This window comes from Oryzias latipes, chromosome 4 (assembly GCF_053564925.1).
Source record: "Oryzias latipes strain Hd-rR chromosome 4, Olatipes_Hd-rR_3.1".
In the NCBI taxonomy this organism is placed as follows: Eukaryota; Metazoa; Chordata; class Actinopteri; order Beloniformes; family Adrianichthyidae; genus Oryzias; species Oryzias latipes.
Genome location: NC_136240.1, coordinates 31129816 through 31250127, shown reverse-complemented (window position 1 = coordinate 31250127; position 120312 = coordinate 31129816). Strand labels below are relative to the sequence as shown.

The following is a 120312-nucleotide window of genomic DNA, read 5'->3' as shown; positions in this document are numbered from 1 at the left end:
TTTGTGGAATTAAAGTGAATCAATTCAACTCTAAAAATTTTTTTTTTTTTTTTTGAGCAGGAAAAGAACTGCAGTCTGGTTTTTCATCAATCCTCATCTTACAAATAAAATTGGAGCAAAGCACAACTTTAAATATAAAGAAAGACTGTCTTTAGTGAAAAAAATACAGCAGAAAAACTCAACACAGGGCGGGTTTCTTCTTTAAGCTTTTTAACAGCTGTATTGTATTTCTGCAGTCAGTATCATTCACAGATACAACAATTTAGTTTGTATAGTATGAGCGTCTCACTTCAACTGAAAAACCTGCAAGCATGTCCAACACAATTCATTTTTCCGCCTTTGAAAGTAAAAACAAAAACTTCAGATATTGATTTAACTGTTAATGCCATTTCCATGTGTGGCACGGTGAGATTGATTTGAAGTAACAATAACTGAAATTATCATCGTCCCACCCCCCTCTTGTCACCACCCAAGGCATAAGGTTAAAGAGAAATCCCTTGGCTGTATGCTGCGCTGCAGAGCTAATCCCAGCTTAGACCTCAGTGCTTTATTCAGACAGCTAATGCTCTCCCGCCTAAAGCAGTGCAGCATTTTACCTTTTCTCTTGATATGACTCTAAGATCCCCACAGGAACAAAGCCCTGGATTCTTCTGTATGAGGTTCCATGGACACAAAAACAGATTTTTGGCACAAATGGAACCTCATACTTCTGGGGTTCGTTTCAGTCACTGTGAAAAGGTTGGTTGGGACTGAAGCAAAACCCTTCTACTCCATGCTGGCCATCTTACTGATCATTTCAGGAATCGGTAGTGTAGGACCCAAAATGGCAGGAGACCCGGCAATGTGTCAGAAACCAAAACATTTAAGACACATACTGAAAGATGACAAAAACCATGGAGCAACAGAAAAGGTGACAGAGCAGAGCAGATGACTTGACCAGGAGGAACTGAAAACCAGACACTTTCTGTAAACAGACTGATGGTAATTGACAGAAACGTAAAGAGCTGTAGATGATCAACGTGAGCCAGGAGTGAGACAGAGGCAGTCCTGGCAGTCCTTAACAGAAAATTCAAATTTCTTTCTTTAAATCAAGATGTTTTTCGATGAAATCCAAACATAAATAGGCTATTTGCAGTATGGATTTTCTTTTTACAAGAAAAAGATAGTATCAATTATGGTATGTTGTTTGATTTGGTAAGTTTTTGCTCACAACGATGTTAGTTTAAGGTGCAAAAACTTTGACATGAGTGTTCAGGAAAAAAACAAACATTTACCCACTGTCTCAGATTTAATCCACACATTTTCTTTTGCATTGCCTAGCTAATATAAAGAAATAAATGTCAACAAATTTTGCATTATTTCAACACAGCAAATAGTCATTTTTAAAAAACGAATAACAATAGATGAGTAATTCTTACCATAAAGTTTCTAAACTTACCTAAACTATTCCCACCAAAAGGGATTTTGAGATTTTAAGGAAAGCAGCCATTTTGAAATAAGCAAGAAAAGTCCTTCTACTGCCCCTAGTGGAATGATGATGAACTGCAGGGAGGAAAACATGGACCAAGTTACATACAATAGGTCTTTGGAGAAAGTTTGGGTCATGTTAATGAGATAGGAGTCTCAGTAATGTGTTGATCAAAAATGATATGAAAGGTTTTAGAGGATTAAACTGCTTTGCTTGGCGTCTAGTGCCGACCTCTTGGCCATATAAAACAGCACTTGATCTCAGTGGTTCTTTCATTCAAATCAAGGTTAAATACATAAACAAGTTTAATGATAAATGCTGTGGTAGCATTTAGTTTTTTCGTTTTCGAGAATTTTATTTTGCACATGTGTTCAAAAGTACTTTTCCATTTTGTTAAGAGTTGTGTGATTAATTTGTATTAGGGTATTTAAAAACACATACTGTATGCTGTAACCATAAAATTGAAAATAGTTGGATGAACGTGTTTCTTTGTTACTGGAAACCTCTTGTTTGAGTTAAACCGTGGTAGCTGTGGGAGAACATCATAAATGAAGGGTCAGAAGTATCTCAGATCAGCTTTATAGACCACAGAAGGGGCTTGATGCGCGGAAAAATTAATGGAGCAGAACAAAAGGTGCAGCTGTGTTGTCAAGATGCCACACATGCCTGCAATGTAAATGTAATCATAGGCAGGCCTGAAGTGTCCTCAGCATTGCTGTGCATCCTCTTACGCTGATGAGCCGGACATCAGCTGCTCATCAAAAGCTGCGGATGGAACACTTGTACCTCATTATTGCTCTGTTCCACACAAGATCATTAATCTGATGCCAAGCTCTGAAAGCGTTGCTACGACAAAAAGGCTTAGGGGAAAAAAATTTAAAGTTGAACACAGAAGCATCCATTTATGGAACTTTCAACTGTTTTTTTGTCTTGTTTGGTTCACAATTTTCTGAGATAATTTGCTAGACTTTTATTTACTATTACAAGGATTTCAACACCACCTCACAGCTAGTAGAGCTTCATTTTACTTAATAATGACACAATCATTTCAAGAGTGAAGGACTGGATTTTGTTTGTTCTCCTCTGCAGTACAAAGTTTGCAGAGCTTCATCTGCTTTTGATACTTGATGCTCGAGACTTTACGGGAAACAGCAGCAGAATGGAAATGAGGTAGAAAAAATTGCTCCGTCTTAATTAAGGACACAAAGACATGGAAATATAGCATTTAAACGTACTTTTCACGGTGAGATTGATAAACGGTACCAAAAGACAAATCTTTAACGTTAAGCCAGAAGCAAACGTGTACCGACCACTTTATTAGCTACACCTTGCTATTTGGACCCCCTTTTTCCTTCTGAACTTCTTAATCCTTGGTGGAAAAGATTCAACAAAGTTCTGGAAACATTCCTCAGAGAGTTTGGTCCATTTTGACATGATGACTTCACACAGTTGCTGCAGATTTGTCGCCAGCACATCCATGATGCCAATCTCCCGTTCCACCACATCCCAAAGGTGATCTATTGGGTTGAGATCTGGTGACTGTGGAGACCATTTGAGTCCAGAGAACTCATTGTCATGTTTCAAGAACTCATTGTCATGTTTCAAGAAACCAGTCTGAGATGATTCCAGCTTTATGACACAGCGCCTTATCCTGCTGGAAGTAGCCTTCAGAAGACGGTACACTGTGGTCAGAAAGTGATGGACATTGTCAGTAACAATACTCATGTGTAGGCTGTGGTGTTGGAACCGTGCTCAGTTGATACTATGAGGTTCAAAGTGTGCCAAAAAAATATCTCCCACGCCATTATACCACCACCACCAGCCTGAACCGTTGATACAAGGCAGGATGGATCAATGCTTTCATGTGGAAGTCCCTACCATCTGAAGGCAGCAGCAGAAATAGAAACTCAAGTTTTGGTATGTCTGGATGAATTGTAGCCTCAAATTCCTCTTCTTGTGACAAGAGTGGTGCCCAGGGTGGTATCCTGCTGCTGTAGTCCATCTGCCTCATATGTAGTGCGTTCAGAGATGCTCTTCTGCAGACCTCGGCTGTAGCCAGTGGGCATTTGAGCTCCTGTTGGCTTTCTGTTGCCCACAGAACTGCTGCTCACTGGATATTTTCTTTTTTTCAGACCATTCTCTGTAAATCCTATATGGTTGTGGGTGAAAATCACAGAATAACTGCAGCAGATCATCTTGACCATGTCTACATGCCTAAATGCATTGAGTTGCTGCCATGTGATTGGCTGATTAGAAATTTCCATTAACGAGCAGTGGTTAAGTCTATGAACAGAAAAAAAACATTAATTATTTCTATTAAAGGAAAATTCCATTGACAAAACAAATGATGTGACACTCGGCTGAGGTGAAGCATCTGAACATGGGATCAGATGAGCATGGACCTGCTGCCCTCTGTTGGAAGCTGGTGAGATGACACCCATGAAATTCCGTTGGGCCGTTGGTTTTATTTTTAGCACATGTGGCATGATGACATACTGATGGCTCAGCTTTACAGGTGTGTATGTGTGTGTGAGTAGTTGTGCAAAGCAGTAGTAATAAAAACTGAATTAGCTGTGTGACATGACAGCAGCAAAGCTCTTATAGTTTTTGAATTAATTATGAATCAAGATTTTTCTTTAAGTAATGTACTTCATAAACACCACATGAATGTTTATCCATTCATTGCCAGTAATTCTACAAACGTCTATTATCAGAGTTTCATTTGGGCAGGAAATGCTGTCAGAATTTGTCTGAATCATCACAAACGGCTTAAAGCAGCACAGAATGTTTGTGAGAACAGCATTTCATCTCCTAAGATAACAGAGTGATGAATCAGGCAGGGAAACCTGAAGGTGAGCGTTCCCGTGTTCTGGAAAACGTTTCAAATGGTATTCACATGTACACAATGAGCTGGAAGGGGGAGTCAAAAGAAAACTAACAGAAGCAGGGCTAAAACCGGTACTTTCTAGTTCAGATTGGTGAGAGTCTAATCCACAAAGAGATCAGGTCATCCAAGCACAAAAAGCAGTTTTCAGCTGATGGAAGTTGTGGGGTTGTGCAGCGTGACTTGTGTGCAGTGGCGGCGAGAAGACCAGCATTGGAGTTTGAGGGAGCGTGCTATTTTCCCTACTTAGTGGGGGGATGAGTTAGTGCTTTAACACAACCACAGAGCTGATTACAGCTTCATAATATTGGCTCATAAAGCGTCCCCATCTCCTGCCAGACAGTGGATTCTGAGTTTCTCCAAGTATATCTTGGATTGTGACATAAGCAGACATTCGTTATTCTTCTACTCCAACTCACTAAATTAGTCTTATGTAAGGTTGGATGTCAGACTGGCACATGGGAAACCAGGGTTTGTTTCCTAGTGTGGGTCCTTGGGAAAGACCCTTCCACACTACTGCCTAACTATGTAGCTACAAGGGACCCCAAGTCTGGGTCGCTCTGTGTCGGTCCCCAGCCCAGATAAAATACAGGGTTGTGTCAGGAAGGGCGTCCAACGTAAAAATCTCTGCCAAACTACCTGTGTGAATCCGTGAAAGCTGATTCGCTGTGACGACCTCCTCCCACTAACAACATGACTCATTGGTTGAGTGGTAAATTGATGTGAAGTCCTACACTGCATCCAAGGTGTATTCTGACTTTTCCCTGAAAAAGTTGTGAAGGCTCCTGCACAGAATCAAGCAAGATTTAGAGATGGTTTAATGGATTTACCTCCTTTTTTCATATTATATTTGAGGCAAAATTTGGCATTGAAAAATATGATCAAATGAAAGGGACACAAACTGATAATTGATGGGAGAAACATTTAAAAGCCTTTGGAGATTGCCTTTACAACAACTGTAAAGAGAATATAATAAAATCGAATACTTCATAAGGAAATTGAACAGCTTTGAAGAAACCTCTGTACATGATGAATGTTGACAGACAGCTTTGGCAACTTATCTCTGATTTTAACCTCCAGCCAATTTTTTTTAAAAAGGCAGTTTTTAATGTATTATGGTTCAAGGGAGCTATTTGAGAAACTGTTGAACTGGTTCAGCAACTGCAGCACAATGTGTCCAGATGAAGGAAGTTCTCATTGCAGCTGATGCTGCTTCACCCTTTCTGCACACACACAAAGTATGTATATATATATATACACATATTATTTTTTTACCAGGTAGCTTTCCTTTCCTCGTATGTCAATTAACACCAACATGTCTCTGTGGAATGGTGGATTTTATGAAATTGGAAACTATGAATATCTAGAAGATGTTTTGGCTTTTTTAGAATCCTTATCAGTGGGAGAAAAAGCAAATGAGTCTAAGGAACAGTGAGTTTTAATTGATCTAGTTTGTTTCCAAAGCTGCAAGAACTGTCTGTTCAAGTTCTCTGTGATTGCCAGAACTTTGAATAAATATGGGCCACAGAGATTAATGTCTTCTTCTAAAAATGTGTTGAATTGGTACGAGTGTTAAATATAATACAAAAGAAAAACAAAAAAAACAGTGAAAACAAAACTGAAATAAATAAATTTTTGGTCAAAGTGGAAGTGAAAGTCCAGGAACAAGTATGTCTATCCGTCCTGCTTCAATCTGTTGGTAAAAATGAACTCAACACCCCTCAACTTCATATCTCACTTACTGGAGCTTTTCTATGATGAGTTTGATCTTCCTGCTAGAGGAAAACACCCGTGTTAACCACAACTGACAGCTTGTTTCTTGTCAGCATTCTGGCAGAGAACCTGGACTTGCAGCATTTTTGTCCAAACATAAATCATCATCCAGAAAATATAGCAGATCTGCAACAGTACCAAAACTATCAAACCTCCACAGTAAACATCTTGAAAACAAACAAAAAAAATCTAATTCCAGTGGTCTTCTGGTTAATTTGCCAGTTTTTATTTTAGCTATATGAAAATATTCACATTAATATTAGCTTAATTGTGGGGATGAGTTATACAAATTATGATTGAGTTGAGATACAAAAGGTGAGAGTTTGAATAAATGAATGTGCTTAGTTGTTCTTTTTATATTTTTCTGCCATAAAGTCAGATATTGAACAAGTTTTAGCTGAACTGTGTTACTCTGGTACAAAGTGAAAAAGATTTAAATACGTTTTCATTGAAAACCTTCTTAATAAGGTCAAATTAAAAAAAGAGAAATGTCATGTTTAAATTTGATGGTCAGATTTTCGTCATTTTCCATTATGAATTGAAAACATCTCAATCCTTTTTTTTTACTGTCATATAACCATGTTACCAAGCAATATCTTTTTCATCAGGAATTTAAAAAAGAACTTGCTAATCATTCTAATAAAATGTTTCAGTTTCACAGGCTGGAGTGCTCATTTCCTGATGGTGTGCTGCAAGACACAAGAATGTTTGATGGTTTTTTTAATGCAAAAAAAAAACAACAACAGAACATTTCTTTAAGTGTTGTAGTTTATCTGTTTAGTTAAAATCAACTTAACCCTTGTGCTATCCTATGGGGTCAAGATGACCATTGACGTGTTCTCCCTACTGTGACAAAGGTGGATAAAGGTGGAGAGGATTTCATGTAATCATGGACACCAGTGAAGATCAAAAATCATTGGGAAAAAAAGTTCAGCGCACTGTCTAGTGGGTCTAGATGACCCAACTCCCAATGTTAAAGTGCCTAGGATAGCACAAGGCTTAATGAAAGAACAGTCTTTGTTTTAGTGATCTCCCAATTTAGCTGTGAACTTCCATGTTAACCAGCATCTCAAAGCCTTATTTTATTCTTGAAATGTATTTAATTACATTGATTTTGTATGGAAAAATAATCATTTTATGCCACAAGTTGTTTCTAGGTTTGGTGAATGCAGTTAAAAAGGAATTCAAATTTAAGTTAAAAGTTGCTTAAAGACACATTTATTCCAGTATTCATTTATAAAGACTGATTCTTTAGTGTAAAGTGTTGCACATGAACATTGTCCTAATAAACGAGAGACAGAAAAGTTGCCAGGGGGAAATAACCAACCTTTGTCACCCTTATCAAATATGTTTATTCATGCCATCTCGCTGCTCTTAGCGAATTATCGCTTCACTCTGACTTTTTACTGAAAAGTTATTCTCTGAGCAGGACTGCAACACCAGAAGTGAAACTAACACCTCACATCAGAACAAAACACTTAAATATAGTACTGAGTCATACCAGTAACAGGAAGGATGTTGGTCTCCTACTGTTGAGGCTGCAATATCTTCTCAAATCTTCTTGTTTTTACTGATATTTTCTGGCCTTATCTCTGTAAGTCATTAACTTTCTTTACTCTTTAACCCTTGTGCTATCCTAGGCATTTTAACATAGGGAGTTGGGTCATCTAGACCCACTAGACAGTGCTCTGAACCTTTTTTCTTCAATGATTTGTGATCTTCACTGGTGTCCATGGATTACATGAAATCTTTCCACCTTTATCCACCTTTGTCATGGTAGGGAGAAGCGGTCAATGTAAGGGTGGGGTCATCTAAGATAGCACAAGGGTTAAGAAACCACACCATTATGGAGTAATATAAAAAATTTGAAAGCAAATATTTAATATTTTCATTTGCAACTTAGAAAGTTTTGTGTGCAACATAGTAGCATAAATGTTACCAGCCAGGACCCCCCAAGGGAGACCCGCCCCGCATTCCAGGCAGCCACCCACCCGGCACACGGTTGGTCCAGGAAGGAGCAAGGCAAGGGCCAGCCGCCCCCGCCCAGGAGGAGGGGACCCAGGAGAAGAGGGGGTCCACAAGAAGTGTTGTAAACATAGCCCGACCAGATGATCAAAATGCAATTGGGAAAACTTGTAGCATAGAAGTAAATCTACAATCGGCAGTCCACAAGCCCCCTTCTTCGCTCCATCCTGAAGCATTTGTTTGTAGACGACTAGATCCGCGTATGTCTTTGTTATCCTCATCTGAGCTGGCATAATGTTTGACTGGGGGTGTGGGGGGATGTAGGCTAGTGGGAGAACAGGTAAACAGACAGTTAACCACCAAGACAATGATTTAAGGGTTGGCTTACGCTGTGCCGATAACTAAAAAGGGAATTTTTAATGAGCTCTTTTTTGCTAAAAACAGCATAATCACTGGGGATGTTTTTTGAATAGATCAAAAGCATAGAATGGATAGAATAGATCAGAAGATGAAAAGAGTAGTTCTTTAAGATAGTGTTTCAACATTTTTCCCATTGTCTTGTCATTCGTTTTGAGACGTTCCCCCATCCAGCAAAACCGTCCAACACTATGATTCTTCCACTTATCATGAAGACTTAGTGTTCTGTTATTTATAAGATCTTCCCTTTTTCTCTCTTGCATAACATCTATCACTATGACCAAACACTTCAGCTCTTGCATCAGTCCCTCTGTCCCCACTTTGCTGTCTTTCCGCTCATGTCATACTGAACTGGTTTTGTTAGGGGATAACATTACCCTGACTGGTTTTTTCCATAATTTTACCCTGTCTTTTCTTTGTTATTCTATTGAACAGGTGCAGGTTTCTCATGTTTTTCCCTGATAGAAACCATCTCCCTTCTGAGCAATGTGATGACTTTGTGCACCCATGATGGTCCTTTTTGTTTGATCAGATTAAACTTGAACCTTTTGAAAGGTCTTCTTAAGGTAGGACAGACTAGTCCTCATAATTATTTTTTTATTCTACCATGATGTCATGCAACAAGGCAGTTCTGTTTGAAGGTGTGCCTTTGGATACACCCACAGGTGTGTTCAGTTTACTCAAATAAAATCATTAATCCTGTGAGGTCCAGTCAGAGATTTAAAATGTCATAAAAGTCAGCATGTGTGATATTTCCTGTTTTAAGCCATAATCAGCTGGATGTACTTAAAAACCTGACTTAAAATGATAAAAAGTGTTTTCAAATGATGTCATTGACTATCTTGGGTTGTTTTGATTTTGCAAATGGAATTCAAAGTTTAAGATGTCTCTAAAATATTGACTTTAAGACACTCAGGTATAAAAATGTTCAAGTTTAAAAAGTGAAATCAATTACTAAATAAATAAGACCAATATTTGCCAACTTAGCAAACACATTTTTTCTAATTTATATCACAATTCGGATTTAACACATTTTTCACGTACTTCTTTTAACATCTCACATTTTTTTTCTTATCCAGTCCAGTAAAAAGTAAGTAAGTAAGTAAGTAAGTAATCTTTATTTATATAGCACTTCTCACATAGAGCGACTCACAAAGTGCTTCACAAAAAAAAGATAACAGTTTTCGTGCTGGACAAGCTAGATTGTTAATCCTGCTGTTCGTTTTCCTCAGACTAACAAGGTGTACACACTCAGTGGTCACTTTATTAGGTACACCTGTCCAACTGTTCGTTAATACACATTTCTAATCAGCAACAGCAACTTGATATGGTCAAGACAATATGCTGCAGTTCAAACCAAGCATCAGAATAGGGAAACAGGTTGTTTAAGTGAATTTGATTGTGCCATGGTTGTTAGTGCCAGACAGGCTGGTCTGAGTATGTCAGTAACTGCTGGGATTTTAGCCCACAACCATTTTTAGGGTTTACAGAGGTTACAGAGGTTTGCAGTGAATGGTCCAAAAATATATCCAGTGAGAGGCAGCTCTGTGGGCAGAAAGGCCTTGTATATGCCAGAGGTCAAGGAGAAGGACTCAACTGGTTCCACCGGATGGAAAGGCAACAGTAACAGTAACTACATTATGTCCAACCTTGTGGCAGATGGACTACAGCAGCAGAAGACCACACCGGGCGCCGCTCCTGTCAGCTAAGAACAGGAATCTGAGGCTACAATTCACACAGACTCAACAAAACTGGACAATAGAAGATTGGAAAAACAACTGGTCTGATGAGTCTCCATTTCTGCTGCCACAGTTAGATGGTAGAGTCAGAATTTGGCATCAACAACATGAAAGCATGGATCCATCTTGCCTTGTGTCAACAGTTCAGGCTGGTGGTGGTGGTGTAATGGTGTGAGGGATATTTTCTTGGCACACTTTTGACCCCTTAGTACCAATTGAACATGGTTCCAAAGCTACATCCTACCTGAGTATTGTTGCTGACCATGTCCATTCCTTTATGACCACAGTGTAGTACAGAGGTGGGCACTGAGGGCCGCAGTCCTGCATGTTTTCCAGCATACCCTGCTCTGGCATGTTCTGATTGGCTGGACACACCTGAACCAGGTAATCAGCCATGAGTAGGGCAAGATTATTGGCTGGACACACCTGAACCAGGTAATCAGCCATGAGTAGGGCAAGAGTATCTGGAAATCATGCAGACACACCGGCCCTCGAGGCCTGGAATTGCCCACCCCTGGTGTAGTATCTTCTGATGGCTACTTCCAGCAGGATAAGGTGCCATGTCATAAAGCTGGAATCATCTCAGACTGGTTTGTTGAACATGACAATAAGTTCACTGGACTCAAATGGTAACCACAGTCACCAGATCTCAACCCAGTAGATCATCTTTGGGATGTGGTGGAACGGGAGATTGTCCTCATGGATGTGCAGCCGACAAATCTGCAGCAACTGTGTGATGCTGTCATGTCAATATAGACCAAACTCTCTGAGGAATATTTCCAGTACCTTGTTGAATCTTTTCCACCAAGGATTAAGGCAGTTCTGAAGGTAAAAGGGGGTTCAACTCGGTCCTAGCAAGGCGTCCCTGATAGAGTGGCCAGTATGTGTACATTCACACATCATTTCACACAAACATTTGTGTTGGCTTTAAGGGGAGCGGGCACAATTAAGTATGTTTTTATCACAATCTACAACAATGCAGGCCCCTTTTTCCATATGTAAAATAATGCTTTGTTTACATTTATTCTGATTTTCTTTGCTTTCTAAGAAAATAAGAATCAATTATTGGAAGAAATGAATCACGCAATGTGTTGGTTTGTCGACTCACGATTTTGTATTCTGTGGAGACACAGTCTGGCAAACTGAAGGGTTTTCAAATCATACTATCTGATATCAAAGAGTGGGAGAAAGAACGTGGTCGTCTTATTGAAAATGGAGATTATTATAATCAGCATGATACAAGTTCTATGGACGACAACATTCGTGATCTTCCAATTGGCTCTTTACTGAGACACAGGTGAGACTACAGACAGCTTAACTCAGCAGATAAGAAAAACAGATAAATATATAATTGACAGGCCGTTCTCCCTTTATGATCTCTACTTTTGTTTAAACCCATCCTCTCTCAAATAAAAAAGTGGAAGAACAAATTGTCTGTTCGTGGTTGTGCTAAGAACGTGATAAAAATCCAGATAAGGAGTTTTTGTTGCCACTGCTTCTTAGAACAGTATATAATTATAGGAAGTATACCAGGGACAGGTTGTGTGAATAGATAGTACATAAAATGTACACTTGAAGTATACTGCCTTACTTTCAGTATAGACTAACTTGTAGTGCACTAAAATAGACTACATTTTGCTAAGGGTGTAGTCGACAGAAAGAATGAGTGAAATTTTTTTTTGTCAAAACCAGTTCTTATTCTCATTTGTTAGGACAGAGTTTTCAGTGGTTTAAATGGTTTTGTTTATATCTTTATGAAAGATTATAACGTAGTTTTTATGTTACAATAAAGCTTAGAAAAGTGTGTGTGATCTGCAGTTTTAACTAAGGCACCAGAAAGGTGCCCAGCTTTACATTTGGACTTTGATATAAATACAGTTGGAAAACATCTGAGCTGATTGGGAGGAATTTTCCATCTGTGTGTTGTTGTTTCAACCTGTTTTTAGGTCTGACTAACCTTGATTGTTGGGGAAACTATTTGAAATAAGCAAAGGAAGCAAAAAACAGACCTTCTGATGCCTGGCATATACTCCAATTACATTACTCACAATGTATTAGGGATATTATTAAAACCCCAGTGGATGTCATTTACAGTGTTAGTTTCACTTCACAGATTTTCAAGATAGGGAGGTAATTGTATTGGGGTGATAGGCACACCTCATGTTGTGTTTTCCACATCATGGTCTCACTGTGTACAGGTACATGAAAACACAACGTCGCTTAACAGACGAGCAGCGTCACTTGGACACAGAGCGCCCTCAGGTTGGAAGTAGGCGACATATGTTGCAGGTAAACTTGTCTCAAAGTGTCATCAGCACACTTGCATCAAGACACAGAACTACTAGCAGAGTTTGTGACAGACCCAGCAGTGGAGACATGCCACTGACAGACCACAACCATGACTAGTACCTAAGAACCTCTGCACTCAGACAAATGCCACACATCTGCAGGTCCATTTACCAGATGTGAGGGGTACTAGGGTTTCCAGACAAACCATTCACAACTGCCTCGACTAACTTGAATGTCAGACGACAGGCTAATCCACTGACACCAAGAGACCACTGTGAATGTTTGCAGTGAACACAACACCATGTGACCTGAACAATGCAGGTCTACCGCCCTGTTCACTGATGAGCGGTCTCCCTGCACAGAAATGGTGGTGGTTAGCATTGCTGGAGCAGGCGAGGTGAGGTCAACATGGTTCTCAGGGCTGGCATTGGTGGACGAGGTACAACAGACTGGACTGGCAATTGCTAGTCAGTGCAAAACTGATGTAGTAATTTTAGCTGACCTAGTCACTGCACATTCTTACCTCAGAGACATCACAGAACCATCATCATCCCCCAATTCCACCAGCACACCCCAAACTTTCTGTTCATGGAGGATAATACTCCACTACATGGTGCCAGAATTGTTAGAACTCGACTTAAGGAAGTGGGAGTACCTCATATGGTATGTCCCAGCAATGACCCCTGACCTGAACTGCAAAGAGCTCGTCTGGGACCAGGTGAAGCAGAGACTGGATGATGGCACCCAACCCAAGTGACCTGGCAGAACTGTATGTTCTTGTGGAAGAGTGGAACACCTCAGAACATCATGAGGCTAGTGTGGAGCTTCAGACGTCACTGTCAGGCTGTGATTGAGGCCGATGGTGAAAATATCCGCAAGTGACATGGTCAATTTTTGTTTTTTGAGACCATCTTTATTTTTTTTCTTCATTTTGGGGGGAATAAATATCAAACTAATGAAAATGGTGTTTCTTCTCATTCATTATTAGTAAAGGGAACTTTTACGTATGTCATTACAATTTAGACCAAACAGGAAAACATTTAAATAATGATATGCCTCACTAATTGTGTGGTGTAATTTTGTACAGTTGACGTGCGCGTGACCGCCCGTTCACGAGGAGTGACGCGGCGTCGCGCAGACGAGGAAGAGAAGCCGCAGCAGTTTTTGAAGAAGAAGAAGAGCAGGCTGCGCTCCGTCGGGCGGTGTAGCTGTTCCGCCGCCGAGCAGAGTTGTAGTTTTCTCCTCCCGGCTATGATTGACAGAGCCAGCAGAGGTTTAAACGGGCATGTCCGCGCACTGTTATCGTAAGAGAGAGATCCACGGCATGGCGAACCAAGGAGGAGCCCGGAGCAGCTGCTGCCGCCGCTTCAGGACAAGAACATCGTGTATCGGATTATTAAGATTTTTATTTATTGCTTTTATTAACGCGACGCAAGCCAATCATCAAGGTTTGTAACTTAGCGGCTATGCTAGCCGAAAGCTAACTTCCGCAGGTATTTGAAAGGAGTGGGCTGAGGTTAGCCTCTCTTCCTCTGCGGCTAACTTTATTATCGCAGCTACTCCCAAAGTACGAACCTCAAAAAAGCAGCCGACGAGGGGTTCACTCGAAACTCCAAGAAGTTTGTGTCACGTCTGTTAGCGTAGTTTAGAATGAAAGAGCCGCCATGGAGAGCAGGTATCTGTCTGTCTCTGTCTGTGTGGCCTGAAACGTTAGCTTTGCTTGTTGTCATGTTGTCATCCCTCCTTATATGGTCGGTTGGGCTAACTACAGCAGTGTCAGGCTAAAGATGTTTTTCCTTTTTCTTTTTAACTGCCCAACCTGCAAGCAAATTCGCCTCGGTGCCCAAAATGAAGAAGTGTCATTCAAAGCAGACGGCTTTGCTACATTTTGCGGGCAACCAAACCGACTTCCTCATACTAGCGTATGATGAATACTGACTGAGTGACGGAAAAAATAAGTTGGGGAGTGTAGCTTGTGAATGTGGTGATTCTGACCCTTTTACGGTTTTCAGACCCCCACCCCCCCACCCCACCGACTCTCACGGGGCCAAATGACACCCGGGTGTTATTACCAAGCGGGCAGAAGCTGTCAGATCTGCTGATGATGCGCACAGCTGTCAGCCACCACCAGCATCAGCGGAAAGCCACCTTTAATTTGTTTACAAAGCTCCAACAATTCACTCCAAAGTCTAGGTGTGGGAACTGCACCACCAAGGCAGCACAGAATAAGGAACCTGGCCAGTGGGGTGTGTTTCAAAGCTCTGGGTGTGACGTGTGCCTCCAAACAGGACAATGTTTTCTTGTTTGGCTGAAGAAACTTGCAGTTGATCTGTAGTGACTTCAGACCCACTTTGAAAATGGTGTATTTATGTTCTTGTAGCATTTTTACCATGATGGATGTCTTATATTAAGAAAATCCAGCTTAAAATTGCATTTCTGAGTATTTCCCTATTCAAATTGTTGTGAATCGGGAGCAGATGGAAGAAATGCTGTCAGAAAAAGTTTGTGGCAGTGAGGCAGAACTTACAACAGCAGCCTAATAAGGCGCTCCATTCTGATGCGCACACTTGCAGACAAATAGATCCACGTACGTCTTTGTTTTCCTCATCCGAGCTGGAATCTGGCTCAAAACTGTACGGCTGGATAGCTTCAATATTGCTCGCCACTTTCGTTGCACCGGTAATGTTAAGTTGGGGTTGTGGGTGGCTTTAAGCTAAAGTGTAAACAGATGGGTGATGGAAATTGGTCCCGCCCACAACTCGAATGCGATTTTCCTTATCAACTTCTGCCACTCTGCAGAAACTATGACCTCAAACAAACAAACAAAAAATCTTAGTTTTTTTTTCATTTAGGCTAAAAATGGCATAAGCACAGTTAACAGACCACTGGGAAAATGGAGCAAAATATGATTTGGACCTTAAAGACCAGACTAAAGTTGCCTCCTGGTATTAAGAAATAAACAAAGATCTCAAAGAAATACAACATAGATTTGTCTGGTACAACTTTCAAAGGCTTCCTGTCTCTGAGAGGTCTTGTGCGCCTTCTGTCCACATCCTCTTGTCACTCGGTCATCACTTGTGGCAGTGGCTTTAGAGTTTGACACATGGATATCTGATGAGTGAAGAAACAGCAATTAAAATATGAAAAAGACTGCTCTTATAGGTCTCTTGAAATGCAGGAGTTTTTCCTTATATTCCCTGCAGAAGGCTGTGCAGGGACGCAATGATTAAACTTGATTTCAAATCACAAGATGTGAGAGTTAGCTGGTGTCACATGAAAACTCTGCCTTTTAGTTCAGGGTTTCGTACTTTGGGGTTCCGACTTTTAAAAGGCCCCACTCCCATCATCTTTAGATCTATTGTAAAAGCATTCCCAGTGGTCTTTTAAATAGGATTGTCGTTTGTTTTTTTTTTTAGCCCACATCAAAAACATGTTGTTCTCTTGGACATAGTTCCTGCAAAGTGGAAATTCACCTCCGAGTCGTAGGCGGGATCGGTTTGTGCGCAGCAGCCCGCCCCCCTTCCCCACTCTGTTGCTGAGAGCTCGAAGCAGGGAGCTTGTGGCCCGCCCAGCGTACTTTCTATGTCACAAATAAACTCTGCTCCTGCTTCACAACGTTTTTCAATAAAAAAATACTTGAATTTTTTAAGCTTAATTTTCTTTATATACGTCTTCCATCATCAGAAAAATTACACGTTAAAAACACAATTTTCCTCAGATTGGATCTTTAAGGGGGTCACGTGACAATTAATGATACGTTGTCATATTCGTGTTGATAATAATGTGATAAAGAAGGATTCATCCCCATTTCACCCCCCAGCTCCTTCCGGCACCTTTTTTTTTTGTTTTTTGTTTTTGTTTTGAAGTGTCAGATAAAATGTCCGGTGTGGGAGCAGCCGGTTGTGGTCTCTGCAGATCCTCAGCCTGAACTATCCCTCATCTTGCCCGGCAGCTCTGCAAACACAGATTGAAGTTCAAGGAGGGAGTTATCTTTACAAGGGATGTAGGATGGTATGCTGTGATTACAAACGGATGACTTTTGCAGAAATGTATTTTCTGCACCTTCATATTTTGAAGCAGGAATGATCATTGCTGCTCTTGTGGCTGCCGGTGGATGTTTGAAAGCTGACTGTGACATTTCAAATCCATCTCTGCTTATTCTTGTATTCTGACAGCTGCTTTGCTTTGCAAATCAGTTGCTATATCTCACCTTTGGTTGGCCAATCACTAGCAGGCAAATGTCAGCATGTTAATATGAGTTTTTTTCTGTTTTTTGATTTAATATTTATAAACTTTTAGGTTTTGTAATAAGAAATAAAAATCGTTTAATAGAGACTCATCCCTGTTGTCTTTTCACAGCTTTCATTCAGTCAGACACAATTCTGGAGGTTTTACATTTTGGTGAAGGAAACCTTCTGCAGGTATTTGTCCTTTTCTCTTGTCTGAATTTAAAACAACTGTTTTATTTGAAGAAATTACAGACTGTACCCATTTTAAGAAAACCAGCTTAACAAACTTCTCAACCAACTAATGTAACATTTATCACTGACTTTCCTAATGTTTGTTATTTTTTTGCAGGCAGAGTCTGACATCGATTTTAGTTTATATCATCAACAGAGGTATGGAACGATTCTCAGACTAAAAGATCTGGCTTCAGTTTGACATCTTGAGGTTGAAGTGAAAGCTCTTGGGGATTAGTAAAGTATTCTGGAAATGGAGTGGTGGTGTGTGTTTCAGTGTGCATTGGGTCTTTATCTGCAACGTTCGATGCTGCAATGTCTGTTCCTAGAATGCAAGTAAAACGCAAAAGGAAGGAACAAAGGTGATATTGAAGCTCCTTAGTAGCCTCAGATGTCAGTTTGACAGCATGTGTCCACACTGAGGGGAATCCATAGAGGATTAGGCAACAGCATTTACAATGTAAACAAGCATGGCTGACTGCAAAATACTTTGAGAAAGTTGGATATTTACTTTTAGTATCTTAGCACTGTTTGTACTACCGGGACTTACTGCCTGGGCAGCACACTGATTTTTTTTTTTCTGCGTTTTTCTGTTCAGTTTGGTTAGATGAACTGGTGGACTGAGTGGTCCTGAACGGTGACAGCTCTTTGCCCCTGTCAGGAAGTGGGTACCGTAAAAGTGTGGTGGCTTTTGGGGACCTTTTCTCTGGACGTCACAGCTTCTCTGTTGGCACCTTTCACGTGTGATATGTCAGGGTGCAGCAGGCAGTCGGACTGCCTTGTTTATTCGGCGTGTACAAACTGTTACAAAGGTTATCTTTCGGGGTCGTGGCACGGCCACACCTCTGACAGTTTTTATGTGGGGCTGTTGACCAGGCAGTTGCACATCTCCCCCCAATAAGATTCTCCTTTTTGTGACGGGTCTGTAGTAAAGTTTGCTGTCATCAATTTAAAAACTCGACAAACTGATATGTGGAACAATTCTTTTAGTAGATGATTCCACAGTGACGTTTGGCCATGATGTCCATCTCAGGAGAAAGCTAAAGCCAACGTTTCAGCACAAACACCAAAACACCAAAGTCATTGCTTCTATAAATCCATAAAGAAAAAAACTGTAGATAAATGTCTGCATACGTCCACGATAGAAGGCGAGTTTTTAAGAACAGGATTTAGAACCAAAGGACTTCAAAGTGTCGTCATGCAGGCTATGATAAAGAGGATAATTTTTACTCGGTTTACATAAAACAACTTGTTATAATAAGGTCAGTTTTACAGGATATAGTATGCAAGAAAAAATACAGAATATGCAGGAAGTCATCACTGAAGGCTGTTTGTATAGCTGGAGACCAGCCTTCTTGTTTTCCACTCACTCCCTTTTATTCAAATGAAATATCACTCTTTACATTTCTTTATTTTCACCTAACATTAATGAAAAAAACATTTTTTCAGGCACTAAATGTAAAAGTGGAAGCATATTATGACGGGGGGGGGGGTTGAGGCTCAGACTTCGTGCTACTCCATTTACACGCTGACATTCAATACGTTAGTTCTGAAGTGCAGATTTCACAGCCTAGATCCGTTTGAATCTGACACGAAGTGTGCCGTTAGGTTAGTTAGTTAAGGGGTGAGGGTGGGGTGTGTGTGCGTGGGTGGGTGGGTGTTGGATCACTGTGCATCTCAAGGGATGGACTCCATTCTCCGTCCAGGTAACCTTACCAATGGAGCTTTATGCTGCAGTGAGTGTGTGTTTCTGTATACGGGAGGTCGGTAGTAAATGGGTCAAGTTGGTCTCCTGTGAGTGAACTGTAGAGGGGTGCTGGAGCGACTTCCGTTTGCTCTCAGAGGAAAACGATCTTTAACCTTGTCCAGCAGAGCACGGTACAATGAGGATGTGCGGTTCTCCTGCAGCTAAATGACTCGGAAGACCTCCGAGTGCCACGACTCCATTCCTGCTGAAGTTGTTTTTGCATGAGTTTTACATACACAGGCTCCCATTACACACATATGTTGTACACTAGATCTGTCAAAGAGGAGTTACTTCTGCTTGGGGCTGGCCTTGTCTATTGTTACGGTGCACCTGTTGTTAAACAGGTTTGGTGAGTCACACAATTGGGCAGGTTGCAACTCATGCTCAGAAGTTGATGCCCGCATTAGAGGAAGACGTCAGCCTAAAGAGCTACCGGGGGAAGTTCTGCTCTTATTCCAGTGGCTTGTTGTGGCTCTACATATGGAAAAATTGTTGTCCATGTGGGCGCCGGCCCGTTACTGCCTCAACTTGCTTTTGGGGAGGAAAAAACAGACATTAGCAGGAGTTTAGAGTCAGAGACTTTGCGGATAGTTTATGTGGACTTCAATATGGAAGGCTTGGTTTCCAGGCTGCTTCTGCTGCTCTCACACCTCCCTGTCTTTTCCAGCACGTCCCCCCACCGCGGGAACTGCAGACCTATACGATTTGAACCTCCAATGTTGGATTTTTATGAAAGGTAAGTTCTTTGTTTTGGTTTTTCTTCTCACACGGACCGGTTTTATTTATTTATTTTGGTCATTTGTAGTTTTTTGCTTTCTGTCAGTGTCGAGCTTTGTTATTTGCATTTACTGATGAGAAACGAACTGAAATGTGGGGCTTGGCTGCTTTAATTGCACCACTTATGAATTCCACTGAAAGCTCTTAAAGACCCACTCCGATGAAAATGGTGTTTTTGGTGTTAACATGTTCTTGTAGCTTTTTTTCTGTTGATGGATAAAGAAATAAGCTCCAAATTGCATTGCTGAGTATTGCTTTGTTCAAATCGTTGTGAATCAGGAGTAGACAAAATATACGGTTTGAAAAGGCCTGGAGATGGGACATAAAAGCTATAATCGCCATGAGCATTATTTAAAGACCTCTAGGAATGCTTTTACATGTAATTGAAGCTAAAATAAATTGTCATTAGCTTCTGGCATGCAAGACAAGATTGAAATGGTCGCAGTTTAATCTTTACATAGAAGATTAAGACTGGTTTGCATGAGTTATGCTGCAGGGAGAATCATAAAGGACACCACATTTCACATCTTTATTACCTTGGTGTTTCACACCATAACATTTTCATACCAACCGCATGCTGCTCAGGAGGCAGCAAATCAAAGACTTTATGGAGTGCCTTGAATGCTGGATTTACTAATATGGAGAGGATACGTCCGCTGAGAGACACACCTGCCTCCACAGTCTGTCTCTGTTCTCCTAAAGCCTCAGTGAAGTGACTTTTATGGCTTTTCAACTCTGCTGACCCCATCTTCTGTCTTTTTTGTTAATTTTTACCTGATTCCTTGAATAACTTTTCACGTCATTCGTCTTCCAGCGTTCTTTTGTTTGTCTTCACATTCACCTGGCCTGTTCATGACCTGTACTTGTTGTTGCAAATCTGTCTTTTTTTTTTTTTTTTTCTTCTTCTTCACAGGCCTGTTGGAATGCCAAAAATGGAGAAAGTTTATTTACATAATCCTAGCTCAGAAGAAATTAGTTTGATATCAATATCTGCAACAACAGCACATTTTCATGCTTCTTTTTTCCAGAATAGGGTAAGTCGTGTTCCTTATTTCACGTCTTTAATGAAAACAAAAACAGAAATCATTTGTTTTATATTGATTTTGTATTTTAAATGGTTCACAACAATTAAAAATACAATATTTTTCTTTCTATAAATGAGTAAACTCACGTGCTGCTGCTATCTTTTATGCTGAGCCCGGAATAAATGTGGCTAATTATAGAAATAAAAACGGCTGATAAAAATCCACATTTGTGTAGTTGTGTGAGGGCGATGTGTTGTCCTGAGAAGCTCCTCCACTTCTTGCAAACATTTGACTCAGCAGAAGATGCCGAGCTCTTTGCAGATGTGATGATGTGAGCTCTGTTAGAAGGGCTGCATGGCAGAGATTTCAGTGGTTTTTCTGCTGCAGCTCATTTGATCTCTGTTAGATTGTTCTGATAAATGTGGACTGTTTCACACGTCGTGCACACATATAAACACAGTTGAAGGTTAATCAATAAAACAATATTTACTTGTATACAACAGCTAATTTCAGATTGGGTTTTATCTTGTCTTTTTCATTTGAATGAAGACGTTCAAACGCCTAATTGGTGCTTTTAATTGCATGAATAGTTTCAGCACGTTTGTGTTACGGTGACCTAGAAGTGTAAAGACGGCGAGGTTTTTGACCAGGGCAAAAGGGAAAACGCTGTTGTGTAACGGACGCAGCCAGCAGGCTTGGCAACCAGTTGATACAACTTTTAGAATTGAAGATGAGACGTTTTGATGCAGTGTTTTTGGAGGCGACTGGAGTCCAGATCTGAAGGTTTCAGATATTTGTGTAAAAATGATCGTTGTGCGGTTCTACTTCACATGGATCTGCCGATTTACCCATAAGCCCTTTCCTACATATTCAGAAACATGTTGAGGGTGCAAAAGCTCCCAGGAAATGCACTTACTTTTCATCACAAACATTTAAATAACACATTTTTACATAAACTGTCAAATGCTGCGTGTATGTTTGAAGGGACGTTTGCTGCATTAATGTCACAGATGAATCCTTTTTCTGAATGGTAAAAAAACAAAAACTTCAGATTTTGCTTGTAAATTAATCAAGAGTTGCTCTGTGCACTTTTGATGTTAAAGTTCTTTTAATTTGGAATTTAATGCTACTTTTGTCACTAAAAATAAAAAATAAAACAACATAAAAAATTCAAAGCCTGACATAGATTTTTTAAGTTTTCTTTTGACAGAACATCTTGCGAAAAAGGATGTGTATTTTGTGTTTGTGGGAAGAATCAAATTCGTTGCCTCATTTTTGAAACATTTAGAAGCTTTTGTCCTCTGTGTGTTAATGTGGGGGAAGTGTCCTTCTTCTAAAAGCTGCTTTTGTAACTCGATCGCGTTGCTGCAAATCCACATTTTAAGGAAAAACTGACAAACTACAGTAGCTAGGTAAAAAACAAAAAGTTAACAACATGGAGCTGTCATGTCGTGAAAGCGGCAGAGCTTTAGGGTCAGGTGGAAGAGGAAAGTAAGCGTCATCTTCGGCCCCATTTGTAAATGTCTATTCAACAGAAAAAAGTCAAATCTTCTCTTTTCTTTTCTAGATAATCCCCCCAGGAGGAAACACATCATTTGATGTTGTTTTTCTTGCTCGTGCTGTTGGGAATGTAGAAAACACTTTATTTATTAATACATCAAATCACGGAGTGTTTACATACCAGGTAAAGTATTCAGAGCTGCTTTTGAAAAAGTGCTATTTCGGGTGTCATGCATGTGTGACTTACACTCCTTTTAACGTAAAGGTTTTCGGGGTGGGCGTCCCTAACCCCTACAGACTGCGGCCCTTCATTGGTGCCCGGGTCCCAGTGAACAGCAGTTTTTCACCTCTGATAAACATCCACAACCCGTACAGCGAACCCCTGCAGGTAATTGGGAGTTTATCGATGTGCAAAAATCTGCAACACTTGCTTTTGTTCATGTCGAGGTGTGTGGGGTCTTTCCCTCCAGGTTGTAGAGATGTACTCCAGCGGTGGAGATCTGCACCTGGAGCTTCCCACGGGCCAACAAGGAGGTGCCGGGAAGTTATGGGTAAGTTGCTTCTCGAGGCAGTTTCATCTCAAAAGGGGCGGAGCAACATAGGGAATCTCCTGATCTTCAGGAAATTCCTCCGTTCGAGACAAAGGGAGTCATGAGGGCCAGCTTCTCGTCGAGAGACGTGGACAACCACACAGCTTTCATCAGGATCAAAACCAATGCTCCCAGTGAAGACCAGTTCATTATCCTCCCTGTGGAGGTGGAGGTCACATCAGGTGTGCTTTTTTATTTCTTTCTCTGTCTTACAGACGTATTCAAACAGAAGAAAAGCAGTGCTAATATTTTTAATGCAGAATGTGGGCGATCTGATCACATCTTTCTTTTTTTTTTTTTTTCTTTTTGCAGCCCCGGGCATTTACTCCTCCACAGAGATGCTTGACTTTGGTACCCTTCGATCACAAGGTGTGCACCAATAAAACAGGCGACATTTTTACGCTTTGGTAAAAACGTGTCCTTTAACTGACTTTCTGCTTCTTCTCTACAACCCGGTGGTGCAGATCGCCCAAAACTACTCAACCTTCACCTTTTAAATTCAGGAGCAAAAGACGTTCCAATTACAGTGAGTATCCTGAAGGCGTTGAACCTGTTCACCCTCTTTTTTCTTTTTCTTTTTAACGTGTCAGTTAATTTTCTTTTGTCTGTGCTTCTCAGAGCGTCCGCACGACTCCATCAAATGAAGCGGTCGCTGTAGAATTCAAAGCAGTGACACTCAAAGCAGGAGAGAGTAGATACACCAAAGTTGCAAGTATTAGTTTCGACGGTAAGTGGTGTTGCCTTTGGCTGTTTTCTTTTCCTTAAAAGGTTTTTTGTGAAGCGCTTATGACTAATTTGTGTTTGATTTGTAAGATGGAGAGTTTAAAGTCCCATTCTGATCATTCTGGATCTGTTTTCATTGGATTCCCAGTGGTCTTTTAATTGTGATGATGCTGTTTTTAGTCAAAATAAAAAAATAAAAACTGTCGTTTTCTAAGACATAGTTTCTGCAGAGTGGTGGTAATTGATTAGAAATTCTCCTTTGAGCTGTGGGTGGGACCACTGGCACGGACTAAGCCCGCCCCACTTCCAGTTTTCCCTTTATTTACACGCTCCACTGCTAGCTTAAAGCTCCTAACAACCCCAACCTGCAACAAAAATAGCGAGCAATAGAGGAGCTATCCAGCCGTACAGCAATACATGATAAGATGTCAGCTTGGATGAGGAAAACAAAGACGCACATGGAATTATTTCTCTACAAGTGAATGCATCAGAATGGAGCAGAGCAGGGAGTTTGTGGCAGCTCTTGTAACTTTTCTAAATGCAATTTCAAGCCTAATTTTTTTATCTCCTCCATCATCAGAAAAATGCCACTAGAACATGTTAAAAACACGAAAAACACTTTTTTTTTTTTAATCAAAGAGGGTCTTTTAGGCAAAATGCTGAATAGGGGCCAATATAAAATGTTCTCTAAATGAAAGAGGAGTTGACATTTTCTATGCAAAACAGCTCCGACTTAATACATGATTCAGTGGATCAGGCCTGTAGAGAGACTGCATTAGTGTGTGATGTTTTTATGCATTATGGCATAGACCAGGGGTCGGGAACCTTTTTGGCCAAGAGAGCCATAAATGCCACATATTTTGAAATGTAATTTCGAAAGAGCCATACAATAATGTAGTGTCCCTTCCCCACACTGAGGCACGGAGACTTAACCTCTTTTAAAGTTCTTTATTCCGATTACTGCAGACCGCAACAAACGCCATTCAATTAATTCAGCAACTCCTGAATCTCTCCCGCCGACACGAGAGCGCTTCTCCCAACTTTATATTCCCCTGCTCCCGCTGCAGCCCTCCCATTTCCCTTATTCGGCCCATAGCTGAACCCCATTGGTCCAAACTACCTAACAACAGGCTGAGCGACAGAACTGAGGGCCAATCAGATCTCTGCTTGACGCGTTCAATGAACTCCAGAACTTTTAACGCGGCCCAACAGCCATCCAACTCAGTCCGTGACAATTTGTTTAAAACTAAATATACAAATGAATGTGTGCATTTGATTTAATTTCAACATTTTTAAAGTACAGTGTTTTTAAAGTTTTTAAAGTCTGTGGATTCTTTTTAATAACATTGTTATTCTGTTGCTAATAAATGATGAGTATTTCTAGTGGTAGTTTTGCTGATTGTCTAGTCTGGTTGGTTGATTGATAGGTGGTGAGTTTATGCTTCATGCAGGCGTTGAGACTTAAAACGTGATTGTAGGTCTGAATGTTCTGTAGATGTGACAAAGACTGCTCACATGCAGACGCGGAGCCAAACACACTCACACGCTGCAGTGAGTGACGGGCAGCGGGTTTTACGTTTTTACAATCCCTGCGCGATTCACCTGCTGCCTGTCCCCCCCCCTGCTTTCTTCCTCTAACATCCCGTCCCCGCATCTGCGCGCTCTTTCTCAGAGACGGGAGCGCGTAGTTTTAGGCACGTCAATTCACAAGTTTCCAGCTGGTACAAACTCTGTGAAATAATAGATAATAGTAACTGATAGCGCTGGCGCAGATTTCTCTCTCTAAGCACTGCTACTACTGCGCGCCTCTGGCATCGCATCGCGCCCGAGAAGGACTGGTCTAATGAAAAAAAAAACTATAATTAAAGATTTGTCTGCGAGCCACATGTGACCATCAAAAGAGCCATATATGGCTCGCGAGCCATAGGTTCCCGACCCCTGGCATAGACAGTAGGTGGACCACAGCCTGTGGAATCTGCTGACTTTGCAGATGTAATCCTGAAAGAAGGCCACAGTTGCCCCACTAATTAAAACTATGTCCTCTTGAGAAGCTTTGGTGAAACCTTTTCTTTGAAAAAATCCCTCTTTTTCCCTCTTATCTGCAGCTTCCAAAGCGAGAACAGCCTATCAGTTTTCTGGAAAAATAACCGTTAAAGCAAAAGAGAAGAGCTACCCAAAGCTTGAAATCCCATACCAGGCTGAGGTTTTAGACGGGTGAGTCATTTTATTCATATTCTCAGAGAGAAAGGAAAGGATTTAATGTGTAACCGTGTTCTTTTTTTCTTCAATTTTTGCAGCTACCTGGGCTTTGACCACACAGCTACGCTGTTCCACATCAGGGACAGCCCTGTAGACCCTGTGAGCAGACCTGTCTTCCTCACCAATGCCTTTGGGTTTGCGATCCAGATACACAACGTGTCTCTCTCTGAAGAGGCCAAAACCATGTTCAGCGTAAGTTTTAAGCAGAAGGAGCCCCTGCTGCTTTCCAGCACCAAACCGTTCTCACCGTCTGTCCCGCTGCTGCAGGTGCAGAACTTCAGCACGCCCATCCTCATCCCTGCACACGACTCCCGGAACGTCTTCTCCCTCCTCTTCAGGCCAGTGCGGCCCTCCATCCACATAGACAGCAATATCTTGCTCATCACTAACGCATCCAAGTTTCATCTGCCGGTTCGGGCTTACACCGGCTTCTTGGAGGTAAGTTTGTGTTTGAGTAGCAGCTTTACAATTAGCAACTATTCTTGTTGCTCTTCAGTTCACACACCATTTTTTTAAGACAAGAGCAGATGCATTTCCTTCAGTTGCTTTGCTTCATCGACGTTTGATTCATATTTTAGAGCTTCTGTTGGCAGGAAAGCCGTCACTGATACTGCTTGTTGTACATTTCTTAGCCCCTTTATTGCTTAGATTGGTGTTTGCCCAGTCGTCCACAAACACTCACCCACTCAGTCAAGCTTTTGCTATTTGCTGACTTTTTTTCTCTCATTCCAACTTTGATAAGCAGAGTTCAAACAGAAAACTCAGACAAAACCACATCCAAAGAGAACCTGACCGAGTCTTTGCTCTAAACTTTAAGCAGCACCTCTGCTGATGTCGGAACTTTTCCATTTCTGATCTCCTTCATTGTATTCTGAATTGCTTTGAAAAAAATGTGTAATCAGTTGTAAAAGAAGAGCTTAAAATCAGATTTTTTTTTGAGTCTTAATGGGAGTATGGGGATAAATATGAGCTTCAAGTAGCCTCCTGTGGTTTAAACCCACCTCTGCTCAAAGCATAATGACAGTTCTCTGGCTCCCGTAGGTTTGTAGAGTTGGGTAAATGCAGCATCGTGACATTATTCATCCAAACTCTAGAACTGTGCTGTAGTCTTCCCCTTTTTACCGGAAAAGGGCTCCGGTGCTTCATTGACGGGCTCTGCTCTGCTCTGAGTCATCAGTTTTAGTTGTGCTACATACTGCTGCTAGTTTCACAATTAAAACGTTTGCAAAGAACATCTCGAGGAGGAAGTGTCGGTGTCATTCAGTGTCTTCTCGTTGTGAACAGCCCCTGGTCCTGCCACCCAGCCTGAAGGAGAACTTGCTGGACTTTGGTGTCCGCAGCGCGACAGACACCAGCAGCATCGTTTTTGTGGTGGTCAACAGCAACCCGATAGAGGTAAAGGGTTACACCTGCGACCAGAGTATGTATGTCCAGCAGGCGCTACCCACTGCCCTTGCTGCCCCCTTTTCACTCCCCATCAGTCACTACTTGCCCCCGCCCTCACAGACACCCCCCCTCCCCCTTTGCCACCCCGGTCAGAGCTGAATCTGGGTTGTCGAGACAAATTAATAAAAAAACAAAAAAAAAAAACTTTTTTTTCAAAATGTCAGCTTTTCTATGTGTTCTATCTACATAGCAACCATTTTGTTTTTTTGGTTACCAAAGGGTGACAAACATGTCATTTTTTGAAAGAACGCCAATGGTGTTCAAAACTGTAACTTGTATTTCCAGCATTTTCTTCCCAAGATGCTTCCAATCAACGCTCGGGGAGCTAAGAGGCGATAGATCAAAATCCCTAGGAGTTTAAAGTTGTAGCTGACACTAACGTTTTTTTTTTTAAATCAAAATGGCGGTCTCTTTCCAGGGTCAAATGTCAATGTAACTTCTGTTCTGTGGTTGTAGAATTAACAGGCTGCATGTATATGACATTTTAGTAAAATCGCTTGAACAAAATTTTCTTTTCCCATATTGGGAGAAAATTTGAAAACACAAAATAGCTGCCAAGCCGTTGGTTCTGTGACCATCCCATAATAATTAAAAAAAATTCCTTGGGATATCCACGACGCGTGTTTTGGTTGAGTTGGTGGATTTCAAACGATACATTTTTTTGAGCCCCTTAAGAGATTTTGGCCCCCATTTTTTTTCTATGGTTTCTTCCCCTTTGATGTCATCATTTTTTTTTTTGTTAAAATTTCGCCAAAGGGCACGGTAAGAATCTAATCTCTAATTGAAAAGAACAGCTCAGCCCTATTTTTGCCCGGCATGGTTTTTTCCGTTGTAATAAGGAACTTTTGCAAATTTTCCAGGATGCTTCTTACTTGTGCTTTATTTGTTTAGTCTTTTTTCTTAACTACATATTAGTCTGTTGCAACATGAACCTTTTGGGTAATGTTAGAAGAAAAGGACTTGTGCTAACACTTCAGTAACTTGTGTCTTCCAGCTGGAGATAAAGTCCTGGATGGTTACAGGGGAAAGTCTTTCCATGGAGCTGCTGAAGACCGAGACGGGAAACACGACAGCGGCCCTGAATCAACTTCACGAGCTGCAGAACGCTTCGGGCTCCCATCACAGAGCTGTAAGATTTCCTCACATCACTGCCGTGTTGCTTAACAAGCACACACAGCTTTGTTGACAGAACTAGGAATGAATTTGAGGTGGGGCTTTTCCAGGCGGTGTCACCATGATTAGCCTCATTATCTCAGTCTTAAAGTTGTGGAAAGCTTCTACTCCATTCTGACTACAAACATCCTCCCACCTGACCACGCCCGGATTCTGACAGTCAAAGTGGTGCGTTTGCTGCCGTGGCAGTTCCTGTCTTCAAAAACCCACAGCTAATATACCATAATGCTGTTCCAACTCTGATATGTGGACAATGTTCTGATGAAATATAACTACAGGAATTCCTACAGATGATGTGAGCTGATGTACATTGAAAGAGATCTTCTGGAAGTGAGAAGCTTTGAGGAGGAATTTCTTCACTTAACCTGTCCTGAAGATGTCACCTGGACAGGGCGGGGCCACATTCTGTGCAACTGATTCAAATATGGATAAACCTTTAAGAAAAGAAACTTTATTTCCTTATTTATCTGCAGCAGCATTCTGGTGTTAGTCTTTGCCGCAGGCTGCTTGCCTTTGACGATGCCGTCAGTAAAATAGAAAGTTTTGCTGGTAACTGCTCTTAAAGTTGAATTAACTAATATTTCTAATAGCTTTAATAAGTCATTTTATCTTGTTTTTTTTGTTTCCAAAAAAATATTTCATGTAGAGAAGATTAATCTTTAGAATAAACAAAAGAAGGAACTGAAATTTTTCCTCCCTTTTCAAATTTAATTTCGATGAAAGTTTCCCAAAGAAAAGATGAATCCTTCCTCATTTTTGTAAAAGTCTTAACGGTTTTTCAAAGTAAAAGCAGCAGAAGAGACATTTGAATGTCTGTCTAAAAAAACACTCCAATCAAACATCTCAAAAGTGATGATTGAGGGGAAACGGTTTTCCCTCCTTTCTGAAAGGACAACCTTTGGGTGTTTTCAGGTGATTTTAGCCTCAGGCTACTACGCAGCATTCAGAGTGACGTTGGTGGCAAAGAGGCTGGAGGGCGTGTATGATGGAGCCATACACATCACAACAGATTATGAGGTATGTCAGATGATGTGCAGGTTTTTAAGCCTTGTGCGATCCTAACACTGTTTACTCCCATTGTCCTAAGAGTTGAAAATGACCCACCCTACCAATGCCCTGAAATAAAGCAGCTTAAGTGAATGTATCTATAGTCCATGATGAAACAATCTATCACTTGTGAATTCCATGTCAATCATATTTTAGTTACACCATATAAAAAGACAGTAACTTTTTTTTATCACACAAACCGTCATAAGTTTTCTCTGACACGCTAAAGGTTTATTATGGATAATATATAAAAGTAATTACGTCTGATTTGGTTATATTCAAAGGAGAAATGCAGTCAACAACTGGAATTCTGTTGTCACTATTTTCATTCATCCATTCATTCAATTTTACTAGTATAGCCCAAAATCACAACAACAGTCGTCCCCGACTTTGGGCACTACGCATAAAACATATGGTCATTAAACACTTTAAAAGTTAAACCAGGTCGAACTTCGACCAGTCAGGGACTGGGATTTGTGCCCAGACTGATTTATTTCATACATCGGAATAGAGCTGTGAAAGAAAACTCCTGGAGCAAAATTCACCCGATTTGCCCCGCTTCAACATTTCCCACCGAGCCTCTTCCATCTGTAGACGGGCGCTAGTAAACAGTAGAAAAAGAAAAGAATAAGAAGCCCATCCCTGCTTGACCAGTGTGAACACCATAGGCTTAAGGCGCATACCAGGACTTTCATCAAATGCCCAGTGTGTACATAGCTTAACAGTTTGACATTATTTGTGTATATGACTATAATTGTACTAATGCAAGTGTTTGTGTGACCGTGTTTTATGTTTTTAATTTTGAACGTTTTTCAGGTTTTCAAATACTTTTCTAGTTCACGGGGGAAAATCCGTGTACCCTAGTGGTGTACAGCCTTCATAGAAGTATCACTTTTTCTAATGATGGAGTCCCTTCAGGAAAAGTCGTAACATTTCAAGTTGGAAAAGGAAACGTTAAGGCATTTTATTCTACAGGATGTCTTTTTTGTTGTTAGTTTGGTAGTAGGTCACTTTTTACCCGCAGGACAACACAAGGCCTGAAAGGGAAACTACAGTATTTGTGAAATCACCTTTACACCTGACTGCCTTGCGCCTCCTCAGATATTAACCATCCCAGTGAAAGCCGTCATTGCAGTGGGAACTTTAAACAGCTTTCCCAAACACATCATACTGCCGCCTTCATTTCCAGTGAGTGGCGTCACATTTTACACCCAGACCGCCTGATCTGCCTGGAATCTGAATGCAATTCCTCGTCCCCCTTTTGTTTCCTCCTCCAGGGAAAGATCGTCCATCAGAGCCTCAGCATCCAGAACTCTTTCACTCAGAAGGTGAGGCTGCAGCAGATCCGTTCACTCACTGAGGACCTTCGCTTTTACTACAAACGGCTTCGCAGCAACAAAGATGAGCTGGAGCCCAGACGCAAGTCAAAGGTACAAAACCTGGTTTGGACAAAATCTGCAATTTTTGTCTTGGTAGAGGTAACCCTATTTTCATTTCTCCTTTGTTTTTGTTTTTTTCCATAGGTTGCAAATATTTATTTTGATGCCGGCTTGCAGTGTGGTGATCACTGTTATGTGGGCCTGCCTTTTGTGCTTAAATGTAAGTTTTGGTTATGTTTCTGTGGGTGTGTGTGTGTTCTCTCTGCTGCGCGTCGACACCATTGCAGCTTTGCTGCGCTGATGAATGATTCCAGATCGGGTCGTTTTTCAACCCCATCAATTATATTTCTCTTTTCTTAGAGTGGAGCATAAAGCTGCGTTCACAACGTAACTCGTGCGTCAGGGGCGACCAGTTTCAATGCCAAGTCAATGTACAGACGCGATCAGAGGTCCTGTGTTGCGATTTCAGCATCGGACGCAGAACGTCAGTCTGGCAGCGGTGTGGTTTAGGCGGCGCTAGTTTTCGTCATCGTGGCACTTTGGGTAATCAAAAATCTGAACTTTGGCAAAGAAGACGCTTTGCATCTACCAATTAGTGACTCTGCTTTGGCCTATGATGTGTTGATGACGCGATCAGCGGGTGGAGTCCAAAACCAGCATGGAGGCGAATCTGATCATTCTCCTGAACTTTGTAATATTTCTTTTTCCATCGAGACCAGAACAAAAAGATCATCTAATTTTTCCCTTACCTTTTATTTTTCCCTCCTCGGACGGCAGCAAGTCCTCAAACTAGGTCACAGAGAGACGGAAGTAGCGCTAAAAGCGAAGATGGTGAAGCTCACCGTACTGGGAGAGTCTCTGAATGATGTCATCAACCCAGACATAGAGACATGTTTACCGATGATTTTGTAGAATTCTTCAAAATTGATCTCTCAACGTAGTCTGTGTCTTTCATGTATTGTAGATGAGATATACAGTCAATGCTTCCATGTTGCAAAGAGGCTAATAACTTTAGGCGGTAGCTCCTCCCACACGCGTCTGATCACATTTTTGGGTGTCAAGCAGCAAATTTGAGGCATCCGATGCGATGTTGGTGCACGGATCTGGGGTCTGTGCAGCATAAAGCTCACATGCAGAGAGGATATATGTGAATATTAAAGAGATTTATCTGGATTATTCAACTTAAAAAGCTGGACAATGTCAGAAATTCTGAAAGAAATTCTGAAAGATAAACTTTTTTTTAAAATCTTAAACCCTTTTTAAAAAATTGTTGATTAGGACAACTGTTTTTTTTCAAAGCTTTTATTTTTTTTCATACTTTAAAAGTAGTTCTAACTTTTAAACATTGCCGTGTTTGTATTTATTTCTGGATTTTCTCTTTTATTTAATACAACAGAAATATTTGATTTAAGGGTTAAAGAGGCATTTATTTAGAAGAAGGTTGTGTGACTCAGGTGACTCAGGTGTATCTCCAGGTGAGATCACAGTTTGATTGTTTGATTTCCTCCACCCCCTCAGATATCTGCCTTCACAAACAAAACTGGCAGTTGGTAACCGTATATTTTGGCCATCATGCCTCACCAGCAGCTGCCTCAGACTTTTGTTAAAAACTACTGTATTGACACCTGGAGGGAGTGCATTTTGGCAAAGACGGACCATATGGAGGGGCTGGGATTTGTTAGTGCGCTGTCCTTTTTATTCTTTTCTCCCAAAGCAACAGGGCAGAGTTTGAAAGTGTTGTCATGTCTCAGGAAGGTGATGGGAAGTTACCAGGGCTGCACGTTCGAAGTCAAACGAGAAAAACCTGTTTAAAGGAAGGGGGCTGAAGCGAAACGAGCCACACAGCTGCAGGTCTCTACAGATTAATTAGACCCTTAACTCTGCTCATTCCTATGAGCAAAGAGGAGGTGGGTGCACAAACGAAGAAAGCGCAGTAAACTCGTTGAATTTTACCTTCCTGATTCGTTGCTGCAGCTTTGGTTAAAATAACTGAATGTTGCTCTGCTGTTGTGAAAGAGGCTGGAATTACCTGCTTTACTTCAGTTGGGAGTCAAAATGAGGAAGAAATAGTTTCCATGATGAAAGTTGAGATGATTGTGAAAGAACGTGTGGTTATATAAGATGATACCTGTGCATGGTCTCATTCTCAGTGCTTCAGGTTTTCTTTTTCTGTGTTTGTTCAGGTGATAAAGATCCCACAAAAATGCAGCAAAATGAATCCTTTCTATGCCTTTACAGCCTCTTTGCTAGAGTCAGGTGGAAATCCAGGTTTAAATTGAGAACATGCTGAAGCTAAATGTGACGTGTTAAAGAATGAACCCCCTTTTTGTTCTCTACAGCTGACTTGAAGCCCCACGGGTTGGCACTACAGGAGGATATCTGGGATGCCGATGTAGATCTTCACCAGAAACTCCTGAAGCGCTGGAAGGAGCTCAAAGAGCGCTCTGGACACAAGTGAGCGCATTCCTCTCCGTAACGCCGAGCTGACTTTGGTTGATCCTCTCGGCCGTTTTAACGTTTTGTGTTTGTCACCTAAGGATTGAAGCAGTGTTTGAGGTCAACACAGACCTCCAGAAGAATGTGCAAGCCAGAGTAACGGCCCATTTGATCTGGCCCTCGCTGGTCAACTCCTCACAGCAAATCACCTTCCCCCTAACCAACACAAAAAGCTCCTCCGTGAGTGCGGCCGCCAAGATGTCCTCCTGCATGCACGCATTCATGCAAATGTGCAACTTCAAAGCGTTTCTGTTTCTGCAGGATGAGGAGGTGATTCTGCAGAACCCTGCAGACGTCCCGATCTACGTCCAGGTTCTTCCCTTGGCTCTGCTGCCCAACCCGTCTGTGTTCTCTGGAAAGCTGGCAGACAGGTCAGACATCTGCTAAATCAGGGGCGCTCTTTCATCCATTTTTTCGCTGCTCAAACTTACCTCCTTCATCTTTGTTCTCCAGGTTCCCTTCAGGAAATTTGTCCAACATCAATATTGATGTAGACACCCTGGAGTTCCAGGTTCACAGAAATCAGGTGAGTGCTCTTTTCATTGCTGTTTCAAATCCTACTTTTTATCTGCGTTTGTGAAATCATTTTCCTGTGGTTGTGTGATCTGTTTGCAGACTTCTGTGGTAAAGAGCAGCACGGGGTTTGTGGAAGGTTCCACCAGACCGTTTGTGTACAACCTCCTCCTGCAGCCCGGAGAAGTCAAATCCCTCAGTGTGAGGTTCACTCCTGTCAGGAACCACAGCGTCTCCTCGCTCCTCATAGTCCGGTAACGGCTTCACTTCCAAAGCAAAGGCCCCTCTTTTAGAAAACATCTTCTGAAGCTGTGTGTTTCCTGTTTAGGAACAACCTGACTGTGATCGACACCATAGTGCTTCATGGACGAGGCACAACCGAGAGCCTGAAGGTTGGGGGGAAGCCCCCAGGTCCCGGCAGCTCGCTGAGGTTCAAGATGACTGAAGCGCTGCTGAAAGACTGTGCAGACAGTGAGCTCTTTCTTTTTTTTTTTTTTTTTGCTGCACAGTCAAATAAGTTCAGATGTGTGTCCTGTTCATGACCAGATAAAATCTAGAAACGAATCGACTGGTATCATGTTGTTTACCTGGCCTGCATGCAGACCTTTAATCTGCGTTTCATCTGGCCCAGCTGTCACATGGTCTGTCATTTCTGCTGCTGTGTTGCTCATCAAGGTGAAGAATGTCAGAGTTCAGTGCTGCTTCAGAGGAGTTTTCATCCAACAGGAGTTTGGAGGAGCAGAGGAAAGGCAGGAAAATAACAAAGCAAACTTTCTATCATCAGCTTTCAGGTTCAGGGGTCTTCGTTCTGACTTGACTAAATTCAGGTTTGGTTTGGTTGTACACTAGATTGCCGTCTGATCTGTCCTCACAGAAATTAAACTGGTGATCCATGAGGGTAAATATGGTGTCTATCTACCCTTTGTTGCTAGAACTGGTTCAGCTCTTCATAGGAAGCTTTCATTGGTTCAGAATTGTCTTTGAGAGTGTTTTTCCTCTAGAAGCTCATGTGTTACACACCGACAGGTGGCACCCTGTTACTGTCGTTCACATCCCAAACTGTGTACCTTTGTTTGTCATGGGAGTAAAGTTCTGAAAATAATCTGCTAAATGTCATTTTTATGGTTTACAATAATTATAGATGTTTTAATTGTGTAAAACTACACACTTCATACACTTTTAACTCTTTTTCTCAGACAGACATCCGCATTTTCACCACTTTCTATCTTTTATAAAGAAAAGAAGTTCATTATTGTAAAAAGAAAATAAATACCTGGTTGGTGTCTAATATTCGTATACATTTCGCAACCTCAACAAATTCTGCATAGGAGACACGCCATGGAGATTGATTGACAGTGATATCCGGCCAATCAGGATGCAGAACACAATTGTGAAACTGTGAAATGGCTAAGGACCACTGTGCAACTAATATTACCTAAAAGAAACAGTGGATTGACTTTTTCTTTATCGAAATGATCCATTAACTGTTTGGCACAATGTTAAACATGTCCCTCCTGCAGATTCTGTCTTGCATCCTCCCTCATTTAGAACAATGGCGGGTTTATTTCACTTATTGGTCATATCTCCATGAGGTTCGCTCATCGCTTCTTACTCCATTTATGTAACGACAAACAGCCCATCATCAGTCACAGTTTTCACCATATGAGCAGCATTGCCGTCTTTAGGACAGACTTGTGACGTGTAGGACTGTCAAACAGCAGCTAACTGAGGGAATCATTTGCTCTTTGCAGCCACGTTTGTAGAAAGCAGCAGTTAACTTGAAGGGACCTGAGGTTTTTACTTATTTGCTCTGTTTTAATGGCAAAGTTATTGCATTTCAAAACATTTTCTGTGAAACAATCACGTGAGTCTTGGGGAAAAAATGTGAAATTGTTAAACCTGAATGAAAAGAGTTCTTGTGGTGAACCCAAAATGGCAGGTTTTTTAATGTGTAAAAGTTTAGTTCTTTCTTTCCTAAACCCTTATCTTTTTATTCTGTTCTCTTGTCCAGAGTCAAAAGTCAAAGAGCCAAACTTCACCCTGAAAAGAACCTTCAGAGTGGAAAACACAGGGCTGCTCCCCATCACCATCAGATCAGCAGAAATCAACGGGCAGACTTGTGAGGGATATGGATTCAAAGTTCTCAACTGTCAGGAGTTTGCACTGGAACCAAACTCCTCTAAAGACCTTATTATACTGTAAGTGACCAAATCCACATGAAACGGGCAAACCTCAGATCCTTCATGGTTGGAGACAATATAGAGGTTTTATATTCAGTGATGCTGAAGTCTCAGTTTTCCTCCTGAGTTTGTGCAGAAGTGTATCCATACTCGGTGTTTTGTTTTTAGAAATTTCCCGCCTACAGAACCTTTAGACAAACCAACGGCGTGTCGATAATGTGACTGAAAAGAAGGTCATTGGCTTAAACTGACAGGTACATGTCAGCTAACACAGCACACCTGAAATCTTTGGCTAGTATTTGCTTTAGGACGAGTGAACCTGCAGGAACGCTGTCCTGCTACGGAGACCTTTAAATCAGAAGCATTTCAGTCTGATGACTCAGGTTTTTGTTGTCAACACGAACTGGCTCTGCACAGTTTACATGCACTACTTCAAAGGTTAAAAGCATTTGTGTTGACTCCCACTGCAGGAGCAGGAACGTTCCTGTTCCAGTCCTCTTTGGTGTAGCCAGAATGTTGCAAATCATGAAACTAGTGGTAAAAACATGACTTTTTATTTTTCTTTTCTTTCTTTGAATCCTGACATTTGTAGTCAAGATTAACAAACAAAAATGTGTTTTAGTTTTCTCTGAAAGTGGAGCCATGAGGCTAATTCTATATATCATTTACAGATAACCCTGAAAAGTTGGGATTACAACTCCAACAAAGAAAAATGGAGAAAAAGTTTCCAGAAAACCTAATCAGATGATTGAAACAGTCTGGAAACTCTGCGTTCTTCTGTTTATTACATGTTTTTGTGAATTAGGTGTTTACATGCTGGTGACTGGTAATATTCCACTTGGGATGGCTTAATCAGTTTTGACGAGCTGGCTGAGAATTGGACTGAAAGATTCTCATTCCTCTGTCTGGGCCTGAGCAGCCCAACTTCTGCAAAGAGGGATAAGTCTAGTTCCAGGAAATCTTTGCCGCAATTTTTCTGCAAAGTTCAGGACATGACCACACCTCATTTCACTGTCCATTCATCTCTGCGTGAATTGGAGCGAGACCGTCCTTTTCATTACACCTAGCTGAGTCAACACGAGGAGAGAAGAAGCTAGACGAGTTGGTTTTAAGACTGTTTATACTTTTTAAAAACAGACTTTTTGCTCCAAATTCAAATGTGATTTGTATGCATATATGCAGCAGGAAATGCTGCTTTCTTCAAGTGTTCAACATGTAAACTTTGCAGGAGTGCAAGAAGGATGAAGAAGAAAATATGAAAATAAATTCAAATCCCCAGTAGAAAAAATAAGATGCAATATAGTATTAATAGAAAAGGTCAAATATATGACACATAATAGATCAAATAAGTAAGGGTTAATGATCCACAATGAGCGTCAATTCTGATAATGCACACTTTGAAGGCCATTAACCCGCTCATACCATGGTCAATTACAAAAGAAATAAATATTCAATCAGTTTTTCGTACTTAATATTCTTATTTGTATGGTTTAGATCGCATTTTTTCCACAAAAGCAGATTATTTTTTACGTTAACATGACAACACACCGCTTAGCTGGCACCGATCTCGACTGCAGCAGCAAAGAAAAGCTAAGCTGATGGTCACGATGGGTTGAATAAAGCATCAGCTCAGACAGAAAGTTCTCCTCTTGCCGCTTGTTTCTGTCCAGATGAGGAAGCTAAAGTTTGTTTTAAAGAAGCCAGCGCAGCGATATAGAAAATTTCAGCTGCGTGACCGGAACTTCTTTTTTAGGTGTGCAATATCACTGTGGATTATCACTTTTTGATTCACACCCAGCAGCCAATCAGAATTGAGTATTCACCCGGACCGTGGTATAAAGAGGTGTAAACGGTGGGACAGAAGTGGCAGCTTTACAACTGACAAAACTGAAGTGAAGTTGGATCTTGACAAGTTTCCTTATTGTTTTTGAAGTCTGCAAATGCTTTGTCCCAAATGTTAAGAACAGAAAATGCAGCCAAATAAAAAATCTTCACTTCCTTTGTTGATTGAAGTGTTTTGACTTTCCCTAAGGCCTTTCTTTAGGTTAGATTTGACATTTTATTTTCTTGCGTGGCTTTTTACAAATAGAAATGTAAAGTTTAGTATGACACGAGAGACAGGAAAACATGGTTGCTTATTTATTTTAAAACAGTCCTTTGTCAAAGGCCACACAGTTCTAAATTAACCCCCCCACACAAACATTTGATCATTTCCCTCCATCATGAGGATCACAGAGACTTCCTGTGCTTTCAGGTTTACACCCGACTTCACTTCGTCACGAGTGATCAGGGAGCTAAAGCTGGTGACCGATGGGGGCTCAGAGTTTGTGTTTGTCCTGAACGCCTCGTTGCCCTACCACATGCTGGGTGCATGCGCCGAGACTCTTCCCAGGCCAGACTGGGAGCTGGAGCTGCACATCATCGTGTCCGTCATCATGAGGTGAGAGCGGCGCCACGGCGGCATCGCCACCCTTAAGGTCAGCCTGACCAACGGGCCGTCTCTGTCTCTGCAGCTGCATGTTTCTGCTGGTGATTGCCACGGCCTACCTGGAAGCTCAGAGCATTTGGGAGCCCTTCAAGAGACGCGTGTCTGTGGAGCCCAGCACCTGCTTGGAGACGGGGAAGCCCTTTAACCTCAGGGAGATCGTGCAGATCGACGGTGATTCAAAGTAAGTGCACTGTGGAAAAACACCAAACTGGAGTCTACAAATAAAAGTTTGAATTATGTTTTTTATAATTCTTGAAGCAAAAACCGTTAGAGGAATTCAAAAGTTGCTCAAACATTGGCTTGATGCTGGTCCCAGATCTGGCAACCTGCTTGTTTTCCAGGTGCGTTTAGTCAATCGGGATCTGGAATCACCTGATGGAGTTGGTCAGTAACAGAGAAGGCAGATTGTGTCTCTGCAGGGATCAGATGGAAGAGCGGGACTCCTAACGGATCAAAGCTAAAATGCTTCGACTTGAAGCTTCACTTTAGCATCACTCTTTTTACTCTGTTAACACGGAAAAACAAAAAATGACAGGACGAGGACGAGGGGAAGACTTTCCTTTCAAAATAATGGTTCAGAGTATTTTCTAATAGGAAGGGGGTGATGGAGAAAGTCCTGAGCAGTTTGGTTATTCAAAGATAATCCAGTGTTTGTCGCACTGTAAAAAAAAAAACGGGGTGCATACAGGCTCCATAGACGATCAGTACTCCAGAAGACTCCTTCCAGGAGGAGTTTTTGAGGAGTGTGTGAATGAATGAATGAAGCCTCATTTGTCACGTGCAGAATCCACACAGGTCAACATTGCAATAAAATACTTTTGTAGAACCTGAAAAAGACAAAAAGGGGGAAAAAAACAAAGTTATTTGACTTAAAGGGGTTTGTTTGACTTCCACTGTGAAAGCTTTTAGCGCGTTTAGCTCTGAGCGAAACCACGTGATTAGAGCAGACATAGATACAGAACCTAAACACAGATAAGACGGAGCAGTCTACATCTTAAGTGTGTGCTTCTGTGCACATACAGCCGTCTGTCCGTGCTTTAGTGCTGAGAAAAACTCTGAAAGATTTACTCCAAAAATCAATAACCGTGGATATGAAGCAGCCTGAGAGAGGGAGAGCACCGTCCTGTCCAGTGTCAGCTGCTGATGGATGCCTTCCTGTTTTTACCTTATGTGGCTGTGAAATCGCTCCTTATCAGCCGTCTTCCTCTGCGTTTGCTTTGTTAACCTGAAGGGAGCAGCTACATCTTTATTGGGGCACTTTGAATTTGTTTCGCTTTGCTTTGCAGCTGCTAGTTTTAGCTCCAGTGTTTGCATTCTTTTGACTGCCCTAACTCCTCAACCATTCGCTCAATCATGTAAATCCAGTGGATTCGGTGAAAAGCACTGATATGCAACACTTTAGGGCAGTGAAGTGTTTACGGAGTCAACATAAAACACCGATTCTGTCGAGAATAATGGCGGCTTTGAGCCGCTATGCATAACTTCACGAGAATCTGTTGTGATTACTGCACAAACGGTGAGAGTTGCTGTAGTTCAGTGTTTGTTGTTTCTCAGTCCCCGGTGACATCTGTGGTGTTACCGGGTGTTATTTTGGTGCATTGGGTCTCTAGTTTTGGAGAATGTTCATGCAGGATCTACGCTGCTTTATACACAAGTGCAGGAACCCTGGAGCGTAGCAGGTGGACAGAGGAAGCATTTCAGAGTAGAGACGACTTTCCTGTCATCTTTCAGGTTGAACGACTACAGCGACTCGACTCAGAACAACAGAGGATTATGCCCAGCCAGCAACGGGACAGTGCGGGCTGCAGGCCGGCTGGCAAACGATCGCGTCGTTCCAGAGCCAAACTCGCAAGAAAAAAGGTCCAAGCCCGCGTTTAGCCGCTCATCTGGGACGGCCACGTCCCCACAGATGTCCAAAGGGACTTCTTTGTGCCCAGAAGGCCCTTCACTCGTGTGCCAGCCTATCAACCGGAAGACTCGGACGCACAAACCCTTAGAAACTTCAGCTGCATCATCGGGGCCTCAAGGAGCATTCTGCCCCGACGATGCAGATTACGCCAACCTGATAGGAGCCATGGACAACGACCTGGAGCGCCCAGAGTCGCACAGCGGCGAAGCAGTTCAGGAGCAGAGCTCTCAGGCCGTTCAGCAGAAAGGTACGTCCGCTCGCATCAGATGGCGCGGCGCGGCGCCCTGTTTGCATTCCTCTTAACCATGGTTTTCTTTCTCTTTTCTTTGCCTCAGCACTGGAACCCAAAGGGAAGCATCCAACGAAAACAAAAGGTCCCAGAAAGAAACCACAAAAAGAGAAAAAATTAACGGTAAAGACTCAGGGAGACGGGGGCAAAGATAACCTGGCCGACAATGACGACAGCTCCTCCACCACCACAGAAACCTCCAACCCAGACGTGGAAACCAGCGTCAAAGAGGTGCTCAGAGCAAAAATGCAGAGCCGCAAAACTGCAGATGGTTTCCTGGGGTTCTCCTTTAACATCCATCCCTTCTTACAGGAACCAATAAAGAAGAAGGGCAGGACAGTAAATCCTGGAAAAGTAAAAGAGGAGTATTCTAAACCCAAAACAAAGAAACCAGGAGCCAGAGAAAAGGACAGTCCAGTAGAAAAATCCAGGTATGTTTCCAGAAAAAAACCAAGCACATACTTGCCATTCCATTAGCTTCTGACTCCATTTTGTCAACATCTTGTTTGCACTCAGCTCCCTGGAGCTGCCGTATGTTCCACTGGAGGACAAACTGCGCAAGTTAAACATCCCAAAGACCAGACCCGTGCAGAAACAGAGATGTAAGCTCTCACCTGAACCCTGATCCTGCTGCAGCTCGCCTCTGCCTCTTCACCTGTGTGTGTTTGTGTGTGTTTTTCAGTAGACAGAAAGCAGGAGGAAGGACGCCCCTCCTTTTCACCCAAACTGTCCACCAGTTCCTCTGTGCCTGAGCTCGGCCACAGCAGCAGCTCTGAAGGAGAGAAGGAGTTTTCCTCCCCTGAGTGGGATTTCCCCGTCTCCGTTAACGGTATTCGTGAGTCGAGACCTGAAGCCGTTTCCAGTTTCCAGCCACGCCCCGCTGGCGCTGACTTTCTGCGCTTCCCTTGCAGAAGCAGCCAGCCTCCAGCAGATCTCCCTCCAGACCATAAATGCAGATCCTTTTCTGAAGAGTTCTGCCCCGACTGGGACCTGCTCTCCACCACCTACCTCCCCCAGTCTGCTGCCCCGGTGCACTTACAGCAGCGTGCTCAACAGTAGCAGGTATCCACGTGCTCCTACAGTTCAAAGTCCCACTCTACTCATCTTTTGATTTATTTGCAAAGCGATCCTTTAATTAGGATTCCCCTCGTTTTTAGCCATAATCACGAAACAAAACAGTTTCTGCAGAGCAGCAGAAGTTCACCTCTGAGTTGCAGGGTGGACTACCTCGCCCCCTTTCCCGTCACTCATTTGTCTGCACTCTCTCCCGCTAGCTTACAGCCCCTAAAACCCCCAACCTAACATTAGCGGAGCAACAAAAATGGCGAGCAATATTGGATCCAGATTCCAGCTCAGATGAGGAAAACAAAGACGTTGGTGGATCTGCTAGTCTGCAAGTGGATGCATCAGAATGGAGCGGAGCAGGAAGCTTGTGGCCCACCCAGTGGGCTGTTTTTTTTTTTACCTCTGATCCTGAAATACTCAAATGCAGAACTAATTTTAATTATCTTTACATAAATGTCCTCTATCATTAGAAAAATGGTACAAGAACACAATAACGTTATTTTCATCGACGTGGGTCTTTTAAAGCCTCAAAACCTCATGTTTTATCAAACACAGATTTCTGAGTTGAAAAATGTTTTCATTATAGGAATTTTTTTTTTAGGACCATGAAAGTGATTCAGCATTACCGAACAGAACGGAGGAGTGATGTACAACAGTACAGACTCCCTGAAAAATCCTCCCGTCTCATCAGAATCCAGCATTAAATGTGTTCTGCAGACGGTTGGAAATCCTCTGCGGTTCTCTCACAAACATTGAATTTCCGTCTCTTTGAAACTCCCATCGTTGCTGGTTTTCCACAGCCCAAAGGTTTGACCGGGTTCTCCAGAACCCTCCACGGCCTCCGGGATCCAATCTAGCCACCTCCATAGATGAGCGTAGCATGGTCATTTACCAACACACAAGAGTGTCGAGCTGCGTTCACCCTCTGCAATGCTTGTGAACGTAGCGTCAGAGTTACACTTGATCAATTTTCTTATGATCCGGTTTGTTTGTTTTCCTTATGTTTTACTCATATTTTGTGTTTTGTTGCAGTGAGATGAACCAGAAAAAGGCTCCCGGAAATAAACCGAGTGCGGTCACTCCTCTTCTGGGTAAAAATGGGAACCCGACCTTTGCTGCTGTAGCTGCAGGTTATGACAAAAGCCCAGGTGATTGTGCAACGCTCAGGTGACTGCTGTGGGTCCCATCGCGCCGTGTTCACCGTCCTGCATTATGTTCCCAGGCGGTTCCGGCTCGGCTAAAATGGACCACTCTGGGAAGACTCTGGCTCACATGACCTCCGTGGAGAGCGACAGCTCTGACAGGTGAGAAATGCAAGCAGGTGATTCTCCTCACAGAAGTTCTCCCTTCATCTCCCCGTTTCTCCTCTCAAAGCTCCGGATTGTGGAGTCCAATCGACACAACCAGCAGTCCAACCTACCAGACCACCAACTCTTTCTCCGCCTTCGGCCCCAGCAACCCCTTCAATCTGTCCAGAGGTAACGCCGTCTTCACGTGGCGGAAGAATGTCGAGCGACCGGTTAAACAAAGACTGCATGAGCTGAAGTATGCACACGTGTTGGTTTTTAGTTTTCAGAGGAATGAATATCCAGAAGTCATCTGAACCTCAGCCCACTTGGTCCGAGTTCTCCCCTGTCCCTCCCCCCATCTGGGACATACCAAACAGTGACCCTCTGCACTCCTGGCCCAGCAGCTCCAGCTCCCCCACTGCCACAACCACAGTAAGCTCCACCCCCACATATAGATCTCCTCTCAGATGCTGCTCATGACAGAGTACCTGTGCTTTTTACGTTTTGTTTAGTCACTCCTGGGAAACACCCGTAATCCCTGGTCTGCACCCACGCCCTACAGCAGCTCCATTTGGTCAGCAACCGCAGATTCAGCCTTACACCCGTTCCCGGCTTCAACCAATTCAGCGGTCCTGCCCGATCTGGTCAGCAGCCCCGCCCCGTCATCGCCCGTCTCCACAGAGATGAGCCGCACCTACAATCCCTGGAACATTTGGCGTCCCACCCTGAGCCGCCGAAGCTCCGAGCCCTGGCCCAGCTCCTCCGACGCCGGCAATTAAACATGACATGATGCCCTGGATAAATTATGTTGGTCGGAGATTAAGGTGACGTGGTCGGACCATCCTGTGTTCAGTTCTCTGCAGTTTTTTATTCACAGAGGCAGAATTGTTGAGTTTTACTGGTTTTAACAGGCGCCCCTCTCTTAATGTTTTCAAATTAATGTTATGTTCAGCCAAGAGTCAGTTTGGGCCATGCTAAAAGCTGGTTTAGGATTGCCGCACTCAGATTTCATTTTATTCTTTTTTTTTTTTATTTAAACAAAAAACAAATATCAAAGGCTTCTGTGGGAAAAAATTGGTCCAAGATCTAAGTTTGAGGTTTGAAATGTACACCTCTGTCACCTCTGTTTGTCATCAAATTTAAATAAATGATTTCAGCATCCGGCCCTCTGTTTTCATTTCCCTTCATATGCAGCATTTCAGCAGAGGGAGTCGGACTGTAGACATGAGTTCAACATGGTAGAATCAGATATTTGTTGGCAGTTACGGTTATTAGTTAAAAGCTGTAAAGCATAAAGGAGACGCAGGAAAAAAGGATTTGAATGCTTGACTTTAGCCCATTGTTTTTCTGTTTCTCTTTATTACGTTATCTTCTGCCATTTTTTGCTGCTTAACTCCTACAATGTTTCAGACATTTTAACCATTCAACTATTAAAATGTTCAGCTTTTTCCAGCAATGACTTTTGGTCACAGTCAAACTTTCCAAGATATTCAAGGATTTCCAGGATTTTTGCCTTCATTGAAACACATGGGGAATCCCTGGTGCAGACGCTCGCTGGTTCGAGACCCGGCGCTAACATTTTTCACCAAAATATCCCTTTATTTATGGTCAACTTTGTTTATTTATTTTTTTGCCAATCATTACCCTTTTAAGTTTCATTTTAATTCACCCAAAAAGCATTCAACCCTGAATTTCCTTCTGCAAATGCAGCTTCTTCTAGTTACTTGTGCTTTTAGCGTCTGAAAGAAAGCTTCATTTGAAAGCCGGGCCGACCAACCCTGTTTGAGGTCTGGCACCCTGCCTGAGTTTCTCCCCTCCTCCTTGACTGCTGCTTAGCTGACTCCGGTGCTTTCATGTCCGATGGACTGAACGCACCTGGGGCCTGTTTCAGAAAGGAGGTTCAACCAACTCTGAGGTTGAACTTGAACTCCGAGTTGGTCAATCGGGAGATTAACAACTCTGAGTTTTCTGTTTCAGAGAAGCTGATCAGAGTTAGGTCAATCAACTCTGAGTGGACTTATTCGGAGTTAAGCGTGAGCACCGCGACTATAAGAAGCCATTATCAATGGAGCGCAGATATCACGAGTCACCATGGCAACCGTGAAACAAAAAGATTTTCATATTTTTTACCAGCTGAACTTGACGTGCTGCTGCAGAGTTACAGTGAATATGAGCACATATTCCGGAAGAAAAGCAACACCGCTGCATCTGCAAAACAGAGACACTTAGCGTGGAAAAACATAGCTGCTCAAGTTAATGCCTAAGTTTGCATTTAAATCATTGTTATAAAATATTGACTGTAATAACTTTTTAAATAGCGTAAGGAGTGAAATAAAAAATGGCGATATTTAGGTGTACTTTTGAAGTGTTATTCCTAGTGTAAATGCATGAAATGCTGCATAGTGTTCAGAACCAATCTGGGGGGGGGGAAATGCATTTAACGTTGATAATGTTTAGAGGACTTTTTTGTTAACCTTCCCCTCTTGCAAACGTTGGTCATTTTAATATTAATACATGCAATTGTGTTTTTCAAAGTGAACTTTTGTCTACTGTTGAACCTTTCGCTGCGCGAAGACTTCTCCTTTCTTTTCTCTCGTCTTTCCGACCAACCGTGGTCAGAAGCGCAGGGGAGATTTCCTTCAGGGCCGAAGGGAATTCTCCTTCGGGGTTCACTTCCCGTTGGAAACCCTCAACCTTCAGAGCGGATTAAGAATGACTCCAAAACAGTTATTCTGGGAATGACACCTTCTCTTTATTTAACTAAGTGCTCCGTCCTCCGAACACACAATATATTCCACGCACACACCTCTGCTCCGTGCTCACCCCCCCCCCCCCCCCATCTGCACCTGCACTCGCCCCTCCCCTTGTCTCTCGTGGATTGCACCCCGCTCAGCACACACACACTGCAACACTACCCTTGTATTGATCAAGTGGTATAGGTTTATGTGGGATTAAGAAAGTAAGCAGTGCTAGAAAATTGTGTTTCCTAAAAGTAATTGTTACATTAATCTAATTCAATGTCCCTGATTTCATTTTCATGTAGATGCAATCCTGCAGGAATTAAAAGAACATGGCAGCAGCTAAAAGTGAAAAAAAAAAAAATCGAGTCTTCTCAAAATCCTCGTAAATGTAATTCTCTACGAATTAATGCAGCCTCCTCGTCTATTGGGTCCTCCAAAAAAGAACAAGCCATTCTTGTCACTTAGACCGTCTCTGTGTGACGGACATTTGGGCAATGAAGGTTAAAGCGAAAAATACCGCTTCGTCTTTAAAAAGGGGAGGGGACCGGCAGAAACTTTGAGTTTGGAGAATAAAACCTGCTCCCGACCAGGTTAGGTTCACAGCATAAGTAACCATGGATACTGACTCCGAGTAGAAGTTACCTCTATTTCAGAAATGGGTTTGACTTACTCTGCTTTCTCTGGTTTAACAAACCTCCCATTCTGAAACGGAAAACCCAGGGTTTCCCTGATTTCAGGGTTAATGCACTCAGAGTTTACACTTAACCTCCTTTCTGAAACAGGCCCCTGGACTGATAACTAAAATAAAAATACAAAACAGACATCTTTGTTTGACTTGAGTTTGTAGGAGCTCCAAACAGTGTCTCTGCTCAAAGTAGATATATTGATTATAAAAAACAAAAAGATCTGTCAGCCACTTATAGGTTTTCCCTTATTCTTCTTACCTGCATTACCGTTTTCAACATTTAACTTTACCTCAGTCACATGGTAATGTCAGAAAAAAGAATTAAAACAAGACAAATAGTTAAGGGGTCAGATTTTACCTGCAATGAAATAAACCCATTTATGATTTTTTTTTCTTTCATATTTAAGTCTGGACTTTTGACTTGCTCTTATCTGTAATTTTATGGAAATTAATAAAGTTGTTTATAAAAAAAAATCCCCGGGTGCTCCCTTTAAATATCTTCAGGAGACCCCGCCCCCTGCTCTGTGATTGGTTAGAAAGCCTTAGCATAAACCCGGTTGGGTAAAAATAATTGACAGACCCTTTTTGATAAATGTTTTCCAAAAATTACATTAAGTACTTAAGATATTGCATTAAGTAAATGCATTATCTTTAGGAATACTATTTTTTTATGCAATTTGTTCTCACGAGTGTTTATTTTCTTAACTTTACTTACATTCTACGTTTGTGCTTCTCCCTGTTCACAAACATTTGGTACAGTCTGACGCTCGTGCGCACACAAGAAGAGGACGATGTAACGGTATAAATATATACATTTTTAATTATTTCTATTACTCGAATGACTTTTTCTTCTCTTAGCGGAATCCTCTCGATGTTTTTGGCGGCCGAACAGAGCGCGGCCTCGTAAAGAGTCCTGGAAGGATTATGGGGAGTGGGAGCAGCGGGTCGTGTTGACACTTGCTAGTATTCCCAAAGCAGCGCGGATGTAGCGGCGTTCACGTCAACATCTGCTTCACGGGTGAGGCGGTTCAAGTCCAGGGGACGGTCACAGAAGAACGCAGTTAGCCAAATATGAGACTTTTCATCTACTTCATATCATGAGTAAATGTGCAGTGTAATGTAAGTTTCAATAATAATTCACGGGTTAAATATTTTACAATGAAATTAGTTAATAAATAGCGGTTTAGCCTCCATCTTGGTGCTCGATCCTTCATCCTCCTTAGCGAGGAAATCCGCCCTTCAGTTCAGTCAATCCCCGGAGTTATTAGCCTCGGTTTGCCATCACCGAAGACCCTCCCCGATGCCGAATACATCCGAGGGTCCAGCTCCTCCGAGTCTCTCCGGGCCGCCGGAGTCCCCGGGGCCGCAGAGGCCCACCGACCGAGAGCAGGAGTCCGCCCTCACCCTCATCAGCTCCCTGGCCCGCGACGCCGCCAAGATGAGGCGAGCTTCGAGCGCCGAGCTCCACCTCCAGTGGACCTGCCCGGTCACACACTCCAGGGAGAAGTTCTACACCGTCTGCTCCGACTACGCCCTCCTCAACCAGGCGGCCTCCGTGTACTCCCCTTCCTCCAGAAAAGCAGGGGCGAAGGGGGAGGACGGCGGTCCCCCGCTGGCGAAGCCCACTCCCTGCGCGGACCTGAGCTCCGTGGGGAGCGCGGGAGCCAGAGTGGGCCTGGTCGGGGACTGTGACATGGAGGAGGTGTCCTCTGCAAACACCAAGCCCATCTTTGCCTGGGAGATCGATACCGCAGACTTCAACTCTGCATACACCTGGAAAGTCAGAGCCAGTAAGCCCTCCCCCATGCCCCCCCCCCCCCCCCCCCATGCATGCTCCAAAGACCCCCCCACTGACCTCCACTCTGTTCCAGGCAATGGCAAGAAATGCAGCACCAAGAAGATGAGGTCCTCTGAGAAACCCAGCAGGAACCTTCAAGATGTGCCTCCTCAGGCCTCTCTGGAGGAGATCAAACAGAGGAAGGTGCTGGACCTCAGGAGATGGTAAAATCAGAATTATAGTACCAAAAAAAAAAACCCTCATGAATGATTGTAAACAGATGACAGAAAGGTGGTTGCTTTCTTTTTGTGGGTCAAACTGCTGTAGCTACAGATTTGTTTAAAAAATCCCCCACAGCTTCCTGCAAAAAAAAAAAAAAACCCTCTATAAATGACATGAACAGATTTCAAGCTGTCAAAATCAGCTCTTCCTGGACCAAAATACAGAAGGTTTTCTAGAAAGACCCACTCCAATGAAAATTGTGGTTTTGTTGTTTTGACCATTTTTTATATATCTATATATACAATATTAAGCTTGAAATGTCATCTCTGAGTACCGGTATTTATTTATTCATATCGGGAATCAGGAGCAGACGGAAAAAAAGCAGTTTGAAAAAGCTTGTAGTTGTTGCGTAGAAACCACAATCAGCGAGCCACAAGCTCCCTGCTCTGCTCCATTCTGATGCATCCACTCAATAGATCCACTAACATCCTTGTTTTCTGCGTCTGAGCTGGAATCTATGGCTCTAGATTCCCCATTTTTATTGCACCTGTAATGTTGGCTTGGGGTTGTGAAGGGCTGTGAGCTAGCGGGAGGAGGAGGAGTTAACAGATGAATGATGGGAAGTGTGGGAAGGCTTACTCTGAGCCAACAGTACCATCCACAACGCAGTTGTCTTAAAGAAACTGCCCTAGAAAACAACACAGCTTTTTTGATTTAGGCTACAAATGGCAGAATCGTCATTAAAAGATCAACAACACTTTTACAATAGATTGAAAGATCTAAAGGACTTTGAGCTTTAACATGGAATGGACTTTTTTCCCTCCTTGACTGACATGTATTTGTGGATACTTATTTTGACTTGACCTTTCTAAAATGTAAATGGTTGAACTAGCTTCTTTTTTAGTCCAGAGACAAGCTTTACACTTGTTTTGGTTTCATTTTGCGTGATTGAATTGACTCCTCCTTTCTTGTAGGTACTGCATCAGTCGGCCCCAGTACAAGACGTCCTGTGGGATCTCCTCGCTGGTTTCCTGCTGGAACTTCTTATACAGCACCCTGGGTGCAGGGAGGTGAGGCGCGCTGATCATTCTGTCAACACCTGATGAATCACTGGATTTATCTGACCTCATGAGTGACGAACGTTCAGGGACCCCAATATATGGATATGTACCTTTTATATCAACGGTTTCATAACCCTTATGTAGGCTCAATCTCAAAACAATCTTATGGTAGCTTGAAGTATTTAGCGAATCAAAAAAATCTCTTTTTTGACAAATCAGATGGAGGCCTTTTATGTTAGATGTTCGCCTCCTATGTAGACTAGGGTCATTTGGAGTCTAATTTAAGTTATGTTGAGTCGTCTTTAAATGAAACTGCAGTGAAATGGAAATTATGGTTTTAGTTGTTTGTTCATATTTCGTAAGTTATATCGTCATCGCAATATTGATCACTAATGCCGCACATCACAAGTTTTCCTCATATCGTGCAGCCCTACCCTTATGCTATCTTGTCTTGTAGGGTCCAGATGACCCCACTCCCAACGTTAACGTACCTTGGAGGCACGTTAACATTGGGAGTGGGGTCATTTGGACCCCACTAGACAGTGTGTTGAACACTTTTTTCTTCAATGATTTGTGATCTTCACTGGTGTCCATGGATTACATGAAATCCTCTTCACCTTTATCCACCTGTGTCATGGTAGGGAGAACACGTCAATGTAAGGGTGGGGTCATCTGGACCCCACAAGACAGTATAAGGGATAAAGGAGAGACTTGTGCTGAGAGTGAAAATACACAGAGTTTAACTCCTGGCTGTGTATTATTTATAAAAGCGTGGATTAGCATCTCAGAACGCGACACAATTGGACTCAGTTTTGCGATGTTTTTTTAGATGATAAAAAGAAGAACGAACAAGTGACCCGACATGAGAGTGGAGGGATAAAACCAGGTCTAGAGGGAACGTCCATTCTGTGCATTTCACCATTTTCCTCTGGTCACGCTGTATTCACAAAACTGTCACGTTCACGCGTCGCTATGCACATTTTTTTTGATCGTTTTCTACTTACAAAACCTGCGGCCATTGAATGTGTGTTGAAAGTTAAAACCATTAAATTGGACTTTGACCAATCAGAGACTCAGAATTGGTAGTGACCTATGGATGGCATCCTTTTTAACTCACGAAAGTGCCAACCTTTTCAACGCAGATCACGATGGAGAAATGTTAGTTTGTGCAAACTAGAATTCTATGACCCCAAGTCTGTCATATATTGGAATAGAGCTGTGGAAGAAAAAGCCTTCAGGAATAGAGCTCTGGGTGCTGCTTCCTGTCTGAAGTTCTCGTGTGAAGACGGTCTGTCACTAATCTCTCTCTGTGCGTTTGCTTAGCCTTCCACCCATCTCTCAGGAGGAAGCTCTGCACATTTTGGGGTTTCAACCGCCCTTTGAAGAAATCAAGTTCGGTCCCTTCACTGGAAACGCCACGCTGATGCGGTACGTAAACTCTTCCTGCTGTTCAGATCACCTATACGAAGAGAGATCCTGGAGTCAGTGCAGGTTTTGTCTCGCAGGTGGTTCAGGCAAATCAACGACCACTTCAGGGTGCGAGGATGCTCCTACATTCTGTACAAACCGCACGGAAAACACAAGACGGCAGGAGAGACCGGTACGTTCAGCCAGTCGCATGTCGGTTTAGAAGCAGCCAAAGTGAACAAACGCCTTTCCTGCCTTTCAGCTGAGGGCGCTCTGTTGAAACTGACTCAGGGGCTGAAGGACGAGTCCATGGCCTACATCTACCACTGTCAGAACCACTACTTCTGCCCGGTGGGGTTTGACGCCACGCCGCTCAAAGCAGCCAAGGCCTACAGGTGGGCGGTGGATCTACTGCTGGAGTTTAGCTATTACCTTTGTGACCGTAATGTCCTGGTCATAGATTGATCTGCAGACGGCACATTTCTTTGTCCTGTGTTCAATGAAGGGGCCCCTCACCCACAAATGAAATGGAATACTGGATTTTAATCGGAGAGCCGAGCAGAAAACACCCGGCCATTCACTGTAAAAAGTAGGTCGTCCCTGTCTTTAGGCTCCATCCTGTTTTGGTTGAGCGGCTTCTAACTGGATTTCTTCTATCAGATGGATGGATATAGTGACCGACCTCAACACGCAGAACCCAGAATACCTGGACATTCGGCACACAGAGAGGGGGATCCAGCGGCGCAAAACTAAAAAGGTTCTCGCGCTTGTAATTCGAAACGCCGCCATCCGTGTCTGCAAAGGTGCAGCTTCAGCTAAAGATGTCCCTGTTGGCTGCAGGTGGGCGGTAACCTGCACTGCATCATGGCCTTCCAGAGGGTGAACTGGCAGAAGCTGGGCCCGTGGGCACTGAATCTGGAAAACCTGCGACACGACTTCCAGCAAGGGACAGAGCGGGCGCACAGAGGCGCCTCGGAGGACTCGGACGCCTCCTCCAAGCGGCTGGCCCAGCTGGGCCGCTCCCACAGCATGGGCAGCCAGAGAGACGGCGGCTGGAGGCACCAGTCCCACACCGCAGAGTTCAGGCAGAGGAGCCCGGACAGCGACCTGGAGGAAGACGCCGCAGACTGAAAAGAGGAAGCAACCACACCGCAGGAGCAGGATGGAGCTTCCCGTTCAGACGTGCAGAGAAGAATCCTCCAGCCTCCTCATCCTCACATGTTGCCAGGTTGTGTTCCTCATGTGTGCGAGGAGGAATCTTCTGCTCTGCCAAGATTTACTTTGATATCTACGGATGACTAGGGTTTCAATGATAAGAGAGATATCAGAACTGAAATCAAAAATACTTTATTGATTTTCACATTGGAAAGGAAATGTGTAAAACAAAAAAAGAAAGTTAAATTAGAAAACAAGGCTTTTTAAGAAAATAAAAACTGCTGCAGAACTGGAGTTCTGCTGTGGTTAATAGGACTGAAGCATCACTTTGTCAATGTATACAGAGAAACAAATCTAACAGCATGTTCAAACCATTGACTGTATGTGAGAACTGGACTGAGCAAGTGCACAGTGATTGATCCCAGTTATCATCTCTATGGAGACCACTCGCACCAATCAGGAGTGAGCTTGTGGGAAGGCCACACCCCTTCCCACTGAGAGCGGGCTCGGGAGAATCTGCCAATCAAACATTGAGGTGGGGGCCAGCGGGCACCACATGCTTTCATCGAGGCATCTGATTGGTCAGTTTATAACTTGAATAACTACAAAAAAAAGAGGATTATCAAGAACTTGTTTAAAAAGAAGAATGACTGAGTTATAGCTGTTTAATTTTAAAATACGTGTTTCTTTTTATACACAACAGGACAAGTACACAAAAAAGACAAGACTGTAATAAAACAAATAACAATAAGTTAAAATGACAGATAAACGAGAGGAGAAAAAAGAGAAAAAGCAATAAAATACTACTTAAGGTTATGTATTAAGTCATTTTGGCATCAAAACTGACAGTGATATCTCATAGAAAAACTTCAATAAAGAATAGGGGACACATCAACACTTACATAGTCTGGAAAAGGCATCCATGTGTTTAAAGAGTCATCCGTTGTGGAGGGTAACACACATGTTAGGTGCTCTCAGGGGAAAAGGTCCATTATTATTATGAGCCATCCAGAAGAATTCTTGGAGATTCAGTATTTTCTGGCACAAAGGTTTAGGAGATTGGATAATTTTCTGTAAGTTATATACTTAATTTGTGTCTTAGGAGACCAAGGAGGAATTTAACCGACTCAAGTTTGATCAAAATCCAATACTTTTGTATTTCAGGGCGGGGCATAAAGACGTAGCAGGGACTTAAATTTAGAGACGGTTTGGTGATAAATGTGTCCTGTAAGATCCTAACATGCAGGGGGAGGAGTCACTCAACCCAGTTCTCATTTACAGTCAATGGTTGAAACGCTGGTTTATTATGGGGGACAATAACCGGCAATAAGACACGTATTCATGCAGACAAATTGTTTTGTTTGATTTGATCATGACTCCTGTCTTGAATATGAAATTTGTCCTTTTACCTCAATAACAAAACAAAAACAGCTAAGCTAACTCTGAGCTAAAGTAGGATAACTGGAAGCCGACTGTTGTGGCATTAAAAAATAAAAATACAAACGTCAGTAGTTGCAGAATACCCAAGTTTCTTTCTTTTCTGATTTTTTTCTTCCTTTTTACCTATCGCTACGGTCAGCTGCCAGTGAGCCTACTTTAGCCCAGAGTTAGCTACTATAGATATATATATATATATATATATATATATATATATATATATATATTCTCTTATATCTTTTGATGACGATCGTGGACTTTTTTTTTTTTTTACACCTAATAAGAAGGATGTCTGCTGCTCTTCATTTTTCTGGTGTATTGTTTGTATGATCAGCTGTTGTGGCAAGAAAAAATGCGGCAGGACGTGCTGTTAATAACTTTTTTTTTATTTTTATTTAGCAGAGCTACGATGTCAGGATAATTTTGCTGCTAGGGCTCGTGTGTCAAACTCAAGGCCCGGGGGCCAAATGTGGTCCGCCATGTCACTTTATGCGGCCCGCGAGAGCATACAAGTATTTAATTTCTTTAAATACAATTTTTTTTTAGTTGGTTACATATTATTTATGTGTAGCTGCAGTTTTAATTATTCAATGTTTGCAGGTCTTGCAGACTGTGTGCAGCCATTTTTTAGTAAAATGTTACACGTGTAATACAAGTTATTTCTAACTTAGTTTTATGTTATTTTTCTTTATTCACTTGGACAGTTTGATCCTTTATTAATGGGTTTTAATAAGTGGACAACATTTTAAAGGATTTATGCTGGAGTAACAAGCAAACATATGTTTTCTACGTAACTGTAATTGTCACTTTAAAAAGTTATAATAATTAAGTCATCAAGTTATTTAACATTAAGGAGTAGTTACATTTATTTTTCATTACATTTAGTTACATGTATAAGTTATATCTGGCCCTTTGAGGACAGCCACCATGCTGATGTGGCCCTTGGGGCAAATGACCCCCCTGTGCTAGGGCATCAATAACATTCTAAAGAGTGTCATTCTACGGTAGTTACATACATGAGGCTGAGAGCGCATGCTCACTCAGTTGAATGGATGCTTCGGGACACCATGTATATATGCCTGTGACCCCGTGACGTGTTTCTGACAGTTTAACGGAAAATTTAGCATTCAAGATTAGCAGGAGTCGTATTCAAAACTTTGCAAAGTTGTCCACAAATTATGAATTTGTCCACGTCTTTGTTTTTATGGATACGTTTCTTATTGACAGATTGCTTACCCCATAGGTTATCAGTGACAAATAGAACTAGAATCTCTTCCTTTTTAGGTGTCGGGACAAAACAAAGACCCTCTTCCTGCCAGCTTCTATAAAGTCTATAAATAGAGCCTGAATTTAGCTGTATGGCCGACCCACCTCAGCTTGTGCAGAACTCTACAGGCAGCAGCAGAATAGAGGGATTATTGTTCTGATGTTGTTGTGTCTGTGGTTTTAGTTTGAAATCAGATGAAATCTTTACTGTCACTCACACACGGATCATCATTTTCACTCGTCACCCGAGAATGCAGCAGAGGATTCATGACAAAACATCCTCTGATTCCTTACAGTAAACGGAATTTTAGGACACTACTTCTGATTCGGTTCATTTTAAAGCCATTTTAGTACATTTCTTTTAATATTTCAAATCTCTCTCTGTGTTTGTTTTGTGACATTTTCTCCTCCGTGAATCATCAGCAGCAGTGATGTCTCATCAGCACCGAAACTCTCCCTTCAGTTGACTGGATGGAGCTTATCACAGACAGTTTCTGTGGTCACACCCAAAATGAACGTTGAAATGTGTGAAGCACAAGATCCAAAACTCTTCATAGAATCTGCATCTTCTGAGTTTGACCATTTTCCCCCTAAAATCAGCTGGATTGAAAAAAACAACCCACAGTTGTGTGTGATGCAGGTTTCTTGTCTTCTTTTGCTCATCCTCCGAGGCCGCTCAGCGGTTTCCTTTTGTCTGTCTACTGATAACAAATCTTTGAGCTGCAGTTCCGCCCTTTCGCCTGCAGGGGGAGGCGCAGAGCCTCCTCCGTGCCTTTCAGCTGGAGGGGGTTGTACAGGTCAGTAAGTGGACATGTGCTTCGTGCTGCCGCTCTGTGGAAATGCTGTCCAGTCAAAGTGTTGTGAAAGCAGATGAGTGTAGTTTGTGAAGCCCTCAGTGACTGTTGTGTTGGTGATGCAGCTGTGCAGACGTGTCAGAAAATGTGAAGCAGAGAAATGGATAAGTGTATTTCCTCTTTTTTGGACTTCACTATGGTCCGCACCTCGTTCTGGCTTTGACCAAACACAGCTGTGACGGTGCAGGTCCACTCCAGAGTTTGTTGTATTTGTTTATTTTGCAATAAAACAGGAGTTTTTAAATGACTTGTGAGGTTCAGGTCTGCTTGTTGTCATTCCTCCATAGATCTCGGAGGCTCTAATCTCAGCGTTTTCAACTGTTTGTTTGTTTTCTTTGTGCAGCAAAGATTTATCTGCTCTAAAACAAGCTTTGTGACTCCATGTTGGGCATCCGCCACAGATTTATCTCCTAAACTGTTGTGCTGTGAGGCCTCAGGTCATCCCGGGACTTATGAGAGAGGCCTGTGATTTTCATTATAGGTAGACCTCAACTATGAAAGACAAAATGAGAAAGAAAATCACAATGGCTGATTTTTAAAGAATTAGTTTAAAAAATTATGCTGGAAAATAATTACTTCGCCTCCTACGAACAAACAGGATTTCAGTCTCTCGCAGACCTGTAACCTCTTCTGTATTAAGATCCTCTGTCCCCCACTGGTTACCTGTATTAATGGCACCTGTTTGAAGTGGTGATCTATAGAAAAGACACCATCTTCAGACAGTCACACTCCAAACTCCACTATGGCCAAGACCAAAGAGCTGTCTTAAGACACCAGAAACCAAATTGTTGACTTGCACCAAACTGGGAGACTGGATCTGCAACAGGTAAGCAGCTTTGTGTGAAGAAATCAACTGTGGGAGTAATTATTAGGAAATGGAAGACAGAGAAGACCACTGAGAATATCCCTCCATTTGGGGCTCCCTGCAAGATCTCACCCTGTGGAGTCAAAATGATCACAACAACGGTGAGCAAAGACCTAAAGAACGATCTGCAGAGAGCTGGGACCAAAATAAACAAAAGCTACCATCAGTAACACACTAAGACACCAGGGACTCAAACCCTGCAGTGCCAGACGTGTCTTCCTGCTACAGCCAGAACATGTTCAGGCCCGTCTAAAGTTTGCTGGAGAGCATTTGGATGATTCAGAAGAGGATTGGGAGAATGTCCTGTGGTCAGATGAAAGCAAAACTCAACTTTTTGGTAGGAAATCTACTCGTCGGGTTTTGTGGAGAAAGAATACTTAAAGCATGGGGGTGGAACCATCATGCTTCGGGGCTGTTTTTCAGCAAAGGGACCAGAACAACTGATCTGTATAAAAGAAAGAATGAATGGGGCCATGTATCGTCAGATTTTGAGTAAAACCTCCTTCCATCAGCAAGGACATTGAAGATGAAACATGGCTGGGTCTTTCAGCACAACAGCAATCCCAAACACACTGACCAGGTAACAAAGGAGTGTCTTCTTGAGAAGCATTTCAAGGTCCTGGAGAGGTCTGGCCAGTCTCCAGATCTCAACCCCATAGAACATTTTTGGAGGGAGTTGAAAGTCTGTGTTGCCCAGCGACAGCCCCAAAACATCACTGCTCTAGAGGAGATCTGCATGGAGGAATGGGCCAAAATACCAGCAGCAGTTTGTGAAAACCTTGTAAAGACTTACAGAAAACATTTGACTGCTTTGATTGCCAACAAAGGGTATTTAACAAAGTATTGAGTTGAACTTTTGATATTGACCAAATACCTTTACTTCTTTTCCACCATAATTTACAAATAAATTCTTTTTTAAAAAATCAGACAATGGGATTTTCTGGATTTTTTTTTCTCATTTTGTCTCTCATAGTTGAGGTTTACCTATAATAAAAATTACAGGCCTCTGTCATCTTTTTAAGTGGGAGAAGTTGTACAATTGGTGGCTAAATAAATACTTTTTTGCCCCATTGTAAAGAATTTTGGCTTTATTTACATTTAATTTAGCTTCAGGCATACAAACCCCTGAAAAGAATTTCTGAGTTGGCTTTGTGATTTGACCTTTTCCTATTTTTCCCACTGGACTCTATTGTTAATAAATTTGTTGTCATTGTCCTTCCTGAAACCTCCTCCTCCTCACTTTTCTGCATGTTTACATCCATCCTGATGCCGTCACTTCAGCTGGCTCCCAGGCCCAGGGAGGGGCTGTAAAGTTCTGCTTTCAAGGCTGTCCGTCGCAACTTCCTTTTAAGACTTTTCTCAACTCTGCGATCTCAGCAGGACTGATGCAGCAGCAGCCACCTGGCAGACAGAACACGGCTCAGAGAAAACACAGCAAAAGAGGCGATGGCTGACGGGAAGGGAGAGCAGCTCATCGTACCTATCAGAGCAGCACCCTGCTTCACCCATCTGCGGCTCAACTCAGGGATCCATATCGACGATTCCCCTCGAGCTTGCCACCTTTAAACAAAAACAAAAAAAATAGCATTTATTAAAACTTTGACGGAGATGCAAATAATAATGCCAGGATGCCTGCAAATGATGCTACATGTGGGTGTTTGGTCACTGATACAGCCGACTGTTTTAGTTTTTAAAGATTTAAAGACCTGTTTAGTGCAAATTTTTTGTTTGAATTGAAGGATGCAAACATTCATTCATCTGTTAAACCTGCTTAGAGGTTGCTGGAGCCTATCCGGCTACTGTTGGGCAAAGGCAGGGTTACAGCCTGTACAGTTCTTCAATTCACAGCCTGTTTTTGGGCTGTGGAGGTAACGGGCTGCCCGTCAACAAACGCATGCTGGAGGGGGACATGCAGCCTCCACACAGGAAGGTCCCAGCTGGGATTTAACCCACAGCCTTCTCGCTAACCACAACCCCCACCGGGCAGCTGGACCAGCGGGTAAAAACAGACGTGTTTCTTTGAAACGGCTCAACAAAATGAAACCCAGTAAATTAACTCTCAATTTACAGAAATTATTCACAATCTGAAATGGTAAAAAAAAAATCTGTTTAGACAACATTACGCCTTGTTTGTAGTCCACAGTAGATAAATGTCTCCCTGTCTGCTCTCCCTCGCCGCAGAACAGAACCAGCGTGGTAGAAACCCTGCTCACAGACTCACCCCTGCTGGGAGTCGTACTCCCAGCCACTGTTGGGGTACACCACCCAGCTCATGTCTGGGCTCAGCTGAGAGCTGGCAGAGTCCAGGAGGGGCTCCACCACCGTTGGGGAGCAGCAGTTGACTCCTACGGCGAGCAGCTGGGCGGACCTGCTGGCGACCCGCACAGCCTCTGCGAAAGGGCTGCCATCGGAAATTCGTGTCTCGTCCTAAAGGTGGTTTCGGACCACAACAGAAGCCAAGCTGTGACCAGAGTCTCTAAAAACTGGTGCTACACTAGACAGAAGCTTTTCCTCTCCGGCGGTCTACCTTAACGGAGAAGGACAGCCAGGCGCTGGAGTCGGGGAACTCTCTGAGCAGCTCCACCACAGCGTCGGCCTCTTTGATACTTGGGATTGTCTCAAAGGCGAGGAGGTCAGCTCCGGCTGCCAATAAGCCCTCAACCTGCGGCCGATGCCAGTCTTTCAGCTCCTGCACTCCATAAAAAAATGAACCAGGGGACAGCAGCAGTCACCCACCACATAGTTCTCTGTCCACCAACAGTGCAGCCCAAAGGAGGTGTAAAACCCTCACATCAACAGTCATCTTCTCTGCAAAAGTCCCCGTGTACTCCGAGGTATCATGTAAATAGGCTCCATATGATCCAATTGAGCCCGCCACCAAAGGGCCCGTATTCCCTTAAAGAAGAATAAATAAGACAAAGATGAGGATCAAAATCCACAGGGACGAATACATCGATCAAAAAGTGTTTTGTTTCTTACCAGAGCCAAAATTTTTCACCACTTCTCTGGCAAGATGGACTCCAGACATCAGCAGCTCCTTGGCCCGTTCAGCGCTCATGCCCAGGTGGGTTACAAAACCCTGGACGCTCGCCTGGTACGTGGCCGTGGTGATGACATCAGCCCCACTCAGGAGGAACCTGTTGCCAAAGAGAAACTCTCGTTTTAGTCATCAGCACCAGTACATAGAGAAAAATGACACAAAATTTGACTAAACTGACGTGACTATTGAAAACCTGCGCATCAACTGACCTGTGATGAGCATCTTTTATGGCCTTGGGATTCGTGTGCAAAAGTCTGGCACTCCACAGAGGATCTCCCTTTGTACACACACACACATAAATAACATAAAATTACCTTTAAATCTGCACGTAAGGAACTAACAGGTAAATACTGGTATTGACTACCATATTTGTCATGGTTAGAAAATCCCTTTCACTGTGAAACCGTTTTTTTTCCCCTCCATTCACACCATCTTCCAGTTCATCTTTCCGGGCGTTACTTAAGTACTACTTGAGTAGTAACGCATAACAAATGATGCTCCTGAGTGAAGCAGAAACCAACTTCACAGGACACAATGGCTCTATCTAGTGGTTTACTGAGTTTGTTACAAGTTGTATGCGCACGAGACCGGACCACAGTCTTTATGTGCGCTTTAATGCATTTATTGCCCAAAAACGTTCAAAGCAACCATTGGATAATATCATAACATATTTACTTTACCTGTAGTTGTGCCCCGTGTGCTTCCAGTTCAGTTGCTAAACCTCCATCCAGGATCAAAGGCCTGTTTCGGTTAATGAAGAGTCTCAACCGAGCAGATGAACCCATGGAGCAACTCTGGATTTGCGATTAATTGCAACTTAATCCAAAAGTGGGACCCTAATCTAACGACGTTGGACTAATTTGGCTAACATGTACCACATCCGTCAATGTTGTTGTTCCGGGTGCAAAAGTCAACAGTTGCGTTTAAAGACATCCGTACATTTGACCTTCTAAGGTTGTCAAAACACAAGTCAATGTTGTCAAACTGATACTTCTTTTTTCAATAAAAAATGTGTGAACAATAAAAGGTCTTCAAAAAAATATATTAAAACTACTTAACAATATTTCTTTTGAGATGTGAGCGCGCAACAGTGTTTTTTGTTTTGTTTTTTTGTTCAGAATTGTCAGAGGTGCTCAACGACGGTTTTTCATGAACGCACCTTGGCTGGTTGCTATAGATACGAATCGGAGCCCGGGATAACTGCCGTCCATTAAACAGAGCTACGACATTTAGCTTTTGTTTACTTGTTAAAATGGTAAGCGTTTATCGCCCCTCTTTATTTAAAAACGTTCCAAAACGCTTTAATGATATAAAACGTATAATTAATTTTGAACAAATTGAAGATGTTGTTGTTTGCTAAACTCCGCTTAGCAACTTTTAGCAGATCTAGGAAAGCAAGGTGCTAACTCTTCTGTGGAACTAAGTGTGTCTTGTAATTATTTCTCCTGAAATATAAATAAGTTTAATAGCACGGAACATGTTTTAATTGAATATAGATTTTAGCAAAGCGTGTCAGGTCAATCCAGGGTTTAGCAGTCGACGAATAAACACTAGTATGTGCTTTTGATTTCAAATTAAAAAGCTGTTTTTATGGAAATGTTTTCTGATTGGTCAGTTTGCATCGACATATGTTGGCTGATACAAATAATAGTAGAAATACCCCCCCTTTTTATGGTCACTTTCTGTCTTGGTGATGCTAATAATGCAGAATCCCACCAATACTGGTATGTTTAACATTCAAATCTGGCACTGGGGTCCCTGCTGTGCAATGCTAAAGGCTTAATTGTATCTCACATGGTTGAACATACATCAGAAGTTTAGTCAAACGTTTTACTGGATTCACGCCACTGCATTTTATTTCTTGCTGTTTAGAATTTGACTGACTTCTTGTCTCTTCAGGAGGATCGCTATGCTTTTCTAGCTGAATGGTTTGACCCCATCGCAGCTCTGATGAGACGCTTCCAGCTGTTCTATTACCCCAACGATGGCTCCATGGAAATGGTAAAAAAAACAATAATTATTATAATTCCACTTATTTCTGATTACTGATTTCTTTTCTGTAGCTTTTGAACACATTGAATAGTTTAAAGGTTGTGATTGCAGTCTTTGCCTCCTTCTCAAATGTATAAATCATTGAACAATCTACAAGTCTGAGTGTGTGTGTGTGTTTTTTTTTATCACTCTACAGTTCGATGTGAAAAACCAGCGGGTATTTTTAAAAAGGATCAAGTATGATGACATCCATCCACGGGATTTGTTTGTTGGGAACCGAGTGAATGTTTTCTCCCGGCAGCTAAATCTGATAGATTATGGAGATCAGTACACAAGAAACAAGCTGGGCAGCAAAAAAGAAAGGTACGATTGGTTAAGCTGCACGTAAGTCTCTTTTATCCCCTCTAGTTACTGCACATACCATTCAGATTTATGTGCAAGCTCTTGAAAAGAATGACTGGAAGAGAAGCTTTTTTCCAGACGCCTCAAAAATGTAAAGCGGTCAGTGGAAATCAGAAAACATTACTGTTTACGTAAATAGTTTTACAAACTTCATGTTTTAATAAAACACATCAAAGTTGAAGGCACCATAAAGCATCATAAATGAAAAAAAAGATAAAGATTGATTAATGTACTTTGAGTTTTTTTTTTTTTAACAAAAAATAAAATAGTGACATAAACATGATAAACAGAAAGTAATAAAGTGCTTGAAAAACGAGTTGGTAGAAGTAAAATCTTTTGAATTCCCACCCCCAATCTTACTTTATTTTATGCAGACATTTTTGCTGATAAAAGATGTAATCATTATTCACATAAGATTTTAAAAAAAATAGAAAAAGTGACCAAAATTGACTGCATCATATCAAGTCATTAGGTTTTTAAGATTTCATGCGGCTCACCCTCTTTTATGTGGAAGGTGTGTTCGAGTCACGTTCAATGAAAATTGTGTTTTTGGTGTTTGCAACTTTTTCTTTTGATATTTTTCTGATCATGGAGTCCATATAGAAAGAAAATTAGGCTGAAAATTGCTCTTCTGAGTATTTCTTTAATCAAATCGTTGTGAATCAGGAACAGAAGAAAAAATGCGGCTGGAAAAAGATCAGATTTGTGGCGTAGAAAATACTCCGGGCGGCCTTTGTGAATAGGATTGTTAAGAAAAAAGTTATATTAATATGAATGAAAATTTATTAAAATATTATTTTCATTAAAAGGCCTATATCATGCAAAATCAACTTTTTAGAGCTTTTACGTGTATTATAATGTGAATTCCTCACAAAAACAAACCCAAAGTGGTATTCTGATTAATTCACGGTTCTCTGGGTATTCCTCTAAAAACCTGCACTATGAGCACCAGCCCCTCCCAATCCACTTTGTGACGTCACAAAGTGAGGAAGAGTCTGCGCTGCCAGCACTGACCCCAGGCAAACACACACTCGCTTTCTCCGTGGAGCTAGCGGTGATCGGCTTAACGCTTTCCTTTTAATTTGCCCAAAATGCACATCCATCTTTGCAAAAGTTCGGATGTCGTTTTTTTCTTTGTGTGCGTGAAACACAGACACGCCGCCGAGGCCGACTCTAGAATGACATCATGAAATGGACGGCACCTTCAAGGAGGGAAAGGCGGAGCCTCAGAGATCAAGTCGTCTTACTTCCGGGCAGAAAAAAATTGCTGTGATAATAACAAATATTTCCTAAAAAGGATTCAAGGATTCAAGAAGTTTTTATTGCCATATTCTGTGTAGCTACACAGAGTAGGAATTTGTTTCGGTGCAAATGTGCAACATAAAACAGAAGAACAGTAAGCAACAACATTTTTACAAATGGACAGAACAAAAATATAAATAGAGTCAGTAGTGCAAGGGGTGTCAAAACAGTGCAAACTGAGAATGTTCAAGGTGCAGGTAGTGGGCTGGTGACTGATTGGACATTGAAGTGAAATTTAGGGGGGGGGGGGGGGGGGTTACAGGGCGTTTAAGAGTCTGACTGCAGAGGGAAAGAAACTGTTCTTGTGTCTGGAGGTTCTGGTCCTGATGGACCTTAGCCTCCTGCCTGAAGGGAGTAGTTTCAGTAGGGAATGTCCAGGGTGGGAAGGGTCGGCAGCTATCCGGCCTGCACGTCCCCGGGTTCTGGAGACATATAGTTCCTGGACAGATGGGAGGCTGCAGCCGATCACCTTCTCTGCTGAGCGCACAATACGCTGTAGCCTGTTAATGTCCCTGGTTGTGGCACTAGTGTACCACACGGTGATGGAGGAGGTGAGGATGGACTCAATGATGGCCGTGTAGAACTGCACCATCATCTGGGCCGGCAGCCGGGCTTTCTTCAACTGCCGCAGGAAGTACATCCTCTGCTGGGCCTTTTTGAGGAGAGAGCAGATGGATGGCTCCCACTTGAGGTCCTGCGTGATGGTGGTGCAGAGGAAACGCACAGAGTCCACTAGGTTGATAGGAGAGTCTGACAGGGTGAGAGGGGGTGAGGGGGGTGTGACTCTCCTGAAGTCCACGATCATCTCCACTGTCTTCTGGGTGTTCAGCTCCAGGTTGTTGATGCTGCACCACGACCCCAGCCAGTCCACCTCCCTCCTATAGGCAGACTCATCATCATTAGAGATGAGTCCGATGAGGGTGGTGTCATCTGCAAACTTGATCAGTTTGACAGAGTCATGGCTGGAGGTGCAGCAGTTAGTGTACAGGGAGAAGAGCAGAGGGGAAAGTACACAGCCCTGTGGAGTTCCTGTGCTGATGCATTGGGTGGTGGAGACATTCTTCCCCAGCCGCACACACTGCCTCCGGTCCATTAGGAAGTCAGTGATCCACCTGCAGGTGGAGTCAGGCACGTTGAGCTGGAGGAGCTTTTCCTGGAGCAGAGAGGGGAGGATGGTATTGAACGCAGAGCTGAAGTCCACGAACAGAATCCTAGCATAGGTTCCCGGGGAGTCCAGGTGCTGCAGGATGAAGTGTAGGGCCTGGTTGATGGCATCGTCTACAGACCTATTGGCTCTGTAGGCGAACTGCAGAGGGTCCAGGAGGGGGGAGGTGAAGGATTTGAGGTGGGGGAGGACCAGACGCTCGAATGACTTCATGACTACAGACGTGAGTGCCACAGGCCTGTAGTCATTGAGGCCAGTTATGCGGGGGTTCTTGGGGACAGGGGGACAAAAAATGTGTTTAGCGGACCAAAGGTATTGTCATACGCATGGATATAGTTTACTGTAAAAGGCTTAAGCATAGCGAGATGTCGGCCCTTTAAAAGCTGCACATACCAGTGTTGTGGTGGCAGCATTATGGCGAGGGTTCAAAGCTAATGGAAGGATTAAAACACGCAAATCAGAAAGGTGAACATCATCTCCACAGGACGCTGAAGTAAAGTTATGTCAAAGGTTTCTTTCATCTTTCCCCTCATTTTGTGAGTTCTTGAAGAAGACTATGTGACGGTGCTGTGATGTTTTCTCTGAAGCTGTTTTCTGTCTCCGTCTGTGCAGAACTCTCGCTCTGATAAAGCCAGATGTTGTGACTAAGATCGGGGATGTGATGGAATTGGTTTACTCCTCCAACCTGATCGTGACCAAAGCTAAGATGACCAGACTTTCATGGTGAGATCACGATGACCCTCCAGATGTGCTGGAGCAACCTGTCAGACATTTACTGACATGATTCTTTGGATGTAGAAAAACAACAGTGGACTGAACTTTAGGAAACTAAAATGTGAATGGATTTGACATTCATTCTGTTTACTTGTTTGTTTGTACACATATTTCATTTACACTTGATTATCTTGCAAGAAATACAAGGAATCTGGAAAACGTCACCTGAACTTTTCAGTACCAGGTATTTATCTATGAGTCACACTGGTTGAATATGTTCTGGATCCGTTTTGGGTCAGTGAATCGGTTCCAATCGGATTCTTTCAAAATGAACCTGTCATGATTTGATTTTGTTGTCTTGTTTTTGGTCCTTGTTCTGTCTTGTTTCTGTTTCCTGTTTTATTTTGAAAGTCTCCTGTCTTGTCTGGTTTCTTGAGTTTTACTTCCTTTGGTTCCCATTCAGCCCTGATCGTGTCCACCTGTGTCTTGTCTGCCCTGTCTGTATATAAGTCTTGTCCCTGCCTTCCTCCTGTGTTGGTCCAGTACCCCTGTTATGGTGTTCATGCCTTGTTCCTTGTCCCTCGCCATGCCACAGTAAGTTTTAGTTTTGTTTTGTCATCCTGCTCTGCAGCGCTTTTTGTTACTATTAAACCCCTTGCCCTTGAACCACGTGCCCCTGCCTCTGCATTCTGGGTCCTACCGGCTCTCGAGCCCCCCTGCACCTTGACAGAATGGACCAACCAAATTTTCTGGACCCAGCAGAGCAGGACTAAACTGGGAGCCGTCTCGCCATGAGGGGGGGTCGACGTCGCCGTCGTCCCCGCCGTCCCCCACAGTCACGTTCAGTGGTGGTCCGGGATGCACCACAGCCACGTTCAGTGGTGGTCCCGGATGCACCACAACCTCCCCCAGTGGTGGTCCCGGACGCACCACAGCCATGTCCAGTGGTGGTCCCGGACGCACCCCAACCCGTCCCGGCTCCCAGGGGGGTGCCGCCTGCACCCCGACCCATCCCAGCTCCCAGGGGGGTGCCGCCTGCGCCCCGACCCGTCCCGGCTCCCAGGGGGGTGCCGCCTGCGCCCCGATGGGTCCCCGGTTCCACTGCCACGCCTGACCCGCCTGAGCTCGGCTCCACGCCTGACCCGCCTGAGCTCGGCTCCACGCCTGACCCGCCTGAGCTCGGCTCCACGCCTGACCCGCCAGAGCTTGACTGCTGGCCCGACCCACCGGAGCCTGACTGCTGGCCCGACCCGCCGGAGCCTGACTGCTGGCCCGACCCGCCGGAGCCTGACTGCTGGCCCGACCCGCCGGAGCCTGACTGCTGGCCCGACCCGCCGGAGCCTGACTGCTGGCCCGACCCGCCGGAGCCTGACTGCTGGCCCGACCCGCCGGAGCCTGACTGCTGGCCCGACCCGCCGGAGCCTGACTGCTGGCCCGACCCGCCGGAGCCTGACTGCTGGCCCGACCCGCCGGAGCCTGACTCCATGCCTGACTCCATGCCTGACTCCATGCCTGACTCCACGCCTGACTCCACGCCTGACTCCACGCCTGACTCCACGCCTGACTCCACGCCTGACTCCACGCCTGACTCCACGCCTGACTCCACGCCTGACTCCACGCCTGACTCCACGCCTGACTCCACGCCTGACTCCACGCCTGACTCCACCACGCCTGACGACTCCACCACGCCTGACGACTCCACCACGCCTGACGACTCCACCACGCCTGACGACTCCACCACGTCTGACGACTCCACCACGCCTGACGACTCCACCACGCCTGACCTGCCTCGCCGGACCGCACGGCCCCCCGGCCGTCCTCCGGACCTGCCTCGCCGGACCGCTCGGCCCCCGGCCGTCCTCCGGACCTGCCTCGCCGGACGGCGCGGACCCCCGGCCGTTCTCCGGACTCTTGTGCCCGTCGAGGTTTATCCTCCGGGGCCCCCCCCTCATGTGACTTTTGGAACCTCGGAGCGGTTCCTTGAGGGGGGGGTACTGTCATGATTTGATTTTGTTGTCTTGTTTTTGGTCCTTGTTCTGTCTTGTTTCTGTTTCCTGTTTTATTTTGAAAGTCTCCTGTCTTGTCTGGTTTCTTGAGTTTTACTTCCTTTGGTTCCCATTCAGCCCTGATCGTGTCCACCTGTGTCTTGTCTGCCCTGTCTGTATATAAGTCTTGTCTCTGCCTTCCTCCTGTGTTGGTCCAGTACCCCTGTTATGGTGTTCATGCCTTGTTCCTTGTCCCTCGCCATGCCACAGTAAGTTTTAGTTTTGTTTTGTCATCCTGCTCTGCAGCGCTTTTTGTTACTATTAAACCCCTTGCCCTTGAACCACGTGCCCCTGCCTCTGCATTCTGGGTCCTACCGGCTCTCGAGCCCCCCTGCACCTTGACAGAACCAACATCCAATATGAACCGTATCGTCAGCCACAAATTCCGACATGAATCGATCCGTTGTAGAAATGAATCGTTTCCCCCCTAAGATCTATTAACAATAATAAACAAAAATGTGCTTTATTGAGATAAATACAGCGACTGCTGAATGTTTTTGAAATGACTAAAGTCTCAAGTGGTGTCATTATTTTATTTTAAATAGAAAACGAACAACTTTATAGGATATTTGTAATCTTTTGGTCTCCTATTAACTTTGCTTCCTGCTTTTGCTGGACTGCAGGAGCCAGGCTGCAGACTTCTACATGGAGCATCAGTCCAAGTCTTTCTTTAAGTGAGTTCTCTCCGTATTAGACTTCTCTGTTTTTTTACCGTGTTTCCATTCAAATCATTACTTCGCTTCCTATTGCTCCATTTTGCAGTAACCTGGTACAGTTTATGTCCTCGGGCCCTGTGGTTGCTATGGAGATAATGGGTGACGAGGCCACGTCTGTCTGGAGGAAGCTCCTGGGACCCGCGGATTCTGCAGCAGCACGGAGGGAGGCCCCACAGAGCATCCGCGCTCACTTTGGGACAGACGGCCTTCAAAATGTCGGGCACGGCTCCGAGTCGCTCGATGCAGCAGCAAGAGTAAGGGCTTTCTGTGAAAAACCTTGCAGTGTATCCACATGTGCTCCGTTTCCAGTCTTCTTCTTTGTTTTTCTTAGGAGCTAGAATTCTTTTTCCCTTCTGCAATTGGCCACGGACCCTCCAACACAGCCACCTTTACAGACTGCACGTGCTGCATAATCAAACCTCATGCTGTGTCCGACGGTAAGGAGCAGAGCTTTGAGGACTGGATTCTTTCTGGAGGATTCATAGATCCCTGAATCCCCTTAATTTCTCTTTCCATATTACATTTCCAGCTGAATGACACGTTTGACTTCTGTGTAGAAACACAGCAAAGCAAATGAAGAAACAAGTAAAATAGCTCAAAATAAATCAAAGAATGAACACTTTTCATAACACCGGGCTTAACCAGTCCCCTCTGAATAGTTCTGGCTGGTATTTCTAAAGGGCCAACAGGTGAAGACACAAAGGAATTCCTGAACCGATCCAGTTCACCCAGCTGAACTCTGATGGGACAGGTCAGATTCTCGAGTGTAGAGTATGGGATGGATCAGAGGATTCTTCTCTGCATGTGTGTCTTTGTGCTCAAACGGATAATCAAGACAGACGAGACCGGTCTGCTCAATGGATCTTACTCATATGGAATTTGGCCTTGGGTTTTTCCAAATCCCTGCCTTGATCCCGGCTCTTGGAGCATGCCGCCAGAGCTGTGACCTGTGAAATGTGAAATCCTCGGGGCAGAGCTGGAGTCAGCACACAGTTAGGTCCTGTCTGAGGGGAAACCTGGTTATTGATCCACCTTGGAGCAAACAGCAGCTCACATTCACATAGATATACTTGATAGGATCCTTAAGCAAAATGAGTTTCTGAGTGTTTGCTGTAGTTGTCTTATCACCACTTTCCTTCCAATTACAAGAACATGTCCTGCCTTCCAGCGGTAGTTTCACTTTCTCTGGATTAAATTTTCACAAGTGTTTCACAACTTCATATTGTGAATGAATGCACCTTTTTTATTATTATTGGTGAAAACATTTGAGCACAGTGCTGCCTGAGAGCATCAGTCTGCACAGCTTCAAACCCCCTGCATGGGGCTGGGTGCTATGAGCCCAACATTTAGTTATTATTATTGATGAAATCTCAACTAAAAGTCACCATGAAAGACGAAATATCAAGTAAAGTGGAGTCAGATATTCTTTAATGAATAATAACAGATGCCATTGTAGAAGTCTGTAGGAGTCATCCTGCTTTTATTCAGCAGAAAAGAGAATCTCTAAGCGCAGAGATTCCACTAACCCATCCTTCTTTAGGTTAAAAATGACATGTCTGACTTTATTACAACAGATGTTTGAGGAAAAAAGTAAAAGGAACCGAATTAAAGAACAAAATTTAAATGTAAACAGTCAGAAACTGTATAATAGATCAGTCAAAAAAAAACTGATTACACCAAAGATTTAAGCTCAAATAAAACATCCTGAAAATAAACATATATTACGTTAGTGTTTTGTTGAAAAAGTACAAACATTTTTCATTTGTTACAGAACTGTGATTGTTCTGTAACAAATGCAAAAAATATTTTTTGTGCTCCTTTTAATTCATGCATTCATGTCTGTTTTATTTTATTTTATAAGTATAAATGAAGTTAAAAGAGAAATTATGATTTAAAAAAATTCACCTGCAAGAAGTGACTTAATTATTTTGCCTTTTTTGACAGAAATACAGCAGATTTCCTCATATATAAATGAGGATGCATTTTTGCAGAATTCTGGCATCAACATAATCAGCATCTTCCGAAAGTTCTTTTCTTTGTTGGCTCATCTTTATTTATTAGTTTTTAAAAAAATATTGTGCTGTTATACCTGGTATGAAAGACAAAGCTTAAACTTCTTCTAAAAAGTATCGCTTTAAGCTAGAAATTTCCGTTAAACTTGAACGTTTCTGCCGTCATTCAGTTGTTTTTTGTCTTGAGAGCTTCTTGTAGCGCTGCTTCATTTGTCAAATGGTTCAGAATCCAGTTTTTCATTTCAAGTATTCTTCCTTTTTTCGGACATTGACATGATTTTTCTTGTCACTGTTTTTCAAATGTTGCTATCTTTGGCCTTTTTAGTCCTCAATATTTACATTTTTGAAGTACCGTAATAATAAAATGTTCTCTCTCAGATTAGCTATGGCTGCAGCCTTTGGAGTTCATATCAGCCATTAGCATTTATTAGCTTCCTTATCTAATTTCATCCAGCACTTGCTTGAACGTTCAATCATTGATTACTGTTTTGAATTTTCTTTTTCTGCTTATAGTTAAACCTGTTGTTTTTTGCAGGAAATGCACCTTTTTCTGGGGAACAGCAACCTTTGTAAATGTGGTCCGATTGTTTGGAGCATTCCGGTGTGTATTAATGCCATGTCAGCGTGCAGACGCATCCGCCATGATCCACTCAAACATTTACAGCCCATTTTGTGGCTTTTTTCCCCCTCATGTTGCTGTTGTGTAATAAGCACAACCATGGTTTGTTGAATGGAAACCACTATGGAGCAGCTGTAACGGTTATAAAACCTTATCTGGATCGAAAGGCCCCCCCGTGTATATCTGCAGTGATTGTTGGTGGCTGCTGTCATTTCTTCCTCTCTGTACATCAGGACGGCAGTGTGACTCAGACATGCAGCTCTAATACAATAATGTCTGTTCTTTTTATAGAATCAAGAGCCCTATTTTGTATTCAGGAGATGGTGGTGATCTCACTTCTGGAGTCAATTTCCAGCGGAAAAGTTGATGTGATTTTAAAGCTGGATAAAGAGTTAAAAGGCTAAATGGCTGCTAAATAAGTATTTCTTCATTACTGAGTCATTTACTCATTTTCTGGTCTGATGTTGCGTTCAGGCACCGCCAGATCTAAAGGAAGCAGCTATTTTTCTCAAAGAGAAAAATCTTGTGCTAAAGTTGTTTATTTTTTACTATTAAATGATTATACATTTATCTTTATAGTGGTACATAATTAAAACATGCTGGTTAAAAGCAGTACTAGTTCAATTCTTTTTGAAATAAAAGAGGACGACAGCTTTACGGTCTCTGCAGAAAGGACCCGCCGTAGCGAATGCTGTATTTGGAGGTAGCCAAATACAGCATTCCCACTGTAAAGCATGGTGGTGGTGTAGTGATGGTCTGAACCACCAAAAAGCCCAGTTTTACATCAAAAATAAACACACCTATGTCTAGTTCCAAGGTTTTCTTGCTGGAGGGTTCTGTGGAAGCTCCCACTGTGCAGCGATCGACAGAGAAATGCCGTCACAAGCAGAGAAGTCTGTTTTATCATCCGGACCCTGGAAAGAGCACTGGAAGGGTTGAAACTGGAGCATAACAGCCTTAGCATGTAATTAATGCCAATCAGGGCGCCAGGCAATCCTCCATCTGGTGTTGTCGTGACAACAGCTGGATGGTGGTTCCAGCACAAGGAAAGCTTTGCTGCAGGAATTAATGCTTGACAAACAAGATTCTCTTCAAATGTCTCCAGCAGCAATCCTATGTATGCTGTTGGCTCTGAAGGACAAATGGCCAACATCCTATAGTTGATCTTTTCTTTTTTCAAATTGATGGATTTGATTTATTTCAAGACATTTCAGCATTAAAAATGAAGGAAAAAGACAATCGACATAAAAAATACATACATTAAAATCTGTTTTAGATGTTAATACATAAACTGCTTAGAAAATAAAGAAAATGGTGCTTTCCTGTTGACATCATGATTTTTCCTAATCATAAATAGAGGTATTTGCACATACACATCCAACACACACAGATGGAACAATGTTTCACTTAGATTTAATGATCATCAGATCAGATCTGTGAAAATGCTTGAAGAGCAGTGAGAGAAAGAATTTTTTCTAATCTTACCGTGTTTTTCTTAACTTTTTTTAAAAAATATACCATAATCTGGTTCCTAATATGTATTTAAAGTTATTAATACTTTTCTTAGTCCAGTGAAGGGACTGTGCAGACTTCTACCTGTTTACCAGCTGTCCTCACTTCCTGCTAGAGGGAGTCTTCCATCAGTCTTCCTTGATTCTGACCCCAAACACCGGTCCCTAAAGACTGTTTTGTTACAAACTTTGGCCTCAGCTAAGGTTGCTCATGATATTTATGATCTCTCAGTACAGTTCAGAGACATTTCACATCTGGAGGTCTCACATTTTTTTGCCCAACTTGGCCTTTGTGGCTTTTCTCACCCATTGTTCTGACAGCATTCACTTCACCTGAGGATCAGAGGTTGCTGTGGCCTCAAATCAACAGGACAGATATATATATATATTTTTTGTGTTTGTGTGTAAAAGGTCACACTTTTGTGTCAGAGAAGGCTTTTTGTAGATCAACCACAGAACAGTGGAGTGTGGAGGCAATTGCTTTGTTTTTCACGGCATTTGTGAGCCCACTAAATCCTAGCTAACTGTCGGCCTCCACACAAAGGAGTTTCCATTCGGGACAGGAAGTTGGTCCTTATCTCTCTCCTTTGTTGGGTTTGGAGGGATTATTCTGCTTTTGACGTGAGCCAGGCTGTGTTTGCTCCTGGGATGTCACATGAGCGGAGGAAGCATTTCCAACTGATTATTGTTTGAGATGAACTGGTCTGCAAATACACTAGTTTCACAAACGTATTGAAGTACATCGCACTGCTTGCTTCTCACCAAGTTCCCATCCATATTACAATGTGTTCTGTCAAACATTCTGTAACTCAGCTTCAGTCAGTTGAGCCCACGGCCTCCAGAGCTCCATAAAAGTGGCAGGAAGTGGGAATCCCATTAATCCGTTTAGAGTGAACGGACAAGGCCTCATGGGAATGCAGCTTTTGTTTCTGAGTGGAGTGGAGAATGTCCAGTCTTTGTCGTCCAAATGTACTCTCAGTGAATACAGTAACCAGGTTTCCCCAATGCCTCACACTGTTATAAAAAAATAAAATAAAAAATGGCTGTGAGGAAAGGAATCAGCATGTTGCAGTGACACACCAAAAGATCCACTTTGATGAAATTCTTTGGGGATTTTCATGTGTTCCCATAGCACTTTTCTCATGGTAGAGGACATATACTAGGGACATGCAGATTGAAAACACGTTTCTGAGTATTTATTTAATGATTCAAACAGTTGTGAATCAGCTTGTAGTGACATGGGAGCCACAAGCTCCCTGCTCCGCTCCATTCAGATGGATCCACTGATGGACAAATAGATCCACGTTCAAATTTGTTTTCCTCGCCTGATCTGACATCTGGCTCAAAACTGGAAAGCTCCAGTATCGCTCGCCAATTTTGTTGCACCGTTAATGTTATGTTGGGGTTGTGAGAGGCTGTAAGATAGGAGGGCGTGGAGATGGATGATGGGAAATGGGGGGAGGGCTTACTCCATGCCAACAGCCCACCACTCAGAGGTGGGCGTGGGATGAACTACTGCTGCTCTGCTGAAACTATGTCCTGAAAAAAACGTCTGATCAAAGTGGGACTCAGAAACTCAGATCTGAGCCTGACTAAAATGACTTTTTGGAGGACTGGATGTTAAGTCGTAACCACTGACCCCAGTGAAGGAAGCTAACTGTTTTATCTAAAAGTTGTATCATGAGGTACACTTACTTTTCAGTCTCTGTTTCTACAGTTCACCTTACTCCTGGTCAGATAAATGGTGACAGAGTGGTTTGAGTAATTCTTCATCCATGGGTGTATTTGTTTCATTTGGGGAGCTGTAAGAATCCACTGATCTTTTTTTGGCATCTTTGTTTACCAAACTCTGAATGGGATTAAAGTGAAGTATGCATAGTCTTCCGTGTTAAATGTTCCATTTTTCTGATATTTATTCTTAGGAGCGGAGCATTTGCAGATAGCGTAGCCTCAGTGTTCGAAACAGTTTGACTATTTTAAAGTCAGCTTGCAGTGTTTACCTTCAGTCCCCTGGGAATATATTTGGTCTGAGCCGAGAATAGAAACTCGGCCTGAACAGGTCGTCCAGCTGAGGACAAAGTGTGCCGAAGCGCTCGCTCCCATTCCCCTCAAGAATCCCTCAAGTAACTCATTTACGGGACAGCTATGACTAGACGCAGCCTATCATGGCCATGATAAAGGAAGTTGTGACTGAAATTACACCCAGACATGACTGGAACAGAGAAGTTTCTGTTGCCAGGCACCCAGAATAGGATCACCTAGCAACAGCAGCAGCTGCTGTGGGAGCTGAGTTATGCGTATCTAAAGCAGACTGCTGTCTGCCGCTGTCTGGGGAGTGCACAGGGGGCTCAGGGGGGGGTTTATTACCTGTTGCATTTAGCCAGACTGTGACAGAACCAGAAGAAAATCTGACAGGGCTGACCGAGCCTCTCAATGTGAAAGCTGTGGTTGTTCACTGCAGCAGGAGGAATTGATGGAAAATGTCTGCGTGAGGCGGACACAAGCTGCTTTTGCCATTGGCTGACGGAGATCCTGAGGCTGGCGCCCTCTTTCACATGTGTTGCTGCAGCCGCCTGACCTTCACTGTAACTTATGCAGATCTGTTCCATCATTTCTACTAAAACGCATGGACACAGTGACATGCACGTAAAAGGATCACCTTCAGTTTCCACAGAAACTGAGACTGAGTTACAGCATTTAAGTAACAATACTGTTGGTTTTGCTTCATTTAATGTAAGCCAAAAGTCTGATTTATTGGATAAAACTCACAAAAGCTGGAGGACATGAAGCCCTTTGATGTGTTCACAGGTCTCACAGGGAAGATCCTCAACTCCATATCTGCAGCTGGATTTGAAATCTCTGCACTTCAGATGGTAAAACTTGAACATTTCTGCTGTCTTTTGGGCTCTAAACTGGGTTTGAATGTGAATCATTTACGTGTTCGGGTAAGAAAGCTTCACGTGCGCACGTTCCTGAGTTTGTGTTTCTGTTTTTGACAGTTCAACATGGAGCGGGTGAACGCAGAGGAGTTCTATGAGGTTTACAAAGGGGTTGTTTTAGAGTATCCTGTGAGTACCAACCATCTCATCGTGGGCTTTTTCCCCCGCAAAAAGCAAACGACAAGAGATGTTTGCTTTGATTTTTGCACAAAAAGAAAACACCCGCCTGCTTGCTTGCATGTGCTGTCAGGGTATGGTGACGGAGCTGTGCTCTGGACCCTGCATGGCTCTGGAGATCCGAGGCACAGACACACCCAAGACCTTCAGGGAATTCTGCGGCCCGGCTGATCCAGTGAGTATTTTCCCCAGTTGGATCCTCCTCACACGGTTATGTTTGCTCTTTCCGAGTAAAGCCAACTTCATGCCAATCCTTTTCCCTTTCTGCCTCAGAGATTTTTCAGAGTATTTTAGTTGTTTTATGAAGTCCGGGACTGATGTGTTGAAAAAAACTTGAGTCCAGTAGAAAAACAATCTTTTGTTTGTGAACGCTTGAGTGTATAGTTGGCACAATGTACATTTAGGACAAACAAGCATATCAGAAAACGAACACTTGAGAGGAACCGTTGTGTGTTTGGTGCTGCTGCAGCTGCAGGGCTGTTCTAGAACATGATGTGAAATCTAATGATAAGACACGCTGCTGGGTTGCTATGACACCGTACCTGCACGCTTCTTCCCACGCGCGGTGGCTGCCCATGACTCAGCTGTGAAGGCTGTTCAAGAGTCTCAAAGATTTTTGTGCTGAAATTTCCCTTTTCTGTGCCATTGCGTTCTGTGTTTAGCAACACATCATTTCCCTTTCAGAGAAGGAAAAGCCTCTTTTAGGAGCACAAACGTAACATTTAATATAGACACAAACTGCCCTGCATGCCTGCATTAGCTGAGTTCTTTAGAGAAAACTGCCACAGACAGCCTTTTATAAGCCGCTGTAGATGTAAAAGTAGATTCTTGCTGTGTCTTTCTGTTTTTCATCCTTCCAGGTAAACACTAGTCTTTCATCTGTTGACTCCACTCGGAGTTCTGTAACTTGTCTGATTGCCTCCGATGTGTGGGCCCTGCGGTTTCATCAGCGCGTGACCCCGGGCTCACCCCGGTGCCGTCTGACACATCAGCACTCCCGGCTCACGGTGGAACTGGGTTGTTGGAATTGCCGCGCGAGCAGAAAGTCGCCGATGCACAGAGGCCATCAGGCGGCTGCTTGGCAGCCAGCAGATGTCTGCGGAGCTTTCCCACAGACCGCGTTCGTCTTTTGAGATTATTGTTGGAGAGCCAAATGCACAAACGGCACGGCTCTGGACTGTGTGAAAATGTCTATGAGGTTCAGCTGTTTGTGGGAGGAATTGATTATTCATTCATTCCAGCTGACTAATCCATAACCAGCTCATGTCAAATAGGAAAAAAAAACAATGGGAGGCATTGACCTTAAACTTATTTCATCGTGAAGGTGAATCACCTTTTTGGGTGGTGGGACTCGGACACCTCCACCCTCCGCTGAGTCAGTCCCTCAGTCATGAGGCTGCGCTCCATCTCGTGACATGTCCTCCTAACAGAGTGGACAGACACAGCCCTCCTCTGTTAGACGAGCCGGACCCCGCCAGACCAAACGCCCCCCCACATTTAAATACATCTGTCCCCGTCTACACAACACCACAGTGATCCCAGATGTGGAGTCTAAAAATAGCTCTGAAACGTGGAGTTTCCTGTTACAGCAGAGAAATACATTGATGAAAATATTGATTTTTCTTTTTTCTGCTCTTAATGGGTTTGTGAAAATGGATATGGTCTGTCTCTGTGGAGCAAAGATACCGCTCTGTAGTAAACATGAAAGGCTATCACCTGCTTCAGCACCATCTATTGACTTTCTTCTGTAATCCTTGGAGAAAGACTTCTAATTTAGCAGTTTAGCTTGTTTGGTTTTTTTGGCAGCTAGCTTTTCAGGATGACCTCTAACGTTCTCTGCAGTGAAGATAATACATGAAACATTATCCATCCTCCTCTTTTGTTTTTCATTTAAGGAGTTAAGACTGTTTTAGAGAAAATATTTCCTGAAGAGCTGCTAACTTTAGTGTTTGTGATCGAATTTGAACTCTTTTACTCTCATGTTTTGTTGCACTACAACCATAAACATAATACAGTAGTTAGGTGTCACTGCCAAACTACAGAGTCCCTGTGATTTAGGCCTGCACAATATACCGCAAATTTATCGTTATCGCGACATTAAGCTGTGCAATATGCATACCGAAAAAGACGGCGAAAATCGCAATAAATGGTTACCTTAAATTTGCTAAAACAATCTCATGGCAGCTTGAAATATTGAACAAATGAAATAAATCCCTTTATGCATTTAACCAATCGGAAGGACCCGTTTACGTTGTTGATCAATCAGATGAGCCCTTTTATGTTTGATGTTTGCCTCCTACGTCGACGAGGGTCATTTGGAGTCTAATTTTTAAACTGTTGCAGTGAACACGGAAATTATGTTTTTGGTTGTTTTGCTAATTGTTTATACACCGCGAATTATATCGTTATCGCAATATTAATCACCAATATCGCATATCGCGAGTTTTCCTCATATCGTGCAGCCCTACTGTGATTTAGATTTATAAGTTCACGATTCAGCATTTCATTTTAAAGATAGATAGATAGATAGATAGATAGACTTTAATAATCCAGAAGGAAATTTTAAGTGGCTAGACTTAGATTTAGATTTTTCTAAATCCTTTTCTAAAACCCTCTTTGTTTGTTAAGGAACAGAATTTTTACATAATCGGGGATTTTAATCGCACAAAGGTAGAACCTTTATTAAGAAAATCATGGTTTAGTACAGAAAAGAAAAAGTAAAAATGCAGTTTTTATGCTTTAAAAAGTATTTGTTTGAAAAGGAAACATGGATATTATTATTAATGTCTAGTTAATAAAGATGGATTTAGATCAAAATAAACTGTAAAAATAGGATGTAAAAGTAAAAATTAAAAGACTAAATCCACTGTAAACCCATGTGACTTTAAATGTCAGTGTTCTGCAAAGGCCTCGGAGGTTCATCAGTGAACAGTGATGACTTAGGGGCAGCAGGAGGCGGGACCGCTCAGACATCTGAGGAAAAACTGTTTGGCTCAAAGGCACATCCACCAAGACACAGACGTCTACCTAAACTGTCGGGCCAATACTCACAGAGCCAAGAACATCAACAAGAAGAGCTGGAGAGATCCATAAGAAGAAGTCCTGATTAGTGTTGTAAGGAGAAGGCTGGATGGATCCAAAACAGCAGACAACAGGCTGGTGGATGACAGTTTATTGAGAGCAGAGTAGATTTCACTTTGGTTTTGGAAAGATGGACTGAAAGGCTGGGAGGCAGGCAGGCGGACTCGAACCGAGCTTTTTGAGCTAAACTATCCAGAGGAACTGGGCTTCATACTGTCGTCTTGATGAGAGAAGTGGCTCCAACTGAGAAGGGGATGGAGCAAGAGACACACTCAGGAACACCTTCAATGAAATGAAACTATCTTTTTCACCTTTTTAAAAAAAAAATGCAGATCACATTTAGTATGTTAGAAGATTCCATTTCAACATTTCGTTCCAAACTGCAGTCTTCCTGTGGACACAGAAAGAAGAAACCCTCATCATTCTGCTGGGACCAGTGTTAAAGTTTCACCCAGCATTCTTTGCTTTTACCTGAAAGTACACGTCTGTACTGTCTCGTGGCTCTTTTTCCACAGATGGGTGTGGCAGGCAGCAGTGCGTTAAGGATCAAACATTTCTGGACAATCATGTGACCACAAGGTCGCTGTGCTCCGGCCGTTCCTATCCACGCAATCCAGCAGTCGGTGCAGGAGCCCTGTACACTGTTACAGTCATTAAAAACGCAGAACGCCAAGCCTCTTATAGGCAGATAATGCGATTACAGAGAACAGAGCTTTTTCTTGGAATATTGTTTTAACTTAGGACATTTGTGCCTAATTTCTCCTCCTCAGAGACTCATTAGGAAGCAGCAGCAGCATGGACAGGTCAACTAGGAGCATATCTTCTCTGGATAAACGGCACACAGAGGACTAACATTGATTCTCCTTGTTGAGGTCCCTTTAAATATCAGAAAGATTGGTTTGAGTTTTTATCACAATCTTCAGCTGATGACTCTTCTTGGGCACATCCAAAAAGCTCATTTATGGATGTTTATTTTCCTCAGGTGGTCACCTAACTTTATTCATCCCTACTAAGTCCCATATCATAACACTTCCCCCACAGACAGTACTGCAAATACAACTGCCACCGCGTGATGAAGATGCATTGGCAGAATCTTCAAGATTTTTTGGGCGTGGTCATAAGTGTAGACTGCGGCCATCAGGCGGGGATGATGCTAGTACGAAATTGGGCGACCACAGGGCGGTGGCAGACGGATCGCAGAGCTCTGATTAAACGATGTGTAAATGTCTCCGGATGGCGGATGTCCATATCAAGGGCCACCGGGGGGGGCAGGCCATTCTGGACTACTGGTCATTTGCAACTCGGATTTCGAGCACACATTATGTAATCTTGTCAATTTATAAATCTACAACAACATGCCTCCCAAGAAACCCAAACAAAAGGTCCAAGCAGTCCGACAACAGGAGTCTTCATCAGATGAAGAGCATCAATGCAGCTTCAATGGCGTCTCCCCATTTATATGCAGGGCCCACGGTGACAGGGAATCGCCAGATTGGTCATCGCCGGGCCCCTGACCCAGGTCAGCAGCCCATTTCAGGTGCCCGCGCTGGTACTGCACAATGTCTAACAATGGGATGGTGGCTGGAGGGCGACGATCTGAAATCGGCTGATCATCTTGAAGACCCTTCAATTATCTAATTATCGTACGGCTGCCTTCCTGCTGTTAATCAAATGTTCCCGGGCAGCCACTGACTGATGTCAAAAAAATTTTGTACTTTTCTTAAAACCTCTGCAGCGTGTAAAAATGCGACTGCCGGGTCCTGCTTACAAATGTCGCCGTGCGGCCACCTGACCGATTTCCTAAAAAAACGCACATTTGGGTCGCCGTGCGGTGGCGTTTAGAGATATGTGACTCAGTGGACCGAGTGTGACGTCACCCATAGAAAATGGCGTTCTCTCAGCTCCAACCAAATGAGGTCAATTCAGTCGCCACTTTATGACGAAATGGACGTCGCCATGTTGGACCCATCAGTGCTGTCTGTTGGGCAAACATTTTGAACGTTTAGGGTGGGGGGCATCCGGCACCACATACTGCGGCATCTGATTGGTTCGTTTCTGGGGTTTAACTGACTTAAATATGAAGAACAAACGTCACACACCTAGGTGCGTGAAAGCTAATGGAAAAGACTTTCCTCAGTAACATTCAAAAATAATGTAGCTAAAAATCCACCTTTTGAACTTCCCTGAAACGTTTAAAATATCTTCGATGTTCTAAATTCAGTGAATTTTAGTTAACTTGCAGGTTAAGCTCTTAGTGATTGATTGTCTTGGTGGGTTAACTGAAGCCAAAGCAGAGCTCAGTTGGTCCACACTTCCTGTTCTTTCAGACGGAGTCTCTTGAGCTTCACTTCCACAATCTTTTGAACGTGTTTGTTTTGAAGGAGCATTTTTGTTTGGGAAGACAATGGATGCCTTTAAAGACAAGGCCGGTGCTGGGCTGCCCTTGAATCTTTTTCCTGCATCCTGTGCACTCTGGTGTACGTCAGCGCAGTAACCGTTTCTCTGCCACCAGACTCAGCCTGCAGTAACCGAACATCTACGACAGCTTCATCTGCACGACTCGTGCGTTACCACACTCTTTGACCAACGGTCTTCTTGCTGAATTGAATTCTCTCCAGCTGATGAAGAACCCTGTGGGAGGGTTACATTTCCTGGAGACTCTCAGCCCAGCTTTGACCTTGGGAGTGTCTGATCTTGAAAGGAAGCCCTTTTTTCGAGATAAATACTTTTTCCCAGAAAGAAGTCCCTGCTGTTTCTGAGCAAAAACCTGTTATTTTCAGGGCTTTTATATGTCTGAGGTGGTTTGGAACCACAGGAAAAGAACTGAGAACAGTTTAGGTAATCAGATTGTTTCCACTTCGAATGAGAGGTGAGCTTTTTTCCACACTTCTAAAGGATCACATGTTGCTTTGCTGAGTAATCGGTGATTTAGTAACACCCTTGAGAACAGGATGTGCTGTGTCAAAATCTCTGTGAATTCAGACCGCATGTGTGCCGCTCCAGTTCCCCTTTGTTCCTGATAACTTAAGTTTCAGTTGAATTCCACAATGGAGATGTTTTCCTTCAACAGGAAATCGCACGGCATCTTCGGCCCAACACGCTGCGCGCCCTGTACGGCAAAGACAAAGTACGGAACGCTGTCCACTGCACAGACCTCCCTGAAGACGGGGTTTTGGAGGTGGGTAGCACCCATCCACATTGTTCCTTGCACTTTGTCCTTTGGTTCATGCATAGGCGACCACCTTTCCTTTAGCAAAAACAGAACAGCCATGAGCCCCGACGTTCTTTGTGTTTGCAAACGTCTCGTGACCTCGCTCCGTGGGCTGGGGCAGCCTCAGATCACGCTGGCTTTGAGGAGAACAAGAAGGGCCGGGGAATTTCAAACAAAAGCATTGTTTTTGCAGAGTGTGGGCCTGAACCGTCCGACGTCATTGTTCAGGAAAACTCCTGATCTGTCGCCTGGACAAATGCCTCCTTGTTAAACATTAGCTGGCGACTGACTGAGCTGCCATTTTCCCAAGACATATTGACCAAGCAAGAGCTGGTGCAGAGTTTCCAGTGACATCAAACAATGAGGCGTCACACAGATCTCCTGACAGTGTTCACTCTCTTTTTCAGGTGCAGTACTTCTTCAAGATCTTGGACACATGAAATATTTGTTTTATTTGATACCAAAAAAAAAAAATTGAGTTTTTCTCTCCATTTTTCTGTTTATTGTTTCAGCCTTATGCAGATTAAATAAAGTGACAGAATGAACTCCTGACAGGTTTTGTGATCTTAAACATTGAATTAAGTATTTTCACACCAACTAAGCATGTTATTACACGGGATACTGCGATGCCTCTGATATTCTCTAAGTTCTAAACCAGCAACTTTGGTATTGGATTCAAACATCACACTTTGGAAAAAAAAATGTACAACTGCATAAATATAAAATGATTCCATCGTGAAAAATGGCTAAAACATTTAATAGAAAGTTGCATCACACTCTTGTGATGTCTCCAGCAAAACAGATTTCAAAGCACTGAGTTGCCATGGTTTCCATAGAGGTGACAGCCTTTGCGGATGAAGCCGCAATGCTCTACTCTACGGATTAAAACTTGAACAAACGTTAAGAATCAAACAGAAATGTCAAATCATGTCTGACAGATAAAAAGAGACACATGTGTACAAATGCAGAACATGCAACAAAACAAAAAACCGAAGGGTTTAACGGAGCGCAATCAGAGTACCATGTAGTTAAAACGTACTGACAACAACCCCATGCACTCATATTTAACACACCTGCACACGGACAGCAGCGCGCACACACCTTGGACCACTAAAGCTGACATAAAACAGATTACAACAGGACTACGGCTGAGGAAACGACGTGAGGATCAATACCTTGGGTGGGGACAAAACACAACTCGCTACATCTCAGTAGTGGAATTGCAGTTTTATACAGTAACCGAACATCCCATGGCTCAAAGAATATTTTCTTTTACAGTAGAATAAATATCATCTATTGCTATTCTTGTTATTAACTCTCTAACTTGCGACAAAAACACGGATAAGCGGGTGTAAAGCACACGAATTAGGTGTAGGTCCTGTATATTATGAATGTTCAAAGACTAGTGGTGTTTATCAGAACTTCTTCGTTACTAACTAGGTTTAGGTTGCTTTCAGTGTTAAGTGCTCGTCGCGGCCGAGGTCATGAGTTCACAGTGATCTTAACGTCGAAGCGTCCCATATAACGGTCTTTTTCGCTGTACGCGATGTTGTCTCCGAATACCCTGCAGTCGATGCGCAGGTCCTCGCCGATGGTGAGGTTGGTGAACTGGATGGCCACCAGGGGCTGCAGATAGTTGGGATGCAGCTGCTTGCCGTAGTATGGGTAGTACTGCAGAGGAAAGCCTCCGCCGAAGCCAAAGTACTTGATTTCTCCAATCTTGGATGCATCCTCAGGTCTCTGCAAACGCAACAGAGGAATGCAGCTTAAAGACCAGACACACTGCAACATTGATGGCATCATAGAAAACCCACCTTGTTTTTGCAGTAGACGGGGATCAGGTTGTTGTATGATTTGCCCTGCAGAGCCTCTGGAAGCGTTGAGTTGTTAGAGGGACCCTGAAGGCAGCAGAACCAAGTGATGAACAGCAGTTTAGTGTACAGGTCATGTTACAGAATGTACGTTACGAGATGTAAGAACGACATGAATCAAAAACATAAAAGTCATTTAAGAGCTCAGTTTGCCTTCTTTGTTTGTTTTTTGCAATGATGACTACAGCGTTCCACCGCTTATACGCGTTTAACTACACGCGGTTTCATGTATTCGCAGTCCCGTGACTCCTCCGGGTCATCACAAAAGCTTAGACAACTCGAGACGTTTGGATGAGACTTTTGCATCCGAGGGAGGGGCTGCCCGTATTTCTGAGGAAGGGGGGGGTGGAGATAATAATGGATTGGATTTATCTGCGCTTTTCAAGACACCCAAAGCGCTTACATTATGTCCATTATTCATTCACTCCTCATTCATACTTGGTGATGGTAAGCTACGGTTGTAGCCACAGCTGCCCTGGGGCAGACTGACAGAGGCGTGGCTGCCATTTCGCGCCTACGGCCCCTCTGACCATCACCGGGATCATCCATACACATTCGCACACCAGTGGAGCCCAAGGACACAACGACATTTGGATGGTGGGAGCGGGGAATCGAACCGCCAACCCTTCGATCATTGGACGACCCGCTCAACCACCTGTGCCACTGTCTTCACTGAGATGAAGAGTACGGCCACCCATAGGCCTCCCTAAGTCACTATTACCAAAGTTTGTGCCCCTGCATGGAGAAATGGCATCAGCTGACTCAGAAGACGGACGGAAAAAAAATCCTAAAACGCTGAAGATAATCGCGGAGAATAATTATGATTTGGATGAATGAATGCCGGATGAAACCCGTGTTGTGACAAGATATGTTTCCCCTGCCAGAATTTGTTCCCCCTCTGGACTGACGCGCTGAACCAAGGCTCAAACCGCCCTGCAGGACCGCTCGCACTAAACTGATGAAGGATGAAGCATGGACCCCTGGTGTTAAGGCACAGAGTGACACTCAATGTGCCTTATAAAGTACCTTACAGTTCAGTCTGTTGCTCTGAACAACAAACAAAACTCTTTATGTTAAGCAATTTTCTTCAATGAATGTTTCACAAAGCATCGGAAATGTTCAGAAGGGTTTTTGATGAGTAAGAATGGGTGACGGACACTCTTCCGCCCCGGGGTGGGGGTGGTTCTCCATATTCGCAGATGTTTTTGGTCTCTAACCCTCCCAAATACGGGGGGAAAACTACTGCATTTAACACACTATAAGGGCAACTTAAAGCCTTTTTTTTTTTTTTAATGACCAGTGTGCCTTACAATCTGGAGCGCCTCCTATATACATTTATTCTGGTTATGTTTACCAACATCGAAGCGATTTTGAGAGGCACACGGTGCTGTGTAACGATGTCAATCATGCGATAACGATATATCTCGCAATATAAACCTGAATTTGTTAAATTGAACACTTTGTTGCTCCTAAGAGTAATGTGTAATCATGAACAGGTTGTTCAAATTTACATATACGTCCACACAGGGGCTGAAATTTTTGAGTCCTCGGCCAAACATATTTTTTACCGACCAAAATATTATAACACTATTTTACACAGAAATACCTTCTAGCTTCTGATTATTTCAAGAAAATGATATTGCATTAAAATAATTTATAAATGGTTTGAACACTATTGTCATCTAACTTGTACACTCAAATTATAACATGCTCATAAAAGAAGGACTAGAGATCTCCTAATTCTGCCTGAAGCTGATTACATTTGATAACAAATTAAACAAAAAACAGGCTGAAAACAGTTGAATATTTTGGATAATTGTCATTATATATCATTGGAGTTAAAGCTGCTGGGAAGAGGTGGGGGCATTCAGCACATCTGACACGTCAGTTTTTGGTGTAACACCGGCTTTGTGTTGCTACATTTTCATTTTGTTTTATTTAGTCCAGCCCATGAAAATCCTGCCCGATTTTAAACCAGTCCGTGTTCCCACTTGGACGACAGACGGAACCGCTGGTTAGCATAGCATCATTAGCGTTAACAACAGCGCTGTCTCCAAATCGTCGTCTGTTGCGGCTGGAGGTTTGCAGCTTTATCCTCCAGTTCTGATTGGATGCAATTAAAAAAATCGCTGCATGTTCTGCTGTTTCATCACTCAAAACTGAACAGGTGAAGTGACCGCGGGGGGGGACTTGCGTCGCATGCACGTGTTTCGCTCGTGTGCAGATGGACGCAGAGAGGACAAAAGGAGAGCTAATGACACGACTAAGTTAACGCAAATGCAAACCTGTGACTAACCCTCTTACCTTTTCTCACAAAAGAGGAGAAAATACTAACAACTTTTGAGTGTTCATTTCAGACCCTTCAAAATAAAAGTCAAATCGCGATATGTTTAGCGTTTTATCGCCAGCCTTTACGTGTTACTAACTCGGCTGTGAGTGAGCGTAGTGACAGCAACATTTATCGTAGCAGTTTTAGTCTGTGTCGATGTATGAAGTACAGTTTAAGAATTTCTTTTTTTTAAACATTTGTCTTGTCTGCTCTGATTGGTCAGCTCTCCAAACTTTTTACATTATTGTTATAATCATACAGACCAATGGCAGAGATCGTACAACCCTACCACAGAAATAGGGTTTTATGTCCGTTAAATGCTAAAGTCCTAAAATAAACCACATGAATGTTTAGGACCAGAAAAAGGGTTCTGCATCTTTGTTTCATTTTGGCTTTATGTTTTCTTTGATTCCTATCCAATACTCAAAATTAAAACTTTAGAATGACTTTGCTGTTGAGGCTCTAGTTCAGTTAATATCATGACATTAAACAGTAATATTGACTAATCCAGCATAGGTTAAGCGTCTGAGACCTTTGGTCTCTGACACTAGGCTGCAGGAGCAAAGATGGCTTCAGCAACAGTCGGTCTGAATGCGGCACAGCACTTACCTTGGGTCTAAAGAAGACAATCCTGTTGAGTTTGACAATAAGGCACGGTTTGCCCTCTTTGAAGCCGTAGGTGTTGTCAGTCAGACCAGAACAGTCTCCAAGCCATTTTCTAAGAAAGCGGCAAGATGTCCTCTGTCCGCTGCCCTCTTCCAGCCCGCCTTGCTCCTTGTATGTGTCTGGATTTTCTGCAATAAAACAAAACAGCACTTTAGAAGCAGAAGAGTTTTGTCTTTTTATGTAAAAATTTTATTTTTTCCTCTTCTGAATAATGCAGGACAGAAAGCTGTCACACTGGGTCACAGAGAGACGGCAGTACTACAGAAAGCAGCCGTGAACCTAACTGTACTAGGAGAATCTCTGAATAATCTCATGGAGACATAATTACTGATGCTTTGTAGACCCGTCTAAAATAAATAAGTCGGATCTCTCGACATCCTCTGTGTCTTCCACGTATTGTAAATGGGATACACAGAAACGGCTCTATGTAGCGATCAAGCTAAAGACAATTGGCGGTTGCTTCTCCCACACATGACGGGGAAGTCCAGCTTATAAACACATTTTTATACAAGGGCAGGGAAATCACAGCACGTCCAAATAAAGGCAGCCAACGCAAATTTGACACGTGAATCGCATTTGGAGTGAACGCAGCATTATAGCATGAAAGAATATCTAATATGTTATACGACTTCAATGTTGAGTAAATGTACAGACGCAATCTAAAGTCCTGTGGTGTGATTTGGGCGTGGACGACGAGGCACGTCAACCAATCAGGGACTCAGCTTTGGGCATGCGATGTTTTCAGTGACTCAGGCTGCTCGATGAGAGGATGTTCGCCCTGAACTTCCATCCATTTTCTTAACACGCTGGGGCCGCAGGGTTACCGGAGGATGTCCCAGTTACTGTTGGGGGAAGGCCGATACATTCTGGACAGGTTGCCAGCGACAGAACCCGCTACGACGGCACCCGTGGTCCGGCCAGACCCTGGGCGGCAGCATTTGCTAGCTCCAGCTCCATGGACTCTTTGACAGGCTGGCAACCTGACCAGGATGTCTCCACCAACTCAGCGTAGCGAGCAAGCAAGCAGAGGAGGAGGATCGAGGGCCGCTGCCCTTCAGGAGTGGGAGAGACTCTGGAGGATCTGGTAATCCCGGACACCGCTCGCCTGCTCTACAAAACATATATGCCCAAGCTACTCGCTCTACATCATCCATGTTTTCAATGACGTGGCAACGAATGAAGTCCAGAAAGACGTTGGTGGTTGCTCTGCGGCTGATGCATCAAGGCTCGAGCGGTAAATTTGACGCGTGTCAAAAGAGGCAGACGGAAATTTGACGCGCGAATCGCGTCTGGTGTGAATGCAGCATAACAGGGGCATCCACCCATACGTCTTTTTTCCCCTTTTCCTGTTACAAGGCTCCTTCTTCTGCATTTTTCTATGAAAAGTTGACAGGTAAATTCATAAACAGCTTCCCAAAGCCTTTCTGCATTTAGTGTTTAATTTGCAAATGCAAACAGCCACTGATAGATGCACCCATGGTGATTATACTTGCCTCCACAGCTTTCATACTTCCCCTGCGCTGTCTGACGATCCTCGTCATATTTTAGAAGAAGTTCGTTCATGCTGTCCACGTACTTCTTAAATGTACTGTTATCAGACATTTTGAATGAAATCTCCGATTTGTCTGAGCGGGGGGTGTGCGACAGGCCTGAAAGACAACAACACAGGCTTAAGGAAGAAAGGAAAGAGTTAAAAGTAACAAACTTAACACATGCGGATCAAAGAAGTGTATTCTGAACAGTGGAAAAAAGCCATGAAAACAGTATCACATGCCATGTGGGCTATTGTGAGTCTCCAGTCTATTATCCTGTGTCTATTATCTTAGGGCAATGTGGTGTTTGGGGGATTTCCTCAGCTGGCCACTGTCAGCTCGACAGTGGAAATTTTCCACACAGCTCGTGCACGTGGAGTGACCCAGGGAGAGGGGGGATGGCAGACCGGTGAAAGGGAACACATTTCTCTTCTGGATTCGTCTTTTGCTGCCTTTTAGCAGTAGGTGATTTGATCTGTTTGTGCAACAGGAGCACAGAAAACAAAAACAAAAAAACTAAATTTGGTTCCAAACCTATGAAATTGCACAAGTCCCCCTGCCCCCACCTATCCACTCTTACATGCGTGTCTCTGACAATGGAAACTTTTAGCTTCAGAGTGGGAGGTGGCATCTGCTATGACATAAAAAACAGAAAAGCGCCCTCTGCTTCCTTGATGATCGCGCCTCTGCTGGAAAGCTGCTCTAACTTGAAGCTCTCCGCGCTTTCCTCGTGGTTTCCTTCATTTTCAGCTTTCAACACAGCAGCAGGAGCATGAAACCAACCGTCAACAACAGCTGCTAAAAATACCACCAAGACTCAAGTGTCCTTTGCAAAGCTGACACAACCTGATGAGGACTGCCACCTAAAAAACTGCCTCCAGCTTGCAGAAGACATAAAAATGCTCATAATGAACTGGTTTCCATGACGTCAGCAATCGCTCTCCACAAAGGAAACAACTAACTTCAAATAAATACCTCTCAGGATTATTACTCAAATAAAGCAGAAATCACATGTACACAGGCATGACTGTGACTCACACATGAACAGTTCTAGTTCCCCTGCTGCCTGAGGGGGGAACCATCGACTTGCTATTAGAACTGAAGGACAAAATGGACGGACATATTTGAGGTCAGAAAGATTGAGTCGCTGCTAACAGACACGCCCCAACAATCATTTTTAACCACATCCGCACAGAGACGAGCACAGACATCCGCGATCGCTGGTCACACACCCACTGCATGCAACAGAGAGGAGCAGGAGGGCATTTACCTGGGGGGGCGACTCTGTCCTGATAGGTGGGCTTGTAGTTGCTCAGGGTTAGCAGCAGAGCCTGAATGGTCCCAATGAAAATTCCAGCCAAGCATCCGTAAAATATCAGGTAGAACATGAAGATTTTAACTGGGAGAAAGCAAAAGGGAAAGTTCCTGTCAAACGTGTCATCAGCATGAGAACACAGCAGTTTTCATTGTACAGATCAAAAAGCTACAGGTCATTCGCACACATTTTAATGATGTGATGAGTAAGAAAGAGCTTGATGTAGAGAAATTCAATTTAATCCACATTGTGCTGAAAAAACTTTAAAAATTGTGCTTCTTTTCTAAGAATTCTTACAATGGAACAATGCAGGCTTTTCTTCTTTTCTCCCCAAATTTTCCTCCATAATGAAACACCCAGAGGTCCGCACATCCAGTGTTACCGGATGCGTCACAAGTTATTCTTTTCAGGCCTTAATCACTGCGACCCCCCATCCGTGCCTGCATATCACTTCCACCAAGTTCTGCATGTAAACTCTGTCCTTACTTAATTAACAAAGAGCTCCCTATTCATGTGTTTAGTGGAAGACAGACTTTTATTAGCATTCCTGTTCAAACCAGTTTCTTTTTATTTCACAAACATCACTGCATAAAGTTTACTATAATCCCTACAGCACATGGGTCCTATTTAACCTCAAATGTTTTAAGTTACAGCACAGGTTTCAAAATATCTTTAAGAATTAAAAATCTAACACTAAAAAGCAATTTTATTTTCATTCCTTGTACTGAGGAAAAGACAGAAAAATAGCACATTTCTGTAAACTCCCCTGCTTGTGGCATGTTGAGTCCCACAACCTTATCTCTTTGTAACAAACTGTTATCTTAAGTCATTTGCAGTTCCCACCCCAACCCTCACTCTCTGAGCAGGAAAACACATGAAATGAATTCAAACATGATGTTATCAAGTACAAAATCTTTTCCAGAGTCGTGAAAGACACACTTTGATAAAAATGGTGCTCCCGTGGTATTTTTATATGAAGAAAATTAAGCTTAAAAGTGCATTTCTGAGTACTTATTTATTCATATCGTTGTAAATTATGAGCAGATGGATATATGCCATTGTAAAAGGTTTGTAGGTATGACATAGAAGCTACCAAGCTGTGCCACAAGCTCCCTGCTCCACTCCATTCTGATGCATCCACTTGCAGACAAAAAGATCCTTGTGTGTCTTTGTTTTCCTCGTCTGAACTGGAATCTGGATCAAAACTGTACGGCTGGATAGCTCCAATATTGCTCGCCATTTTTGGCGATGTTAAGTTAGGGTTGTGAGGGGCTGTAAGCTAGCAGGAGAGCATGTAAATGCATAGATGATGGGAAGAAGACGTGTGTAGTCTGCGCCAACAGTCTGCCGCTCAGCAGAAACTATGTCCTAGAAAACAACACAGGTTTTTAAACTTTGGCTGAAATGCCATACTCATTACGTCAAGCTTTAGTGGATGAAAATTGTACGTTTCGTTTTAATACCATTTTAAAAAAGAGGACGAAAAAGAGGACGGGCAGACAGCCTGGAAGGCAGACTTATGTTCTCACAAGCTGCTCCAACACCTGCTGCTAAAGCAAACGCGGGGTGAGCTATTTTCCAAGATTGTGTCAGTCAGGAGCCACACCAGGATTTCTCTGTGATGCAGCTGTCAGCGTGAAACTGTATACAGCTTCCCGTGCCAGAGGACTGCAACTATGCTCGGTACTTTTGTTTATAACTCGCTGTGTGATGGAGACCCAGAAGTCACAAGTACCTGTTGTGCAGGCCGGCTCAATTTGCAAGACAAATAGTGACATTGTTCCCGTCTGCACATGGCGCTTGGGCAGAGAAAGAGATAAGGAGACGTCAAGAAGCTTCGCATACGAGCACATTTCTGTGGGAACTGCCACTGATGTCATGGAAACTGGAGCACAAATGGCTGGACGTGAAATTGGTTTGAGGTCCAGCCACTCAGTGACATGAAGCAACAACACTCAGCAGGCGGAGGCTGAGAGGCCTTTAGTGCAAACAGCAAAGTGGCCGGGTGGATTTGATGGGAGGAGCTTGGATGGGCAGCACCTCCCCCCAACCACGCATGCTGTGAAGGGACTGCCCCCCCCCCCCCATGTCTTCCACTTTCACAAGTCTGTGTAAAAGTCTGGAAATGAGTAAATAGAAAAAACGTCACCATGGTTGTTGCTTTAGCAGATCCTTCTCTACAAACACGTGGTTCTGTGTTGCATTCACGGACAGTCAAGTACAAACCTGTTGCTTATTATTTTTGTTCAACAAACCCCCCATTCTCTCGCTCAACAGGGTAATACACCCCCGTGTGTGACTTCAAGCTGGGTGACATTTGAAGCCATAACGACACGGCAACCAAGAAAAGTTCGCCATCAAACACCCCACCTGCCGTTATTTCCCCCGCCACAAAATCCGCTTTTTCGCCCCCCAGAAGAACTACAGCTCGATTGACGCATTTTTTTCCCCAACTCCGTCAGGAGTGGGAAAATTAAAGTGGCAGAGACACGGCGGCCAATGCCTTATTAGTGGGAGGCGGAGAGGGGCGGCCCACCCTCCAGACATGTGAGTCGTGATCTGCTCCGTCACGCACCGCGTTCCGAGCCGAACCTGGCCAGTCCAGAGCAGAGGCGACACGAGAAAACAAACGCACCTTTATTCCTGAAGAAAAAAAACCCTGATAGCTAGTTTATAGTAAGTCGCACTGTTGGAGACTTTAATACTAAAACAAAAAACGAAATAATGGAGCTGGATCGGTTCGTTTTCAGTTGGACTGTGAAGAAAAGGAAAGCTCAATGAACCGGTACCTGATTATAATTGTCTCCCAGCTCATTAACGGAGGAGGAGGAACATGTCCCCCTTCTTTTTTCTCCTAAGCTAAAGTGAAGCGGGAAGAGAACAAACGACCAACTTTCATCGTGCGATTTGTCAAACCCTGGCCCCCCACTCACTCACTCACCGTCCTTCAAAATGACCTTTTCAGAAAGCCCAATTTTAATGAGGGGCACCATTAGGGCTACGCCTTCGTAATCCCTGATTTATGACACCTTTAGTTTTTTTCCCCTCATTTAGGCCATTTTAAGGGGACGTTCCATTCATTTAAAGGTTACTCGACGTGTTTTGCTACTTCATTAATTACTATTTTCCCCCAACATTTGACATGGGGCGTTGCTACAAAGCTAACTTTGTGAAAGGAGACCATTTAACGTTTTTATTTTTTCGTTGACTTCACCCCCGTCCAAACAGCCACATCTAGAGTCACGACTCAGCCTGACACAGCGGGCTCTAACAGGTGCTGTACTGTGTGTGTCTGTACAGGAAACACGGTGTTCGCTCACCATCCGCGAGACGTTTTACCGCCCAAACCCGGGTAAAAGTGAAATTAGAGCCGGGGTACTTACACCAACTGCATCCCGTCCTTCCCAGAAACTCTCCCTTTTCCGAATTCCACATAAATTTCCTCCACCCGCCGTCGCTGCTCTCCTTGTTTCCCGACATTTTTGCTTCTGTTTAAAACTCCACAGTTTGAGGAGCGCGTGCGTTCGTGTCAACGGTTCGCCGACAGGAAGGAAGTACGAAAAGACAGTTTCGTACTCGGCTCTGCGGCGAGTGGCGCTCACATGTATGTCAGAGCAGAGCGGCTCCGCCAGAAAAACTCCGCTAATAAGTTAACCCCGATGAGGGAGGGCTGAGCCCAGCAAATCACAATCTTCCGCTGCTGTTGCGTAAGACAAAAACGGGGGGTCGATGGGTATGGGGGGGGGGGGCGTCAAAACTCTGCTCTTTAAGGACATACCTGTTTGATTTTGAACTTTATAACTTTATTAGTTTTAATAACTTCAAAAGCTTCTTCTGTAAAGAAAAAACTTTAAATAACTTTTTTCTTTCACTATTACACATAAATGATACATATTTTTAATAACCTTTATTGCACATTATGCCGTTTTATAAAAAATCACATTTAGGTGTGCAATAAGAACACAATTGCAAATATCAGATACACATATTTATAAAAAAAACAAGAATAGAAATAGAAATAAGCCAAAGGGTTAAACTTTACAAGAATTATTCTCATACAGACAAGGTTTTGATTGCTTTTTGCTTCGCATAATTACAAATACTATTAATATACAGATTGAGTTCAGAAAAGAATACCAGAGAATTTACATTTGTGCATAGGAAATGTGAGACCAGAGTCCTTTTGTATATTCTTTGAAATCTTTCCAGAATAAAACAAAACAAGAATCAATTTTGTCATGAATGAAATCACAAATCTGGATGACTGTTTCAAATACACACATAAATTCTAATCCTCGCGAAACTTCCTGTTCTATGAAAGCTTGGTTAGCTCACATCTTAGCTTGAAGCCATTCAGTCAATGCTGAAAACGTGTAAACCATTGATTATTTATGTCATTTTGACCATTGTTAGAATCATTTTAAAGATTACTTTGCCTTCAACTTGGCATTGATTTGTTCCTTCTGGGCTTTATATAATCATATTACGGAGCCCCTAAAGGGCCATTGATGAAAAAAAAAAAAACTGGAGGAAAAAATTTTTTTTTTCAAGTAAAAAAAAATTTTTTGGGAGTAAAATATTTTTTTTGAAGTAAAAAGGAAAAAAAAAAAATTATTGGTGCGCACCAGTTAGAATCAGGTGCGCACCAGTTAGTTTCAGGTGCGCACCAATTAGTTTCAGGTGACATTATGACATTGTCAGTAATATTTCTTGTTTTCAGAAAGTTTACAAGGTCCATATCCTCAACTTTAGCCATTCTCAAGACAACTGTAGCTACTTGGTGCAAAATGAGCAAGTAGGTCAACTATCTGATATCTTCTGATACTAACTGGTGCGCACCAGATACTAACTGGTGCGCACCTGAAACTAACTGGTGCGCACCTGAAACTAACTGGTGCGCACCTGAAACTAACTGGTGCGCACCTGAAACTAACTGGTGCACACCTGAAACTAACTGGTGCGCACCTGAAACTAACTGGTGCGCACCAGTTAGTTTTTTTTTTTTTTTTTTACTTCAAAAAAAAATTTTTTTTCCTCCATTTTTTTTCCTATCAATGGCCCTTTAGGGGCTCCGTATCATATTATATTTCTAACATTTCACATTTTTAAAAAGGCTCACAAGCGTTTTTAGGTGTTTCATCTTTATTGCAGGCTAATAGGTTTAATATATATTAATAGACTATATATTAATAATAATAATAGACTTGTTATGAATGCAGTATGTTGGTACTTATTTCGTCAATGAAAAAAATAAGTTTTGCAAAACCTTTTACTGGTTAGTCCACTGAAAAGTAAAAATGTTGCTTTGCTAACGGGTTTTTCCATAAACTTTAATTTAATTTAAAATAACCAGTCCTTAATGCCTGTCATGAAGAAAAAATGTAGAGATCTGAATTGTTTTTTACCACAGGCAGGGGCGGATACACCGGGAGGAGAGAGGAGGCAGCTGCTGCCCCCCCATCAAAAAGCTTTGTCCCCCAATTTTGGAGTCAATATTAGTTTTGTTATTGACAAAGACTAAGAAATCTCCAATACAAGCTTCTTTAAGCTTAAGATATAGCACCTCAGCTAAATAAACTGCTGTTTTTATAATAAGAACAAAAACTAAACAGTTTGCAACACATAGTTTTGATGCATTCATTCTTGATTCTGTTCTCATTCAGCACCTTTCCAAGTCCCCCCCCCCCCCCCCCCCAAGTATGAAATGTTCTAGAATGTTCTAAATTACTTTAACGTAATTTAAATTTTCAGCTGTTTTTCAACCGCAAACTACTTTCCTGATTCAACGCATCTTTTTTAAATATCTGTTTTCTTGCTGCAACACAAATTTTTGCTCATGTTTATTTTATAACTATGTAATGACAATGAAAAGACCATAAACTTTGTGTCAATCATAGTTTAAATTCAGATTAAATTTCAACTCCCGTGCTAGTGGTATGTTTTCAAAAGCTGTGTGAAACGGGTGATTTAAACGCACAATCATCAAGTTTAATCAGGAAGATGCTAAAAGATTATCGCACACAAGCTAAGAAGGAAAAACATTTAGTTGAGCTGCATTTATCCCACATGTCAACCTGAACCAATTGGTGGTCTAGACAAGCAAAGAAAAGACACTGTGTTTGTTTTAGGGTCTGACTCCATTGTTTGTCCTTCAACACGCTCAGAATCGGTTATTAATCACTTTAAGCCAGGAAGCCAGACTGTAACTTGATGATCACACACACACAATAGAACATTGACGATGCTTTATTTTCCACAAATGATAGAAGTTTGATGAAGTAAATTATTAAATCAAATATTACATTTAAGCGTTTACCATAGGTTGATAAATCTGTGTTTTTGTCACAGATGCAGTAAACCCTTACCTTGTTCCGCATTAAAGAATGAAATGAGTTAGGCAGCAGTCAAACACACATGCTTTATCATTAAAATTCAACAATATGCACTGCAGAAGGGTTGCATACAGTTTTAGGGTCACAAATCTATATTATATGTTAAAGTGAATATGAGAATTTAGAGTTTCTAAAAATTGAATAACAAAAATCCTCTAAAATATTTAGTTTGAGTCCATGTTCTGCACGTTTCATATCATCAACACCAACAAAGTTAGACAATACAAGATGTAGCAAGACAATGTACAATAGATATGGTTTGTTTGTGCTTCGTGACCTTATTAAAAAAGGTGACATTGATTTTCACAGAGGTTAATAAAAAATAACCCTTAAATAAGCAGGATGTGTCAATATGAAAGCCACTCTGTCAAGTGTAGTAATTTATAATATGTACCTGCTTATTTTATCAAAGCGATCAATAATTCTGTTTGAAAAGGTTAAACCACAAGCAATACATGTCTTCCTTTTTTTTTCCATTCTCCCAAGCTGCAAACTGTGTCATACAGTCCCGTACAAGACTATTGATTCAGCAGTGATAACATTGCCGGCCACTGTTTACATAGATCAAGAGTTTGCCAAGATTACTAGGAGGTGCCGCATTCTGAGACAGGTTGTGGAGGGAATCTGGTATGCAGCCCGTGAACTGAACTTGAGAGTGGTAAACAACAGCGTGTCTATGCAGCTGGCTGGAGGACTATTGGCCTCGAAAGATATGAACTGATAGAGCACAAAACACATCAGCTCAAAACAGCCCTCCATGGTGGATAGAGATATGACAAAACTCGCAGAGAAACAGCTGCCAGGGACGTGTACGTTAAAAAAAAACGGCAAAGAAATGCAAATTTTCTATGAAAAACTGACAAGATAATTAGTTTAAATGTGACCTTTTAGTTTGAAAAACTGCATCTTCAATACCTATTAACATATGTCCTTCCTTTTTACTTTACAGCAAGTTTATCACCAAACTAAGAAATGTTGACTTCATTTAAATTTTATCTTGAAATTCTGTTTGAACAAAAAAATATAGCTATTTTTCTTTTCTTTTCCGTTTGCTTTAACAAAGCAAGTACTTAAAAAGCAGAGTCAATACATTGCAAAAAAACACAGGAAATACCAAATCCTCTCAATTCAGAAAGCCTCAAATGTTGCAGAATAAGAGATTAATAAGGCTCTCTTTTTGAATGATACATCTGCATCAATTGAAGACAAACAGGGAGAGCTGTAAACCCATAGGGAATGTTGTGAGGGCAGTGAAAGATGGTGCGCTTAGATTCCAGTCTTTATCCGTCCCACTTCTTTTGAAGCTTCACTTTATGACTTTACTGGAGTCATTACTGTAAAACAGTAGCTGCTTTCAAGATAAGCACTTGACATAAACACACTCAGTAAAACCAAGCTGAAATCTCTATAACCCTTAAAAACGTGCAGATTCTCATCTATCACATATCACACGCAGTTGGTACCACAATTAATCATTTATTTAGTGCGTTAATCCACCGTTTGATGATGCTATTGACAATATTACAGCTGTTCAGCCAAATAACTGTTGGCAAAAGTCAAAATCTGACGTGCCAGCATGATAGCTGCAAATGTTCCTATACGAATGTTGTAAAAGTTCCTTCAATCATTCTTTCATTCATCTTCTAAACCCGTTGTCCCTTTCAGAGTGGGCAAAGGCGGGGTACACCCTGGACAGGTCGCCAGTCTGATGCAGGGCCACAATCACTCCCACACACACTCACACATTCATACCTATAGGGAGGCTTTAGACTACCCAATTAACCCATGAAGCATGTTTTTGGACTGTGGGAGAAAGCTGGGGAGTGCCTGGAGAAAACGCACACATGCACGAGAAGAACATGCAAACTGTCGACAGAAACCAGGACCTTTTCGCTGTGAGGTGAGGGTGCTAACCACTGTGCAGCCCATCTCTCAGGTATTTAACCAAAAATAAACAAAGCGCTTTCATAATCAGCAAAATGAATAAATAGTTTTAATCAAATTCCAGCAGATGCATTTACCTCTTTTTTAAAATTTTAGTTGCCTTATGTGGCTTGCAATGCTTGTACATAATGCTGCACAATCAAGATGAAAGGACCAAATTAACTAACAAGAAGTGGTATTTCTCGACTGGAAACAACAGCAAAGAAAGTATGTACATTCACAGGCCACCTTATTAGGAATATCTTGGTGTTACCGGGTTTGGACCCACTTTTACCTTCAGAACTGCCTTAATCCTTGGTGGCATAGATTCAACAAGGTACTGGAAATATTCCTCAGAGAGTTTGGTCTATATTGACATGACAGCATCACACAGTTGCTGCAGATTTGTCGGCTGCACATTCATGAGGACAATCACCCGTTCCACCACATCCCAAAGGTGATCTATTGGGTTGAGATCTGGTGACTGTGGAGACCATTTGAGTCCAGAGAACTCATTGTCATGTTCAAGAAACCGGTCTGAGATGAATCCAGCTTTATGACACGGTGCCTTATCCTGCTGGAAGTAGCCATCAGAAGATGGTTCACTGTGGTCAAAAAGTGATGGACACGGTCAGCAACAATGATCAGGTAGGCTGTGGCGTTGTAACCATGCTCAATTGGTACAAAGTGGCCTAAAGCGTGCCAAGAAAATATCCCCCACACCATTTTACCACCACCACCAGCCTAAACCGTTGATACAAGGCAGAATGGATCTGTGCCTTCATGTTGTTGACGCTGAATGTCGCAGCAGAAATGGAGACTCATCGGACCAGACAACGTTTTTCCAATCTTCTAAAGTCCAGTTTTGGTGAGTCTGTGTGAATTGTTGCCTCAGTTTCCTGTCCTTAGCTGACAGGCGCGGCACCCGGTGTGGTTTTCTGCTGCTGTAGTCCATCTGCCTCAAGGTGGGACATGATATAATTACTGTTACTGTTGCGTTTCTAACAGCTGGAACCAGGACGCCAAATTCTTATCCTAACATTTGAATGGCTAGGCAGAAACTCATCCGACCAGACAACGTTTTTCTAATCTTCTATTGTCTAGTTTTGGTGAGCCTGTGTGAATTGTGTCATTAAATAAGGTCTATTGAGCCAAAACAAATTTAAAACTGGTGTTTCAAAGTGAGGAAAGTGTTCTGTGGTCACATGTTTTCAAAAGTTCTTGTTGGTAATCACGTACATTTTGTTTTCCATACTAAAGAGGAGGAAGACCATATTTGAAATAAATTGGTGGAAATGCACAGACATTATAGGCAGCTACTGGTTCCGGAAGGACTAAGAATGTGGAAGGTGTAACGTTTTTTTAAAAACACATGCTCCACCTCCAGATGATATTTCAGGGAAGCCATCACAACTGCATGGCTTCATCTTACAAGATTAGAGTCACTTTTAGACTCTACTACCCCACGTCACACTCCTGTGTTCAAAGCCTCATGTCATCTGCTTTTTAGGAAGCTAAAAGGCTCCAGTCATTTCCTTTGTTTTCTCATCTCTGCTGACTTACAGACACACTTTGTTAGGTCATCGCATCTCCCTTCGTTAGTGAGGAGAGTGGCAGAACCTCAAGAGAATTTTAACCGCATTTAGGCAGTTCAGTAGAGTGACTAAATGAAATGGGTTTCTGGAGCATTAAGGAGACCTCTGGATCCTCTTGATCAGCCAGGGCAGCCAGTAACTAAATGGTAGATCAAAAAGAGTTATCAGGTAATCCAGGACTTCTCTAACCTGGTCCTTGAGATCTACCACTTTGCCTGTTTTCCAGCCCTCCCTGCTTCTACTTCTACTGCCTCATTACCTGGACCAGACGTGTTGAATCAATCAGAACATGAAAACACCTGAGTCAGCTAATCAAAGGGAACACTGAAAAACTGGCTGGGTGGTGAATTTTGACCAGGGTTGAGCAGATCTGAGGTAGGCAAGCACAACAAAAGATTGTACCAGTAGTTTACTGTGGATCTTACCAGGGAGTAACAATGATCTTTGGCATCAGAAGAAATTTGCTTCTGAGTGGAGGGCTGGGTTGTTGGTGCAGAAGTAAGCCTCCACTTGTTTCCCATCACTCCTTCCCATGCTCTCCCACTGGCTTACAGCCTCTCATAACCCCAAGCTAACATTAGAGGTGCAAGAAAAAGGGAAAACAATCTTGGAGCTATCCAGCCGTACAGCTTTGATCCCGATACCAGCTCAGACGAGGAAAACAAAGACGCACATGGATCCATTTGTATGCAAGTGGATGGATTGGAACGGAGCAGAGCAGGGAGCTTGTGACCCACTGATTGTAGTTTTTACGTAACAAATACAAGCATTCTCTAACAGAATCTTTCCAACTGCTCCTGATTCACCACACTTTGAATAAAGAAACACTCAGAAACACAGTTTTAATCAAAATCTTCTTTACATATGTCCTCCATTGTGAGAAAAATGGTACAAGAACATGTTAAATACACCAAAAACACAGAGTGGGTCTTTAAACACTGATTCACTGTTTCAATATTATTCAGTATATTATAAAACCCAATCAGACAACGTTCAGACATAATAACTTGCATTCCTTACTACAGACAAGCCCCCAGCTCTCATTTTCAAATTTGTAGCCAACTTGGAATGACAAAGTTCAGCAGCTCCCTTGTTTATGTGTCCATGGCTGTTTGTCAGTTTAATCCACATTTGAATCTTGAACCTGCAGAGGTATGCACATTTTAATGAAGACTTGCAAAAATTACATAATGTTAAGATGGGCTTAACTAAAACTCCCAAACATGTAATGCAGATGAACTATTAAATGCATGCATTTTGTGCGTCTAATGATCTTGTTTAGTTGTTTGTTTTAATCAATTGCACATCAAGTCTTAGACTGGTTTGTTTGAAAAGGTTTCCACACAGCAGGCAACCAGACTCAAATCTCTCAGAAACAATCTAGTAGAGAATGGCTGACATCAGAAAGGTCAGTTATCAAGTACAACAGTGCAACAATATTTACAAAGACCAAGGCCTTGTCAACATAAGTAAAACTGTGCTGTCTCAATGAGAAAAACATGGAAATGTGTTAGTCAAAATACCTTCCATCAGCTTATGGGAAGATATTGAAGTTCGTATTGTCTTTGAGACACTTCAGGGCTGCAGTTTGCAGAGCCCAGAATTCCTTTATTTGTTTGACAAGAAGTCATGATTTAACAAAGGTTTTAAAACAGGACTGAGATACTTATCTTTCACAGCAACAAAGAGAAACAGAAGCTATTTCTGTTTTTCAGAAAAAGATAAGAAGCGGAAAATCACCAATAACATCATTTTCTAACAGAAAAAAACGAAAAGAAATTTTTTTAAACTGATGGCATAAAGGAGTTTCGTGGTTTTATGATAAAAGCCCAAAAGATTTATGGATAACTTTACATTAACAGGTTTTATAAATAGTTGTAAACTTGAGAAAAACATTTGAAACAGGATTATTAAGTAAACAATATCTTAAAAGTTGATATCTTTGTGAATATTTTAAAGAAAACATTGATTAAAAGGTGTTTGTGGGAACAGTTTGCTCACAGAATTCACATGTTTGTTTTAGCCGATGTCTTCATCATCGCAAGGAACAAAAATAACTCCACTTTAGATTCTAAATGTGAAAATCGTCCTCAGCAGTTTTGTGCAGCCGCACTTTTGTTGACATGTAGCTCCATCTGTCTCTGCCAGGACTCAGCGACCCACTTCCTCCAACATGTAACCTAAATGTGTTAGATGAAAAAGGCCTGATGCAAAGTCTAAGAAAAAAGGGTGGTACTTCCATGGTAAACCAAGACATAAAAGATATTGAAAATAAAAATAAAAATCAGACAAAAGTGACCTTGCTTTAGTATTGGTGCTAACATAAAAAAAAGATGCAAAGAAACTTTATGCAAGTTTCCATTATGTCCTAACATGTCTTCTGGACCTTAGCTGACAGGGTAAAAATAATGCTTGGTTTAGGAAAACAGCTTTCTGTGCTGTGATTAATCTTGTTTAAATGAAAAAGCTGAAAATGACCTAGTTAGAGAGATTTATATAAAAAAAACACTGGGGCAACATGATAATAAAATATTTAAATAAATTGACTTTTTTGTTTGACAAGAATTATTTGAGTGAAAAAACTTGTCAGTGACCTTTAGCCATCAGTCATAGGATAACCTGGGAAGCAACCCATTTTAAGAACATTCATCCATCCATCCATTTTTTTGTGAACAATCCTTGCAATAAGCTCATACAACACATTATGGAGGATATATTTAAAGAAATTTATGGATAAAATTGCATTTCTGAGTATTTCTTCATTCAAACCGTGAATCAGGAGCAGACGAGAAAATAATTTTGGGAAAAGCTTGTTGCTGTGACGTGAGCTGGTATCTGGCTCAAAACTGTACACCTGGATAGCTCCAGTACTGGTTGCCATTGTTGTTGGGACTGTGATGGGCTGTAAGCTAGCAGGACAGAGTGTAAACAAATGGTTGGTGGAATACCAGCGCCGGTGAGTTTATGATGAATTACTGTTGCTCTGCAGAAACTGTGTCTAAGAAAACGACACAGACTTTTTGGTTTTGGCTAAAAACGGCATCATCATAATTAAAAGATAACTGGGAAAGCTTTTACAACAGATCAAATGAATATTGGAGTGGGACTTTAAAGATTCTCAGTTATGGGGGCCAACGCCTCCCTGTGTGACACATTTAACATTAATAGGATGTATTTGAACCATCAAATGGTTCCTGAGTGCTCCTTCTAGGGTGGTTTAACGTGGAAGACATTGTAAGCTAACACTTTTATGGGTTCACAAGCATGAACGTGGATGTCTGAAGTGAACTCTTCAGGATCAGGGTGTTTAAACAAAGCTATTCCGCTGCTCTCTAAATAGAGCTGCTGAATGAACATATAAGGAGTGCTTGAGTACTTTATGATTCTGATCAAAAGATGGCCCTATATGGATAATGACCCTTTGAAACCTTTGGACCTTTTCCCGTTTAAAAAAATCATTTTTAAAAAGACTGACATTTTACTGTTTGTACATAGTCCGTTGCTCGTCAGATCTTGCGATGGGCATCAATCTCGAACTTCGAAGAATCTTTGAATCTCGTGAAGCTTGCGGGCTGCAGCTTGTCCTGACTAAACTTTGTGGAGGTCCTGCTCTTTCAAAGTTTGATATTTTATCTGATGCACAGATTTAAAGCCCTCAAAATTCAGCACTCCTTAAAAACCATTAATTCACTGTTCATATGATTATAATTTTAAAGCAAATAAAACTTTTTTTTTTTGTTCATTTTATGTTTAAAATTTACCTAAACTACATTTCAGAGTCCTGGGTGTTTTTTGTTCTCTAAAAGCTTTTTTTAATTATACGTTGACCTTAAAAACATCATTTGGGGACCTTTTTTGGAAGCACTAATTTAAGATTTTGTTTTATGTAAATAAATGCAAAAAATATCCCAATCATTTGAAAGGACGTTATTCATAAAACGCTTTAAGCCCTCTGACAAAAGCTATAAACTTTTTAAACAGATACAATGCAGATGCAAGGTTGTGTTTTTGTTTACTATTTATTAAAGAGATCACTGAAGTGACGCTGAGTCCCGGGAGATCTCAGTCACACGGCCCAGCTCCCCAGGATCAGTCGGAGGAGATGAGAGTTACTGAGCTGTGCAGGTTTTCCAAGCAGAAATAAACAATTCAGTCAATTTGTGAGCATCTCTTTCAAAGTTTGAAATCAACATCTGTAACTTTGGCTATCTCTAATAAAATCAGAGAATTCAAATTAAACAGAGTACCTGGGTGTTGTCATCTTAATATTGTTCACTTTTTAGGTTCTTTTAAATCATCTCCATGAAAACCTCAAAGTCATTAGAAGAGCCCGCCCTGTGCCTAAAATACTTGACGCGTGATTTCATTTCTGGGCAATCGTCTCTGTGTTATCCGTGCAGCTTATCTCGACCTGCCTGCGTGCCTGAGCGGCCACGGCTCGGCCGCGTCCTCGCAGCAACCACGGCGCATTGTTCTAATGAAGTTACAGCCTGAAGCAAAGTGATTTGTGTGGTGGACGTTGGTGTGGTGGCCTTTCGAATGCGCTCCTAATTTCATCTGTGTAAATTTATTGGACAGCAAAAGTCCTCAGGGAAGTGGACCATGCTGAGGGACACTCTGACATCCTCACAGTGGCTGTTGTGCAGCACTGCATACCAAGACATTTGTGTTTTTTCTAAACAGGAGCATCACTGACTTGTTTGAGCAGGATAGGTTCGGGTGTTTTGGATTTTCAAAAGAGCTCCAATGCTTTGCTGTGAAAGGCTGCAGTGATACTGAGTGGAGGAGGAATGCAATCAGCTCCACAGCATAATGGTTTTTAGATAATAAAATGGAATTTCCCAAATGGAAATTCAAATAACAGCTTGCTCATTTGGAAATACTGCCCTATCTAAATCTACAGAAGATCACTGTGTTCACAGCAAACTGTTTATTTGACCTTGACCAGTTCTGTGATTTTTTAAACATTTTTTTTGCCTGGCTATTTCTAAAGACTCCAAATGGAGAAAATGAAGAACACTGGAGAACCTTTTCAGGAGCGACTGGTCAACTAAAATGACTTTTAGAACAGGAGGATGGCTCATCCAGGAGTCATTAAAGAACTACAGCATGGAGAGAACTGCAGGCGCCACTTGACCTAATTGACCATTTAGAAAGTGACAGGATTCAGAAGTTTGACATTTCTGATGTGTATTTTTTTTTATTCAAGCTAAAGCTGCTCATGGTAAAGAGATATAAGTACATAGTAACAGTTGATTTCAAAAGTCTCACATTGTTGTAAAACTAACTCAACCAGTATACTGGTAGCCTATACTTCCTAAATGCAAAACCTCTCTTCAAGTATAACAGGTTTTCCTTAACTTTAACAAGTGCTGCGGAAGTTACTCGATTCCAACATCAAGTACAAAAGTTACAGACTTCCAAAATGAAAGAAATAAAAAAAGGTTTGTCTGACAACAAACAGAAAATTATTACTAAAAACTGGTAACTTTGTCAAAGCTTCCTACAGATTCAAACTTTAGTTGGGTTTGTTAAATGAAAGGGCTTATCATTTTTTATGCATAGAACCCAGTTTGCAATTTTAACAATAGGGTTGTTGTTGTTGTTGTTGCTTACTAGCATACACATACAAGAAAAAAGTATCTGACACATACATTTAGCAGAGATTTGGAGATTTGAATTGCTTGAACTAAATCAACATGAAGGGGAAAAGATAAGTTTAAGTTAAGAGAGTTAATTTTGCTTCAGACTGACATGTTAGCATTTGCAGGTAAAGTCAAGAGGACCTGGCTGCAGACATCAACATCCAGAACCGGAAGTCCTCGACCAGAACCAGATGTCTTCCCATACCGTTAAGAATTTAAAACATATTTTAAAAAATCTTTTAAAGAGAACCCACGCATGCACAGGGAGAAAATGCAAACTCCACACAGAAAGGTCTCCCGTTGATGTTCTGTTTCAGGTTCCCCAGCTGGGACTTGAACTGGGGGCCTTCTTGCTGTGAGGCAAGAGCGCTAACCACTGCTCCACTGTGCAGCCTGGGTTTAGGGTAAATGGTATCATTTACACTTGCGGCCGATGATGTCAGGTGCCATCTTGTCTCCAGCCAGTTCCTTCTAAGTAAAGTGACCGCATGTGGAAATCAAGAAAGAGTAATGTCACTTTAGCTGTTTCAGAATTCCCTCCCTACTCCCAAAGGATGAACAGTGTTGGGGCCTAATATTGACCCTTGTGGTACTCCACAGCTTAAATTTAGCAGGGAGGTTTTACAATCTTCCAGTTGTACAAACTGTTGCCTGTTTTTAATGTAACTGTTCAACTAATTTAATGCCAGTCCTCGTATTCCATATCTTTCCAGTATAATTTTATGATCAATAGTGTCAAAAAGCTTTTTCAGATCTATGAACACTCCTACTGTGAACTCCTCATTATCTGTGTGTCTGTATAATTTCTTCATTTAGTTGCGTAATCGCCATGGATGTTGATCTATTTTTTCTGAAACCATTTTGGTCGTCGGATATTAGTTTACAGTTCTCAACAAAATTTTCCAGCCTTGTGAGGAAAACTTTTTCAAGTATTTTTGAGAATTGGCAGAGTAAAGACACTGGTCTGTAATTTGTGAGTTGATGTTTGTCCCTGATTTGTGTAATAGAATTACTTTAGCTGTTTTCATTTTTTGTGGAACTATTCCTGTTCCTGAAAGGATAAATTGCAAATGTAGGTCAGCGGGTCAACAATCCATTACCTTTTTTATCACCATCCTATTAATTCTGTTACAGTCTGTCGATGTTCTTTTTTTGAATTCTTTGATGAATTTTAGAATTTCTTTTGCTTCCACAGGTTTCAAATAACTTGAATTTGGATTCTCTTTAAGCAGTGTTCGATAGTTTCCATTTCTGATGTATTAGAACAATTTATTTCATCGGCTAACTTTGGCCCTATTTTTTACAAAATATTCACTGAACTCCTTTGTCCTATCCTGAATTTTGTTGCATATCTCATTTTTGTCAACTAAAGAGTCAGGATAATTCGTTTTCTCGATGTGTTTTCCAATGACACTGTTCATTACTTTCCAAATGTCTTTAGTGTTTGATTTATTTTTTTCTAATATTTTTGTGTAATAGTCTTTTTTGTATGTTCTCTTTTTATACTTGTTTTTATTTTTACCCTCTCTGGTTAATGCGGGACAGCAAGCCTTCAAACCCGGTCAGAGAGAGAAAACAAATGCGCAGAACACATTAGACAAGGAAGATCACAAAGCATGAGTTCAGACTGCCAGACAAACGGAGGTCACAATGAATTTTTACATTTCAAATAACTCATCTTCAAATAAACTAACTGATTCCTTTCATTCAGGTTAAGACACTGATTTGAAGAAAAAGAATGAGGACTAACCGTAAACAAAAGCTACTATTTCTGAAACACGTTTTTAGCCAAGTGTGTTTGTTTCATTTCAGTTTATCCAATACAGATTATTTAAAAAGGACCAATTCATACATTTTTTCAAGGCGCTGAACAAAAGTTTTACTTTCAAATATGAATGAAGAGCCTTTTCTACTCTGATATTTTCTCATTAGATGCTGAATTGACACCTATAGACGGATGTAAATGAAAGAAACGGTTAATTAAGCCTAAAGTAAGAACAAACCATGATTCCCCCCCTGCCATGCCTTATAACTGAAGCTCATTGTTTCCTGTTTGACAGGCTGTGAATCAGAAGATAAATATGAGCATAAAGTACAGTGACTGCATTTGGATTTTGGTCTTTTTTAATGGCAATTTATTACATAAAAATTAGATTGTATTTCCTTTACAAAGTCTGAATAATGATTTGTTCAGAAGAATCAAAGCTTTATAAAGAAAATCTGGTATTAAAAAAAGCCAGAGCCCCTTGTAAATTTTAGATTCCCCTAAAAACAGTAACTTAGATGAACGTTAAGATGGTTAACGTGAGTGCATCACATAAATATCAAAAGCCCAATTTCTCCTTAACGTGGTTTCTTTTAAGGTACAACCCTTAACACCATAATGTCTCTGTTAGCTCCCTGTCTCAGAGTCCACCTTAAATTGTGACGACAGAACCACTTTTGGATTTGTGTTGCATCCAGAAAATTACACATCACTGCTAGATACCAAACATCTGGAAAACAAAAGCTCAGAGGAGTTGAGGCTGAGGCAGCTGGGAGGAAGAGCAGCAGACAGTCCCAACTCTTCACCATGAATCCTGCTCTGTTGGCATTGGTGCTTTCTTTGCTGGCCACAGTGGCATCTCAGTCTCAGGACCATCATGACATGGACTGGGTGAACGCCTACCGACAGGGCTTCAACTTCCAGTGTCCACACGGAGAAGCTCTAGTCGCCATCAGGAGCTACTTCAGTGAGGCAGAAGGCTCCGACCGTTTGTGGTCCTTCGAATGCCAGCCCACACCTGAGGGACTGGGCGAGCCCAGTGACTGCTGGTGGGACGACATCAATCGTGCTGGGCTGGAGTGGTGGGTCTTCAGTTTTATATGCTTTTCCTTTTTTACTTCCTCACCTGTGAGCTGGGACAAGACGGCAGACAACAGATGTAGCCAAAAAAGAAAAGTACTGGTCAGCATGTGTTTGGAAAGAAATGGGTGAATTTCTTATTTTTTTTATTTAGCTGTGGTTGCAACATTCTCAGAGTGTGCATATTTCGAGCATCTGAAACCTCTACCATGTTGATTGTCTGGGTCGTAAGATAAAAGTCCTTTTTTAGTTAAACATTGTAATTCTATCTGCTGCCTTGTTTCCTTGTGCTACAGACTCATCATCATGTCCCTGCTGATGTGTCATTCAGTGTTAGTCTGCACCATAAAGAAACAAATCGAATCATCTAAAGCCTCATTTCCTCCAAACACTGCAGTTCACTTCGGGGACAAATTGAAACAGTAGACTTAGTACTTTTAAATTCTGAAGCAATCTTTTTCTTCCACCCTGCACAGAGGAAAATGACAAATTTTGACAGCTGAATTTTGAGTTATGTGGTGGTGATGCAGCTCGAAGATCCTGGTTTATATTTTTGGGACTGGAGGTTTTCTGTGTGGAGTTTACACGTTATCTTTTCTTCCCAGCTTCCTCCCACTGTCCTAAATGTTTGATTGGTTAATTGGAGTTTCTACTTTCTTCCCCTTTGGAAATTGTGCTTATTTGTCTGTGTTTATTTCCCAGACAGCTGGTAAAGAATCCAGCAAACCATCTAACCAGGTCAAAGCGGGTGAAGCTGCATGCATTGTTTGAATCTGTTCAGTTAAACATGCAGGTGCTTCACAGTATACTTTAAAAGCACATGAAACAACAGCTCAGTCAGAAAACTGATAAAGCTCAAATATTGTGAATACTGGCCTTGTTTGGATGCCCCTTCGAGTCCCACTCTGATCATCTTTTTATCCATTTTCAAAGCCTTCCCAGTGGTCTTTTATTTATGAATATGCTGTTTTAAGGTAAAATCAATAAACCTGTCTTATTTTCTGGGACATAGTTTCTGCAGAGGAGCAGGAGTTCATCAGAAATTTGCCTCTGAGCTGTGGGCGGGACAGCTCCTGATTCACAACAGTTTGAATAAAGAAACCCTCAGAGACACAATTTAAACTTGAAAAAAATACCTCAAGAACATATCAAAAACACCAAAAACCCAATTTTCATTGGAGTGGGTGTTTTAATAGCACATTTTCTCGTGTCCTCCCTGTGTTGGGCAAACTTTAACAACAAAGGATGCAGTTTGCCAAAAGTGAAGCCTGAATGAAACTCGATCCTCAGTTTCTAACAACAGAAAAATACAAAAAGCACCAAATTTATCAATGGAGGTTCATACTCTTAATGCCTGCATACGCAACCCTTGTGCTATCCTTGGCACTTTAAAGTTGGGAGTTGGATCATCTAGACCCACTAGACAGTGCTCTGAACCTTTTTTCTTCAATGATTTGTGATCTTCACTGGTGTCCATGGATTACATGAAATCTTTCCACCTTTATCCACCTTTGTCATGGTAGGGAGAACGCGTCAATGTAAGGGTGGGGTCATCTAAGATAGCACAAGGGTTAAAGGAAGGAACCTGAACTATTAAACTGTACATGCTTAATTGGTGACTTTCATAAACTCCATCCTTCTACATTCTTTTGTTTGCTGATGCACAGCTTCAGTCAGTAGAAAAGTGGGACATTTAAAAGCATTCTGAGCAGAGCAGAGCTGGAATTGAGTAGACATAAACTGTTAACTAAATGTAACAGAGATATCCAACAAAGAACAAACTATTATGATAATCTGATGCTTGTCTTGAATGTCAGTAGCCACGTTTCACAGATAAATGACTTCTAAAGGAAAGTGTCAGACTAAAAGAAGGTACCGACAGTGCAGCAGCTGTGAATTTGCCTGCAAGTCTTTGAATCTTCCACATCTGCAGGTGTTTTTGTTTTATTCCTTTCTTTTCTTTTTTTCCTGAATGTTTTTACATTCAGATGAACACAATCAGTTCCATGTTATAAATCACCATCCCAGTCCACAAAAGCCATGTGTGGCTCAGCTCCCAGGAACGCCAAGACCTCAGTCGAACCCAGCTTTGTCCCACTCCAGCTCCTCTCAGAGATCCTTCAGACATCTCACTGCCGTTAAAAGACACATTTTTGTGCCTTTTCTGGAACTCTTTACTTGTTTCTTGGAGCCATTATCAATTTTAAACTGTGAAGATTTACTTACTTAATCTAATTATCACACAGATTATTAATCATCTAGATAATTCTGGAGAAAAGGACAGCTGAGTTGTTTTGTTGTTCAGATTTATCTGGATTCAGGCCACTTGGGAGACAGGAACATCATGACCTCTCTCCATACTGTGGTACCTGCCCCCCATGCAAGTTTTTGTTTGAATTTGAAGGGTTTCCTGCAGGGATTCTGCCCTAAGACATGATTTGTGTTATCATGACAATCATTTACACATAAATATTTTCCAGCTGCTTGGATTGGCCAGTCAGTATGGACTGAACATAAACTGCCCCTTTGACCAGCAACAAACCCTCACAGACTTATTTCACTTGTTTTAAAGGGTTTTCTAACAAGGATTTCTGTGTTTAGAAAGGAAGAACTTGTTGCAGTTTAACTAAGCCCACATCACCTTTGTCTCATGTCTTGTTTCCAGGACCTCCACATGCACCCGGAATGGCCTGGTGGCTGGCGTTCAAAGCATGTACTTTGAATCCGTTCTGGACCGGGAATGGCAGTTCTACTGCTGCTACTACAAACTCCGCTGCCCTTACTCCTGCATGTATGTTGTCATGCTCCTACGAGATTATTAAAAGAACGGTCTGTGCTTTGAAAATGATCATCCAAACCTAAACCTGTGCATTCAAACGACCGCTTGAATACGCTTGTGATCGCCATGGGCTGAACGCGCGTTGGCAAATGCCCGGTGTGAACGTAGCATTAGACTCAGTATGCAGCCAGTATGCACAAAATCATCACAATTACAAACTTGTGAAGGTCTTTCTGAGTCAATTAGATAAAGAATTCACTGATGCAGATTTTTGTCTGAATTGTAGAAGACACATTTTTCTCTGTGATGTTTGGTCAAAACTTGTTGTATCCATTTAGCCTCCTAACTTTTTTCTTAACCAAACAGGTGAATAATGGTTTGAGTGACAACAAGGGTCCCACTGAGCTCTTGTGAAAATGAACACTTGTGTTGTTTATGTTTGGTGACCAAAGAGAGTGACTGCACTGGCAGGTGTGTCAGGGTTCATTTCCTTGCATAGCCCTCTCCATACGGCAGGTGTAAAAACTCACCTGAACTCTGGTGCAGATTAGACAGACTAACATTGGTCCACTTGAGAGTGAGGATCTGTGAGCATCCCAGGGTGAGGCAAAGATTTCAACTCATATTTTCTACTTTACTCTCTCCTTTCTGCTAAGCATATAATAATCATATTAAGAAAAAACACTAATAATGAAATACTTTCAATTAATGTGCTTAGTTTTAGACGGCTGAATTTATTTTCAGCTATGAAAAAAAATCACCTCTGTTTTTGCTTTAAAGTAGATGCTAAATTAAGGTAAGTTTGGAGCAGAAGTGGTTTATATTTGGATAAATCAAGAGGTTAAATACAAAAAGGTTTTTTTACAAATATACATCTGGTTTGCCCATAAAAGAGGCTTTCGGTTTTCATCTGTTTTCTCAGCTGCAGGACAGCCAGACGGCTCAAAATAAAGGAGCAAGAATTATGTAAAAGATGTTGAATCTCTCAAAGGGTAAAAGTGTTGCAGTGAGGAGATAAAGAAGCTCCAAAGGACTAGCAGGACAGGTTGATTTTCTTCTATGTCCTTTTTTTCCTTGTCTTTGTGAGGTAAAACCAAGTGAGAAATGTTTGGAACTGTGGGATTTTTCCAAGCAGTTTGTTGCGTTTCAGTCTTTGGTTTGCTAATGAAATTCCCAATTGGGAAAGCAAACACGTTGAGATGATTATCGGTTTTAACCTTCTCCACATCTTGAAGTGAAAGCAACCTTAATGACATACGTATTGTGTATTTTTATTAGGAAAAAAGCCTATTGCAAAATAAAAACACAATTTTTCTAAAGTTAAGAGCTTGTAAGTCAAGTAATATCCTAAAAAAGTTTACAAAGTAAACTTGAAGAGACAATAACGAAAGAGAATTTTCTTAAATAATATTAGGTTGAATGTTTGTCTTCATGGGCTCACAATTAAGGGAATCTTGTCATCAATACACTGTTAAAGTGCATAAAGTGATTCTTATCATTTTAGCCTTATTGCAGTTTATCCATGATCATGTGACTCCCAAGCATGACAAATCATTTTGCTATTTTTAACAGGAAAACCAATGACATTCCATTATACTACAAAGAAGAAGCAGAGCTGGTTGTCCCGACGTATGGATACTTCATCCGAGGAGCTCAGACCACCTTCAGCGGAGTCCTGAGGTCTTTCACTTCCTCCTGTGTTATGACAAGAACAAATTCCTTTGATTGACTGTTAGATAAAATAATCAGTTTTTTTTCTTTTGTTTCAGAGATCGGCAGTGGAAGTACATCCTTTGCAGAATGACAGACTTTGATTGTGAATTTGAGAATTTATAAACCGCTAAACAGTCTTTTTGCATCTTTGTTTAAACACCAAATGAGACTAAAGCTACGTTCACATCAACCTCGGCAACGCGTGTTCAAGTGACCACTTCCAATGGAAAGGTGATGTAAATACACGTATAAGGGGATTTCGGGCTTCTGCATTCAAAATTCTTGCGTTTACACGTAGATATGCATGGCATTACGACCGTTTTCGAGCTACACATACATACATTGATCCTGCTTCGCAAGTTAAACCTGGTTGAACTTTTACCAATCATAGACTCGGATTTGGTAGTGACGAATGGATGACATCCCATTTAAGTAATGGCAGTGCCAACTATTTGAAAATTGATCATGAGGGAGACATTAATAAGTGTCTGACTGGAATTCTATGACACCGAGTCTTTGATATAATGGAATAGAGCTGTGAAAGAAAAAGTCTGGAGTAAGATTCACGAGATTTGCACCACTTTGACATTTCGTACCAAGCTTCTACCTACTATAGGTGGCGGATATGTGCTAGTAAATTATAGCAAAAAAAAAAAAAGAGGAAGCCCCTCCCTGCTTGTACAGTGTGAACACCTTGGACTAAAAACACATTCAAAAACGTCACATGCCTGGTGTGAATATAGCTTTAGACGTTTTATGTTTATCTTCATCTAACCTTTGTTTTCAGGAATGTGCCTATAAACACACTTTTTTTTTAGCTTAGCATGACTGAAGGTTCCTATTGTGAAGAGATAACTGGAAAAAATGAGCTGCAGGTGTGCAGGAGATTTGGACTTCACTTTGGAGAGCCTTTCTTCAGATGTGTGTGCAGCTGGTAGGCTTTGGCCTGAAGTCAGAGTGCTTAGCATTGCAAAAGCAATTATTTGATACTGTGCTCACGGCGGTGGAAAACACCAGGATTTGGGCTCTCCTCCAAAAAATTTGTAGATGCCTCTGATCCCAGATGAAGTCGTGTGACATCCGGACTCATAACAGCACTGGAATATTCTCATGGTGATTCTGCTTAGAAAAATAGTTGGGGGTATTGAGTCTCTAGCAGCATGAGCTCCACAAACAATAAACTCTTTCCCACTTGTTTTCAATTGATGGCAATTCATCTCTGTTTTATTAAAATAACACTTTAACAGTTATGTAATTTACGCAAAAGCTTACATAACCGTGTGAAAAGGTGAATAAAAACTCAATGCATTATGTTTTGTGCTTAGTTTTTATACTTTATAAAGAGACGGCACGGCAGTATGTGTTGTATGAATGCAAAATTGAAGAGCTTTAATGTTTCTCTCAAAATATTATTGGAGAAACGAAGTTAAAGTTCCACTCCAATCATCTCTTGATCTATTGAAAAAGTGTTTCCAGTTGTTTTTTAGTTGTGATAATGCCATTTATAGCCAATATTAAAAAAAAAACATGTATTATTTTCTAGGACATAATTTCAACAGAAGAGTTTGGAGCGTGTTTTCTACGTTACAAATACATTTCTTTTTCCAACAGCATTTTTTCCTCTGCTCCTGATTCGCAATAATTTCAATGAAGAAATACTCAGAAATGCAATTTCAAGCTTAATTTTCCTGTATCATGAGAAAAAGCCACAATAACATGTTAAAAACACCAAAAACACATTTTTTTATGGACTTTGATGTCTTAACTAAACAAACTGAAGTTAAGAAGCTTTAAGGATTTGAACTTGTGGTGTTTTCATAAACTCAGGTTGTAGGACACACTGTGTTCAGTGTTGAATTAGGGCATTACTGTCTGTATGTCATTATATCAGCTTCAATATAAGAACCAAAAAATATTCAATATCTTACTAAGATTGGGATAAAAAAAAGAAATACAGTTAAATAAATTTTTATGTGCAACACAAAATCAACGTATCTAATCTATTAACCCTTGTGCTATCCTAGGCACTGTAACGTTGGGAGTTGGGTCATCTAGACCCACTAGCCCTTGTGCTATCCTAGGCACTTTAACATTGGGAGTTGGGTCATCTAGACCCACTAGACAGTGCACTGAACCTTTTTTCTTCAATGACTTGTGATCTTCACTGGTGTCCATGGATTACATGAAATCTTTCCACCTTTATCCACCTTTGTCATGGTAGGGAGAACACGTCAATGTAAGGGTGGGGTCATCTAAGATAGCACAAGGGTTAAAGCACCAGAGAGAAAAACAATATAACCCCCCCAAAAAGGGAAATATTTGAAAGAAAATAAATAAACAATGGAACTGTAAAAAACAAATGGACTGGTAAACTTGTGTATCAAATTACTTCCAATTCATTTTTGGCAGTAAGACCTGGCTCACAATCAGGCCAATGACTTTAAATCTTGTTTCTATTTCTTTTTGAAAAATAAAACTAATTAAAGCTACAAGTAGCATTTAGCGGGCCCGAGCACGTGCGACCGCATGGCACGAGCGACCCCCCCGTGAGCAACGCCCTGCTCGAGCCATTCTCGTCGTTTTTTCTTGTCCATTCTGGAGCTCCAAGCTAATGTTAATACGACAGCAGCCTGGGGGGGGGGGGGGGGGGGGGCTGTAATCTGTTGCCTTAAGGGACAAAGACTTTTGCATATAGCATGAAAAAAATTCAAGCAATGATGATAATTGCTATCACTGTCCCTAAGGATGAGAACAATAGAACTCATTCAATTTCCACTACAATGTCTAGATGAGTGTCAGCTATGTCTGATAACTTGGCCAATTAGCTGGACCGGGATCTTGCAAAGTGCAGGTGGTTAACGTCCAGTGTGATGAGTCTGTGGACGGCAACAGTACAGCATAGCTTTTGGTTTCCACAAGAGAAGAACTCCTGACACATCTGCCCTAACAGACAACTACAAGAGGAGTTGAAATGTATAACACGGTGAAGGAGTTTTTGTGCAGAAAAAGGTACAATTAGAAAAGCTGGTAGCAGTGACTGCAGATGGGACTCCTGCTATGATCAATAGACAAACAGGTTTCATCACTCACTGTAAAGCTGACCCAGACTTTCCAAAATGTCTGCATTACTGCTGCGTCATTCACCAGCAGGCCTTATGTGCAGAAGTGATTGGCTCTGGACATATAATGACTCTTATTCTGAAAATCGTAAACAACCTCAGCTGCAAAGCAAAACAGCACAGGATTTTTAAGGTGCTATTGGAGGAGATGTCTGTTGAATATGGTGAATATGAACATTGTGAATCTGAACTTGCATTCTTGACTGACATTACTGGAAAACTAAACCACTTGATCTGCGAGCTGCAAGACAATGGCAAAACTATTTTTTTTTGACCAGCCTGCCTGAGCCAGTGTTTTTCTTGTGGGGATCTTTTCTGCCAGGGCTTGTCAGCTTGGTCAGTGGATGTTGCTGCAGTTGTCTCCCTTGCTGGGACAGCTGGAGTTAAACACAGCAGCTCACGGCTCTGAAGTGGACCCCGTTGCTGTCCCAGTCTGGATGGGCACTGTGGCGATGTTCCAATGGCCAGGCTGGCTCCTGGTATAAAGAGATTCCCAAATACCATTTCCTAACCGCAGAGCCAAGGATGTGTTTACATGTTTAGGTCAAAAATGTGATGGACATCTTTATGTTGTCTATTGATGTAAGTTTAAACCTAAACATGCCACCCTGTTATTAATCCAGTTGATATGGTTCTCCATCTGTGTCTAGGTGATAGAAAAGCATTTTTTTTTATATTTAGAGCTCTAAGCAAACAAACAGTTGTCTATATAAAAGAGCTTTTACAATTGTGCACTTTTAGCAGGTCTCTGAGTTCATGTGACCAATGTATGGTGGATTTTCACAGACCTTGTTTAAAACTGAAGGTGAGAGAGACTTAGAGAAATGGCTTCATTGTTCTGGAGTTCTTTGTTTCATCCACAGAAGAGTAGAATTGGTGATTGATTTTGAAAAGCTGCTGAAAAAGTATCTTTTTCAAATTGCAATTTCTAACTTGGGTTTTACATTTTGTGTTCCATTTTTTGTGCTTTATTTGGGAAGCATTTGTTATTTGTTTGGTGTTTTTAAGGTTCTGCAAATATACACATCATTTTTTAGAGACATTTGTTATCAGTTGTGTTTGTTGATTTGTAGTTTAATTTCATTGGATGTATAGATGTCGTGTGGGGGGGAGGCTCGAGAGCAGGTAGGACCCAGGCGCAGAGACGGGAGGCAAACGGGTTCAGGGCAAGTGGGTTTATTTAACTAACAAAAAGCGCTGCAGAGCAGGATGACAAAACTAAAAACAAAAACTTACTGTGGCATGGCAAGGGACATGGACGCCAGACAAGAAGACGTGATCAACATGAGCAGAAGTTAATGGACCAGCACAGGAGGAAGGCAGAGACAAGACTTATATACAGACAGGGCAGACAAGACACAGGTGAACACGATTAGGGCAGATGGGGACCAAAGGAAGTAAAACTCAAGAAACATGACAAGACAGGAAACCTTTCAAAATAAAACAGGAAACAGAACCAAACAAGACAGAACAAGAACTAAAGCGAAAAACAAGACAACAAACTGAAACCATGACAATAGAAAGGAAAAGAAGTTCAAACATTGATTATAAAAAAGGATATAAGAGATAAAAAAAAAAAGAAAAAGGAAAAGAAAAAATATAAAATATTGATTTAATTGCATTTTGAATGAATAAAAAACAATGATTAATAGAATCAGAATCAGAATCAGAAATCAGAAAAAGTTTTATTGCCAGGTTCAGTAGAGCGCACTTTACAAAACGAGGAATTTGACTTGGTGTATAGTGCAATTAAGAATAAGTTAAAAATTAAGTTAACAACAACAACACACTATATACAGTAGAGTAAGGTGAATTAAAGTGGGAGCACAGATGGGCTGGGATGGTGGGGCCTGTAAGTGGCACCGACAGTCCTTTGGTGGGCGGGGGGGGGGGGTCACCTGGGGGAGTTGGGGTACTGTTCAGCAGGCTGACTGCAGTGGGGAAGAAGCTGTTCTTGTGGCGCGAGGTCCTGATGGACCGGAGCCTCTTGCCAGAAGGGAGGGGCCGAAAGAGATTATGTCCTGGATGAGAGGGGTTGGCTACAATCCTGGCTGCCCGCCTCCAGGTCCTGGAGATGTGCAGCTCCTGGAGAGACGGGAGGTGGCAGCCGATCACCTTCTCTGCTGAGTGGATGACGCGTTGCAGCTTGGCCTTGTCTCAGAAACTGTTAAATATTAAATATTTGTGAATAAAATAGAATGGAATTACATGAGTTGCTGTGAGCACAGCTTAATAAATATCAAGTTATTGCACAGTGACCCGGTTAGACAGTCAGGATATTGCACGCATTGTAGTAAAATTAGAGTGAGGTGTGGTTGGTGGACGTATGTGCATTCCGTATGATAATTGCCTGTGGAAAAAAGCTGTTTCTTAGTCTGTTTGTCCTGGTTCTGATGGACCTGTACCTCCTTCCAGAGGGCAGCAGTTCAAACAGAGGGAAAGCAGAATGGGTGGAGTTAGTGGTGATGCTAGTCACTCTGCTGAGGCAGCGAGACTGGTAAATGTCCTTCAGTGAGGGGAGGGGGCAGCCGATGATCCTCTGCGCTGTCTTTACCACTCTCTGGAGACTCTGCCGTTCTGCTTCAGTGCAGTGGGAAAACCACACTGTGATGCCATAGGACAGAATGCTCTCAATGGTTGAGCGGTAGAACGTTACCAGCAGCTCCTGGCTGACGTCGTTCCTCCTAAGTTTTCTCAGGAAGTGCAGGCGTTGCTGGGCCTTCCTGATGACAGTCATGGTGTTGTTAGACCATGTGAGGTCAGCAGAGATGGTGGTGCCCAGGAGGGTGAAGCTGTGGACCCTCTCCACACAGTTTCCATCGATGTAGAGTGGGGGTGGATCTGTTCTGTTTTTTCTGAAGTCCAGGATGATCTCCTTGGTCTTGGTGGTGTTCAGGATGAGGTTATTAGCCTGACACCACCTTGAGAGTTTCAGGACTTCGTCTCTGTAGGCCGTCTCGTCGTCCCCAGAGATCAGCCCCACCACAGTAGTGTCGTCTGCAAACTTCACCACGGTGTTGCTGGTGTGGGCTGGTCTGCAGTCTGCTGTGTACAGTGTATACAGCAGAGGACTCAGCACACATCCCTGTGTGGAGCCTGTGCTCAGCGTCCGGGTGGAGGAGAGGTGGGGGTCAAGTTTGACTGTCTGTGGTCTGTTTGTCAGGAAGTCCTTGATCCACGAGCAGGTGAGTGGGTGGAGTCCTAGTTCAGACAGTTTGTTGACCAGAATGTCAGGAATGATTGTGTTAAAGGCTGAGCTATAGTCCACAAAGAGCATCCTGGCGTAGGTGTCTCTGTGTTCCAGGTGGCTCAGCGCAGTGTGGAGGGTGATGGAAATGGCATCATCCGTTGATCTGTTTGCTTTGTAAGCAAACTGGTGGGGGACGAAGATTGGAGGGAGGGAGTCTTTGATGTGTCCCAGGAGCAGCCGCTCCAGACACTTTGTGATGACAGCAGTGAGTGCAACTGGGCGGAAGTCCGTGAGGAAGGCTGTGGATGAGGACTTTTTGGGTATCGGGATGACAGTGGATGACTTCAGGCAAGCAGGGATGAAAGCCTGAGCTAGCGACAGGTTGAAGATTTTTGTGAAGACCTGGGAGAGTTGATCGGCGCAGGCCCGCAGAACCTTTCCGGGAACTCCATCAGGTCCCGCCGCTTTCCTGGGGTTTACCCTGCTGAACATCCGTGCCATCCGTGCCACGTCCATAAAGGCATTGTTTTTATATTTAGAGCTCTAAGCAACCAAACAGTTGTCTATATAAAAGAGCTTTTACAAATGTGCACTTTTAGCAGGCTGAAAAAATTATCTTTTTAAAATTGCCATTTCAAATTTGGGTTTTAAATTTTGTGTTCCATTTTTCTGTGCTTGTATTGGAAGGATTTGTTATTATTTTGTTTAAAAGTGCTACATATTGTATATACACATAATTTATTTAGAGAAATTTGCTATACGTTGTGTTTTTTGGTTTTGTAGTTTAATTCCATTGGATTTATATTAAGGAAAAGAAGTTGCAGCATTGATTAAAAAAGGATAAAAGAGACATTTACTGTCTAAGTCTTATGTTACATCTGTAGAACTGTACTGAGAGTTGGGTTTTGTTTTGGAGCACATTCATATGTTTTGTTTGTAAAAAAAAAAGATAAAATATTAGGTTAATTGCATTTTACATGACTAGAAAAGCAATGATTATTCATAAAAATCTATGAAAGACATACAAAACAAATGAAAAAGCAGTCTGCCCTCCCTCTTGTGTCTAAACTCTTGTCACCTCACTTCTGGGTTAGTTAGCATATGAACTGGCAGCTGGTGTGTGTGTGTGGGGGGGGGGGGGGGGGGGTGAAATTTGACTCCAGCAACAGGGATGATTGAGGAGCAGGCTGCAGCATGAGGAAAAGACTTAAGCATGTAAGAGGAAATGACATCCTACAGTTGACCAGTTCATTTTATATCTGTAAAGAATATTCAAGAAGCATTTAGACATGTTCAGCTATATGCATGTGAAACTTGGTGTGGATATTTGAAGCATAAGTAATTTTAAAACACACTTGTTTGGAGTCCAGACGGAAAAAGCACAGGTTTTGGGATGAATCAGGATTTTTTTTAAATCATCTGTTTCACCTGGACTTCTGAAAAAAATATGGAAGGCAGCAAACACAGATCCCTACATTTAAAAAAATAAATGGTGTTGATATATGATGATTAAGTTATGAAAAAAAATAGGTGTTTGTAGTTTTGCCTAAAAAGACGTTTTCTGACCTTTTTGGATGTAATGCTCTCTAAGATGTCACCTGTAACTTCAATCATTCTGAATTTTTTTAGGAAGCAGTAGCACATAAATGCCTATTAAAGTCTAGTCTTTGGTGCTGATAACCTAAACAGAATTTATGCTAAAAATCTTTGTTCAGTCCAAAATTGCATAGGAAAAAAAGAGGTATGAAGTTTCTCATAGACCCTATTGTGTTACATATCAAAGCTGGAGGTTATTAAAGGCATCTAATTCTGAAATCTCAGCTTCCTGAGACAAACGGCTGATTTATAATAAATTTCTATTATTTGGGTGCACATAATCGACCACTTCCTGTTACGCAGGCACCGTCAGGTGTACACCCATGAAACTTCAGATTATGAGAGAGGACCCTTCTGAGTATCTCCAGTTTTAATTTCATGCACATTGGACAAAGCAATTAGATAAAAATGGGCAGAATGTGCCCAATGCAATAACTAGGTGGCGCTATAGAGCTCGTCCAAGATTGTCATATCCATGGGTTCAGAATAGAAGCTTCATCATATCCATTGAATTTC

At 42.2% G+C, this 120312-nt stretch overlaps 6 protein-coding genes across 9 annotated transcripts; 4 read left to right on the top strand and 2 right to left on the bottom strand.

The window, feature by feature from the left end:
• Window positions 1–13616: 13616 nt before the first annotated feature.
• On the top strand, window positions 13617–44054 carry tmem131 (transmembrane protein 131). 4 transcript variants are annotated; one of them, XM_011474425.4, is made up of 41 exons: window positions 13617–13983; window positions 16895–16956; window positions 17114–17154; window positions 19410–19478; window positions 20433–20553; window positions 22112–22228; window positions 22310–22432; window positions 22515–22595; window positions 22666–22816; window positions 22947–23003; window positions 23099–23160; window positions 23253–23361; window positions 25463–25571; window positions 25655–25808; window positions 25884–26054; window positions 26901–27011; window positions 28057–28191; window positions 29148–29252; window positions 30384–30470; window positions 30560–30712; window positions 30806–30881; window positions 33001–33115; window positions 33199–33337; window positions 33419–33528; window positions 33611–33683; window positions 33773–33924; window positions 33999–34141; window positions 35682–35868; window positions 38105–38290; window positions 38364–38519; window positions 40070–40494; window positions 40583–40767; window positions 40849–40967; window positions 41053–41138; window positions 41222–41365; window positions 41448–41598; window positions 42634–42749; window positions 42824–42905; window positions 42976–43079; window positions 43171–43322; window positions 43403–44054. In XM_011474425.4, exons 1-41 carry the CDS (start codon window positions 13821–13823, stop codon window positions 43667–43669), a joined length of 5349 nt encoding a protein of 1782 aa, XP_011472727.1. In that variant the 5' UTR covers window positions 13617–13820; the 3' UTR covers window positions 43670–44054. The 4 variants fall into 4 exon arrangements, with proteins under 4 accessions (XP_011472727.1, XP_011472726.1, XP_078802411.1 ...); XM_011474424.4 differs by having other exon boundaries at window positions 41219–41365; XM_078946285.1 differs by having other exon boundaries at window positions 13702–14210.
• A 2409-nt stretch (window positions 44055–46463) lies between these two features.
• Window positions 46464–55742, top strand: LOC101166372 (basic immunoglobulin-like variable motif-containing protein). Its single transcript, XM_023954484.2, has 9 exons — window positions 46464–48106; window positions 48188–48317; window positions 49290–49385; window positions 50700–50804; window positions 50882–50976; window positions 51046–51178; window positions 51289–51372; window positions 51444–51540; window positions 51624–55742. Exons 1-9 carry the CDS (start codon window positions 47617–47619, stop codon window positions 51912–51914), a joined length of 1521 nt encoding a protein of 506 aa, XP_023810252.1. The 5' UTR covers window positions 46464–47616; the 3' UTR covers window positions 51915–55742.
• Window positions 55743–57214: 1472 nt separating this feature from the next.
• zgc:172121 (betaine-homocysteine S-methyltransferase) lies at window positions 57215–60319 on the bottom strand. Its single transcript, XM_011474426.4, has 8 exons — window positions 60081–60319; window positions 59610–59677; window positions 59340–59497; window positions 59152–59255; window positions 58888–59049; window positions 58582–58787; window positions 57841–57920; window positions 57215–57761 (listed from the first exon to the last, which is right to left on the bottom strand). The coding sequence occupies exons 1-8, from the start codon at window positions 60183–60185 to the stop codon at window positions 57682–57684; spliced, it is 963 nt and encodes a 320-aa protein (XP_011472728.1). The 5' UTR covers window positions 60186–60319; the 3' UTR covers window positions 57215–57681.
• Window positions 60320–60552: 233 nt separating this feature from the next.
• nme7 (NME/NM23 family member 7) lies at window positions 60553–81831 on the top strand. The gene is made up of 12 exons (XM_023954485.2): window positions 60553–60655; window positions 61300–61401; window positions 61589–61755; window positions 64874–64984; window positions 67644–67694; window positions 67783–67990; window positions 68068–68173; window positions 74687–74751; window positions 74878–74946; window positions 75068–75169; window positions 81146–81253; window positions 81694–81831. Exons 1-12 carry the CDS (start codon window positions 60653–60655, stop codon window positions 81724–81726), a joined length of 1125 nt encoding a protein of 374 aa, XP_023810253.1. The 5' UTR covers window positions 60553–60652; the 3' UTR covers window positions 81727–81831.
• Window positions 81766–92742, bottom strand: atp1b1a (ATPase Na+/K+ transporting subunit beta 1a). The gene is made up of 6 exons (XM_004068295.5): window positions 92383–92742; window positions 88955–89083; window positions 87646–87801; window positions 86096–86280; window positions 83101–83184; window positions 81766–83026 (listed from the first exon to the last, which is right to left on the bottom strand). Exons 1-6 carry the CDS (start codon window positions 92477–92479, stop codon window positions 82769–82771), a joined length of 909 nt encoding a protein of 302 aa, XP_004068343.1. The 5' UTR covers window positions 92480–92742; the 3' UTR covers window positions 81766–82768.
• Window positions 92743–106368: 13626 nt separating this feature from the next.
• On the top strand, window positions 106369–113204 carry dpt (dermatopontin). Its single transcript, XM_004068302.5, has 4 exons — window positions 106369–107401; window positions 110065–110190; window positions 111751–111858; window positions 111948–113204. Exons 1-4 carry the CDS (start codon window positions 107127–107129, stop codon window positions 112012–112014), a joined length of 576 nt encoding a protein of 191 aa, XP_004068350.1. The 5' UTR covers window positions 106369–107126; the 3' UTR covers window positions 112015–113204.
• The last annotated feature ends 7108 nt before the right edge of the window (window positions 113205–120312 follow it).

What these genes read in the sequence shown, in the direction of transcription:
- tmem131 (XM_011474424.4), top strand. Translation starts at nt 13,821, where the DNA reads ATGTCCGCGCACTGTTATCGTAAGAGAGAGATCCACGGCATGGCGAAC. An exon ending in CTTCTTTTTTCCAGAATAGG is followed by an intron (nt 20,554 to 22,111) that starts GTAAGTCGTGTT and finishes TTTCTTTTCTAG; the next exon opens with ATAATCCCCCCAGGAGGAAA. An exon ending in AGGCCAAAACCATGTTCAGC is followed by an intron (nt 25,809 to 25,883) that starts GTAAGTTTTAAG and finishes CCGCTGCTGCAG; the next exon opens with GTGCAGAACTTCAGCACGCC.
- zgc:172121 (XM_011474426.4), bottom strand. Translation starts at nt 60,185, where the DNA reads ATGGGTTCATCTGCTCGGTTGAGACTCTTCATTAACCGAAACAGGCCT. An exon ending in CACACGGGGCACAACTACAG is followed by an intron (nt 59,678 to 60,080) that starts GTAAAGTAAATA and finishes GTGTGTACAAAG; the next exon opens with GGAGATCCTCTGTGGAGTGC. An exon ending in GGTGAAAAATTTTGGCTCTG is followed by an intron (nt 59,256 to 59,339) that starts GTAAGAAACAAA and finishes TTCTTCTTTAAG; the next exon opens with GGAATACGGGCCCTTTGGTG.
- atp1b1a (XM_004068295.5), bottom strand. Translation starts at nt 92,479, where the DNA reads ATGTCGGGAAACAAGGAGAGCAGCGACGGCGGGTGGAGGAAATTTATG. An exon ending in GAAGTATGAAAGCTGTGGAG is followed by an intron (nt 86,281 to 87,645) that starts GCAAGTATAATC and finishes GTTTTATTGCAG; the next exon opens with AAAATCCAGACACATACAAG. An exon ending in TTGTCTTCTTTAGACCCAAG is followed by an intron (nt 83,185 to 86,095) that starts GTAAGTGCTGTG and finishes TGCTGCCTTCAG; the next exon opens with GGTCCCTCTAACAACTCAAC.
- dpt (XM_004068302.5), top strand. Translation starts at nt 107,127, where the DNA reads ATGAATCCTGCTCTGTTGGCATTGGTGCTTTCTTTGCTGGCCACAGTG. An exon ending in AATCGTGCTGGGCTGGAGTG is followed by an intron (nt 107,402 to 110,064) that starts GTGGGTCTTCAG and finishes TCTTGTTTCCAG; the next exon opens with GACCTCCACATGCACCCGGA. An exon ending in CGCTGCCCTTACTCCTGCAT is followed by an intron (nt 110,191 to 111,750) that starts GTATGTTGTCAT and finishes TATTTTTAACAG; the next exon opens with GAAAACCAATGACATTCCAT.
- LOC101166372 (XM_023954484.2), top strand. Translation starts at nt 47,617, where the DNA reads ATGCCGAATACATCCGAGGGTCCAGCTCCTCCGAGTCTCTCCGGGCCG. An exon ending in GTGCTGGACCTCAGGAGATG is followed by an intron (nt 48,318 to 49,289) that starts GTAAAATCAGAA and finishes CCTTTCTTGTAG; the next exon opens with GTACTGCATCAGTCGGCCCC. An exon ending in AAAGCAGCCAAGGCCTACAG is followed by an intron (nt 51,179 to 51,288) that starts GTGGGCGGTGGA and finishes TGTTCAATGAAG; the next exon opens with GGGCCCCTCACCCACAAATG.
- nme7 (XM_023954485.2), top strand. An exon ending in ACGATGGCTCCATGGAAATG is followed by an intron (nt 61,402 to 61,588) that starts GTAAAAAAAACA and finishes ATCACTCTACAG; the next exon opens with TTCGATGTGAAAAACCAGCG. An exon ending in CAGTCCAAGTCTTTCTTTAA is followed by an intron (nt 67,695 to 67,782) that starts GTGAGTTCTCTC and finishes TCCATTTTGCAG; the next exon opens with TAACCTGGTACAGTTTATGT.